The following is a 144,179-nucleotide window of genomic DNA, read 5'->3' as shown; positions in this document are numbered from 1 at the left end:
TTTTTCATGAAAATGTAGTGGCCAATTGGGATAGGAATATACAAAAATGTATTGGACATTGTAAAACTAAAACTTCTGGTGAATTTCCATTATTGTTATTGTCATGAATCGAGATAATCGTGAATATCTTCACATGGTGGACGACTTTTAACAGCTGCTCGTTATCTTACAGCCTTCTGAGGCACTGATTGACTCAGTAAAGGATTTTTCGTAAAAAAATTCAAGGCTCATTGATTTTACAATATGTCAAGTGCCCTTTTAATAGTTTTAACCAAATGTTGATGATTTCATGATTTCTGGGAATCCCAGTTGGACAGTATAAAAGTCACCTGAAATGTTTTCATCATGCCATGATACATATAGGGCATTTAGCAGATGCTTTTAGCCAAAGCAACTTACAATGAGTACATTTGTCAGAAGAAGATGAAACAGCAATTCGTCAGTTCAGGACGTACACCATAAGTAGAGGGGTGGGGTGGATCCCATGAGTGGTGGCTACGTTGAGTTCCCAAGCAGCCTTAACAGGTGAGCTGACTTGCTGTTGGTTCCAGGAAGGTGGACCTGGACCACTGTCTGGTCCGCCAGTCCAGGGACAGTGGGCGCAGCGTGCTTTGTGTCGTCATGGAGAGCATCCGCACCACGCGCCAGTGCTCCCTGACTGTCCACGCTGGGATGCGAGGGACCACCATGAGGGTACACACACACACACACACACACACACACACACACACACACACACACACACACACACACACACACACACACACACACACACACACGCACACACCCAGGAAGGGACACACACACACACACACACACAGTCATTTATCCATGTCTCTCTCTCTCTCTCCCTCCATGTCTCTGTGTCTCTTTCTCTCTCTCTCTCTCTTCTCTCTCTCTCTTCTCTCTCTCTCTCTCTCTCTCTCTCTCTCTCTCTCTCTCTCTCTCTCTCTCTCTCTCTCTCTCTCTCTCTCTCTCTCTTCCCCCCCCCCCCCTCCCTCCATATTGCCCATGTCTCTTGGCCTGGTCTGCCATTGTTCGGTCCAGTTCCAGATTGACGACGGTCGTAACCCAAAGGGTCGGGACAAGGCCATCGTCATCCCCGCCCACACCACCATCGCCTTCAGCATCTGCGAGCTCTACGTCCGACTGGACGGACGCCTCGGTACGGACCGGAATTACTGATTGAATAATGATGAATAATTCAAAACACTAATATGAATGGACTCTTGCAATCTGAACCCAGAAACAATTGTTCTGCGATGATCCGTCATTACTTCTACCAGAGCGGTGTCAATTTCTGAGCTGGTTTAAAAACAGGCGACCAATAGGAAAGGCCTACAGATCACCAAGTGACCCTGCTGTAGCTGACATAGCTGATGAGATCATTATTTGGCTCTACTATACTTGCTTTGACGTTCTTTCTGATCAGCTGGAAAGTGGGTATAAGCAGGTTGCTTAGGTCTTGTGATTTTGTAAAGCCAGGTATTTATGTCAGTGTTTTGACCGGACACAAATAGCCGGGGACTTTTAACCCTGCGCGTTTGTCCTGTACTGCGTATGAGTCAGATCAGAGGGTATCCGATCCCATTTATCGCTCTGAATAAATCCAATCTGGTGTGCATAGACCTTAACCCTTCACCAACGAGTTCCCTTTTTGACTTTCTACTTCTTTGTTCGGTGGATCAGTGGATCCATCTTCAAAGAACAGGACGCTACACTACGGCCCTTTACATAGTCCAGTGTTTACAGATATCTGCGTGGCGACGGAGTCTCCGGGGGGCTTTGAGCGCGAGCAGATGCGAGAGCAGCTCGGGGGATTCCTGGGTCGCTTCTCCATGGGCCGCCTGCGCCGCTTTCTGTCCGGCATCGTCTACGGAAACCCCTTCAGGGCAGGTGAGCAACCAATAGCAAACGGTGGAGGACCCCTCGAAACCAATCGACTCGCTTAGGATCTATTTTAACACATTTGTTTGCTAACAGTTGCTGTGGAGACGTGCATCTGCCGCCTGACCGTAAGATGTGACTTAAATGCCTTTCTCGGTGGTACAGGCAAAGTTGATGGAGTGTCCTCCCCCCCCCCCCCCCCCACCCCACATTATCAACTCCAGGCAATTATCAGCTCAACTCGTGAACGTTGTACCTCATTAACTTTGTACCTCGTTAACCTTGCACCTTGTTAACTTTGCACCTCGTTCGCCTTGAACCTTGTTAACCCTGCACATCGTTAACCCCCCCTCGTGCCGTCTTTTCGCACGTGTGGGTCAGACGACAGGGCGTTCGAGGGGCTGACATACCCGGAGCCGTACATGGACGACGGGGCGACCGACGACTATGAAAAGGCCGCCAGCATGACGGACCTCTCCTCTGCGTACCTGCGCGAGGGCTCGCACACGCGCATCAACCTCCTCAACCACAACATCGCCAAGGGGCCCTGCTCCCTGTGTGGCATGGGCAGCCAGCGGCGGGAGACGGTGTACGGTTGCCTGGAGTGCTCCTCAGGCGGGCAGAAGTACGTACGGCTCCACGTGGTGCCCTGCTTTGACCTCTGGCACAAGACGCTGCGCTAGCAGGAGGTCAAAGGTCGTGGGTGGGCCGAGCCGGGCGGAGCACCGCCAGGGCCCCGAGGGATCGGGTTCAGGAGCCGCTGGCCGAAGCGAACCACGTCTCCTTTTCTGGGAAGCTACTTTGGAAAGTAGTTTCTCTCTGAAACGGGGGAATATGGCCTATGTGTTCTGCTTAACACAGTGCCTGCATTTTTTAACAGGTTTGAGTCCAAACAGGAAGTGCACCAGGAATTGGGTCACCTGCGCTGTGGGGGCGGTCTCCTTGGTTGCCATGGGAGCCACGGGGGGACATCGCTGCTAATTCAGACCCTGCCACAATGAATGAAATACTTGATATTCACTTGTCTATGATGTTATTGTAATTATCTGTTGCACAGGAAACGGCGCACTACAAAGTTTGTACACTACTATGAGTCTGCATCCATAGGTGTATAGCTATCTCATTGTTTTTAACAGTTTCTCCTTGTTTGGTGTACTTATTGACTTGAGTGGAGTGAGGTGAACTGTGAAGCTTTATGGCATTAAATCAGCCAGGCCGTGAATCATTGTCATATGTCAGTCGAACAACGCTTCTCCACCTATCTATTTCTTTCCTATTCTGTCCTTGTCTTACCAAATCACTGAACCTTGTAACAGAGGATAATGAATCCTTTACCAAAGTAAAAGTATACATTCCTTCCGAGCCCTTTTAGAAAACAGTGCTATGATTTAAGTAGAAAGTAAAAGTGAACTTTGCACTCAAGTGAAGGTGTTCCTTCATAATAAAGGCATCCATCGTTTAATGACCACTAAATACTAATGCTACTAAAGTAAATTAAACAATACGAGTCAACGACCACATCAACATTATATTCTTGATTCAAAAATATTTTAATAAGTAAATAAACACAAAGTGTCTTAAGTATTTTGTGTGTAATCCTTAATTTGGGTCGGTATAGTTGCTCTTTTTGCACATGCTTAGTCTGGCCAACTGCCAAGGGTGCACAAGCATGACCATGGAAGTTCCTGAATAATTTAGCAAGACTATTAAACATGTATAAGAGGTGTCATGTGTTCAGGGCACAGATGAAGACCACTTTGTTCTGGTGCTTTCCAACTGTGTCACAAAATTAAAGGAAAAATGTTTTTGTGCGTGCACGTGATCAAACACGCATTTTATGATTTTATGAAACTATATTAAATTATATAAATCAAATTTCCACACATTTTCATATGACTAACATATAAGTGATGGTAACAACTACTACCATCGTCCACCTTTTTCACAGAAAAGAGAGATTTGATGTCTCCCCAGGACCCAAACTTACAAAAATGTGTCATGAATTGCGATGACATCGACATTTAGCTAAGACGTTATGTTTTTAAACATAATGGCTCCGCCATCGAGACACATACAGGTAACAACACACACGCACGTGCACACACCGCAGCGACACTCGCCCAGGTGACGTTATGTTTTAAACTGTGGCAACCCGGTTCCTATAGGGACTGTTCGTCACAGCAAGTACCACACTGCTGGTTTAAGCCGTAGTTTGCGTTTATTCTGAATAATAGGCAAAAGCACACGGTATATATCACTGGGCTAGGGTCTCCGAGAGCCTCGTAGCCGGGGTCGTGTCGATGGCCTCCTCCTCATAGGTCTGACTGTCTCTGCCCTGGAATGAGTCCTCGGCTCCCCTTTAAGATGTCCGCCCGCTCCTTTCCCTCCTCCTGCCAGGTGTTCCCTATCTGGCTGATGAGGGTGAGGAATGAAGTGCTCTCTGCCTCCGGCTAGTGGATGACGGCGGTACATGCCCACCACTCGCCCCCGGATCCCCCTGGTGGGGAGTGGGTTGTCACACTCCTGCACCGCTTGATGAAGCCTCTGGTCGCCTGGGTTCCAACCCAGGTACGCATCCCGGCGTGACAGGGCATCGGCGTTGGCGTGCTCCTTTCCCGGTCGGTGGTCCACCTTGAAGTGGAAGTCCTGGAGGGCCAGGAACCACCTCGTCACCCGGGCATTGGTGTCCTTGGCACCTGCCATCCACTTCAGTGGAGCATGGTCGGTGACCAGGGTAAACTCCCAAACTATAAGATAGTACCGTAGTTTATCCAAGGTCCATTTGATGGCCAGGGCCTCCTTCTCCACTGTGGAGTAATTTCTCTCGTTAGGCAGGAGTTTTCGGCTAATGTAAGTGATTGGGTGCTACTCTCCAGCCTGGATCTGGGACAGTACCCCTCCCAGCCCCACTTCCGAGGCGTCTGTGTGGACTATGAGGGGAGAAGCAAAGTCAGGGGTTACGAGCACCGGTTCTGAGCATAAGGCTCCCTGCAGCGACCCGAAGGCCTTCTCGGCTGCCTCGGACTGCCTGATCCGATCAGGCAGGGCCTTCCGGGTCAGGTCATAAGAGGGCTGGTCAGCGTGGCAAAGCCGGGTATAAATCGCTGATAGTACCCACCCACCCGAGGAACGATTTCACCTGTTTCATGGATGTGGGGCGGGGCTAGTCTCAGATGGCAGCCACCTTGCTCTCCTGCGGCCGGATGTTCCCCCGTCCTACCTGGTACCCCAGGTAGGCCGTCTCCTCCAGGCCGAGGCGGGGTTGGCGGTGAGACCCGCCTTCCGTAACTCCCCCAGTACGGCCCGCAGCTGTGGATGATGATGTCATGGATATAGGCCGCGGCGTAGGCCTGGTGAGGCCGTAGGAGCTGGTCCATCATCCTCTGGAAGGTGGCCGGGGCTCCATGGACGCCAAAGGGAAGGACGGTGTACTGGTACAGGCCCCCCGGTGTTGTGCACGCCGTCTTCTCCCGGGCGGTCCGGGTCAATGGCACCTGCCAATACCCCTTGGTCAGGTCCAGGGTGGTGAGGTACCGGGCTGCTCCGAGTCGCTCGATCAACTCGTCCACCTTGGGCATGGGGTAGGCGTCGAACTCGGACACCTCGTTCAGCCTCCGGAAGTCATTGCAAAACCTGAACGTCCCGTCAGGTTTGGGCACGAGGATGACCGGGCTGGCCCAGGCGCTGCGTGATTCCTCGATGACCCGGAGCCTGAGCATTCGGCCTACCTCCTCCTTGATGGCGTTCCGCCGAGCTTCCGGTACCCTGTATGGGGGGACTCTCACCGTTACCCCTGGCGCCGTCCGGATATCATGTTGGGCGGCCGACGTTCGCCCGGGGTACTCCGAGAATACGTCCCGGTGTTGCATCACGATGTCGTCGAGATCCTGCTTCTGGGCCGGGCTGAGGTCCTCCCCCACCAGGACCACGGGGATTCCGCTTCGGGCCGCCAACGCCAGGGTTGCCGGGTCCGGAGGGTCCCCCCATCTTGCTTTTGGGTTCTGTGAAATGGCTACAACCTCTCGAAGTCATAGTTTAATTTGTATTATTTTCTTAATGTACTGTATTGCCTTTTCTATCTCTCTAACGTCATGGCCTGTGGGCATGTGTTTATGTCTGTTCCTACCCTGGGTGTTGACCTAATTGGACCATTTAAAGCCTCAAAGAAGGGGAACCGCTTCTGTCTGACAGCAACTGACTTCTTCACCAAGTGGGTGGAGGCCAGGACCATCAAGGACAAGACTGCAACTGCCACATCACAGGTGTGTAAATCATAGCAACATTTGCAGTGTAGCCACATATTGTGAAAGCAGAATGTTGTTGCATTTTTTTTGGGGGGGGGGGGGGGGGGGGGAGAATGATTTCAGCTTCTTTTGATGTTCCACGCTATGATGGACATTTTCTACACCCATGGTGCTCCTGAGGTCATCTTGACAGACCAGGGTCGTGAATTCTGGAACAAGGTGAAGTATTTACACATATAGATGTGTCCAATCAATCTGAGTGAGCAGACTCAGAGTTGGAGGAGGACCCACTAGAGGTAAATATTTCAGTCAGTCTTAATTTCACTTAATAAATACTTTGGTTGCTCTATTACATGCTCACATTGTTGCTAAATGAGTGAAATGTTTGTTTTTTTGGTTTCAGGACTGTGATGTTGTCATCACTAGTGTCCAGCCAGACCAGGCTTATCCAGCTTCACTGAGCAAAAGGGTGGAGGACTTCAGGGCCATGCTCAGCAACCCAAGTACTTTGTTGGATGACCATGCTATGGACCATGCTCAGGCCCTGCTTAAGGCTAAGTACCCCAACGTCAACGGACTCTACGCCACCACCTCCCTAGCCTTGCTGTCCACTTTGACAGAGCCAGCACAAGGGTTTGTACAGATACTCAATGTTTCTGCAAATCACTGGGTTACGGTAAGTGACATTGGCTGCCAGGGAGGTTCAGTACAGTAAACGTTTTTGACTCCCTAGGACACACCAGGACAGAGGTCTTCATTGAACAGGTCACAGGTCTGCTTGCTTTTCCAGGGAAGAGTGTCCGACTGCAGTGGCCTGACATACAGCAGCAGGCAGGTGGATCAGATTGTGGACTGTTTGCTATTGCCAACAGTTTTGCTCTCTGCAGCGGTGAGGAGCACCACAGTCCAATACTATCAAGGACAAATGCGCAGTCACCTCTTTTCCTGTTTTCAGGCTGGAGAAGTGCAACTCTTCCCTAGAGCCATGAGGTCCCCCACTGCCGAGCCATTCGCCATTGATGTGGATGTTCACTGCCTCTGCAGACGGACCATCGGGCAAGGAAAAGCACCTCTGCACTGTAAAAACGAAAACTTAAAATTGTTGTTCTCATTATGATTTCTGAGTAAAATGAATGTGAAACATTAAGTATTCATGTCAACTGTGCAATGCAATTTAGTCCAACCAACAATGTTGAGTTTTGGGTCAAGAGTTGGGCTCACTGTAGTATCTTTGTTAGCAAGACACACGGTTTAAGTCAGACTCTGTCTGAGGCTGGGGGGCCAACTACGGTGCACATGCGCATTTCGACACTTTGAAAAATACGGGGTTTCCTAACGGAATTGTCAGGGGTTTCACCTATATTCCTGCACGTCGTGGGTCTTCGCTACGTATCACAAGTTCAACACAGTTCCATTTTGGAACTGTGTTGTGAGCCGCACAGGTGCTTTTACAGGTTATGTGTATTTTTATTTGACACGGCCACTTCAGATATGTCAGCAATGTTGTTGCTGTTGTTACAATTTTTATGCACTGCACAATGACATGTTTACAAGATGGTAAATATTGTGGCGACTCCTACCCCCCGGGGAGTCGGGGTATTCGTGATGCCGGTTGGGAAAAAAGGGTATACTACTTATCTATTATTTTATTTACTTATCTATTATTGTATTTTATTGTATGACAATGTTTACATGTGAAGCACTTTGAGTCTGCCTTGTGTATGAAAAGTGCTATATAAATAAAGTTGCCTTGCCTTGCCTTGCCTATATTGCCTTTTGTCAATTTGTTTCTGTTAGGTTAAGTGGGGTTAACGGGTTTGGGGTCTTCATTGTTTGTGTGTTGTTTATTGTGTGTAGTGTTGCCGCCACCATTACCGAGACTTGCATGACCGTTGGTTGGGTGTGCGGTGCGCTGTGTGTTGTGGCAACACATTCTCACTCCGAGCGCGTCGATTTCTGACGAACGGTCAGTGACTTTGGCTTCAGTTTCTGAGGCAAAAGGGTACCCTTGCGCTTCTTTTTTCGACGCATGGGGTTTTCAACTCCTTACAATGTAACAACTTCACGGGGGAGCCGATGGCTGCACACAGAGACGCTATGAGCATTCATCCCATTGGCTAACGGAGGACCTTGCGCTTCTTTTTTCGACACAGGGGGTTTTCCACTCATTACAATGTAATCCCTCCACGGCAATATATGAAGCTATGAGCATTCATCCCATTGGCTAACGGAAGAGCCGATGGCTGCACATAGAGACGCTATGAGCATTCATCCCATTGGCTAACGCAGGACCATGTGCTTCTTTTTTCGACGCAGGGGGTTTTCCACTCATTGCAATGTAATCCCTCCACGGCAATGTATGAAGCTATGAGCATTCATTCATCCCATTGGCTAACGGAAGACCCGATGTCTGCACATTAACGGCGATTTTCCAGTGAAATCTGTGACATTCCTCAACACAACTACACCAACGTGTCCTTGTTAATTACAAAACATGTATGGGTTAAGTTTATGGGCATCAGTTGTCCTGTTTTGTGCTTTGATTGAGAGAAACAATAGTTTTTTTGATCAGTTCTGGGTAGCTGAGGTTGTTGATATAGAGACCAAGACAGACAGAGCAACCCTTTCTCATCAAAATTGCGTTCCCAGAGAACTATTCGGCATTCTCAATTACGTTTGTCTAAAAAACGTATTTTGTCTGTGATTACGTTTTATTGAACATATTGTAGTGCCGGAGGAAAAGGAGGACGTAGGCAAATTAATTATAACCGTTTAATCCAATAAAACAGATCAGAACAATCAGTCAAATTGCATGGTTAGATCTCGCGTGCAACCGACTAACGCGTCCCCCTAGCCCCCGTGACTCCTGAGTCCTGACCAGTTCCCTCCCACTCGATCAGTAAGAGGGGAACACGAACCCATAATGTAGTCACTACAATATCGTAAATACAAATTCGTTCTCAGCCCATTTTTGACATTTATTTACCGTGTTCCTATAGCAGAATAAAGAATAAATTCATGCATTATCATTGAACTTGAACATTTGTTTTTACAGTATTGAGTGGTGGATGGATGACGTGTTTCGGCCAACCCGGAAGTGAGCGTCGCCCTCGGTTCCGTTCCCTTGACAAAAAGCCAACGGGTTTCTCCATTGGATTTTGGATTATTGCAGAAAAATTTGCATCTTTGAAGCCGCTCCTCAAAAACTGAAAATAAATAAAAATAACCGTGCTTCAAAGAACGAAATGCAAACTAATGCATTCTGAATGGGAGTGTTTCTCTGATTTTTCCATGCTACATAGAACGAAATGTAAACCCATGCAAATAAAGACATCATGGTCCTAATAATTTAAGCATCATTAATCTCCTGATTAATCTCCTGAGTGTGTCGGGTGGTATTCTATTTTTTTCAACGGGGCTGCATCCAGTCACTTGACCGTCATGGTTGCTATGGTGGTTGCTATCGACCACCCCCTCTAATCCTTAAACCACGCGGCAAAGGAGCTGCCGTCAATTGTGTTGTTTTTGTCGTAAACTAGGGTCCGATGGTTAAAAAATAGACATATATTCCAAGGTATCCTTAAAGGCAGCTTGGATGTTTTTATTTTCTGCAGTTTAGACTTCTTCTATAACCTATTTTTGAAAGCAAAACACCGAGCTCATTGATTTAACGAGGCAGTGTTATTTGAAACAATTTATTAAATAAATATTTGTGAGAGGTCATTCCTTCTCCTGAGTTTGCTTCCTATTTATGTCTAGTGTACATCCCTACTGTCCACAATCATTTCCCCCCCCCCCCCCCCACCCATATGGATTTGGAGAATTGTTGCCACGTCCCAGTGGTGGAGGTATCATTTATATGAAAGAGGGCATTCAATTATGCTACAATGATCAATTAGGAGGCCGAAGCCCTAAAGGAAGTGATGCAATAGGTGACTGAGTCGAGAAAATGTAAGTAAGCTGTACTTTGGGGTCTCTTATATATCAAAGGGGGTCTCAAAGGACACATACGCTTCAACCTGTGGCTCCAGCCCTACAGGAAATGACTCAGCAAGTGCTCCATCTCGTTGCACCTCACCCAGCGGCTCGCTTGCAAGATTTTGGCCTGAAGTTCTTCGCAGACCTACACCGTAGCCATCCAACATGCATATCTGAGAATCAGGCCTCTCTTTAATAATGACAAAAAGTCACGAGAGAAATACACATTAACTTTTTGTTATCTCATAAGCGGCGTGGTGCCGGCTCCTTTTGACCTTTTGACCCCAGACTTCTGGGGGAATAGCTCAATCAATTCATTAGTCAATCAGAAGTATGTAAACATCTTCCCGGTGGCGTAAGAGGGCGAACAAGGTGTCCTTCAACACCTACGCTTCCAGGCGATTGCAACGGTGACACACATGAGCATATTCGAACATGTTTAATGGCAGTAATTAGCTGTCGAAATTGGAGGCCTTAATCAATAATGAGCAGCTATCTATTTGCTTCCCGACAGAAATTTGTGACAAATGACATGTTATTTAGCATCTACACGTAGAGCTGAGTCCAATGACACCAAGCATTACACTCTAGCAAATGGTAACATGTATTTTACATGTAACACCTACAGGATCTCGGTGTGGCAAGAGGGCGAGCTTGATCTCATTGGACTCAGCTTAACGTGTAGATGCTAAATAACATGTAATTTGTCAAAAATCTCCATCGGGAAGTAAATCTATAGCTGGTCATTATTGATAATGCCTCCAAAATCGACAGCTAATTACTACCCCGAAACATGTTTGGCACTGTTGCAATCGCCTCGAAACGTAGATGTCAAAGGACACCTTGTTTGCCCCGTTACGCCACCGGGAAGATATTTTTATACTTCTAATAGATTGATTCATATTTTAAGGTTCTCGGAGTGAGACTTTAAGCGGCTGCAGCAGAAGTGTTGAGACGAAATATGATATCAAGACATTTATAGAATATTCCCATTCACATTATGATTGTTCGTCATAACTATCCGACCAAACATCCTTCACATTCACCAAGCGAAGATTATGACTCCTGCACTCGGGGTCCGACTGGGCCAAGTTTCGGTGCGGGGGTCCCAGTTAGGCCCTAGAATAAGGAATTCAAATTTCAGGGCGGTAGGACCTTCCCATCTCAAAAACTGTTTTTCCACCACATTCTGAACCATTTGGTCTTGCAGGCAACACTTCTGAGGGGCTTTGTCCAAATGACAGTCCATTTGGGAAAACTTTTTGTCTCTAAGGGCTAGAACTCCAAATCTCGGATATGTCGTTCTCGGGGCCCCGGGAAATGTGTGTAAACATTTTAGCATCCCTAGCTATCTCGAAAAGGCCGGAAAAGGGGCGTGACCTCCAACAGTACAGTAAATGTACATAAGACAGAGGTTAGTTTCTACTCCCCATTTTTTGTGGGATGGAGGTGTACATTTGTGGCTTAAGGTGTGTAGACACAGCTGGCCTGTAGCCACGTTTTTGAAGTCTGGGGTCAAAAGGTCAAAAGGAGCCGGCACCACGCCGCTTATGAGATAACAAAAAGTGAATGTGTATTTCTCTCATAACTTTTTGTCATTATTACAGAGAGGCCTGATTCTCAGATATGCATGTTGGGTGGCTTCGGTGTAGGTCTGGGAATCTTCAATCTTCTTCAATCTTGCAAGCGAGCCGCTGGGTGAAGTGCAACGAGATGGAGCACTTGCTGAGTCATTTCCTGTAGGGCTGGAGACACAGGTTGAAGCGTATGCGTCCTTTGAGACCCCCTTTGATATATAAGAGACCCCAAAGTACAGCTTACTTAAATTTTCTCGACTCAGTCACCTATTGCATCACTTCCTTTAGGGCTTCGGCCTCCTAATTGATCATTGTAGTATAATTGAATGCCCTCTTTCATATATATGATACCTCCACCACTGGGACGTGGCAACAATTCTCCAAATCCATATGGGGGGGGGGGGGGGAAATGATTGTGGACAGTAGGGATGTACACTAGACATAAATAGGAAGCAAACTTAGGAGAAGGAATGACCTCTCACAAATATTTATTGAATAAATTGTTTCAAATAACACTGCCTCGTTAAATCAATGAGTCGTTAAATCAATGAGCTTGGTGTTTTGCTTTCAAAAATAGGTTATAGAAGAAGTCTAAACTGCAGAAAATAAAAACATCCAAGCTGCCTTTAAGGATACCTTGGAATATCTGTCTATTTTTTAACCATCGGACCCTAGTTTATGACAAAAACAGCACAATTGACGGCAGCTCCTTTGACGCGTGGTTTAAGGATTAGAGGGGGTGGTCGATAGCAACCACCATAGCAACCATGACAGTCAAGTGACTGGATGCAGCCCCGTTGAAAAAAATAGAATACCACCCGACACACTCAGGAGATTAATCAGGAGATTAATGATGCTTAAATTATTAGGACCATGAAGTCTTTATTTGCATGGGTTTACATTTCGTTCTATGTAGCATGGAAAAATCTGAGAAACACTCCCATTCAGAATGCATTAGTTTACATTTCGTTCTTTGAAGCACGGTTATTTTTATTTATTTATTTATTTTCAGTTTTTGAGGAGCGGCTTCAAAGATGCAAATTTTTCTGCAATAATCCAAAATCCAATGGAGAAACCCGTTGACTTTTTGTCAAGGGAACGGAACCGAGGGCGACGCTCACTTCCGGGTTGGCCGACACACGTCATCCATCCACCACTCTATACTGTAAAAACACATGTTCAAGTTCCATGATAATGCATGAATTTATTCTTTATTCTGCTATAGTAACACGGTAAATAAATGTCAAAAATGGGCTGAGAACGAATTCGTATTTACGATATTGTAGTGACTACATTATGGGTTTGTGTTCCCCTCTTACTGATCGAGTGGGAGGGAACTGGTCAGGACTCAGGAGTCACGGGGGCTAGGGGGACGCGTTAGTCGGTTGCACGCGAGATCTAACCATGCAATTTGACTGATTGTTCTGATCTGTTTTATTGGATTAAACGGTTATAATTAAGTTGCCTACGTCCTCCTTTTCCTCCGGCACTACAATATGTTCAATAAAACGAAATCACGGACAAAATACATTTTTTAGACAAACGTAATTGAGAATGCCGAATAGTTCTCCGGGAACGTAATTTTGATGAAAAAGGGTTGCTCTGTCTGTCTTGGTCTCTATATCAACGACCTCAGCTACCCAGCACTGATCAAAAAAACGATTGTTTCTCTCAATCAAAGCACAAAACAGGACAACTGATGCCCATAAACTTAACCCATACATGTTTTGTAATTAACAAGGACACGTTGGTGTTGTTGTGTTGAGGAATGTCACAGATTTCACTGGAAAATCGCCGTTAATGTGCAGACATCGGGTCTTCCTTTAGCTAATGGGATGAATGAATGCTCATAGCTTCATACATTGCCGTGGAGGGATTACATTGCAATGAGTGGAAAACCCCCTGCGTCGAAAAAAGAAGCACATGGTCCTGCGTTAGCCAATGGGATGAATGCTCATAGCGCCTCTATGTGCAGCCATCGGCTCTTCCGTTAGCCAATGGGATGAATGCTCATAGCTTCATATATTGCCGTGGAGGGATTACATTGTAATGAGTGGAAAACCCCCCGCGTCGAAAAAAGAAGCGCAAGGGTACCCTTTTGCGTCAGAAACTGAAGCCAAAGTCACTGACCGTTCGTCAGAAATCGACGCGCTCGGAGTGAGAATGTGTTGCAACAACAATACATTTAAACTGGGCTTTCTGATAGTCATTCTATAATGGTAGATGACTTCCTGCCCCGGATTGGCGTGCCCAGGCGCAAAACCTGCTCAAAGCCTGAAACAGACAACACAAACTTGTTTGCATTTTCAGAATCTTTTGGACTAGAAACCTTATTTGATGATAACAAAGAAAATTGACCTTGGGGTCTGGCTCTTCCACGCTCATGGCCTGATACAATACAAAGGCATAGTTACAAAGGCAGAGTTACAACAGATATGTTCATGTTTAAGAGCCGACTTCAATGAAGATCTCGTGTGAACCGTGATTTACAACGCTTTTTGTTTACCGCGAAAAGAGAAAGATCTCGCGTGGACCGCGATTTAGAAAAGAACAAGTTACGCCTCCTAGTACAAGTTACGCCTCCTACTACAAGTTACGCCTCCTACTACAAGTTACGCCTCCGTCTTGCAGGACGCAGACAGATACTATTGACCCTAATGGTACGGCCACACCAACCGCGTTAAGGCCCATTCACACCCTACGGTAAATACGGATACGGGCCGTTTCGTCCGGTCCCGGAGGTGTTTCGTCCGTAAATGGGTCCGTCACCTCTGAGCTTACCATTCGCGAAAACAGATAGAGTAGTATAATATCTGATATGTATAGATTGTATTTAACGTTTTATGAGTTGTAACTGGTCATTTAACAACATTTTGAGGAGATAATATGCGGGTTGGTGAGGGGTGTCACATGCCACCACACACTTTTTGCACTTTCTTTTGCCAATTTCGGATGACGCAAAGCAAAATCATCTCTACAGATGTCATGTTTGCAAATTGCGATTGTCGATGCCGTTAATTTGTGAAACGACAGTCACTGCCCTCTAGAGGATTTGTTGCGTAACATCCAAACAACGCTGAAACCAGACGGAGGTATGAAGGGTTGTTCCGGGGGCAACGTCTGGGGCGACGGACGATTTTCGTCCGGATCCGGAGGTATGGATCGGCCTTCACGCCCCGTGCCCACTACATGCGTCCGTCGACTGATCCCCATTGACTTTCAATGGGGACGGACGCGCAATGCATTGTGGATCCGTCCGTTCCGTTGGAGCCGTCGGCTCAGTCATGGCTCAGTCAAAAAGTTGAAAAATATTCAACTTTTTCGGCAGCGACGGATCCGTCATCCAATCAGATCTCGTATGCAAATGTAAGCACTGTGACGCGACTCGGGCTCTGACGATACTGGAAAGCGGGTCATCTTGCCTCGCAACAAGCAGGAAGTAGAGGGAAGAACCCGGCGAACCGATTTTATTGGCTGACGGATGCATCTGCAAAGACTACTCCCCCATCAGTCAGCCACGCCTTCCCACATCAGTCGACGGACGCATGTAGTGGGCATGTAGGGTTACTCGCGTTGGATAACGTGAGTGACCCCTTTTCCAGTATCGTCAGAGCCCGAGTCGCGTCACAGTGCTTACATTTGCATACGCGATCTGATTGGATGACGGATCCGTCGCTGCCGAAAAAGTTGAACATTTTTCAACTTTTTGACTGAGCCATGACTGAGCCGACGGCTCCAACGGAACGGACGGATCCACAATGCATTGCGCGTCCGTCCCCATTGAAAGTCAATGGGGATCAGTCGACGGACGCATGTAGTGGGCACGGGGCCTTACCCTACATGCCCACTACATTCGTCCGTCGACTGATGTGGGAAGGCGTGGCTGACTGATGGGGGAGTAGTCTTTGCAGAGGCATCCGTCAGCCAATCAAATCGGTTCGCCGGGTTCTTCCCGCTTCTTCCTGCTTGTTGCGAGGCAAGATGACCCGCTTTCCCGCTTTCCAGTATCGTCAGAGCCCGAGTCGCGTCACAGTGCTTACATTTGCATACGCAAACTGATTGGATGACGGATCCGTCGCTGCCGAAAAAGTTGAACATTTTTCAACTTTTTGACTGAGCCATGACTGAGCCGACGGCTCCAACGGAACGGACGGATCCACTATGCATTGCGCGTACGCATGTAGTGGGCACGGGGCTTAACGCCCCTAACCTGACGCTTGATCAGTGTGTGGTGGTTCAACGCTTCCAACGCGTCAACGCGCCAACGCAGCTAGATGAGTCCATGTCCATGCAAGTGAACGGAGCGTTCACTCTTCGTCATAACTATCAAACCAAACATCCTTCACATTCACCGAGCGAACATTATGAAAGTGAAATGCACATTAATCGCTAAAAATGTTTCCATAAACGCATTTAATGGTGTAACTATGTTACTATTTCCACCCAGAATAAGAAAGATGTCGGCCGTGGCTGCGCTGGAGTCCGAGGTAGGAAACCCAAACGCCGCCGTGTTTGGGTGCATGATAGAGCTTAGATCGGGTTAGATTAAATAATCTCGGATATAAATAACAATAATCGGGTTAAATAACTTCACATGGTGTGTCTGGTGTGTTTCCAGCATTCGTAGTGTTGATCAGCAGAGATATAGTCCGCCAAGACGTTGAGGTTGCTTAGCAACCAGAGACTCTGTCCATGCAAGTGAACGGAGCGTTCCCTCTTCGTCATAACTATCAAACCAAACATCCTTCACATTCACCGAGCGAACATTATGAAAGTAAAATGCACATTTCTCGCTAAAAATGTTTCCATAAACGCATTTAATGGCGTAACTATGTTACTATTTCCACCCAGAATAAAGAAAGATGTCGGCCGTATGCTTCTGTGCAAGCTCACTACTCTCTGCCAGTGACGGCGGGTCAAGCTCCACGCTGATTGGCTATCGTGGCTAAGCGTCACGCGTTGGAGCGTTGAAAGTTCAATTTTCTGAACTCCGGGCGTTGGTGTGTTGGGCGCGTTACTGCGTTTACGTGCGTAATTACGTGCAACTGCCGCGTCTAACCCTACATGCCCACTGCACCGTCAGTCAACGGACGTGGGAAGGCGTGGCTGACTGATGGGGGAGTAGTCTTTGCAGAGGCATCCGTCAGCCAATCAAATCGCTTCGCCGGGTTCTTCCCGCTTCTTCCTGCTTGTTGCGATGCAAGATGACCCGCTTTCCCGCTTTCCAGTATCGTCAGAGCCCGAGTCGCGTCACAGTGCTTAAATTTGCATACGCGATCTGATTGGATGACGGATCCGTCGCTGCCGAAAAAGTTTAACATTTTTCAACTTCTTGACGGAGCCGAAGGCTCCAACGTAACGGACGGATCCACAATGCATTGCGCGTCCGTCCCCATTCAAAGTCAATGGGGATCAGTCAACGGACGGAGGTAGTGGGCACGAGGCGTAACGCCCCTAACGCAACGCTTCAACGCTTCAACGCGTGTAACGCGCCTAGACCAATGGTTCCCTATGCAAAAATGACGATTTTCGACGCCCCTAACGCGAGTAACGCGGTTGGTGTGGCCGTACCTTAACACAAAGTGACTTTTGGTCATTCTTGCTTTGCTTGAATTCTGGAATAATTGTGGGTTCATGAGTTTTGGTCAGAATGCCTGATGTAGGCTAGTTATGATGGAATGCTTGTTGTGAATTGAAAACAGCCAGCTCCTGATGTGATACAGCGTTCAGCTGTGCAACAAATATTTTTTTCTTTTTCAATCTTGACGACTTTTGTAGTGCTGTGTGTAGCCACACCTTTGGCCCTTCTGAACTTAAACACGCAGTTAAATTCCTTTCCTAGCTCCTCTTGTTTATGGTGTTAGCTTAGCCATATCATGTCACGTTGTCAACATTGGATACATGGAGCAGAACATAGTGGGTCATATGTCCGATGCTTTTTGGAAACGTTTTCTTCATAAAACGTGTCAGACAGATTACATTTTATTCCTTAGTAATTAGCTACATGGGTATGCCGTCTTTCAGAACCTTTCATTACCGGCACTCAAGAGAGAAAAAAAGAGAGCGTCCTCATTGTACCCAGCACTTCTGAAAATGCACTTCCGAATGCGTCTCTGTCCCCAGCACATTTCAAACCAGACGCCCGGGAGCAGAAAAGTTGGAAATAAATCCTCTGGAGTTGTTTCTCTAATGTCCAAAGCTCATTGACTGGTGTAAGTGCACCGGGTGTTGCATAAAACTGAATTAACAAACAAAACGATACATAATGCGCACCGAAACACCGAGGCTGCCGTCCGTGGCGCCCTGGTTACCCAATTATTCTGGGGGAAATGAGAATCAACAGGAACCTGCTAAAATAGTACCTACTTTTTCGTATAACAATCCGTTTTGTGATACCTAAGAACCTTAAATACAATAAATAACAATAAATAATAGTTTTAATCTTAAATACCAACAAGCAAATTGCACAAATTCATTGGAAAATAACCCCTGCAACACAGCCTTTAAGGCAATACATCCATTATGTCAGCTGGACTGGGGCTCAAGAACACAGAAAGACAGAAGTGAAATCACAGCAGTAATCGAATTGCTAGCACATGCTAGAAGGTGCGATATATTGCAGCAACATACCAGTTTAAAATGGTATCAAAAATGCCTTATCATTATAAGTTTTGCAATAACGATGGCCAGCCATGAACATCCCAGCATCAAAACTGAAAGTGAAATGTATAGCAGCACAGCGCTATACATTATGCTGCATTTCTTTGCAATTCATACAGTTATTTTGAAAGTGGGTAGGCCTATGCTCCGCAGACTGCATCTGGGCTGATCAGAAAAAGCAAAACTTTTAATCTGGAAAATTAATTCACAAGAAAGGGATACTTTACCGGTAGAGATATAAAGGTTATATGAAGTAAATAATTCTATGTATTATAAATGTTCAAATTATTTTTAAATCGGTTCATCCTGGCCTGAAAAAAGGCTCAAAAGTAAGAAATCCTCCAACTACCACAGTGCATTGCGCTTGCACCGCCCGCCTGTTTCCGTTTGGAGGAGGAGAATGGACACTCGCTGGTTAGTTCCGGTTTTCTGGACTGGTTGCAGTAATAATCTCTGTCCACGCGGGGCGCTACCAGGCGAGTCCAGAATGAATGGGAGCCTATGGGGTTTTACCCTCAGAATCCACTTTTCTCACTATGTAATTTTTTGTCAAGTAATTTGAAAGTTGCGTTCAAAAGGTGGGGCTAAGATAATAAACTCTGCTGAATATCGCAATTTTTAAGGTCACGAATCTGTTCTAAAAAGGCGTTAAAAAATGTGATGACGTCACACATTGTCATACTGTCAGAGGTACTGCTTTACGGCAGTTTCTGAATCACTTAGGCACTTGCACATCATTCCCTTTTCTCACGATAATACCAGCTGTTGGAGGTAAGACTTTATTTTTGCTTAATACACAAGTTACAGAGTTTTAGTGAGCTGATGAAAAAAAAAAAAGGCGCGAATGTTTTACATATGTATGTTACTTACAGAGAGTGTGTTTTTTTTTAATCCTCACTAGTGCCGATGATAAAGCTTTTTTTTTTAGTAACGACATTGCTATTGATTTCTATCTAGTGCTAGCTGCTATCAGCTAGCTGGCTGTCGGCTGATTATCTATCTTTCTCCTGAAATAGAAACCTGGATTTGAATCATAATTGTAAGACTGCATAAACTTAGTTTACTTCAGTAAACAATCTCCTAGAGAGCACAGTGTTCTTTTGTACTCCTCCTCATGCCTCTTCCTTTCTTGATCTCTAGTTGGACCCTGATGCTGTGACAACGGACAAGTCTTCTTCCTGTCTTTTTTCCCTGCCTCTGTTCAGTATGTTCAGTGTGTGTAATTTCTATTTTTTTTGTTTATTTACTATTAGTTACTGTTCTTATTGTGTTCTTGTTAGTGTGATGTTTTAATAAACTTGCCTGTTGCTATGTTGGTATAATGTTTGTATAATTACTGTTTCAATGTGACCTAGACCATATTTCTCATTTAACAAACATGTGTTAACTAGACTGTGTTGCAGGGGAGAGACATTTATTTTCGAAAAATAGACAATGACTGATGAAATGATATTGAGTGGGACATTGACTGTATTATTTAAGGTTGTCATTTCGTACCGTAACACATTGAACATTGAACACAAGAAATTAAGAAATTCCATTTATACGGCCATGTACTTTCTTTCACCATACATAACTCTAAAAAATAAAAGTGCCTGCAGGAAAATATAAATACAGTACGCAAAATTAACTTCGACGGAAAGTCCTCCGATTGTGCTTCAGCTTCAGATGCCATCAAGAGGGGTCTCTGGTCGTAATCAGTCGCAAGTCCGTCCCTGACCAATCAGCATTCATTAGTATAATGCTAGCGTGCACGCCCGACAACGGCCCAAACTGTAATGTCGTGTTCCAATACCCGTACTGTCCGTACTTACTAGCCAAAATGTCCAAGTAGGTCTATCTGCAGCCGGAGCCACTTGCCAAACACGCCCATTGCTCTGCCAGACACGCCCATTACTTTGCCAAACACGCCCATTGCTCTGCCAGAAACGCCCGTTGCTCTACCAAACAGGTCAAGTCTATTTTCGGAAATGTAGGGGGATATATGAGTGGCCCCACGTCGAATGGCATGACCCAAGATACGTCAGACAGAGAAAGCGCGCAAATATGTTTGACAGTGGAAGGATTTACATGGTTGCTTGGGTTATAGACTTCAAGACCCCCCCCCCCCCCCTCTTTCTCCTTTAAGTTTGGCGCCGAACAACTCGGCCCATACCAAGTGTGACGGGATATTGTTAGTCAATGAAATGATTGAATAAATGTTCAACATGCATGCATGTAGCCTACTACTTTGACTTTCTAATGTTCTGGCGAAATTACCCAGTTTAAGTGTAAATATTAAGCATATATAAAGCACATACGTGCCTTTTTTTTCTTAAATATCCTTAATACATAAAGCGGTGCAGTAAGAATTAAATGACGTGTTCCAAGTAGCTCTAAGCACTGCATATTAATATTAGACCAAACAAGACTCGTAATGGTAGGTAAAACAATACTTTATTAAAGCATGCAATTGTGTTGTAGAACAAAATAAAAAGAAAACGTATGAAGTGCTTGCATGATATTGAAGCCTCCAGCGATCATTAGTTAACGTGTGTGGCGGAAGGTACCACCTTGTCATTTGTTTACCCAGGTGCCATAGCAACACCATTGCTAACTTTCATTGGCTGAATCTTTGAGAACGTTGTAGACTCAATCAATATAAGGTTGCGGGGAGACGAAGCTCTGTTCATTTTATTTACGTGACCATATTTTTGTTTCATGTTAAAAAAAAAAGATTCAAAGAACCAGTTCTCTTGTTTTGGGGAACCAGTTCTTGTCGTTCACCTTCGGGATTCGTTCGTTCTGAACTCGCGACCGACTCATCCTTAATGGCCACCATAGAACGAGCAATGGGCGTGTTTGGCAATGGGCGTGTTTGGCAGAGCAATGGCCGTGTCTGGCAGAGCAATGGGCGTGTTTGGCAAGTGGCTCCGGCTGCAGATAGACCCTACTCAAGATTTGAGTACGCAGTACGTTCCAATTCAGATCCGGCGAAAAGAAGTATACTTCAAGGACCCGGATGCCGTACTCAAAACGGGCTAATCGTGAAGTGTGGATCGAAGGACACTCCCCGTACTCAACGGCAGCCATCTTAGCTACGTAACGGAAGAGGCGGAGCCAGCCCGGCGCATTTTCCACATAGCCTGCATTAATAGAGTCATTTTGTAGTTTTTATAGCCTTTTATAGCTGCTAGGTGTAAAGAGTTGTCCGTTCAAAGGGGGATGTTTATTGCGGGGGAGGAGCCACGGCGGCAGTCGTGATCGTAATTTCCGGTTAGTGCACCACAGAGTACTCGATTTGGAACAGCACTCACATCTGAAAAATTAACGTAGTAGATAGTGCGGATAGTATACTTCCTTTAAGTATACTCATGGAAGTACAGGTATTGGAACACGGCCTATTTATTATATTTATTTATTTATTTTTTCACAATTTCTTGGTTTTTTTTAAACGATGTATGATGACTATATGCTCTGTAAGGTGACCTTGGGCGTCTTGAAAGGCGCCTCTAAATTAAATGTATTATTATTATTTATTATTGAGAAATTGAAAGGACATAAGTACTCATTCATTTGACTTTTGAACTATAATCTATATTGAAGTGCGGAATCTACAATAGAATTTGCGATACTTCAACGACAAGCAGGTGAAAAATATATATTTAGCCGTCTAGCCCCATAGACTCCCATTCAATGCATGGTTCTCAGGCGCTGGGGATACTATAGAGCTCGTAAGTCGCCATTGCTCATGGGACCTAAAAAATTAATGGGAGTCAATGGAGAGAAAGTAATTATTTTCTGATGCCAGTCATTAAATGCCTTGGATTACACATATGTTTTGTGGGGTCTAAATAAATTAAAAATGTACGTAAAGAGTTTGACAGTATATTGTATGATTATTCAGCTAAAGGCTGTGGAGAAGACCCAACGAGAAAGACGTAATATGTGACGTCACATCAATACACATTCCCTCCACTTCTCAACTCACAGTGCTAAAACTAAAACTCTCCACACGTCCAGATTTGTAGTTGTTTTCACCTCGATCAAGGCTTTTGTGCTCTCCTTGAAAGAAGGTGGTAAAGTGCACCAAAGACACAGCCATGTTCCGACTGCGGGATCTGTTTGCGAGTGGTGGTGACGTAGCCTATATCATACGCGTCGAGAGCAGCGGGAGTTGTAGTCCACAAAGCGCCCCACACAAAAACTAACTGTATCAAACTCCTACCCGCTAAATTATAGTTTTCTTTGCATGAAAAATTATCATATAAATCCACAAACAACATGTGTGTAATCCGGGGCATATAAAGACTGGGATCACAAAATAATTACTTTCTCTCCATTGACTCCCATTCATTTATTTCGGTCTCATAGGTCCCATGAGCAATGGCGATTTACGAGCTCTATTGGAGTAGAGGCAGAGCCTGTCTACGAAGAGCCTGGGCACTTCCAATACGCCCCATTGTACTGATCTTGGTTGTAGTTTCATGAGACATCCACTGGGGGTGATCGCGGGCGAGTCCAGATTGAATGGGAGTCTATGGGGCTAGACGGCTAATTATGCCTCTTTCACCTGCTTGTCGTTGAAATATCGCAAATTTTATTGTAGATTCCGCTAGTTCAATATAGATTATGGTTCAAAAGTCAAATGAGTGAGTACTTATGTCCTTTCGATTTCTTACAGTTTGGGCCGTTGTTGGCCATACACGCTAGCATTCTGCTAATGAATGCTGATTGGTCAGGGACGGACTTGCGACTGATTACGACCAGAGACCCCTCTTGACGGCATCTGAAGCTGAAGCGCAATCAGAAACGTGTTAACTTCGACTTTCCGTCGAACTCAATTTTTGCGTTTTTTAGATAGTATGTATGGTGAAAGTACATGGGCATAAATGGAATTTCTTCCATTTCTTGTGTTCAATGTTCAATGTGTTATATACATGGTAGGTACGGTATGACCACCTTAAATAATACAGTCAATGTCCCACTCAATATCATTTCATCTGTCATTGCCTATTTTTCAAAAAAATAAAGATAGTTTAAAAAAGAAATGCCTTGTAAATGTGCAATGATAAACTGCACCAACAGTGGAAATGGATTGTCCGTCTTTTCGTTTCCCAAGGACAGAAAAAGGTAACGTTCTTGCTTGCTCCTGTATGAATGGTCCTAGGCTACCTGAGGCTTCACCTGATAAGGAAAGTTGCGCTGGAGCCCGGGTAATATCGCACATGGCTTATTCAAGTTGCGCGCTAGACATTCTCTAAAGTGTCGAGATTCAAGCACTTAACTTACCTTAACTGATTGTTCCATACAAATGGTTAGTTAACGATTTAACAACTTCAACATCTGCTATTACAGTCGTTATTTCTTTGTAGGACTTGGGCTAATGACCTTGCACAGAGGGAAAACCATCTACACCACTTGTCATTGATTTCTATGCATTCACTGATCTTTATAGATGGGTTTGTTTTAAGCCATTGAATATAATTGCTCTGCCCTGCAACACATTATAAGCTACACATGTTTGTTAAATGAGAAATATGGTCTGGGTCACGTTGAAACAGTAACAGTTGTATAACAGTAATTATACAAACATTATACCAACATTGCAACAGGCAAGTTTATTCAAACATCACACCAACAAGAACACAATAAGAACAGTAACTAATAAAAAAAAAGAGAAATGATTTAACAACACTGAACATACTGAACAGAGGCAGGGGGAAAGGACAGAGGAAGAAGACTTGTCCGTTGACACAGCATCAAGGTCCAACTGTAGAGATCAAGAAAGGAAGAGGCATGAGGAGAACAACAGAACAGATCTTTATTAATCTTTATTATCTGAATGGGAAATGCAATATTTTAGGACCGATTCACCGTTAAACGTGTTTCTAATAACATTTCTAGCGAGAAATATACTTTTTACTTGCATAATCTTCAGTCAGTGATTGTGTCTGATCTTTAGTTTTATAGTTATTAGGATTTGATCGGCTCGCTCGCATGTTTCAACGACGTCAGGTTGCTTTCGCTAAACTAGCAGCTCACGTGCTTCCTGCGTTTGTGTTATTAAACTGTTACTTTATGTAACTTTTAATGATATCATCTTGTTAGAAACACGTATATCTGAGAGCCAACCCAGTCGCCAAAAGCATACGTTGACAGTACTTTTCGTGAACACTGAGTGTACTTTTCGTGAACACTGGATTACGTCGCATTTCAACATAAAATAGCGTGTTATACACACACACACGCACGCACACGCACAGACACACACACACACACAAGCACACACAAGCACACACACGCACGCACAGACACACAGACACAGACACACACACACACACACACACACGCACACACGCACACGGTGCATTTCGCTGCTAAAACAACAACAAAAAAATATTCCCTCAAATATTATTACTTTCAAAACGTTGGCCAAAATGGCCAATAATATAATTTTTTATTTGGGATGCTTCTAGGACATTTTGGGTGGATTTTGAACGGTATGTGGGGGGCACGTTTTTTGCAGGACCTGGCAACCCTGCACTGTTGCCCGAGATCTGGATCCACCCCGGCGTGGTGCCGTCTCCTTTTGACCTTTTGACCCCAGACTTCTGGGGGAATAGCTGAATCAATTCATTAGTCAATCAGAAGCATGTAAATATCGTCCCGGTGGCGTAAGAGGACGAACAAGGTGTCCTTCAACATCTACGCTTCCAGGAGATTGCAACGGTGCCACACATGAGCATATTCAAACATGTTTAATGGTAGTAATTAGCTGTCGAAATTGGAGGCCTTAATCAATACTGAGCAGCTATTGATTTGCTTCCCGATAAAGATTTGTCACAAATGACATGTTATTTAGCATCTACACGTTGAGCTGAGTCCAATGACACCAAGAACGACACTCTAGCTAATGGTAACATGTGTTTTACATGGTACACCTAGGTCTAGGACATGATCTCGGTGTAGCAAGAGGCCGAGCTTGATCTCATTGGACTCAGCTTAACGTGTAGATGCTAATTAACATGTAATTTGTCAAAAATCTCCATCGGGAAGCAAATCTATAGCTGGTCATTATTGATAAAGGCCTCCAAAATCGACAGCTAATTACTACCCCGAAACATATTCAAACATGTGTGGCACTGTTGCAATCGTCTCGAAACGTAGATGTCAAAGGACACCTTGTTTGCTCTGTTGCACCACCGGGAAGATATTTACTTCTAATGGATTGATTCATATTTTAAGGTTCTCGGAGTGAGACTTTAAGTGGCTGCAGCAGAAGTGTTGAGACGAAAGATGATATCAAGAGATTTATAGAATATTCCCATTCACATTATGATTCTTCGTCGTAACATCGACAATTCATAGGACGCATCCTTCGTAGACCGCGTCCTTCGAAGGATGCGGTCTACGTAGACCGCGAAGGACACTCCGAGGCTGTTTCCCAATGTCAAGGAAGCATGCTCAACGGCCGCCCTTTTAAGGACGCTACGTCATCGAACGCCGACAAGCACTGTTCCAATGTTGAGGACACTCGAAATACGCCCCCTTTTCGGGTCCTTCGTTTTTGAGAATTCCGAGATTTTTCAAGGATGCATCGCTGCATCCTAGACGAGCCAAAACTACCCACAATCCTCTGCGTTCACTGGGCGGGTTCTTGAAAATGGCAGAGAAGTAGGCCTACACGTTCAAACGAAGTGAAGTTATATTAGTTTTCAGAAATATGTTGTGCCGTTTTGCTTTTTATAGATTCATCATGTTAATGCAAATAATCAAGCCTAAAGACCTGTGCCACTTTTCAAACGTTTTTGCAACTTAATGATACGTTGCTATATTTTGCATGGACGTAGCTGGTGTTAAACACCACTGTCACCAATGTCAATTTACTCGCTCACAAGATTACATTATTTATGTAGGCCTATACCTATTTATGTTTTACGTTTTTTTTAGGGTCAGCCCAGCAAACGGAGGCTTTTGTGCGCCTTAGGGTGGCGCACAAACATTTGTTTGCCGGTGGAAGGGATAGTGCCACTATCCAATGTTGTAAAATTAATGCACAACCGATCATTTGCAATGTTTGTAATTTTTAATGAACGTATATAATTGTATTTTATATGATATACTTATGTGTTCAAAGCACTGGTAGATTGTAGGCATATATGAATGAATGAATCAGATCATATATCCAAATAAATACACGTTTATCATCTCTTTCTTTGTCTTTTTCCCCCTGCATAATAGTAATCAACCGTACTGTAAATGTGATGCATGAATTAAGTTCTCAGACAATTTCACTTAGTTTTATAAAAATTGAATGGATTTTCCTTTTAATAAAGACAATTCGATCAACCACAACAAAGCTTTTGTGACTTCCCCAAAGAGGCTCCATGCGAAGGAGACATGACCGCATTCATAACAGACAAAAGTCAAATAAATATCGATCAGCTTGATTGCTGCCATGTTTTATTCATAAGCGCACATGTGTTTACAAGCGGACACGCAGTATTAAAAAGCGGAAGCGGAAGCGCTTCCACACTACCAAGTCGTTCCCAAAGTCAGACGTTACAAACGCTAGGAAGCACTCGAGCTAGCACTCTAGTCTCATCTCCATAGGACGCGACTAGCAAGGACGCGTCCTAGCAAGGCTGCAGCCTTCACTTTGGGAAACAGCCCGAAGGCCGAAGAAATGGGACGGTCTAGCTTTCGGAGCATTTCCGGACAGCTGACCTGACCTGTTAGTAAACAGAAGTTATACCGGACAGCGCGAAAAAACAAAAACAAAGAAACCCAATAAACCTACAAAGAAAGCAACAAAAATTGAGCCAGAAATTATAATTTTATTTTTTATCTTTTATCTTTTATTGGAGGAGTTGGGAAATACTCACCGCCGGAGCCGACGGCGATATATCTTCGGCTCCGAGCAAGAGACGACCACAGATTGGTAAAGCTGTGTTACCTTACTTTTAACCAGCAGTATTGTTAACATTATCGTGTTATATGGCTAGCGTAAATGTAAATGTCATTGACACAGCCAATCTATGGTCAGAGGTACTGCTTTACGGCAGTTTCTGAAGCACTTCCCGCAACGATAATACCAGCTGTTGGAGGTAAGGCTTTTTCTTGCTTACTAGTTAGAGTTTTAGTGAGCTAATGTAAAAAAAAGAAATGCGCGAATGTTTTACATATGTATGTAACTTACTTTGTGTTTTTTTTTAATCCTCACTAGTGCCGATGATAAAGCTTTTTTTTAGTAACGATTATGAGCCATTTCTTTCTCCTGAAATAGAAACCTGGATTAGAATCATAATTTTAAGACTGCATCAACTAAGTTGACATCAGTAAACAAGTCCTAGAGAGCAGTGTTCTGTTGTACTCCTCATGCCTCTTCCTTTCTTGATCTCTACAGTTGGACATTGATGCTGTGACAACAGACAAGTCTTCTTCCTCTGTCCTTTTCCCCTGCCTCTGTTCTGTATGTTCAGTGTTGTTAAATCATTTATCTTTTTTTTTATTATTTACTATTAGTTACTGTTCTTATTGTGTTCTTGTTATTGTGATGTTTGAATAAACTTGCCTGTAGCAATGTTGGTCAAATGTTTGTATAATTACTGTTATACAACTGTTACTGTTTCAATGTGACCCAGACCATATTTCTCATTTAACAAACATGCGTAGCTTATAATGTGTTCCAGGGCAGAGCAATTATATGCAATGGCTTAAAACAAACCCATCTGTAAAGATCAGTGAATGCATAGCAATCAATGACCAGTGGTGTAGATGGTTTTCGCTCTGTGCAAGGTCATTAGCCCAAGTAAGTCCTATAAAAAAAGAACTACAGTACTAGCAGATGTTGAAGTTGTCAAATCGTTAACAAACAATTTGTATGGAACAATCGGTTAAGGTAAGTTAAGTGCTTGAGTCTCGACACTCGCGATTTTACCCGGGCTCCAGCGCAACTTTCCCTACCAGGTGCAGCCTCAGGTAGCCTATGACCATTCATACAGGAGCAAGCAAGAACGTTACCCTTTTCTGTCCTTGGGAAACGAAAAGACGGACAATCCGTTTCCACTGTTAGAGCAGTTTATCATTGCACATTTACGAGGCATTTCTTTTTTAAACTATCTTTATTTTCGAAAAATAGACAATGACAGATGAAATGATATTGAGCGGGACATTGACTGTATTATTTAAGGGTCATACCGTACCTACCATGTATATAACACATTGAACACAAGAAATTGAAGAAATTCCATTATGCCCATGTACTTTCACCACATAACTATATAAAAAATAAAAGGGCCTGCAGGAAAATATAAATACAGTACGCAAAAAATTAACTTAGACGGAATGTTTCTGATCGTGCTTCAGCTTCAGATGCCGTCAAGAGGGGTCTCTGGTCGTAATCAGTCGCAAGTCCGTCCCTGACCAATCAGCATTCATTAGCATCAGTGTTGTATAGTAGCGAAGTAGAAATACTTTGTTACTGTACTTAAGTAGTTTTTTTGGATATTTGTACTTTACTTTACAACTTATATTTCTCTGTACTTTTACTTTTACTTCGCTACATTTTGCGAAGAAAAGGGATACTTTTACTCCGCTACATTTCCCTTGAAACCTTCGTTACTCGTTAGAAAATCAACTCAGCTTTAGAAAAAAAAAAAAGAATCATGAGAGATATGAGAATAACGTCGGGGACTGTGGTAGAACACAGACTGCGAGCCTGTTTGGCGAATCAGCTGTCCCAGCGCACGTTCGCAAAGCCCCCTTGCTTAGTTACTGTTGCTACGTCGATCAAAACTCCTACGACTGTCAACACACAAATGCATGGCTAGGACGAGGGCAAGGGCTATCAAAATTCTACTATTTGTATCAGGCTGGTTTGTACATGCAGTATTACAACACTATCTTATACACTTCAATACGCTGTATATGTGCCATTTTTGCTACAAAGCTAATTTAAATACCCTTTTTGGGCAGGGACTTAAGTTTTCCGAAAATCCGCGATCCTGGATGACACCAAAATCCATATTAAGTAACGTGTACCAGCGCTTGCGGGATAATGGGTCGGGCTACGATATCTTTCAGTGTCAGTGATTTTTTTTTTGGAGTAACTCCGCGACAGCATCCAGATCATGGCAAAATGGACTGCAATATGCAGTGGAAGGATGTTTTCAAAAAAGATCAACAACGAAGGGGAAACAACAATAATCGAAGCAAAATCATACAGGTCTCAATCAAAAAATTAGAAACTTCACGACCTCAAAATAAATACCACCAGCACAACATTTTAAACTAGTAAGGTTCTTTCACCGCTTTTTTATTAAAAGCAGTTAATTGTACTTTTACTTTCAGTACTTAAGTACATTTAATATCAGAAAAGTACTTTTGATACTTAAGTACAGTAAAGATCAGATACTTTAATACTTTTACTTAAGTACTATTCTAAAAGGTGACTTTTACTTTTACTTAAGTAATTTTCCAGTAAGGTATCTGTACTTTTACTTAAGTATGGCTTTTGAGTACTTTATACACCACTGATTAGCATAATGCTAGCGTGTACGGCCAACAACGGCCCAAACTGTAAGAAATCGAAAGGACATAAGTACTCATTCATTCGACTTTTGAACTATAATCTATATTGAACTTGCTGAATCTACAATAAAATTTGCGATATTTCAACGACAAGCAGGTGAAAGAAACATATTTAGCCGTCTAGCCCCATAGACTCCCATTCATTCTGGACTCGCCCGCGATCACACCCAGTGGATGTCTAATGGAACTACAACGAAGATCGGTACAATGGGGCGTATAGGGAGTGCCCAGGCTCTTCGTAGACGGGCTCTGGTAGAAGGCGGTCCAGTGGATCTCTCCTTCCGCGCCACCAGAGGGCGGTCCAGAGGTTGTCTCCCTCCCCGCCACCAGAGGGCGGTTGTGTGGATCTCTGCCTCCGGAAGTCAACACTGTCAACCTGGACACGTGTGGGACTGGAGTCGGCTGCATCCGACGTGCTTATCGAAGAGTAAAGAATACACTTCCCATGTTCTTCATTCAATTGTATTAGGAAATATTGCCAGCTTACTCTAAATGCGTGTATAAAGGTATAGGAACTGCTTTATAAAAATGAAGTTTGCTTACAGGGTAAGTAATACACCAGTGCTATTACTTATTGCCACTGTCTTATTTTTTTCAACTTATTATCACCTACTTTATTGTACATTATTATTATTTATTATTGTGATCTATGCTTCTACTTATTTTTACACATCTTTATGTACCTTATATTGTATGGTTGCGGCAGTTGAGGAACCAAGCCTAATAGTAATAGTACAAATAGATGTAATAAAAGTAATTCCGATTCTGATGCAGATTCCAAGCCAGCCTCAGTGTGGACTGTCCATATTTCAGTCAGAACCTAGAATACGATAATAAAACCAAGCTGTATCCCAATTGCAGTTCTCCAATCTTTATGGAGCAGTTTATCGCCAGGGCAACTTGAGTTTCTCCAAAGATGGGAACAATGTCATCAGCCCGATCGGAAACCGCGTCTCCGTTTTCGATCTGAAAAAGTAAGTTCGGGTCACTTTCCTGTTCATATGCTCTAATTTTCCATAAAGTAAACCTAGTATTGATCATAAGCAATGCAAACAAACATGGACTTCACCGCAACTGTTTTGATGTTTGTGTCATCTGCTTGTGTGTATTTTTGTTTGTTAATCTGTACATGCATGTGTTTCATGAATGGATGTGTGTGTGGCTGCACGCTCACCTGCAAACGCACCTGTTTGTATTACTATGGGTTATTTTGTGAATGTCTCCCCCATAGATGTGTGTGTGCACATATGAAAAGGACGCACTGATGAAGGGTGTTCTTCTCTTCCCTCTCTAGTAACTCATCTGAAACCCTGCCGTTCTCCACTGTGAAGAACATCACCTGTGTGGGTCTCTCCCCGGACGGCGGCCTGGCCATCGTGGTGGACGAAGGTGAGAAACACCACACGCCACAACCTCTAGTCCAATACACTTATAATAAATGGACTTGAAATGAGTAGTGGAATCTGATCAGTAGAATCGTGGAGATGTGTGTGTGTGCTTGTGCTTTATTTTTGTACATTTGTGTTGTTATGCAAGCTCACCGCATTCACACCTTTCTGTGTTACTATAATAATAATAATAATACATTTAATTTAGAGGCGCCTTTCAAGACACCCAAGGTCAATGTGTACTATGGGTCCTTGTGTTAATGTCTCCCCTATGTGTGATGCTTGTGTGTGTATTTTGTTTGTATATCTGTGTGCATTGGTTTTATGAATGGATGTGTGCGTGTGTGTACATATCTGTATATGCACAATCGTGGCTCATTATGGGTCTGCAAATGTCTGACTGTGTGTGAGCAGATGGCGCAGCGCAGATCATCAGTCTCATCACCAGAGCAGTCCTCCAACATTTCCACTTCCACAAACCTGTCAGCAGCATTCGCTTCTCACCCGACGGCAGGTAAAATGCCAATAATTTCATTACTTATGCCCCCTTTCCACTGATAGTAACAACTCAATTCGCTTTGACTCGGCCCGCCTTTTTTTGCGTTTCGATCACCAAAATTAGGTACCTGGTACCTGGCAGGGCTTTGACTCCGAACTTCGTTATTCGAATATAATTCGAATATCAAAAATCAAACGAATATTAGGCAGCCCTTAATATTCAAACCTGTAATGGCCAGGCCAAGAGGCAGTGAATGAAGTATTGATTAGACAGCGATTTATTAGAAACCTAATAAACCGTTGGAACACGCAAGACCGGTAACCATAGCAACGCTGTAAACAAACCTCGTGAAGCCCAATCCAGGTCTTACTGAAGGCATCTAATGGTCAAAATATTATTCATAAATATTCTAATATTAATAAACAAACAAACTTCGAATATGATTTTTGGGCAAAGTCAAAGCCCTAGTACCTGGTACTTTTTTTAGACTCAACTCTGTCGAGGTTCCAAGAGACCGGATCTGATACTTTTGTGTGACGTAAACAGGCTGCTGGCCACTGATTGGCCAGAGTGACGCCACTGGGCGAATAATTTTGGGCGAGTTGAGCTGGTACTGTCGGTGGAAAAGGGGCAATCCATACCTAATAACCGATCACCTCCTAGCCAATAAGCTCTCGGCTCATCCTGAGGAGCCTCAGCCTGCAAATAGGCCGGGCCAATATGGAAGTTGGCTCATAAACCCATATCACGAAATCCTACTTTATTACAAATACACTGTTTTTAAGACTTTAGGTGTAAACATTACTTATTAACATACCATTATGGTATGACTTGGCATCGCCGTCATATCTGTCAAATAAAACAGAACAAAAAGTTTGATAAACTAAGTGAAATATCCGCTCCAGGAAAGGGAGAAGGACAAGTGATGAGCGACACGATAAGAGCGTTAAGATGTGGCTGTTGGCTTCCTCCTTTGACAGGAAGTTGGTGGTGACCAAGGAGAATGTTGCTTTGCTGTACCACGCGCCAGGCAAGCACCGGGAATACAACGCCCTGGTGCTGGACAAGACATACTATGGCCCTTACGACGAGACCACCTGCATCGACTGGACCACCGACTCCAAGTGAGTTGACCCCAAAACCGGTTCACACCGCGGTTTGATTTCTCTTGAAATGTTTTCCCCTGTCCGACAGGCAGGGTATGATGTTTTTACTGTTAACATCACATTCAATCGATATTGTCGATAGAGAGGTTCTAGAATCTCCACTAGACATACCTTCTAGCGTCTTGACTAGGGATACCTTCTAGAATCTTGAATAGAAATACCTTCTAGAATCTTGACGAGAGCTAAGTTCTAGAATCTTGACGAGAGCCTTGTGTATATTGTGTTTTTATGTTTTTATGTGTACCTGACTGCAAGACAAGTTTCCCTTTTTGGGACAATTTGTTATTGGACTTCTGTGTAGGGCTGAACGATTTTAAGAAAAAATTGAAATTGCGATTTTTCTGGTAGAGATTGTGGTTTCGATTTCAACCACGATTTATTTTCTTTAAATCAAGTTTCAGTATAAATTAATATAACCAATGAATTCCATTAAGGTAATGCAATAATGAAAACTGCTGGCAACAGATTTCAAATGCAAGACTGTTTATTCAAGTACCTAAGAAACAACAACCAAAAAAGTCAATTAAAAAGGGAGCCCTCTTTCTTAAGTAAACTTGCTTCAATGGCTCATCAGCATCAAAATAATTGCACTTTTGTAAAATATATTAAAAAAAAACGAAAAAAAAAACGCAGCTTTGACGATCCCAAAATCGTAATGCTTGAGATCGCGATTTTCGGTCGAAAACGATAGATCGTTCAGCCCTACTTCTGTGCTAGTCATGGATTATCCATAACGATCACCATGTTCGAACATAAGGGTGCTCATAAGTGTACCTGGTACCAGAGTACCCTAGGCCGAAGATCGATGAACGATTTCGTGATCGTGTCATCTGATCTGAGACCGCATGTTTTGGGTGTCTCGGGTTAAGAGAGGGGCGGAACTGTCAGCCGACCACCATCTGGTGGTGAGTTGGATCAGGGAATGGGGGAAATTTCCGGATAGACCTGGTAAGCCCAAACGAGTAGTGCGGGTGAATTGGGAACGTCTGGAGAAGGCCCCCGTCCTAGGTATTTTCAACTCACACCTCCGGCGGAGTTTTTCTGGCATTCCTGTGGAGGGTGGGGGATTTGAGCCGGAGTGGGCGGTGTTCAAAGCCTCCATTGCTGAAGCTGCGGTGGCTAGCTGTGGCCTCAGGGTCTTAGGTTCCTCAAGGGGCGGTAACCCTGGGAAACCGTGGTGGACACCGGTGGTCAGGGAAGCCGTCCGATTGAAGAAGGAGGCCTTCCGGGATATGATATCCTGGAGGACTCCTGACTCGGTTGCAGGGTACCGACAGGCTCAAAGGGCTGCAGCTGCTGCCGTGTCGGAGGCTAAGCAGCGGGTGTGGGAGAAGTTCGGAGAAGGACTTTCGGTCGGCACCAAAGTGTTTCTGGAAGACTATCCGGCACCTCAGGAGGGGGAAACGGGGAACCATCCAAGCTGTGTACAGTAAGGATGGGACTCTGTTGACCTCAACTGAGGAGGTTGTCGGACGTTGGAAGGAACACTTTGAGGAACTCCTGAATCCTAATAACACGCCCTCTATGTTGGAGGCAGAGCTCGAGGTTGTTGGTGTTTCGTCGTCAATTTCCCTGGTGGAGGTCACTGAGGTAGTCAAACATCTCCGCAGTGGCAAAGCCCCAGGGATTGATGAGATCCAGCCAGAAATGCTAAAGGCTCTGGGTGTTGTGGGGCTGTCATGGTTGACGCGCCTATTCAACATCGCGTGGGAGTCGGGTACAGTGCCAAAGGAGTGGCAAACCGGGGTGGTGGTTCCCCTGTTCAAAAAGGGGGACCAGAGAGTGTGTGCCAATTACCGGGGTATCACACTTCTCAGCCTCCCTGGTAAAGTCTACACCAAGGTGCTGGAAAGGAGGGTTCGGCCGATCGTCGAACCTCAGATTGAAGAGGAACAATGCGGTTTTCGCCCCGGACGTGGAACTACGGACCAGCTCTTCACTCTCGCAAGGATCCTGGAGGGGGCCTGGGAGTATGCCCATCCGTTCTACATGTGTTTTGTGGATCTGGAGAAGGCGTATGACCGGGTCCCCCGGGAGAAACTGTGGGAGGTGCTGCGGGAGTATGGGGTAAGGGGGTCTCTCCTCAGGGCCATCCAATCTCTGTACTCCCAAAGCGAGAGCTTTGGGAGTCCTGTTTGTGATATACATGGACAGGATATCGAGGCGTAGTGGTGGTGGGGAGGGGTTGCAGTTCTGTGGTCTGAGGATCTCGTCACTGCTTTTTGCAGATGATGTGGTCCTCATTGGATCATCGGCCTGTGACCTCCAGCACTCACTGGATCGGCTGGCGGCCGAGTGTGAAGCGGCTGGGATGAGGATCAGCACCGCTAAATCTGAGGCCATGACTCTTAGCAGGAAACCGGTGGATTGCTTACTCTGGGTAGAAAATGAGTCCTTAGCCCAAGTGAAGGAGTTCAAGTACCTCGGGGTCTTGTTCGCGAGTGAGGGTACTATGGAGCGTGAGATTGGCCGGAGAATCGGAGCAGCGGGGGCGGTATTGCGTTCGCTTTACCGCACCGTTGTTACGAAAAGAGAGCTGAGCCGCAAGGCAAAGCTCTCGATCTACCGGTCGATCTTCGTTCCTATCCTCATCTATGGTCATGAGGGTTGGGTGATGACCGAAAGGACGAGATCGCGGGTACAAGCGGCCGAGATGAGTTTTCTCAGAAGGGTGGCTGGCGTCTCCCTTAGGGATAGGGTGAGAAGCCTAGCCATCCGTGAGGAACTCGGATTAGAGCCGCTGCTCCTTTACTTAGAAAGGAGTCAGCTAAGGGGGTTCGGGCATCTGGTAAGGATGCCCACTGGGCGCCTCCCTTGGGAGGTGTTTCAGGCACGTCCAGTGGGGAGGAGACCTCGGGGAAGACCCAGGACTAGGTGGAGAGATTATATCTCAACACTGGCCTGGGAATGCCTCGGGATCCCCCCGTCAGAGCTGGTCAATGTGGCCCGGGAAAGGGAAGTCTGGGGCCCCCTGCTTGAGCTGCTCCCCCCGCAGGACAATAAAGTTAAACTGAACTGAACTGAAGCTAGGTTCTAGAATCTTGACTAGAGCTAGGTTCTAGAATCTTGACTAGAGCTAGGTTCTAGAATCTTGACTAGAGCTAGGTTCTAGTATCTTGACTAGAGCTAGGTTCTAGAATCTTGACTAGAGCTAGGTTCTAGAATCTTGACGAGAGCTAGGTTCTAGGATCTTGACGAGAGCTAGGTTCTAGGATCTTGACGAGAGCTAGGTTCTAAAATCTTGACGAGAGCTAGGTTCTAAAATCTTGACTAGGGCTAGGTTCTAGGATCTTGACGAGAGCTAGGTTCTAAAATCTTGACTAGAGCTAGGTTCTAGAATGCAACAACGAATCGATAAAATTGATAAAAATAGATTACTAAAAGCGTTGGCAACTAATTTGGTCATCGATTCGTTGAGTCACGTGATTAATACGTCACTCGTGTGCGCGGCACTGTTTACAGCCAGCCACCAACAGGTTGGTTCATGCACGTCCCCAGCGAGCTTTAGTGTGAGCGAGCATAGCTTGTATTTTGGTCATATCTTAACACTGGACTGTAGGCCTATATAAAAGTCAAAAAAAAAGTAGCAAACATTGTAAAATGTGGTGTGTTAAGTTCGGCTCAGTAGTATGATTGGTGTGTTCAAATGCAACACAAAAAAAAAGAAATTTGAGATTTTGGCGAAAACGTGTTTTCCCAGCAATATAATATAGATAGTAAAGATGGAATTAAGATCTGTTTAACGTCCTATCTTGAGCTATGATCATTTTATCAGCAATTAAAGTAATAATACAAGTTCTATTTCAACAAAATAATAGAAAAGTATCAATAGTGGTATCAATAAAGACTTGGATCGTTAAGGAGTCTCGAAAATGGTGTCGATATCAATAAATATTTACAATCTCCGGACATCCGAGAGAAATTAAGATGATTACATTTATTTTTAACCGTTAGTATTTACCGGTTAAAGATCTTATCGGTTAACCGGTTAACCATGGACATCCCTTATATACTGTATGTGTATGTATGTATGAGGGCTTTGACTCCGAACTTCGTTATTCGAATATAATTAGAATATCAAAAAATAAATCAAAATTCGAACGAATATTAGGCGGCCCTTAATATTCCAACCTGTTATGCCAAGAGGGAGAGACGTCAGAGAACCCGACGTAGTCCATTCATAATATTGTAATGACCACGGAAGAGGCAGTGAACGAAGTATTGATTAGACGGCGATTTATTAGAAACCTAATAAACCGTTGAAACACGCAAGACCGGTAACCATAGCAATGCCGGTAAACAAACCTCGCAAAGTCCAATCCAGGTCTTACTGGGGGCATTTAATGGTCAAAATATTATTAATAAATATTCTAATATATCGGAATATTAACATTAATAACAAACTTCGAATAGGATTTTTGGGCAAAAGTCAAATCCCTAGTATGTATGTATGTATTTGTATGTATGTATGTATGTATGTATATATATATATATATATATTAGAGTTGTCAGTTAAACGCGTTATTCACGGCGTTAACGCAAACCAATTTTAACGGCGTTAAAAAAATTATTGCGCGATTAACGTAATTATTTTATTAACAAAAAAAAACAAAACATTTTTTGGCTCAAAACAAAGAAGCAGTAGCCTGACTGCTATGTTCAAATTACATTTGTTCAAAGCAGTCGTTTAATTGCACTATAGGCTCTTTTTTTGTATCGTCCTGTTTTGATCAGTATATGCCAATGTTATTATCAATAAAAAATCATTTGCACAAGGCAAGCCGATGCACTTCACCATGCTGATAAGATAATTAAAATGAGAAGAATTCTGGGACAAAAGAATCAAGGGATATTTAGCATAGAAAAATAATTTGCGATTAATCGTGAGTTAACTATGACATTAATGCGATTAATCACGATTAAATATTTTAATCGCTTGACAGCTCTAATATATATATACATATATATTAGTGCTGTCAAGCGATTAAAATATTTAATCGCATTTCATAGTTAACTCACGTGTAATCGCGATTAATCACACTTTTTTTTTTACGTTAAATGTCCCTTGATTTCTTTGTCCCATTAATTTTTTTCATTTTAATGCTCTTATCAACATGGTGAGGTGCATCGGCTTGTCTTGTGCAAATGTTTTTTTATTGATAACAACATTGTCATGTACTGATCAAAACAGGACGATAAAAAAAAAAAAGCCTATAGTGCAATTAAACGATGAACATACAAACATACTGCCTTGAACATAGCAGTCAGGCTACTGCTTCTTTGTATTGAGCAAAAAAAAAAAATAACAATAATAATTCATTCATTTGCGTTAATCGCGCGATAAAGAAAGTATCGCCGTTGAACTTGGTTTGCGTTTACCCGTTAATAACGCGTTTAACTGACAGAACGGCGTTAACGCAAACCAATTTTAACGTTAATTTTTTTATTGCGCGATTAACGCAATTCTTTTATTTAAAAAAAAAAAGGTTTTTTTTTTTTTTTGGGCTAAAAAACAAATAAGGTTTTTTTTTTCACTGCTATGTTCGAGGCAGTATCTTTGTATGTTCATCGTTTAATTGAACTATAGGCTTTTTTTTTTGTATCGTCCTGTTTTGATCAGTATATGCTAGGGGTGTGACGAGATCTCGTGCCACGAGATCTCGTGAGATTAAACTCGACGATATTACCCGCGTTAAAAATCTGTCTCGCGAGATTTAAAAAATAAATAAAAAAATAAAATAAATAAAAATACCCGTATTACCGTCGAAGATGCCCCCGCCACTTTTAAATGATTTGTTTGTCAGCATTTTGGGTACCCGGCGGAAATTATGAATGGCAGTAGAGTGACTGATAAGACACGGACAATACCAAGTTGTCAGTGACATACTTGGTCAGACTCTCTGTTTGCACTATTTGCACTCTGTATTGACGGAGTAGAACTTTGATTTGGTTTTGCACATAATATTGTTTGCACTTGAAAAAAAAAGAGAATTATTTAATTTACTTCAACTTTTATAAATTTTAGTTTTAGTTTCAATTTCATGAATGTTAAGAGTTATAATAAAACATTACAAAATGCATGTGCAACTCGGTTAAATAAAAGTCTGTTGGTCCAGTCATATATTTTGTCATTGTAGTTTTCTTAAAATCTCGTCTCGTCTCGATCTCGTGAACCGAATATCGTGTCTCGTCTCGATCTCGTGAACCGAATATCGTGTCTCGTCTCGTCTCGTGAGCTGAGTGTATCGTCACACCCCTAGTATATGCCAATGTTATCAATAAAAATACATTTGCACAAGGCAAGCCGATGCACTTCTCTCCATGTTGATAAGAGCATTAAAATGAGAAAAATTAATGGGACAAAGAAATCAAGGGATATTTAGCATAGAAAAAAGAATTGTGATTAATCGCGATTGCTCGCGATTCATCGTGAGTCAACTATGACATTAATGTGATTAATCGCGAATAAATATTTTATTTGCTTGACAGCACTAATATACATTGTATGTTTTTTTTGTGTTATCCCAGTTATGTTTTTTTATCATTTAATATTACTTTTAATAGTTCCGGGACGTTGGAGCAATAACCTGGTGTTTTTACAATGAATAAAGATGCGGCAATTACAAATGTTTCTTTTTTTATCAAATTAATCGAAAAAATAATCTACAGATTAATCAATTATTAAAATAAGCGTTAGTTGCAGCCCTACTCCTGGCTATGTAGCCAATTAGGTGATGTACAATCACATTGCGGCGCCAGTGATACTGAATGAGGTTATAGCTTTTTTGACTACACTAAAACACAGCAGGGGGGAATTCGAACCGCCCCTCATACAACTTTTTAAGCTGACTTTGAGTTGTATGATATCAATGTGCTTTTTGTCATCCTTCCGACAAGCGATGCGACGGGTGTGTAGCATCGTACATCTCTAGCTGTCGCCCACCGTTTTGATGGGTATGTTAACCATGTGGCGTGTATGTTCCCGGCAGGTGTTTTGCGGTGGGCAGCAAGGACATGTCCACCTGGGTGTTTGGAGCCGAGCGCTGGGCCAACCTCATCTACTACTCACTGGGCGGCCACAAGGACCTGGTGGTGGGCTGCTTCTTCGAGAAGGAAAGCCTGGACGTAAGACGGCCGCAGCCCCATCAATTGTCTTTTTGTGATGGGTTTTGGCACGTTTTGTATTGCCTTTATCCTGTCCTCGCTAAGTGACCTGCCGTCCGGCGTGATGATGTGGCCCAGAAATTGTACCTTTTGCAATAGAAACTGTAGTTTAGCTACACTGGCCTTTTGGCCTTGACTGGCTAAGAACTGTAGTAATACAATAGTTTCCTGTTCGCACACGTCGGAGTCAGGGGAACAAACCAGGAGGTCGTCGACGTATTGAATCAACGTACTTCCTCCTGGTAGAACTAAATTAGCCAAATTGTCGTGCAGCGCTGCGGAAAAAACAGCCGGTGATTCACAATACACTTGTGGTATCCTAGTCCATGTATATGGTTTACCATTAAACTGAAAAGCAAACCAAAATTGGCTCGCTGGATCCACCGGTATGCAAAAGAAAGTGTTTGCAAAGTCGACCACTGAGAACCATTTACTATTCCCAGGTACCTGTGTTAATAGTGTGTGAGGATCAGGAACAATGGGTGTTCTAATTTCATAAAGAAAAACGTAAAAACATGTGGATTCTCCATCACAAGGGCCGCACACACCCACAGTACCACCTTCAAATCCCTAACGGCGGCTGTCTCATGCTGTAGTCCCCAAATATATTGTGTATTTATTATTAGAACAATTCCTACCGGCCCCTAAACCACGGTGCAGGTTTGCAATGGTGTGCAACCCAGACACAGCTCTGAAAGGTTTGTGTTTGTGTTCCAGCTGTACACGGTGAGCCAGGACGGAGCGCTGTGTGTGTGGGAGAGCGACACAGAGCCCAGCGGCCTGGTCCTCACGAAGAAGGTGGCAGAGAAGGAGGAGGAGGAGAAGGAGTCTTCGTTGGAGGAGGGCGAGGAAGCGGAGGAGGGCGGGAGCAGGGCCCAGGTCATCAGGGGGAAAGCGGACAGCCCCAAAGACTCTGAGATCAAGAATGTCCGCTACCTGCAGAAGAGCAAGTAAGGAGAGAGGACCGGCCGCACCTCCATTAAACACCACTTTTGGCTCGAGAGAAATATAGCAGAATTGATGGTTGTCGTCATGGTTAGAAACATTAACGTGAACTGGGAAACACCGTCAAGTTAAAGATTTGGTGATTGAGACTTCTTTAAACACTTAACACGTTGACATTTGTCATATAACTTTAACTGGACAAGTGTGTGTGTGTGTGTCCTAAAGATGCAAAACTAGCACCATCTTCACCATTCTTTCGGTGTCATCACAAACTTTTAGGGTGAACCGGCACGCAATCAAACATAGTGCGCGTTATCAAAGCTGTGGAGGTCTCCAGTCCGAAAATCCTCCTCTGTCTCTTCCAGGCATTTTTTCAACAAGGAGGGCGAGTTCAACAACCTGACCTGCGCCTCCTTCCACAAGGACACGCACATCCTGGTCACCGGCTTCGCCTCCGGGGTCTTCCACCTCCACGAGCTCCCAGAGTTTAACCTCATCCACTCCCTCAGGTACGCACACCCAGGATACACACGCACAAACAACCTCAATAAGTTATGAATGAATATCCACTTTAGAAAAGTGTCACAGATTTTGAAAAGTTAGATACAGAATTCTTTGTTCCAGGTGTTCTTTGTTTGAATAATTAAATGTGTTGAGGATTAACTGTGTGTGTGTGTGTGTGTGTGTGTGTGTGTGTGTGTGTGTGTGTGTGTGTGTGTGTGTGTGTGTGTGTGTGTGTGTGTGTGTGTGTGTGTGTGTGTGTGTGTGTGTGTGTGTGTGTGTGTGTGTGCTCAGTATTTCAGACCAGAGGATATCCTCGGTGGTGATGAACTGCTCTGGGGACTGGATCGGCTTTGGCTGCTCGGGTATGATGACATTACTTACCATCGCAGATCTCACTTTATAGTATCACTGTAGTGGTTCTGCAGTGTGTGTGTGCGCATGTTGAGAGCTGACGTGTGTGGGGTGTAACGCTTGTGTGTATTTTGTTTGTTAATCTGTATTTGCATGTGTTTTATGAATGGAAGTGTGTTTGTGCATATCTGTACAGTATATGCAAATGTGTGTCTCATGGGTCTGTGCTAATGTCTCTCCTCTGTGTGTGTGTGTGTGTGTGTGTGTGTTTGTGTGTGTGTGTCTGTGTGTAGGGATGGGCCAGCTGCTGGTGTGGGAGTGGCAGAGTGAGTCGTACGTTTTCAAGCAGCAGGGTCACTTCAACAACATGGCCTCCCTGGCCTACTCCCCTGATGGACAGTACATCGTAACCGGCGGCGACGACGGCAAGGTCAGCCCTGTCTCTGTAGTAACCATGGAACCTAGCGTATTTGTAATACAATTGTGCTCACCTGCCAAAGGTCTTAGTTGAACTTGTCGAATGTGTTTCTTGTGTCGAGTGTGTGTTGGAGCGTTTTAGCTGGTTGACTGTGTAAGTGTGTTGAATCTGTTAACTGGTTGAACCGTTAGCGTGTTGTGTCTGTTAGCATGCTAGCCTGTTGGATCTCTGAGCGCGATGCGTCCATTAGTGTGCTAGCCTGTTGGATCTGTTGGCACATTGCGTCCGTTAGCGTGCTAGCCTGTTGTTTCTCTGAGCGTGATGCGTCCGTTAGCGTGGCAACCTTTAGGATCTGTTGGCACATTGTTTCTGTTAGCATACGTCTGATAGCATGCTAGACTGTTGGGTCTCTGAGCGCTGTGTTCCCGTTGCGTCTCCAGGTGAAGGTGTGGAACACCAACAGCGGCCTGTGCTTTGTTACGTTCACGGAGCACACCAGCAGCATCACCCATGTCACCTTCACCTCCAGCGGGTTCGTCATCGTCAGCGCGTCCCTGGATGGCACGGTGCGGGCATACGACCTCCACAGGTGACGGACATAGTGTGTGTGTGTGTGTGTGTGTGTGTGTGTGTGTGATGTACAAATATCACAACAAACACTTTATTTGGTATGAATGGTTAAGGAATCAGAATCTCTTTATTGGATTGAATACACTGTCTGGATGTAGTTTGGATTATTGAATGAGAGGATTTGAGGCACCAGAATGTAATAAATAGTGAGGAAAAGTAGAGGTGAATGCTAGTTTTGCTTTAGTCAACGAAAAATATAAGATGTTGGTTTTGTCAATACTACTAGGTACTTACCGTATTTTGCGGACTATAAGTCGCGTTTTTTTTGTAGTTTGGCTTGCCCTGCGACTTATATTTCGAAGCGACTTATATGCCAAAATTGTGCGTACATAATCTTCGGCCGCAAGATGGCACCGTCATTCATTAGGCCTACAACTGAACGCTGCAAGCCTACTGCACCACCGAATAAATTATATTCTCGTCGTCATCGTCCTCAATGTCCTCCGGTTCAACCAAAGCTACCCCAGCCTTAGCTGCAATGTTGTGCAACATAGCTGTCACACATATCACAGCGCATGACTTGGCCAGCGAAAACTGGAGCCCTCCGCTGGACTTGTGAAGGCATCTAAAGCGCAACTTCCACCTCCCGATCATGCTCTCAGGTTTAGGACCGCCGCGCATACGCGTCCGGTGGAATCCCGGTGTCACTGAATTCGGTATACTCTCAGAACTACGAGTGGGACCGACACACCTATATTGCTATTGCAATTTTATTCAGTCTCTCCAGACTAAACGTTCTTGTTTAAATGTTTAAAAATAAATGCGACTTATACACCGATGCGACGTATGTATGTTTTTTTCCTCGTCATGGAGCATTTTTTGACTGATAAGACTAATACTCGGGAGCGACAAATAGTCCGGAAAATACAGTACACTATATTGACTGAGTTAAATATAATTGCATTACAAAAAAGTGTCAAAAAAAATAAGACTAAAATGCTCAGACTTTTAGTCGACTGAAACTTGACTAGACTGAAAAGAGTAAGAACGTGACGAAAAACTAATAAACTAAAATGACAGCTTGACACAAAGACTAGACTCAAACTAAATTTAAAACAGGCCGCCAAAAACAACATTGGTGAATGCTGAAGTGGATGTATAAGCTCTCTCGGTTACGATGGCGTCTCTCTGCGTGCACAGGTACCGCAACTTCCGCACGTTCACCTCGCCGCGCCCCGTGCAGTTCTCCTCCCTGGCCGTCGATTTCAGCGGTGAGCTGGTGAGCGCCGGAGCCCAGGACTCCTTCGAGATCTTCATCTGGTCCATGCAGACGGGAAGGCTGCTGGAGGTGAGCCCCTGGTCTCAGGGAAGGCCGTGCGCTGTGGTCAAATGTGCGCGATGGGAGGAACCCTGCTCTGTGCAATGTATTAAAGTCCTGCAATTGGTGGACCGTGCATTATGAGGACATTGCAATGTGAAATAATCAATGCGGGGGCCGTGCAATGGGATTATCAGAAGCGTATAATTGTCTATGCAGCAAAACACAAACATTTCAGTTTACAAGAAAGTGTTTTATTGAATATACCATTATTCATGATGAAATGTGTTCGAACAGCTTGCATGTTTCATTGAAGCTCCTGATTTTCATCAATATGAAGGAAATGCCTCGGGTTATTAAACTAGATTTGGTGAAGTTTGGTTGGTTACAGTCAGGTCAAGGATCTAGGGAGGAAGCAATGCATTTTGGGACTTCCCATAGAAGTCTCCATAAGGCTCTCTGACCGTACGTGTGCCTGTCGTCAGGTGCTGGCGGGCCATGCGGGGCCGGTCAGCAGCCTGTGTTTCAGTCCGGTCCAGTCCATCCTGGCCAGCGCTTCCTGGGACAAGACGGTCCGCATCTGGGACATGATTGACAGCTGGCAGACCAAGGAGACGCTGCCACTCCCCGCCGACGGTACCGTGCACCCCTCCAGATAGCATCAGATCACACCTGGTTCAGATCCATTTAAGATCTAGTTCAGATTATTTTAGATGTAGTTCGGATTATTAAAAATGTAGTTCCGATTATTTTAGGTCAAATTCCGATTATTTTAGATCGAATTCAGATTAATTCAAATTTAGTTCAGATTATTTAGAAAAAGTTCAGATAACGTAAATTCGGATTAAATCTAGTTCAGATAACGTCTAGGTCAGATAACATGTAGTTCAGATTACATCTAGTTCAGATCTATTTCGGATTATTTTAGATCTCGTTCAGATTATTTTAGATCTAGTTCAGGTTGTACTAGATCTAACATTTCGGATGAAATCAAGGTTAGATTATTCAAAATCCAGTCTAGATTAGATCAATTTCAGAATATTAAAATCTTGTCCAGATTAAATCTCATTCAGATTACCCCTTTACAAACTATATCCAGGTCAAATTAGATGTAGTTCAGATAACACTTTGTTCATATTAAATCTAGTTTACATTAGATTATATCTAATAGATAAACTATAGTTCAGAATAAATATAGTTCCTATTTAATCAAGTTTATATTTGATTTGTATGTAGTCTATAATCGATTAGAGCCCATTGATCTTCGCATTAGGTTAAAAACAGAATCAAATGCGCTTCTACTCACTTTTCACTTTTAAGAAATGTCCAAACATTAAAAAGGTGCTTACGCTATTAGCTCTTAAAAATATCTGTTTTAGATTGAACATGTTTTATGTTTTTATTTTAACTCATCTTCCTCTTTCAATTTCCTACAATTGAATGGGTGCCGGCTACACCTTGTTCCAATAACATGAGCGTGAGCTGGTCTGGTCCCCAGGTCTGGCCGTCTCCTACCGACCCGACGGACAGGAGCTGGCTGTGGCCACTCTGGACGGGGAGATCTCCTTCTGGGTACCCCAGGACGCCACGCAGACGGGCTCCATCGCCGGGCGTCACGACCTGGTGATGGGCCGCAAGGAGTCGGAGAAGATCACTGCCAAACAGTCGGCCAAGGGCAAGTGAGTCCCCGCCCACAAGAGATCTTTCTGATTGGCTGCAACTGGTGCAGAGTGACTTGTCATCGTAACTCGCTGATGTTTTTTTTATTTGAAAGCCATTTACAGCGTTCTGTCCTTCATGTCGTTTACAACATTTTGTCTTTTGCTGCGTTCTGTGTCTTGTTTGAAGGTAGTTAACAGCATTCTGTGTCTAGTCTCAAAGTGGTTTAAGGAGTTCTTTGTCTAGTCTCAAAGTGGTTTAAGGTGTCCTGTGTCTAGTCACAAAGTAGTTTACAGCGTTCTCTGTCTAGTCTCAAAGCTGTTTAAAGTGTCCTCTGTCTAGTATAAAAGTGGTTTACGGCGTTTTACCTCCTGTTTGAAGGTCGTTTACGGCTTTGTGCTACTCTGCGGACGGGGCGTCCATCTTGGCAGGCGGTCAGTCCAGGTTTGTGTGCATCTACAACGTCAAGGAGCAGATCCTCATGAAGAAGTTCGAGGTCTCCTGCAACCTGTCGTTTGACGCCATGGAGGTACCGTACCGTCTGTTTGACTTTTGCTATTTACTCGCATTTTCTGACTGTTAATGTCTGTTCCATTAATATACGGTATTACCGTCTTATCTTATCGGTTCAACTAAACATGATCAATACACATTTCTCTTCTTACGTAGACTGCCAGCGTTTTTCTCATCTCCTCAAATGATTTAATTCATTAAGTGAGACACAATTTGCTGGGGCTCTGCCCGCCACAGTAGGTCTAGTCTGAGGGTCTGAAGTGGTGCCATGTCTTAATGAAGCTAATGTAATGGGTTGTGAAGTGGTGTCACGTCTGAATGAAGCTAATGGGAACGGGTTGTGAAGTGATATCACGTCTGAATGGAGCTAATGGGATCGGGTTTTGAAGTGGTGTCACAACTGAATGAAGACCTGCTGATGAACAGGTTGTGAAGTGGTGTCACGTCTGAATCAGGCTAATGTGAACGGGTTGTGAAATGCTGTCACGTCTGAATGAAGCTAATGTGAACGGGTTGTGAAGTGATGTCGCGTCTGAATGAAGCCCTGCTGATCTAAACTGGTTGTCTTCTCCAGGAGTTCCTGGACCGGCGGAAGATGACAGAGTTCGGCAGTCTGGCTCTGGTGGACGAGGGCGCCGGGGACGGAGACGGAGTTCAGCTCAGCCTACCTGGCGTCAGGAAAGGTGAGAGGCTGGCCCAGGGTCTCAAGTACCAACCCCCATGTCGCTCAGTTCAAAATAACTAAAATCTGAACATGAGTGACGTTCAGATTTTGTACTTCAATGATCGCGGGGAAAGTGTACCCTCAGAAGTGCCCTACTCAGGGGTATAAACTTCATAAAAAAAGAGAATAGAAATTTGCGAAAACATTGTAATAAAAATGTGCATAGTTATAGAAAAATAGGCATCCACAGAAATTAACTCAAAATATAACTTAAAACTCTTAACTATAATTCAGATGCTGGGATATTGCACAATCAAGATTTCTGATTTGAAGCACTGTTTTATTTGCATGGAACACTGCAATATAAATTATAGTTATATACCGTATTTTCCGGACTATACGTCGCTCCCGAGTATGAGTCGCATCAGTCAAAAAATGCTCCATGACGAAGAAAAAAACATACATACGTCGCATCGGTGTATAAGTCGCATTTATTTTTAAACATTTAAACAAGAACGTTTAGTCTGGAGAGACTGAATAAAATTGCAATAGCAATATAGGTGTGTCGGTCCCACTCGTAGTTCTGAGAGTATACCGAATTCAGTGACACCGGGATTCCACCGGACGGGTATGCGCCGCGGTCCTAAACCTGAGCGCACGATCGGGAGGTGGAAGTTGCGCTCACAAGTCCAGCGGAGGGCTCCAGTTTTCGCCGGCCAAGTCATGCGCTGTGATATGTGTGACAGCTATGTTGCACAACATTGCAGCTAAGGCTGGGGTAGCTTTGGTTGAACCGGAGGACATTGAGGACGATGACGACGAGAATATAATTTATTCGGTGGTGCAGTAGGCTTGCAGCGTTCAGTTGTAGGCCTAATGAATGACGGTGCCATCTTGCGGCCGAAGATTATGTACGCACAATTTTGGCATATAAGTCGCTTCGAAATATAAGTCGCAGGGCAAGCCAAACTACAAAAAAACCGCGACTTATAGTCCGGAAAATACGGTAGTCAGTTATATTCGTCGAATGATTCGTCCAACATTCATTGCCTGTTTGTTTGTTATATGCATGGGGGATGTTTAAATCATCCTGTGTTTGTGTAAACTGGTGGGATTTAGACGCATGACTATTGACTGTCTCTCTCTCACTCTATTTATCTCTGTCTCTCTCCCTCTCTCTTCTCTCTCTAGGAGATATGAGCTCCAGACACTTCAAGCCGGAGATCAGGGTCAGCTCTCTGCGGTTCTCCCCGACTGGTGAGTAATGGTTGTGACATCACAAATGGCAGTGCCCCCCGGGATGTGTGATGGTTGATGCTAACAGCCTACCCAGTGGACTGGGCCCACTCTGTCCAATCAATCAACAACTGGTCAGATTATACCCAGCATGCATTTGAGGGATACTCCCACTTGTGAGGTCACAATTAGGTTGATCGTTAAAGGGGTGATATCATGCTTTTTCAACTTTTCCCTTTGCTTAAGACTGTTATAAGAGGCATTTTTTTTTGTTTTATGTCTGGTAAACTTATCTCAGGGTGTCCGCGCGGTAGTAAAAAATAAAATGTAAAATTGACTTGGTAGTACATTTTTCACCACCACCTCAATATAAAATGAGTTTCCATTTTTTTGTTTACATGTTTTAACTTCATCTAGCCTAAAAAATACAATATAAGGTGCTAACAGGACCTGAACTGAGTAGCCGTTAGAGTTGACGTCGCTGGTTGCTATAGCGACGCCCGTGTTACACCGAATTCTGCGACCCACCGAAAAGTGTGACCCCAGGGGGCGCTGTTGCATATTTACTGCAATATGCACGAGTTTGAAGCATAGACAGGCATGACAAAAACATACATAAAACATAAGATCTCCCCCATACCAATTACCTTTTTATTAAAGGTGCTTAATAAATACATTTGATTGATTTGATAAGCATTTTACAGACCCATACAATGGATAGGTGATAAATTCCGCTGATTTACCTTTGAGCATTTCCTATTATAGGCTACTGTGTAAAATGCTGTTTAGAATTAATGTTTGTATCAAGAAAATAAAGACCCACCGGAGATCTTATGATCTTATATTTTGTTATAATGCACACGTGCTTGTTGCAGAAAATGTGCAACTGCGCCCCCTGGGGCCACACTTTTCGGTGGGTCGCAGAATTCGGTGTAACACCAGCAACATTTTCCCCCTTTTCCCCTCAGGGTTCTGTACGGCTGAGTTTATATTCCTATGAGAGAATGGGTAAATGCAAGTTTTCGCAAACATGGGTTGACGACCCGACATTTCAAGACTGGCTGAAACCCATGATGGGAAATGACCGAGAAGCTTTTTGCTCGTTGTGCAAAAAAACGATCAATGTGACATGGAACGGCATTAAAGCGATTAAATCACACAACGCTTCAAGCATTCACCAGCGGCTTTGTGCGAAGGGGGAGCAGCTCTCTATTAGAGGTCTATGCGGGACACAATATTCACTCCCGCTCCCGCCTTGTACAGTGCTGCTCCCACTGCTGCTGCTCCCACCCGCACCTGCAAAGAGCTGTAATTTTAAGTTCCGCTCCCGCCCGCATCTATGATATTATATCCCGCTCCCGCCCGCAAATGCCCGCAAGGATGGATGTTTACTTTCTGTCTCAGGAAAGGCCTGTCCATTGGCTTGGAAAAAACGAGCGCGCACATAATTCATTAGGCTACCAGTATTGGTAACTAATTTATTGGTAAGCCTGCATGTTTTCAACCATACAAAACATTAAATAGGCCTCAGTAACTGAAACACGAAACAGTCACATATTAAAAAAATAAAAACTCTGCAGGTCAGTACCAGCACGTCTAAATGAAAAATGAAAGGTAAAAGAATCAGCTGCTGCTTCGACCATGAAGTAAAAGTTGTTGGAAAAGTAGGTTTTGCTTATTGATGAGGGCTTCATGATAATTTGTATATCATCTATCATCCCGCCCGCCCCCGCAATGAGCTTTAATTTTTGTCCTGCGCTGCACTATTTTGCGTCGCGTCCCGCAGGAGTGAAGACCTCTACTCTCTATGTCGTTGTTTTGCGGTGCTAGCAGCAGCAGCACTAGGGCTACAGGGATTGCGGCATTGTCACATTTATACCTTATAGTAAGTAGTAAGTGGTGCTTTGCATACCCCCCGCCCCGCTGCTTGATGTCGTGTTGGTAGTAAGAAATATTGTGGAGGTAGTAAATTCATCTCTATGATTCCTGCATATACCCTGATATCTGCTAGTCAAATCTAAGTCTGAGCCAGGGGGAGTATTTACGCCCACCGAGAACGCCCCTCGTTAAGTGCGTGAAACAGCTTGTTTGCTCTCAAACTATTCTTCCGTAACAGTGTGACGTCAGACTGTGCAGTGGGCGTTGCTAAAGTGCAGGAGTCGGGCCTCCCAGCTACCTGCAATGTTTACAACTTCTCGGGGGGTACGAATTTGCTAACACATGTGCAATGCGTTCGACCAATCACAGCAGACTGGACTACTTGGGAGGGGGGCCTTAAGCGACTTGATACAAAACAGAAAGTTTTTGAAAGATGCTGAAATGTTTTTTCAGAAATGAACAGTATGAGAATAATAAGGGGTATTTCTAACATACAGGCATGTAACCCTATTCTAGTTTTACCCCCAAATGCATTTATTTACCGTAAAGAAGCATGATATATGTAGAAAACAAGATCTATAATTGCTGGTAACGACATATCGACCAAAAAACGGATGCTCTTCAAAGACGGGATTAAGTGTGAGTTCTTGCGTGAAGACCTTTTGACCTGGGTCACCAGGTCGCAGCTGGGCTGCCACGACGACGGAGGGCCTGCTGGTCTACTCTCTGGATGGCTCGATGATCTTCGACCCCTACGACCTGGACCTGGACGTGACCCCCGCCAGCGTGCGCTGCCAGCTGCGGCTCAAGGAGTGGACGTCGGCCATCGTGCTGGCGTTCCGTCTCAACGAGCACGCCCTCACGCAGGAGGTCCTGGAGACGGTCCCGCACAAAGAGAGTGAGTCCCCGCCTAATAGAGCATCGGCCCAAGGACTCAAACCTGCTCCGAGCCTAAACCCCAGCACTGTAACCCCTCGCACCCTGACCCCTCTCACCCTGACACTTGACCCTCAAACCCTCCTACCCCTAACCCCAATGTCCTAGAATCCTCCTAACCCCTTCAACTTGAACCCTTCCACTCTAACTGTAGTTATTTAAAATAAATGAATGATTTGGTAGCAGATCATCTTACCCATGTGTGCACTAACATGTTTGTGTCTGCGCCCGTATGTGTTTCTGTTAGTCCCCGTGGTGTGTGGGTCGCTCCCCGACGTGTACGTGGAAAAGCTTCTGTTCTTCCTGGCGGGCTGTCTGGAGAAGTCTGCCCACCTGCAGTTCTACCTGAGCTGGGCGCAGAACTTGCTGCTGTTGCACGGACAGAAGCTCAAGAACAGGTGACCTTTCACCCTTAAGAGAAGCACTAGCTTGGGGCTACATGACATCATATCGGCGGCATATAGTAATTGAGCCAGCATATATCATGTAGCCATCATATTCCCAGAATGTAGCCACATTGCCATCACAGAGCAACTTAGCAATATAAAGCCACTAAGCCTCACATAGCTATTAAATAGCCAATGTATACCAATTTATAGTCCTACAGGCTTCATGTAACAATTTAGCATCGTAATCGACTAAGCATCTTATAGCAAGTTGGCATTATATAGCCATCACGTAACAACTTATTATCAAATAGCCATCACATAGCAACTTAACATCTAGGAACTTACTATAATGTAGCCAGCACTTGGCCATCATATTGTAACTTAGCATCCTATAATACAGATGGTACTATTTTTTTAATCTCCGAGGGGAAACTTGGTTGTCTCAGCAGAAAGTACCATGGTAAAATAAATGTGCATATAGTATATACAGTATGTGTGTAATGTGTTTACATTATTGTGTAAACACATTGAGACTTATAGAACTATAAAGTAATATAAAGTATTAATTCATTGGGCCTGGGCTAACTAGTGGGCTAACAGCTAGTTGGCTAACTCTTGTGTCTCTTTTCTCTTTTCTTCCAGATCGGGAGCCATCCTGCCCACCATCCAGTCCTTACAGAAGAGTCTACAGAGACATTTTGAAAGTCTCTCCAAGCTGTAAGCCTTCAACCCACAACCAACTTTACTTTCTCACAACCAACCCCTAGAATTTCCTTAAAGCCACCTATGCCCCTCTGTCAGTTAAACGTATACTATCGTAACATGGCATAGTCAAGTGTCTTAATGTAATATCTTGGTTTATATAAACAGGCTTATGTTAGTAAAGCTTAGCAGTTTAAATTTGAAAGGGTTAAACAAATGTGTTCTGCATCTGGAAATTAGAATGTCTTGGTAGACATGGGCTGCAAAGTGTCTGTTGTAGCTCCTTCAGTGCCTCCTATTGGCCCCTAGGTGGAGCGCCATCCTCACTCAGAGTAATTGCTGTATGCCAGGGGTTCAACTACTAGTTTCTTATGAGGGACAGATTAGTCAACCATAAATTGGAGGGGTGGCTACATTTGAATGTTAATTATCCATAGCATTTATATGGTATCGTGAAAAGACACTAATGTATCAATGTTGTCATCAACAATGCGTGAATTAATTTATTATAAAATTCATCAATGATGAATGGCTGTGCTGAAGCACTGCAGAGGTACACTTGGCCCCGTTTATTTTCTTAACATCAGTTACTTGAAATTACTTATTTGACTTGGCAGGAACTGCAACGTTAGACTCTGTAGTGGATCACTTATAAGAGAGGAATGAGGATTTGCTTTGATGGCGTTCATATGCGAGAGGCTGGACTCAAGTATATGCCAAACCTAGATCCTAGGTTTGTTTTGATGTGCAGCCTATGGAAGTAAATCGGTGTCATTGGATTTTTAAAATAAAAAGCCATTGAATTTTTAGCACTGAATATTTATGCATTGAAGTAAAGTATCTGGATTTTTTTGCCCTCAAAATCACATATTCAACGTTAAAAAATTAAACTTATATATTTTCAACGTCCCCAAATTCAACATGCCAAAGTCAGCTGCAAAATTCAATGTAAGAAATTCAGCGTTAACATCGGGGAACCCAAGGAAGAGCAATCGATCCTAGATGCTAGATCGCGGTAAATCAAGGAGAGCGAGGGGATTTTACAGAGAATTCTGCGACCAACTGAAAAGTGTGACCCCAGGGGGAGCTGTTGCACATTTTCTGCAACTTGAACGAGTTTGAAGCGTTGACAGGAATTAAGTCGTTCATGTGCGGAAACATGCAGGAGTTTAAGAGTTTAAAAGTCATCGATCACTCAAATTGGGGGTATTCGTTTTGTGACACTGGCCGCACGATAAGTGGCTGGAGTAAAACGGTTGATATGACTCTGTGGTGGCATAACAAGAGCGCAAAGAGCCAACACTATTCCGCACCGAGTGGCATGATACAGATATGATGACAAATTAAAAGCAGGTTGCTGTCGGGCGCTTCTTCCCGAGGCACGCCGTGCCTCTTGTTATTAAATGTGCTGAATAAATACATTTTATTTTATTTTCATTTTACAGGCCGATACAATGGATAGGGCGTTTGGTAAGGTCCACAACCGTTGTTTCTCTCCCCATAAAAAGCTGCAGTCAGTGTTAAATGACGTTGATTGGGGGCGATGCGAAGGGCCACAGTCTCCTGACGCAGTCAAGATACCCTTACGTAGTCATCTAACGGCATTGTGTAAAAAAGAATCTCCCCTCAGCTGACAGATCTCATGGAAGTTTGCGTAAGGGGCGGTGCTGTACACTCGATGCTGCAGTCAGGAGGTTTATCAGTGACATACCGCTGTCCGTTGTGCTCTAAAACTCGCCGCTGACTTTTGTACAGAGCAGGCTTTGATAGATGCGGGCAGCCATGCCCTGCACTCAACCCAGATCGGCACTTTAAGAATAAACATGGATTCTAGATAAAGATAGGCATAGCTACAGAATATATATAAGTATAATTGCGAGTGAAATGTAACTCAATTGCTCTGCCTACAAATTTTCAAAGAGACTTCAAAGTTCATGTTGACACAATAGTTGGTTGTCAGGCGTGGCATAATGGCAACATAATTAATTAGAAAAAAATGAAGGTACAGACGGTCAAAGTTGTTTAATAAATACTGCTGGATGGATGGTACATTTCCGTCGGCCGTTGACAATGTTTTTGTTGTCTCTTTTCAGATGCGAGTGGAACATTTACACGATCCGTTACGCAGTGGCCCTGTCGAAACAGAGAGGACTGAAGCGAAGCGCAGAACAGCTGGAGGAGGGGGAGGAGGAGGAGGAGGAGGAGGAAGTGGTGGAGGATGAGGATTTGTTTGAAGGGATGAGCCAGGCCTCTATGGAAAACACCGTCATGGTTAAGTAAAAGGCTGGGTCCAATCTCGAGTCATCTTCATTCCTTTGCGATGCCTGATTTGAAAAAAAATGCTTTGTTGGACTGTTGAAAGTTATTGTAAATGTTTTTTATTAAAGAGATTGAGATTTATAAAAGGGTATGGTCAAATGTGTGGATTTTAATGGTAGTATTTGAAAGGAAATTGATTTAGAATTGTATATTTATATCGACATATAATTATTATATTATTTTAGAACCTTATTTTAAATGGTAAATATAAAAAAAAAGTTAACATAATAAACTCAAGAACAATAGGTTTCCACCATGGACCTATATGGTATCCACAGATACTCTGTGAATGCCGAGTTAGCCGGTTAAAACGTTCACATTTCTCGGGCGAGTGGGCGTTGCACTAGCCTCTTCACGGACGGAAAGGGCGGGGACTGAGGCGGAAGAGGCTTAGACCGCGCAAAATGAGGGAAAACAAGAACATGGTCGAGTCCCCTTCGCCGGCGGCGGGAAAAGAGATGCCTGCAAAGAAACAGAAGTTGAGCAGCGACGAGAACAGTAACCCCGATCTGTCGGGAGACGAGAACGTAAGCATCTTCGTCGTTTTGTGTTTGGGGATAACGCTGTCAACAGAGCGCCCGTTTAGATAGCTTAATGCTAAAGTAGTTAGCCGATGAGCTAGGTAGCCGGCTAGCCGAAGTGACTTCACTGAATGGCTATGCTGCTACATAATTAGCCGGCCAGCTAGCCGAAATGGCTTGATTGAAAGGATTTGCATCTAGCCCTCTAGACGGGTGTGCTAAACAGCTAGCAGTCTCCTCATAGCACACTTTTTCGTTTCCATTAATAAAATCCACATCTGTGCCCATGCGTGTCCAGCAAATGTTGTTGTGGGCTTTGCTTCACAGTACAGTTTCCTTTAAGTATACTACTGTCTGCTTTTGGCCGAAATTAAACTTCCTAACACGTAATTTGAATAATTTATTTCATCTTAATTTACGAGTACACAGGAGTACAATTCTTGGGCTTGACTCCTCAACAGTCACATAGCCGCAACCATACAAGATAATGCGGTGAGTGCTGTAGTACAAAGTGAGGTTTAAAATATATTTTTATAAAGCCACATAGATTAAGACATAAAGAAACGTTATATGGCTTAAATCAAGTGAAGGGATTTAAACAAAAGTTCAAAACGTCCTCCGCAATCCTCCCATGTTAAAAAGTAAGGATTTCAAAAGTAGATTATCTTCAAAAATATTAAATATTAAAAAAAATCGGAGAAAAGCGAGTCTTGAATGGAATGAAAAATTGAGCAAGGAGATGGGTTCCGAAGTTTGTTGAGAATAATAAAAAGGAAAGTAAGAATAAAACTTATGACAAACAATAGTTAAGCGCTGCATGCAGTAGGCTACTCACCTAAATATATGATATAAACTAAAACAGTGATAGGAGATATGAGGTGTAGTGAAGTGTAAGACACCACGTTCAAGCTGGGACGCCAAAATGTGATGGTTATTCAGAAGTCCTAGATCTGTACTTTCTCTTCGTTTATCTTTGGAGGTTTTCCTTTTAATGATGGTATTCTTTGGACAGAAACAACTATGTCCATCTTGATCTTAAAGGTCCCATGGCATGCCACCAGGTGTGGTGTGATTAGCTGCTACAAGCCGTTTTGGAAGTCTGCCCCTTATGACATCACAGGTGGGTGTGTTCACCCAGATGTGTGACGGATTGGTGTACAACGTTTGCTACAGTCCACTGGGTAGGCTGGTAGACTGATCTATCCAGCACACATCCAGGTGGACACGCCCAACTGTGATGTCATAAGGGGCAGATTTCCAAAACGGCTTGTACCGGCATTTCACACCACACCTGGTGGCATGCCATGGTGGGACCTTAAAAATCTCCCCAGAGCTGCCCTTATAGTAGAGGCATAATAATTATGCCATAATTGTTAACGCATTGATACACTTGATGCCATACTTTAAAAACACTCCAAGTTAATTAGCTGTTCAAAAACATTATGTATGCCTTTTAGCAACTAAATCCCATTGGATGTACTATTGAAGGTTATTATTTGTTATTGCTGCTGATGCCATCCTTGACTAAAGGTCTGATTATGGCTGGTTCAGACTACACGATTTTAGCCCGATTTTTCCCCGATTCGTTCGTTGCAGACAAATTTGCGAGTCGTACACGATTTTGAAAGGTCGGCGACGAGACGAGGTCTCGCAAGCATGTGACATGCTTGCGATCTGCAATGTTTTCGTCTGCGACGTTCGCAAACCCCACGACGAAAAGTTTGGCATGTCAGAATTTTTTGGGGATTCGCATGACGTATCCATTGTTGACATGAGGGAACCCCGCCCCCAGTTGCGTGAAGGAAACCCACGAACAGCTGGAGCTCACGCGCAGTGTTTACCAACTGACTTCACTACACTTGACGATAGGGTGAAGGGATGCAGCCTGGCGAGAAATAGCTGACGCCCTTAAGACGTCCTACCCGGTAAGTTTGGAGCTAACAGCTGTTGACGTGCTAATTAGGGCCCGACCGATTCATCGGCCTGCCGATTTAATCGGCCGATTATAGCCTTTTTGAAAATAATCGGCATCGGCCAAAAAGACGCAGATTAAAACCGATTATTATTATTTTATTTTTTTTATTTTTTTAATGTTATTGCTCTTAGTATCCTGCAGATTGCGCTCCTACTCGCCTTGCTAACTAACAACTTTAGCTGGAGTAAAAAAGAGGAGATTGAATTTTACCGTACAACATGAAAGCACGCTCGCTCAGGCAGCTGCGCGCTCACCTCACCAATGTACACAAGACGCGTTGTTTGAGCATGTTGTGCCTGTTTTTCTTTAGGTCCCAGGCCATGTTAATTTGTTATACTGTAGACTAACGGTGAGACCATACTGCTCAGCACGCACGTGTTAGTCACTGCTCATGAGCGCAGCACATTGGGAGTTATTTATTTATTTTACATTACACATTTTTGACTGTAAATGTATTCTAAAACACTCAAAGGTTCTGCATTCAATTCACATATTCGTCAAAAGTGTTTGAAGTATATTTAAGTTATCAAAAACTACGTTTTGTATGCTTTTTTTTTTATTATTATTTTTTTAATCGTCCGATTAAATCGTAATCGTAATTTTTCTCTGAAAATAATCGGCATCGGCACTCAAAAATCAATATCGGTCGGGCCCTAGTGCTAATAGCTATCATAAACCTCAAACCGCCAGCATAATGCCTAGTGCTAGGTACTCGGGATCCATTGTTGACGCTCTGTTGCTAGCCTACGTTGTTGCTGCGGGTACTTTGTATTGCACATGTCACGCGCAATGCAACTACTATGAGGAGTTGCTGCATTGAGCAGATATAAAAACTACTGGAACCTTTATGACATGTAAAAAACATTTATGTCAGTTCTAAACCTTAGATTTTCTAAATATTTTGCAAACGTGAATAATACAAAGTAGAGAGCATCGCGCCCTCAAATCTTGTTGTGTGGCCAGTCTTCCGACAAGACGGGGCCCGATTTCCTGGCTCTGTGATCGTATAGTGTGACATGTTAAATCGTGGTGGAATATCTGAGAATCGTGTAGTCTGAACCAGCCATTAGCCATTACAAGCAGTTAGAAAATCTGCCCTACTCTGTGCCTTAGTGACATCACAAATGGGAGTGTCTACCTAGATGTATGCTGGATAGATCAGTCCACCAGCCTACCCAGTGGACTGTTGCTTATCTGTCCATCATACATCTATGTGGACACGCCCACTTGTGATGTCACTAGAGCAGGGGTACTCAAGTAGAAATGATGAGGGGCCACACATTTTTTTTTCAGTGACTCAAGGGGCCGGTCGGTATACGTGTGACTGAGGCCGATATATGCTCTGTTTTAGACGTAACGCGTAAGCACGTAAGATACATAACCCCCCCTTGCGCAGTAAAATATCCCCCCTTACGTGCTTAAGTGCGTCGGCCAAAATTCCTGACTATGCGACTAAAACACTACGGCCCTACGCAGCTCGCAAAGACTGTGATTGGCCAGCTAACCACATCCTTTAAGGAGTCTCACATTTCCGGTTTTACAGCATAATAGCGCCATTTTTAAAAGGCCGTGACCGAAGCGAATGAAGAATTTTGAAGAAGGAGAAGAAGAAAACACAAGAACGAATTATGATAATTATAAATATAAACAAGCCAGCGATTTCCACTTCCACGCCCACAGATTCGTTCGTTGCTCCCCCTACTGTTCTGGCGGAGAATCCCCTTGCAACACGCGCAATCCTTAAGGAACCTTAAAGGAACTGTAAATCAAAACTTGTCTAAAACAAGTCCCTTGTGTAAATTACGTGCTTACGTCTCTGTGTCTAAAACGACCCTAAATCGGCCTTGACTGCTGCTGAGATGGACTGTCTGCCTCGAGTTTGGGAGGGCTGGAGCGGTCTGTGGGCTGGAGTGCTATCTGTTTATCGTTGCAACCCCCAGCCTCGTATTGAGTATTTTTCGTATTTTATTTAATTTTTTTATTTTTTTTTAATAATTAAAAAAACTTTTCAAAACAGCTCGAGGGCCATTAATAGACACCCCGCGGGCCACAAAAGGCCCGCGGGCCGCTACTTGAGTATGACTGAACTAGAGCATGGGAAAAGGCAGATTTTCAAACGGCATGCAATGGCTAATCCCACTCAAACCTGGTCGCATAATATCACCCCTTTAACACTCAAACTCATTGGCTGCAGTCATTATTCTATACGATACAACTTTATTAATCCCCTTTAGGAGAAATTCATTTGTTGCAATAGCCAAGCAGCATTAGAAAAAAACAGGATGAATAAAATACAATAAGAATACAAAGTGCTGATACAAACAAAAGTAGAAACTAAGGGAAAATGGTAAACGAAATGCTAAAAGTAAGGACAAGACAAAAAGAACAAGCAGCAACACTTTCACACAAACATTCGCACTTGATGATGGCATCACTAATACTTCCATTTAATTGGCCAGTCAATGCCCTTGGTTTGTACCACTCCACGAACCCATTGGCAAGAAAATCTCAGTCAATTACGTTATGATCCTATTGGCAAGATTTTCCCTTCACCATCAATGCTTTGACCCCATTGGCTGGACATCTCTTCCATCACTGTTTACGCTTTGAACCCATTGGCTGCGGGACGGCATCCGTTGTTAACTCTGCAACCCCATTGGTAGGATGACGCGGTCAGCGTTGAGAGCGGGACCAACGTGGAGCGCCCAGACACGCCCACCAACACAGCCAACGCCCCGGGCCGGAGGAGCTGGGGAAAGGGGAAGTGGAAGTCCAAAAAGTGCAGATACTCCTTCAAGTGTGTGAACAGCCTCAGGGTGAGCAGCCGTCACCCATGTGATAACCAACCTTGCATTTGGCGGGGAAAAGCGGACGTATAGGTCACCGGAAGGGGCTCCACAGCCACCAGCTCTGTCTGAACAACAAAAAATTTAGTTCTCAATGGTGATGAAAGCTCGAGCAAACTGGCCACTTTACTCATGAAATAAGATAATTTTTTTAACATAGAATGTTTGCAATGTACGAAGACACGTTTCATGTGTAGCACATAATTACATTTACATTTAAGGGCATTTAGACATTACATATAATGGTGAGGTGACACAAAGCAATTCAGCACTTCCAGCGAAGCCCTGTGATTGCAGCCACTTGGAAGCCTGATTAATAATAACTTTAATCACAAATTGTACCGGGGGCGAAAATTGTACCGCCTATGTAATCAGTAGGGCTGTAACGATACGTGTATCGAAACCGAAATCGCGACGCTCAAAGCCACAAACCTGTCTCGCGGTGCGAGAAGGCAGAAGCGAGACACGCCCTTTCTAACTCTCCTGTCAAATTGTCAGATTGAAATTTGCTAAAAATCGGTCTAAATAATAGTCTGCTGACACCGCTCCTCTTATCGATGCCGTAAGTCTGGGACGACATGCCCTCTCTGTGATGACAGCTCTTCGTGGCTACGGAAGATTGCATTTTTCCACTGCCTGCGAAGTCCTCATATATGATGTGAATGACATTTATCCAGAGTGGTCCAAGCGCACAAAAATAGCCTGTGTGATCCCTGTCTCTAGTGTTTTGTGTGCTTTGACCAGCAGCTGGTCTGCTTATAGGTCGGAATGAAGCGGCCACCGATTATTGACAGGATGGGTACTTTATTCTACCGGACTCGTTTGTTTCTTCACTAGACACACACGCTCGCTCTCCTCGCTCGTCCACTCACTCGCTGACGTCACTCACACAGACACGCACACTGCCATTCTCGCTCACAAACATACGCTACTCGTAACACTATTCCTCGTTATTGCGAATCAGACGTTCATGTTTTTTCCCATCTATTTTAAAGTTAGGCTATTAAACATGATGCATTATATACGGCCTGGCAACGGACGATAGTGTCGAACGATGACGTCTATCTAAATTGAATTAATACAAGCTAGCTAGACTACGATACACTTTAAACACTCGGTTTACTAGCTAAATTCAATACAATACAAATATAAAGTAAAAACAAGTGTTATCTCTATTATGTTATTTCGTCTTGATGAGCGCGAATGTTTTTTGAAACCTGCCTGGAAACGGACAATGGCGTTGATCGATGACGTAATGTTTTGTTCGCGGATTACGTAGGCGGTACAATTTTCGCCCCCGCTACAATTTTGGTGTGACAGCGCCGTGTTAATTTGGATTCTTATTGACATGATTGCATCTGTATGGAATCATATCATTTATCAATAACATTGATGTAGATATTGTGTATTGATAATCTCCATATTGTGATTTTGATTTGACGTCCTAATTTTTTTCGTTTTACAGATTATATCAGACTTTGTGTATCTTTTTTCTTGCCAGATGGCAATATAACATGCTAGGGAAGCAAGTCATTGAAACGATCACAGGATAAATCTGCGAAAAAAAGCATAGAAAGAAGCATGTGTGTAAAGTCCCCCACCTCCGTGTGTGTCTTGGTTTCAGGAGGACCACGGACAGCCCCTGTTCGGGGTTCAGTTCAACTGGCACAGCAAGGAGGGGGATCCCCTGGTGTTCGCTACCGTGGGCAGCAACAGGGTGAGTGGGGATGAAGACGGCGTGATGCGGGCACCTTGGAGCTTACTTTTAATGTTGTACTTTCCGTTGTGGCATCAGAATGTAACGTTGGTTATTAAGTACATGAAGTCAATTGGCAGCCAATTCTCAGTCATGTGTTTTTTTTTGATTCACACTTTTTGGTGGATACTTTAATCCAAAGGGGTTTACAATAATGTGACTGTTTAATGTCAATGGAAAGTCCTACCTGAACATGGTTTCTCTGCCTGGCTTACTGACTGTTCCTCTGCCTGGCTTACTGACTGTTCCTCTGCCGTCTCTATAGGTGACCCTGTATGAGTGCCACTCTCAGGGAGAGGTCCGACTGCTGCAGTCTTACGTTGACGCGGACGTATCCTTTCACCCGCAAACTCGTTCATTAGTCTAGTTTCCCTTGTACGTATGCAAGTCAACTCTTTGCAACAACTTCACTATTTGTCTTTTAACATGCAAACATACACTCATTTAACGTCCAAAGTGACTTGCAGTGAGTTCAGATATATGTTTAAGGATCAGTTAGGTGTTAGGGAGCTCTTGTTAATGGATTAATCTATGAAAAGCAATTATTTTTCAAAAGTAATTTCAATATCAGCTGGATGAGACGATGGCAAACACTGCAGAACCAGTTGCTCTTCCCATCCTTTAAGCTCTGCTTGAGGTGGTTTCACCAGAATACATACGTTTACAAAAGAGCCACTAGCTGCTACGAAGGTTACCACAGCTCACCACATGTTACTAGAGGTTACTATGACTACCGTCACCATTACAAGTACTTATAAACATGGTTTGAGTCTTGTGGTGGTTGAGGAAGTATGGTTTGATTCAACCTCTTTAAGCAAGGATCACCTCTTCTGACCTTTTGACTCGTGTCATGACCATTCCGCCCAATTACCGCTGAAGTGCGTGTGTGATAGGCCTGTTGGCATCACAAAATTCTGCCTGCCGGTTCGCCTGGTTCTGAATTGGGGTCTGTTTCCCCTTGACCTTTGACCTTCCCCCGCTCAAAGGCAGATGAGAACTTCTACACCTGCGCCTGGACCTTTGACACCAACACCAGCCACCCCCTGCTGGCCGTGGCGGGCTCCCGCGGAATCATCCGGATCATCAACCACATCTCCATGCAGTGCATCAAGGTGAGCTTCGGGGTGGTGGTGGGGAGGGGGCTTCAACCTGTACCGGTCACCGCAGACACTCAGGCCTCACCTGGTTGGTTCCATCACATGTGACATCGCAAGTTTGGTTTGCGATGCTTCTCGCGTAACGTATGTTAACTTGCATTTGACCAAAGTTTCTTTTGCTTCTGTTCTATATATCTATCGACTTATTTTAACATGGAGAGTTATCGAACATTGAAAGTAGCATGTATCTAGTGTTACTCAGGCAGGCAGTGGCAATTCTAGTGAAAAGATTAACATGAAGTAATTTAATATGCAGTAGATCTGGTTTCATCTAATTTGAACATGAACTGAGTTAGGGTACAGTATGTCTAGTTGAATTCAGATAAACCTTAATTCAGTTAGGTTACAGTATGTCTAGTTGAATTCCGATTAACATGAACTGAATTATGGTACAATATTCAGATAAACATGTAGAGAGAGAGAATGGAGTAGCCTTACTCCAAAAAAATAGTGGTCAATTTAAAAAAATATATATATTTTGGCATCTACTTGATACAGGAGTATCGGTTCTTATTAGGGATGTGCATTTCTGGCAAAAATACTATTCAATATTCGCTGAGAAGTATTCGAATAGTATCCGAAAATCGGTCAATCAAGAACCCCCCAAACACACGCCTCGTATACACGCACACACAATGACACAGGGAGAGGCTTTTATGATTTGCATGAAATCAATTTGTTTATTTCAACAACTGCGCCACCAACATTCAACATCAAAATTATTTCAAAGTGGGCTTAGTCAGATAGGCCTACATGCACCGAAAACAGATCACTATTTATTTTACTGAACACAGCCTGCATGACGGTGAACTGGACACTAGAGCTGTAGCGACACTAGAGCTGTAGCGTCGACGTCAAATTTCTCCGTTGACGATTTTCGACGGAGAAATGGACGAAAGTCACAATAAAGGAAAATGTCCGCGCATGAAATCATCAAAGGTATGGAAATACTTCAAGTTAAGTCCTAAACGGAAAGGTGTTGTGATTTGCACTCTTTGCCAAATGGAGTTGGCATATCACAAGAGCACGACAGCAATGTTGGAGCATCTCAAACGAGAAAGTATCTCGTGCGCATGAGAAAGTATCTTGTGCGCATGAGAAAGTATCTCGTGCGCATGAGAAAGTATCTCGTGCGCATGAGAAAGTATCTCGTGCGCATGAGAAAGTATCTCGTGCGCATGAGAAAGTATCTCGTGCGCACGAGAAAGTATCTCGTGCGCACGAGAAAGTATCTCGTGCGCACGAGAAAGTATCTCGTGCGCACGAGAAAGTATCTCGTGCGCACGAGAAAGTATCTCGTGCGCACGAGAAAGTATCTCGTGCGCACGAGAAAGTATCTCGTGCGCACGAGAAAGTATCTCGTGCGCACGAGAAAGTATCTCGTGCGCACGAGAAAGTATCTCGTGCGCACGAGAAAGTATCTCGTGCGCACGGGGAAATATCTCGTGCGCACGGGGAAATATCGTGTGTGTGTGTGTGTGTGTGTGTGTGTGTGTGTGTGTGTGTGTGTGTGTGTGTGTGTGTGTGTGTGTGTGTGTGTGTGTGTGTGTGTGTGTGTGTGTGTGTGTGTGTGTGTGTGTGTGTGTGTGTGTGTGTGTGTCGTCAGCGAGTAGGTGGACAAGCGAGGAGAGCGAGCGATAGCGTGCGTGTCAGTCTAGTGAAGTCATGAACGAGTCCGGTTGTGTGTAAGAATAAAGTACCCAGCCTGTCAAGAATCGGTGGCCGCTTCATTCCATCATATTCCGACCTATAAGCACACTCACTGTCGGTCAAAGTGAAGGGTCATGCCCCCGAGAGAGCATCGGCCCTGGAGGGAACGTATCACCTGTGCTCCTCGGTCTGGGAGCCGACAGCAGGAAAGATGTAACTAACCATGTCGTAGTTGGAGGCGGAGCGCAAGAGAGTATACGCACAAATTTTTTTCATGTCCCTTTACGGGTTCCGTATTAAATAAAGTATGTTATTAAGAATTTTTTGGTATTTATTTTGAGATACATTATGGTTTTTATTAATCAAGCAACAGAAAAATAGATAATCGTCCAATTAGTCATTAGATTAGTCGACTAATCGATAAAATAATCGCCCGATTAATCGTTTAATAAATAATCGTTTACCCCCAGCCTTACTGGACACGTCTTAAGCATATGGAAACTGGCCAAAAAAATGACTTCACACAGTGTGTCTTTTTACAATTTATTTGTTGCCTGCATTCGTAGTGTTGATCAGCAGAGAAATAGTCTACCAAAGACGTTGACGTCGCTTAGCAACCGAGGATGATGCGGTTGATAAGTTAGCGGACTACTTAGGGAGTGATACGACGGAAAAAGAAAAAAAAATCCACTTTCCTTGACAGCGGTCATTATGTACTTAGCAACGGTGATTTATCAAAAATGTTTTGTACATGACTGACTATTCAACGATCGTTGACCATCCCTAGTTCTCATTACATCCCTACAGCTGATTGTGGCCAGGCTGTTAAGGAAATGTGTTGGGTTTCAATTTGAATGGTGGCTCTGAGATAACCCCCTGTGGGATACATTTGCGTGCCGGAGTAACGGTTCTGTGATGAGGTAACGTAAGGACACGGTATCAGCTGTGTTGACATAACAAGGCTGGAAGGGCCAGGTGCGTGCGGACCACTGACTCCCTGTTGTGGTTCATCCAGCACTATGTAGGTCACGGAAACGCCATCAACGAGCTCAAGTTCCACCCCCGCGACCCCAATCTGCTGCTCTCAGTCAGCAAAGGTAAGGCGACCACGCCAAGGTAACCCTCGGTTACCCTGTTTCTACGGTAACCACCCCCATGGTTCCATTTCCACATAGAAGCATATATACACAACTAAATTACATTTAGGGCATTTAGCAAACCAAGCAGGGCAACAGCTAGATCATCAGGAGCAGTCAGGGTGAGTCGTCTTGCTCTGGGACACCTCGACACTCGGCTAGGAGGAGCCATGCGTCGAACTAGCAACCTTCCGGCTACAAGTTGCTCGACCTCCTGAAATAAGCCGAGGATATCGGATGGCCATGGTCCAATAGTTCTATTGTAAAGTGTGTGTGTGTGTGTGTGTGTTCTCTCTCCACAGACCACGCCCTCCGCTTGTGGAACATCCACACGGACACGCTGGTGGCCATCCTGGGCGGTGTGGAGGGCCATCGCGACGAGGTGCTGAGTGCCGTGAGTAGCACTCAAACCTTCAATCAATCACTTAATACACGTCGTCAGTAAGGACGCCCTGGCCCCGGGGACAAGTCTGCCGGTTCACCTCAGGAGCACCGCCATTTTATAAAGATCGGAAACAAGTAAATGTCATTTGTTTTCAGCCCCTTGTCTCTCAAAGAGCTTCACAGGCCACGTTTTAGGACCCGGTCCTCTGACCTGTCAGAGGAAAGCAAGAGCGTATATTAATGTCTGAATCTATCTGTGTCCTCTGAAGCTCAACTGGTGGAGTATAATAGGAACATTAAGCCAGGGTTAAGGCTTTATTTGTTATTGAAGTGGTCAAAAGTTGGACCATTGACGCCCAGCATTTTAGTTGTCGAAATTAGTTCTCCACCACCTTACTTTAATTTATTCAAAATTTTCTGCAGAAAACAGGAGGTTGATTTTGGGTGGTGGTGTTTGTGTGTGTTTAGGACTTTGACCTGCTCGGGGAGAAGATCATGTCGTGTGGCATGGACCACTCTCTGAAGCTGTGGCGTATCGATTCGGAGAGGATGAAGAAAGCCATCCGGGGATCCTACGAGTACAACCCCTCCAAGACCAACAGGTAAGAAGACAACGACAACAACAAGCTGTAAATAACAACACACCACACCCTGAACACTCAGACTGTAAACTGAGGTCTGGTAATACAGGGTCTTTCCAGTCTCGGCTCATTTTGTTCTACACGGACATTATTAGGGGCGGGAATCACGATACAAGGCACGATACATGGCCCGCGAGACCGACAATGTTGCGTGAAGCGATTCTGCAATAATCAATAATAATCAGTAAGACAATCCTACAAAGATACATCATGATACAAGTGTTAACGATGAATAAAAAACGACTGAAAAGATAAAGTGCTGGATTTCGGTCTTTATTCTTGGTCCAAACAGAGTTTTTCAGTTACTTGTCGATGGTAAGTTAACTTCAAGTTTCCTTCATTCATGTATTGAGCGCCACCTCGAGGTGCAGGGAAATCAGTTTAGAGCGCCTTATTTATTAATCAAATAAATCTGTATTTGGGGCCTGTCTAACTCGTCATGAATAAAGCATAATAATGCAAAAATAAATATGCAATAGAAAATATAGAGAAATTGGGAAAATATGTATATTTGGCGCCAGTCTATCCAATCTTGTATCGCACTAAAAAAGGCGACGCTACATCGCTGCAACGATATTTTGTCCCACCTCTACTCATCATATTCACTAACTTTCCCTCAAGAGAAACAAGGTCATGCAGTGCCTGGTGTCTCCATTGTATGCTTTGATTGTTAACCTGTTGCTTCAGAGGAGAGTGATAGCTGAAGACTCAGTGTTACTGCAAACAACGACTCTGTGTGTTTCACGGTTTGTCGTTTGTCACGTTCTCTTCCAAGGCCATTCGTGTCGCAGAAGATTCACTTCCCGGACTTCTCAACGCGAGACATCCACAGGAACTACGTGGACTGTGTGCGCTGGCTGGGAGACCTGCTGCTCTCTAAGGTGAGGACCCCAACCGACACACACACACCCCGTTGCCACGGCGAATGGGGTATGATGTGATTACAACTTAAAGGACAATTACAATATTTTGAACATTGAACCCCCTTTCTGGTTTGTCTAGGATGAAATAGAGTGGTTAACACCGACATTTTTCAGAATCAAACCATTCTGGTATATGGCTTATTTCAAATCGCCCCCGTCTGCGTCACAATGGGTGGCTATGGGCATTCATAAACCTACCCTAAACGTTTGTTTTCAGAAATGTGTAACTCACTGAGTGGTTAAAGGCCCACTATGCAACTTCGGGCATTTCTTCGCTGTTTTCTTGGTTTTGGCACGCACATTTCTCTACACAGCGCCCCCTACAGCTTCGTAGTAGATATTTTACAACTCTGTCGTAACAACTCGTTGACGACCCTTCCCCATGCACTTCTACGCGAGCCATGTGCATTTGTTTTCAACGAAACCGGCGAATGCGTGGAGCCATGTCCGAAGTAGATGTTCATAAAGTGTAGGCAAGGTTATACATTTTTTAAATGGTGTATTTGTATTGCAATAAACATAAATCCATCCTTTTTTATAGTTGACGGGGAGAATTGATATCCTAGATTATAATTGTTTTATCTTAGGTTTAACAGAACAATCAGTGTAAGAGTGTTGGCCAACATAATAATCTAAATAAACAAGAACTTGGATTCGGGGATTCAGTCTATCTGGGGGACGAGACAGACGAACAGCAAAACACCCATGGAAACAAAGGTGTTTATATGGTTGCAACCAAGCAAGCTAGAAACATACAGGGCTCACAACAAAACGGTTGAGAAAACAATTTTTACAGGGCTCACAACAAAATGGTTGAGCAAACACATTTGTACAGAGACTATCAACATCAAGAATACCACGAAGACAAAGTTCACCCAAGGGTACTTTCAATTTCAAAAGCAACACGGCCAAGTCGGCGTCTGATTTGCAGTCTTCTTTTTCTTTCAGTTCACGCTATTCCTGAAAAGCTTGCCCAACGTTTACTCGTGTCTAGCCTCTCTGTCGGTCAGTCTCCCTTTTCTCTTCTTCTGTTCCTCCGACATTGGGTTTCTCTGTCTCTTTTTAGTCGGCTGATCTATGATGAATGTAACAATCCCTTAGTTACTTGTGTTTATATCGAGCCGGTTCCGTGTTTGGGGGTCTGTGCCGTAAAGCAATTCGTTACTTCGCGAAACCCGAGACTCCCGCGAGAGTGGGCGGCGGGTCGCCGGCAGAAACATATTCCTTTTCACCGCCAAGATGCGCAAGGGGGAGTCGAAACAACGAACAATCGAACAAAAATGTATAATAGAACCATCGCAATGACTCTTAGCCTGTTATATTAAGGTAAATCAAGCCAAAAGAGTTGCATAGTTCCCCTTTCACTCGTGTCTGATCTCTTTTCTGGTCCATTCTTCTTTTGTTCCACCGACAGTCGCCTCTTGGGTCCCTTATCAGTCGATTGATCCATGATTAATGCAACAATTGCCCCGCAACTGGCTGTTTATATCTAGCCGGTGCCATGTTTGGGTGTGTGTCTGTGCCGTAAAGCATTTTCGAAACTACAATCTGACTACATTTTCGAGGATACTTCCGCTGCGTCACATCCGGATTGTCTCGGTCCGAACAGATCAAGTTGCATATGCGCTTTTTCACTGGAGAGGCGACATGGGTAAATGACACACCCACCAATCGACCCAGAAATGGATGCAGAACCATCAGCATAACTCTCAACCTGCATACTTAATGTAATTTTGGCTAAAAAAGTTGCATAGTGGGCCTTAAATGATATTCGTTGGTGTTCCTAATCAAGTATTGTAGCGAAATACCGTTTCTGGCGTGTTTTATTTGGCATTTTGTAAATCCATTGAAACCGGACCGGAAACGGAAAGGGGGGCTGGTTGTAGTCGTTTCGCTCGGTTCTAGTCCTACTGTTATGACGGAGAACCGAGCGAAAAGACGAGCCCTCCTTTCCCTTTCCCTTTCCCTTTCCGGTCCGGTTTCCGTTTCAATGGATTTGAAGGCAGGCAGGGGCGATTTGAAGTTAGCCAAATACCTGAGACAGGACCAATATTCAAAATTTCGCTGTTAACCACTATTTCATCCTGGACAAATAACAGGGTATACGCGGGGTTGTTAAAGGTATTAATTGGTAGTAAATGAAATTAGCCCAAATTAAGGCCATTAAAAAGTAATAAACGTCATCTGACAAGGTATTACATTTCCAACAAGGCCTATGAGTTTTTCAATTGGTGTAATTTACGTGCAGGCCTGTCTCCTAAAATTACTAAAACTTTAGATTTATTTTTATGTTGCGAGTAGGACCTGAGCGATATCAATGATGGCACGTGGTGCGTGCACTGAAACAAACTGGACATACCCGGCTGGCTTAGTTATACCCACTTCGCGAGTTCGCTTCTGTTAGTTCAAAGTAATTTGAAAGACAATAATGGGGAAATGCAATTTTCGGACATCTGGCTGGAGGAATCAATCTTTAAAGAATGATCGCAAGAAGAACATTTGTTTGACCGGTTGCCATGGTTATCTCTGTGTGGTTAATTTGTAGTTGCTGTGTTAATTAGCGATGTTGTCCGCTTACTGTTACATTAAACTGTAATCAGAAAACCCGGTTATATGCTAGACCCTATAGTATCTGTGGTATAAAGGCTGGGACGAATTTCGAATTATGTACAATCCATAACGTTAGCCCTCTGTCTCATAGCTCAGCTGACTAAAATACCTCCCGTTGCTAAGTCTGTCCTATTTATGTGAAAGACTTTATATTTGGATTGTGAAACACATGAAATTATAAATTAATGAGCTTAGTTCCTTTTCTTTGGCAAGTGACCATGGTATAAGCGGGATAATGCACTTCGTGGTCTCTAAAACATGTTTGATCGAACATAATTAAAGGGGACTTCTTTTTGAGGGAGATTAAATCAAACAGAGTATACATTTAATAAGTAAAGTAAAGTATTTGAATTGTTTTATAATTTTGGCAAGTAACATTATATACCGAACTTGACCACTGTCAAGGAAAGTGGATTTTTTGCCTGATTCACGTCTTTCTTCTCACTCTGTCAGTAGTCCGGTAACTCATCAACCCCAGTGCGTCCGGTTTCTAAGTGACGTCAACGTCTTTGGAGGACTATTTCTCTGCTGTTTTGGCAAGGAGCCGTGTAATAATGTATAGAACGTCGCCAGTCATTATCGAAAATAATACCCTTCAGGGCAAAGCAAGACACCTCCGCTTCGCATCGCGGTCCGGTTGGCCCTGTCTGGGCTTATTTACCCGATAATGATCGGCGTACTGTACCATAACATTATCCCTTACATATATCATATAAGTCCAGACCAGCATAACGGTTGTGCGCGAGAGACATACGAACGAAAGCTTATCACTTATGTAAATGCCATAGTAGGGTTGGGCAATCGTCTACAAGCTTCCATCGTCCGATAGCGCCCCCTAGCGATCGCCGATAGTCAATACTATCGGGGGGCAACTTTATAATAATTGTATAATATTAATTATTTATAATAATTTATCACTTTGAAAAAAATCGTGTTTTTTTTTTTTCTCATTTTTTCTTAAAAACGATTACAATGGTCTTCCCCTTGGACCAGCGTGAGCCTCCGCTGATTTAAGTTTCGATGCGTCGGCGCCAGCGGCGCTGTCATGATGACACACAGCTCGTAGCTGTGTTCGAAATCGTTCCCTATCACGGATATAGTGCACTATATAGGGTGCTCGCCATTTTGTAGTGTTGTTCGAATTCTCACTGGTTAATTTCATGCCCTATATAGTGCACTTAAAATACCCAAAATGTTAGTGTACATATGATGTTCCCTACGTGTTACTCCCATATACCACAATGCAATGCAGTCGTGTTTTTCCGAGGAGAAGAAGAAGCGATACATTTAGAAATATCAACAATTTATTTGGGATTTAACAAGAAAATGTAACATTCAAAATTAATAAGAAAAACCTTGTTAAAGGAAATGTAACATTCAACATCAATACACCCTCCAGCTTTCCTCGAGAGTGCCTGGTTTGTTTACATGATCTGGGCGCATCTGTCTGCGTCACACAAATACCCGGCGCTTTTACTGACGCAAATGACGTTTAGAAATGTTCAGCGTAGTGTCCGAATTCTCGTTTGTTCGTTCCCTATGTAGTGCACTATATCATGAACACTATAGGGAATAGTGAGTGAGTGAATGGGGAACGATTTCGAACACGGCTCATGTACCACAGCTGTGACCCAGAAATGGTGCAGCGGGGTGTGATGTCATTTCGCCGTGCGAGCAGACCGGTAGGTTTCGAGCCCCTCCCCTCTCCTCTCGCAGCAGTGAGTGAATACGGCAGGTCAGCACTACATAGTATGTTTTCCACCGGTGCCAGTTAATTTCAATTACAATTTGCGGGGCTTTTTAAGTTGTAAAAATAGCTACCACAGCGCTTTTAAAAAAATAAAAAATAATTAAAATATAATTATCGCCTTATTATCGGTAACTTGAGACGATCGACGATGGAATCCATCTATCGTCGATAGTCGATAGAATCGACTATTGGCCCATCCCTATGCCATAGGCCTATATACAGTACATTCGGATTGCATGATAGGAATAGATCTATTCCGATTAGAAATCTAATCGGATCAGAAGTGTCCATGTAAACGCGGCTAGTGTTGTGTGTAACGCGTTACTACGGGGTACTATTTCATGTAAAACCTTAACACTGTAATAACAATATTAACGAGGTAATTATAACTTAATTACAACACTGGACACAAAAACTCTCTCTCTCTCTGATACTCTCTGTCTATGTCTACTTTGTGACATATTGATTAAAAACTATGGACCAAGTCCCGTTGGGACATATTGATTAATCCAACTCCTATGGTCTCTCTCTTGAAGTCGTGCTGGTATTAAAAAATATGGTGATGGTATTACATTTTTTATTAAAAGGTAGTAAATTCAACTGTATAAACCCTGAAACAAGAAAGGGGGCTCAATGTTCGAAATACCGGAATTGTCCTTTAAGTGTGACCCGAGTCCCCATCTGTTGTTTGTGTGTGTATGTGTGTGTGTAGTCATGTGAGAACGCCATCGTGTGCTGGAAGCCGGGCAAGATGGAGGACGACATCGACCGCATCAAGGCCAACGAGTCCAATGTGACGGTGCTGGGCCGCTTCGATTATAGCCAGTGTGACATCTGGTACATGCGCTTCTCCATGGACTTCTGGCAGAAGGTCGGCATCCACACCTTTTTATATTATTATTGGATATGATTCATACTTTGAAGCTGCCTTTGTGGGGTACAAAAACCATAATTTAGTGCTTGATCATTAATCACGGTTAGTAATTATAATGGTGCCGTCATAGGTGAATAAAGAAAAAGATTAACCAAAGGTCGGAAACTCTGTAAATATTAACTCTAAAATATTATTTTAGAAGGTCGGACCTCGAAGGGGATTTTGGAATAGTCCTCTGCTACTATCGATGATGAACCTTTTAGATCATTTGTTTTTCCTGTAGTTAGCTCGCCTTTGACCATCTTGGCAATTCCATTTGTGCTTGGACCCGATGCTTTCTGCTTAATGAACAACCTATCCTCCTCTTATTTGCAGATGCTCGCGCTGGGGAACCAGGTGGGCAAGCTCTACGTCTGGGACCTGGAGGTGGAAGACCCCCACAAAGCCAAGTAAGTGTCACCCGACCGTTCAGGGAGCAAGACGTCCAGTACATGACTGCAGTGCCAATGGCCCTGACGCCGCAGTGGGTCCACGGATACTGCACTGTGGCTGCCCAATGCTGCTAGCGCTTCGAGTGATTGGTTGAAAGCAGAGATGACATTTTGTTGTACTAATCTTGTTTTTGTAATCTAATCTGGTACTCGCCGCTTGTACAATCGCAAAGCCAGACACGCCTCATGTGATGGATAAAAACACCATGCATGCCTCGCGTGTAGGGATGGGGATCGAAACCCGGTTCTATCAAGGACCCGGTTCCACTTTTTTCAAAACCCGAAAATCATTAACGTTTGGGCCAATCGATACCACTATCGAGTCCCGTCGCTCATTTATAAAAAAAAAAAATGTCCTGTAACGTAATGTTGTGTCCCTCGAGTCGCGTCACGGCAAACATGTATTACAAGTGAAACAAGTGAAGTCTGGCGGTAAACTTTGCTCGCGAGGGTGGCTGAACGGAAAGGGGGGAACACAACCTCAATGGCCAAGTACATTAGCATTGTGCATCAAATAAAGGCCAAATGCAGTACCTTCGACTGTCTTCGAATTGAAAAGTCTCCTCCTGTCTCCTGTCGCACCACAGACGGGCCTGTCTTAATCATCCACTCAAAGTACGAAAGGTAATCGCACACAGACATTGTCGCTATAGTCCCGTCAGTTAAAAATTGTGTAATCTGTGTTATAATCGGTAGCATACAAGCTAGTTATCTTCAAAAGTAAATAAAGTTTCAGATGTGCTGCGTGATGATGTGTTGAGGTTGGCTCAGTAAAACGACGGTTATCCTGACGCGTTCAAATGTAACATAGAGAAACGGTAAATTCAGCTTTAGGTGAGAAACATGAGTAATACTGTATTACTCAGGTTTCTGTATTACTAATACAATTATAGCCTATAGTGCTCTAATAATTTTAGTATACATAATTAAAACTACTGATGTATTAAGAATTACATATTTAATTTAAAACACAATTATTTATTTCCCAAATATTTTCCTCATCACTAAAAACACGTATTTCCACCAATTAATAGAAAAGTATCGATAAAGACTCGGATCGTTAAGATCGTTGAGTATCGAAAATGGTATCAGAGATGAGAGATGAGTTTTCTCAGAAGGGTGGCTGGCGTCTCCCTTAGGGATAGGGTGAGAAGCTCAGCCATCCGTGAGGAACTCGGATTAGAGCCGCTGCTCCTTTACTTAGAAAGGAGTCAGCTGAGGTGGTTCGGGCATCTGGTAAGGATGCCCACTGGGCGCCTTCCTTGGGAGGTGTTTCAGGCACGTCCAGTGGGGAGGAGACCTCGGGGAAGACCCAGGACTAGGTGGAGAGATTATATCTCAACACTGGCCTGGGAACGCCTCGGGATCCCCCCGTCAGAGCTGGTCAATGTGGCCCGGGAAAGGGAAGTCTGGGGCCCCCTGCTTGAGCTGCTCCCCCCGCGACCCGACCCCGGATAAGCGGATGACGATGAGGATGAGGATTTACTGAATAAGTTTTTTATTACAAAAAAAAATATCGTATAGCCCTTGTAGTTGTGCAGATATACTCTGAGTGACGAAGAGGTTAAAGCGTTCACCAGGAAATGACGAAAGAAACGTTTACGTGCAGAGTCATAATTGGGTAAATAAACGAGCAAGGCAAGGCAACTTTATTTATATAACACTTTTCATACACAAGGCAGACTCAAGGTGCTTCACATATAACCATTGTCGTACAATAAAATAATAGATACGTAAAAGAAAACATGCAAAGAAATGAGTAAATTAGAAAGTTAAAAAGGCATTTTAGTATTAAAATATAAAATAAAGGCAAAGTTAAAAAAGCTTTTTAGAAAGTGCAATGTATTTAAGATTTAGCTGAAAGCCAAAGCAAACATAAAAGTCTTCAGTCTTGTTTTAAAGGTGCTCAGAGTTGGGGCAAGTCTTAAATCCTCAGGGAGTTCATTCCAGCTATTTGTTGCATAGTAACTAAATCCTGCTTTCCCATGTTTTGTGTTTACTCTATGGATAATTAACAGATTGGTCTCAGAGGATCTTAGTAGTCTAGAAGGCTTATGTAGTGGAAGCATATCAGTTAAATATTTTGGGCCTAAACCATGAAGGGATTTATAGGTTAGCAACATGATTTTAAAATAAATTGTCTGACCTACAGGAAGCCAATGTAATGATTTAAGAATTGGTTTAATATGTTTTGGTCTTTGTTAGAACTCTAGCAGCAGCATTCTGAACAAGCTGAAGCTTCCTCAGAGTTTGTTTTGGGAGACCTGTAAGGAGACCATTGCAGTAATCAAGCTTGCTAGTGATAAAGGCATGTATACGTTTTTGTGAGTCTTCGTAGGACATGAGCCCTCTAAGTCTTACATTTTTAAGGTGAGAATATGCAGGTTTTGTAACTGATGTGATGTGACTTTCGAAATGTAAATCTGAATCCATGATAACCCCTAGATTTCTGGCTTTGATTGAGGTTTTCAGGGACAGAGAGTGAAGGTGTTGGGTTACTTCAAGCCTTTCCGTTTTAGAACCAAATACAATTATCTCTGTTTTGTCCTCATTTAGTTGAAGGAAATTTCGGCACATCCATTCTTTGACTTGCTCAATGCACTGGCAGCGCGGGGGGGCCGATAGTCATTTGGTGATAGCGATACATAGATTTGCGTGTCATCAGCATAGCAATGATGGTCAATATTGTTATTTTGCATGATTTGCCCTAGTGGGAGCATGTTGATGTTGAATAAAGAGGGTCCTAAGATCGAACCTTGTGGGACTCCACATGTCACGTTGGTTGATTCTGATACAAAGTCGCCAATGGAAACAAAGTAGTTCCTATTTTGTAGGCTAGGACCTGAACCAATTTAAGACTGTGCCTGAAAGCCCCACCCAGTTTTCTAACCTGTCCAGAAGTATTGTATGGTCTACAGTGTCGAATGCAGCACTGAGATCAAGCAGCATTAGTATTGAGGTTTTGCCAGAGTCTGTGTTAAGACGGATGTCGTTTAAAACTTTAATGAGGGCGTCTCAGTGGTGTGCAGGGGTTGAAATCCTGATTGGAAGGTGTCATAGCAACCAGTTGATGCCAGGAAGTGATTAAGTTGCTGGAGGACAACTTTCTCAATGATTTTACTTATGAAGGGTAGATTTGATATTGGTCTGTATTTGTTAAAAATAGAGGCATCCGCTTTTTTAAAAGGGGTTTAATAACTGCAGTTTTCAAAGCTTTTGGGAAATTGCTTGACTGGAGAGAGATGTTAACTATCTGTAATATGTCTAGTTCTAGGCAGTTGAAAACATTCTTAAAGAGGTTGGTAGGTAAAGTATCAAGGCAACAGGTGGATGGCTTTAGTTGTGTCACAGTTTCCACAAGAGTTTGAGAGTCTATAACATTAAAGCATGCCATCCTTGCCACGTTACTTTTGCCTTAACAGGGTTGTAGTCCAACATTTTTGTTTGAAGTGGAGATATTGATGGGCGTCTGATGCCTTCAATTTTATCATTATAAAAAGCTGCAAACTCATTGCTTTTCTGCGTGGAATGGAGATCAGGTGGAATTTGTGTGTGGGGGTTGGTCAGTCTGTCAACAGTTGCAAATAGGGTTTTTGCATTATTAGTGTTGGTTTTAATGATATTGGAGAAAAATGTTTCTCTAGCACTTTTTAAGTCTAAATTGTAGGCACGGAGGCTCTCTTAATAGATATCATGGTGAATATGAAGTTTTGTTTTACGCCAGATGCGTTCAACCTTCCTGCATTCTTTTTTCTGTGCTGTTACAGAAACAGCTGTTCTCCAGAGTGCCTTTTGCTTTCCAAAGACTTTTCGTTTTAACCTTATAAGGTGCAATGACATCTATGACTTTCAAAATTTTCACATTAAAGTTTTCTACAAGATCATCAGCAGAACATGGGTTGAGAGGTGGTAGCAAGGAGATGGCCTTTTTAAAAAGTACATTAGAATCTTCATTGATATACCGTTTTTTGACAGTATTTGATTTTGTCTGTATGTCGGGAATAAAAGATATGTTAAAGAAAACACAAAAGTGGTCAGACAAGGAAGGATCAGTCACAGAGAGATCAGAAACATTGAGGCCCTTTGTGATAACCAGGTCTAGAGTGTGCCCCTTACAATGAGTAGCCTCTTTCACATGTTGAGACAGTTCAAATGTGTCCAAAATGGTAGAACGTTTTTTTGCACACTTGTCATTCAAATCATCAGTATGAAAATTGAAGTCACCAGTTATAACTAGACAGACAAATTCTGTGGAGATGCTAGACAATAATTCTGTGAAGTCAGGAGGAGAAAGTGGAGCTGGAGTTGTTGTGGCTATGGGAGAGATGAGGCTGGAGGTCATCGTCGATGGGGGAATGCAGAGGAGGGGGTCTGTGGGCTGTCTGCTGTCTGTGTGTCAGATAGTGGCAGAGTAGATGTGTGGAATAAGATCTCAACAGGACTTTGAAAATCCATGTAAACACCTTTATCAGATATACTTCGGACAGAAATCGGTACATGAACGGACAAGCAAAATCAGATAAGAATACCTAGATAACTCGTTCATAGTCCGCTTTCTACCTGCATGTAAACCAGCATCATATCGCTGTTCGCGTTCTGCGCGTGCTCGAGATCTTGTAGCCGGGGGACTTGTGCCGGAAGTAGGAGACGGTAGTCGTGTTGTTGTCGCCATAGATATATAAACAATTCTTATTTCTTTATAAATCTAAATATTTAATTATTTCTTTATGTTTATGGTTGACAAGAAACGCGATTTATTTAAAAAGGTGACGCAGAAGATGAAGGAAGCCGGTGTCATGCCATTACCCCATACGAAAAGTGTATCATCAACATGCATTCAGTACACACAACGCTTCGATTTCACCCAAGGCTGAATTAAAAGTACATGTTTTCCTAAACGTTGGTCATCAATGAGGTTGTAAACTAGTAACACATCTGGGCACATCTATCAAAATAAACGTTTTTTTTATCTGACGTGTATACTATTTTTACTCATTGCGCCTGGACCGAACCGACGGGGATATTCTCTGATATTATGAATCTTAAGAGTATCGGGTTCTCCGAATCTCAGGTACTTCCACAACAAAGATTCGTAGTGAGGGTTATCTCGGCCATGGTGGAGGAAGAATTGGGGGAAAGGAACTTTGACTTTGACTCTCTGAAGTCCAGATTTAAACGCCACATGGAGGAGAAAGGGATTGTTGCCGTATGCGGGAAAGCTGTCAGTTCACTTCGGGTCCATGTCATTTCTCCGACGCTCCATTGTTCCGTCCTCTCGGTCGTATGCGGACTCCTCCGGCTGACATGGACCCGAAGTGAACTGACAGCTGTCTATTGAAAACAACTTTCTCGAATGGCGCTGTCACACTAAATTTGTACCGGCTGCAAAATTTGTACCGGGCGCGTCATCCATACGTAATCTACTACAAATCTGCCTGGCAACAGATGATCGCTTCGTCCGTTGCCTGGCAACGGACGATCGCGTCGAATGACTGAAAGGTTCACGAACATTCGCGAACCTTCTATCTAGCGATCCGTTATCTGTATTGTGCTATTTCGTCCTTGACCTGCTTTAAACACTCAGTTTACTTGCTAAATTTGATTAAACAATTAAATACAATACAAATATAAAGTAAAAACAAGTGTTATCTAGATCCGTTTTCTGTATTATGTTATTTCGTCTTTGGCAACATGAGCGCGAATGTTTTTTGAAACCCGCTTTAAACACTCAGTTTACTAGCTAAATTTGATCAAACAATTAAATACAATACAAATATAAAGTAAAAACAAGTGTTATCTAGCGATCCGTTAACTGTATTATGTTATTTCGTCTTTGGCAACATGAGCGCAAATGTTTTTTTTTAAACCTGCCCGGCAACAGACGACGCGATCATCTGCTGACAGGCAGGTTTGGAATGGATTACGTATGGATGACGCGCCCGGTACAAATTTGGCAGCCGGTACAAATTAAGTGTGACACCGCCTGAGTTTGTTGTTGCTGGTGACGTAAAGAGGTCAGCCGGTGGCTCTACTACCATTCGTTGAAAGGGCTACAGCGCCAACTAGCGAAGGGGTGTCAGCCATGCTCCGCCCATTATTCAATTCTCTGAAAGACCATGTACATTCAGACAAGTGACACGGTCCGTTCGAGTAGCAAAACCGGTATATGGCTTAACCCGATCTAGCTGTCCCATGTAAACGCACTGAGTGACTCATTGTGTTCAATAGAAGCAGGTGGGTGGGGGGGTGGTTGTCGAACATTGTAAAAACCCACATCACACTCCCTCGAGCGTGCATCAGATGGTGAGACAGTGGCTGTTTCACCCACCTGCTTCTATTGAACCCAATGAGTCACTCAGTTTGTAGATAAAGGTGGACGACTTAAATTTTCCGTAGAATCTTCCCCTTGGGAGGTGTTGCTCAGGAGATTCCACTGAAAGTAGAAGTAGTCTACTACAGGTGTCCTTTTTCTAGGTCTATGGGCATCAGATCATATTCATTTTTTCTACTGCACGTGATTTAGCAGCTTCCTCAATCCTGGGCGCAATGGCTCAGGAGGTAGAGCAGGTTTACTGGCAACCAGAAGGTTGCTAGTTCCATCCCTGGCTATGTCTGGATGTCCCTGAGCAAGACTCCCTAACCGTTCCAGACGAGCTGGCTGTCCCCTCACATGGTTGACCCCTTCCACCATCAGTTCACACAGTCGGTGTGTGAATGTGTGTACGACCTGGTCAATGTCAGTCCATTTAGCAATTACATTTTGGGGATTTTGCTGATGCTTTTATCCAAAGCGACATACAACCATTCACACATTCACACACCGACGGCGGAGTCAACTTCGCAGGGCGACAGCAGTCAGCTGCTCAGGAGCAGTCAGGGTGAGGAGTGTTGCTCGGGGACACTTTGACACTCGGCTATGTCTCTCTCCAGGTGCATCACCCTGACCCTGCCCCGCTGCACCTCGGCCATCCGCCAGACCAGCTTCAGCCGGGACAGCAGCATCCTGATCGCCGTGTGCGACGACGCCTCCATCTGGCGCTGGGACCGCCAGCGCTGAGCTCCATCCCTCCGCCACTTGCCACCTTCACCCGTTCAACCATAGGGTCCCTGCCCTGTGCAGCCGCCACGGGGGTCGTTTCCCCATGGGTCAGAAACAGTTGTTATTTTTTAGCAAGTGTTTCGTTCAACGAACTGATACCTGACCCTGGATGAGTGTTGTCTTGGGAGGGGCTGTACCCCCTTCCCTTTGAGAAAGGGAATTACGCGTCACAGAGCGCTAAACACAGGTCGCCCATTTTCTGGCTATTGAAATAGACTGTTCAGGTGAGTTTGTCTCAATAAAATCCCCTTTTTCTTTCATTATGTACATCTCGGTTTTTTTCATTTGCTGTAGAATATCTTCGCTAGCAGACACGCGTCCAACCGTCTTGCTCTGAAAGGAGCAAATCGCAACCGCTATACACCCAAGAGTTACAAATACCATGTAAAACTACTCCCTCTTTTTTATCAAACAATGACGCAATAATAGACTATGCTAAACCTGAATACGTCCTCTGGTTCATTCTCCTCCCTCTTGATTGTACAACCCCATGAAGATCAGTCTGTCCACAAAGAGACTTCCTGTTTATCAGAATGATGGAAGAACAGGAATGTTTTTATGTCACACGCAAAGGAAATATTTGTTGATAATATTCGACATTCAGGCCTGACCTGCATTCCACTCACAGTATCTTAGTCATGGGTTTGCTTCCCTTTTGCTTTTGCTTCTCTAGAATCCAGAAGTAAGTTCTGGGAGTTTCCAAACATGTGTTTAAATCTGTCACACCTACATTCGTTGGCAAGCAATTGCTTTCAATTTGTTATGTTTTGCTTGGAGGTCCACATGATGATACAATATAAAGTCAATGTTTTGCATTGTCTCTTGTGTGTCTCTTTACTAATAACATGTATCTTCTGTGATTTTGACTTCAAATAAAACCTATTTTTCTATGGAGGTATTCTGTCGAATGGCATTTCCTCTGAAGGACCAACTTACTAACAGGTAGGAATAACTTAATTGATAGCCAGCGGGGCAAACCCCTAATAAGAAACAATCCCTTGTGATAAGGCAGAGAAGTTATCTCTGATTTGGTTCGTGATTTAATTTAGTTTCAATTTCATTTTGACCATATTTCAAGCCAACACCAGTTGTAAATGGTTTCTTCTGTACATATTGGACAACACTATATAAAGTGATCATAGGTTTACCTGGGTCAATTAAAACCTCTAGGCGTGCCCTATTTACTATTCTGCCCACTTCCGATATAAATTGAATTCTAGTGATGGATTTCATGATTCTTTTCCTTGATACGGTTCGCATCTGTCAGTTCGCCAGGAAGAATCGGGAAGCAATTCCTTATGTGGTTCTTGTCTTCTGTTTATAACATCCGAGAACGCGAGTCATTCAATGTGCGTCATTTTGATGACTGGTTTCGCTCTCGGGAGGCGGTAATTTCCAGCGATGAACCAACCATATTAAATGGTCCAGCGGTGAAAAACCCAGTGAACAGACCCTACAAGACTGCATTGATGTTGAAAGCAGCGTACCTAATCATCGTGTCCGTGCTTACGGGTGAGTCAAAACACGCTCACCTGAAGCAGTATTTTATTAAGAATAAAAAATGTACTGTACGGCTCTCAGCGCTGGAGGTTTAAAGCTGGACGCTACTGGTGATATATTATATAATATTTTTATACCGTTTGTTCTGTTTGCCTTCACTTTAGCGTCTATTTTTGTTTTCATTAGTAAGCCTACTTTGCATTTTTTTTGTAGGCCTATTGTATCTTGTGTTTTCCACTGCTGCTGGCTGTTGTTGTAACAAAGGAATGTCCACTCCCGGGATTAATAAATTGGTAATCTTATCTTATTTTATCTGCTAAACAGTATCCAGGAATCACAGCTGTAGCCCTAGTGGCGGAGCCAGAATAATTTTATAGGGGTGGCCAGACTGGGACCAAAATTCTCATAGTGGTGGCCACATAAATCAGAAACATGATTGTGTTTTCATTAAGCATCTAAAGTCGGCTTTACCTGATAGTATTAGGCCTTTTCATACCACTGACATGGTTACCAGGCAGCGGAAAAAACAACTTGTTTATTCTAACTATTCTAGTAGTCCCAGTCCCCAATCCCATTATACTAAATTGATGGAGTTAATTTACCCATCTAGAGGGTACATCTAGAGAAAATAAGTCCATTATTTTAGTGTCTCATTTTTTTGGGGGGATTTTCACTGGCTACAATATTGCATCGGTCAGTTGTCAAATTTGCTGAAGAAAATGTTAAACTTCAATAATTGTTCATAGTCAACTTATAGTGCATTTATTTAAGCTCTCAACAGCATAACCATACAGCTTCGCCTTCGCCACATCGCCGGGAAAACACGGCACACGCAAAGTAGGCTACATCCATGGAATCAGCCGTTCAAAACCAGTCTGCATGAATCGTATGACAACTGGATGGCAGGGGATGCGGACAAGGAATACACCCAGGGGAGAACATGAGAGCCCCAGCTCGCCGCATAGCCTGGGTGCTTTAAGCATGGAATAAGCTGGATACGGAGTGGGTGAAAAACTAGTGTGTGTGTGTGTGTGTGTGTGTGTGTGTGTGTGTGTGTGTGTGTGTGTGTGTGTGTGTGTGTGTGTGTGTGTGTGTGTGTGTGTGTGTGTGTGTGTGTGTGTGTCTCTTGGTAGCCTACCCTAGAAAGCACATTTAACTCTGACTGATCCAAAACTAAGGAAATCCTTAGTTTTGGAACCGGGGTTGTATTGTGGCAGGCAATTTAGCCTCCCCCCGCAAATGTCCCCTGTTAAGACAGACTACAAGTCGGAAATTGCTGGAGAGGCCTGTGGTGGCCTCTCTCGATGGCGAGGCTGTGCTCACTGAGTCCGTACATAGTAAAGGATTTCCTTAGTTTTGGATCAGTCACAGTTAAATGTGCTTTCTAGGGTAGGCATTAAGTGCTCTCGTAGTTCATTATCGTGAATGTTGTAGCGTACATGGGTCGTCGGCGGTTCCATTGCGATGTGTTTGTCTTAAAACTTACAACCTAAAATATGCCATCGCTTTCTGTGATAAGTTGCTCAACTTGTGATGTTCTGATATAATATAAACACTCATTTTGACTAATATTGTCAGAAGGAAGAGTGCCTCGAACTAAATGAAAGTATGGGCATATAACGCGGTTATATGCTATAGACCCTATAGTATCTGTGGTATAAAGGCTGGGACGACTTTCAAATTATAAATATGTTCACTTTATGTTGAAAGAATAGACCGTCGCGATTCCCATTGAAACAAATGGCGCGGTGATTATTCTTCAAAACGAGAGCTGGTCAATTGTGAAAAATGAATTAAACTGTAATCAGACAACGCAGATATGCTATAGACCCTAGACGTATCTGTGGTATAAAGGCTAGGACGAATTTCGAATTATAAATATGTACACTTTATGTTGAAAGTAGGCTATAGACCGTCAGATCACTATTTATGTGAAAAACTTTATATTTGGATTGTAAAACGCATGAAAATATAAATGAATGATCTTAATTTATTTTCTTTGGCAAATGACCGGTATAAGCGGGATAATGCCCTTCGAGGTGTCAAAAACATGTTTGATCGATCGTAATAGGGGACTACTTTTTGAGGGAGATGAACTCAAACTGAGTATACATTTAATAAGCATGCAATACGAATAAGAAAAAGCATAATTATTAAAGTATTTGAATTGTTTTATTATGTTGGCAAGCAAGAAGTAGAATAAATGGGTTAATCAGTCTTATTAAAAGGGTTTGTGCAACCAACCGCACAACAAGACATGATTGCTGCTCTTGTCGCTCTCGTCTCTTTCTGCAAACGACATGCGCGTAGAGCGGGGAGTGACGTAGAGTGACGTAGACTGATAATCCCTCTATAGATGCCCCAGGACCGAACCAACCGAGCAAAAACTATTTGTTCCCATGGCAACAACTCAATTAAACAAGATGTGGTCGCAGCGCTGCCACCGACGCTCCCAGGACCTCTCGTGGCACTCGGCGACCACTGCCGTGATCGCCACAATAATCTAATAATATATTTTTATCAATACAGCGGACTGACTTATATGTAACAAAACCGAACTATGAAAATCAAAGTTCAGATTTGTATAAGTGATGATGAACGTTGACCGTTGTTTGGTTGATTCGTACCATATTATCTGTTATATTATTATATGATGATAGCTCCCACAATCATAATTCTTGGGCGCTGCTACTGTGTGGTAGTGGTGGGTCCGGGGAAATACATGGACTAGGGGACGTGATATACACGGATACATAGGGTGCAGTTTACTTCAAATGCCTGCCTGCATTGTAATGTCATTTATAATGGCTGCTATAGATTATCTGGGACTGTTGTTTTTGTTTGTCTGATGTGCTTTTGATATGGATGCGTCTGTGTGTTCTGTGCTGTACCACAAATTGCCTCTTTGAGTACATTAAAGTCTGAGTCATTGTCATTCGAAAATGACAGGATGAAAAAAGTAAAACACTTGAAATACATTTCAACACAAATACTTTCTGAGCATGACTAGTGTGATGATAACCCGACGGTCGTGACTCTCTTGATACACAGCCGGCGTCCAGGCACTGCACCCTGCGGGGGTTTTAACGGTGGACTTCGGGCAGGACGCAGAGCTCAACTGGCTGCTGCCGGGGTCTGATGCCGTCGCACAGGTCAACGTGCAGAAGAGACTGAAGACCAACAACGCTTCTCCTGAGTACATAGGGAGCTACAGCAAGCGGCATGGACTGGTGATATCTGACTTGTTCCAGGGCAGAGTCGAGTGGGGTCTTCCGTCCACCTCCGCCCCGGCCATCACCATAAAGAACGTGACATGGAGCGACGAGGCGTGTTACATATGTACCTTTAATGTCTACACTACTGGCTCCCAAATCCAGAAAACCTGTCTCAGTGTTCAAGGTATAACCCATCTATCTCCATTTTTTTGGCCGTCTTTTAACATAATTTCAAATAACAAGGCTATATACCTAAACTTACTATAGACGATATCAATGAAAGATCTACAACAAAGCTAGCCTAAACCATTAGTAAATCTGAATGGTTAAATTTAAGTATATGCTAAGAGATGGGTATGAGATTAGATCTGGTTAAGTTTAGGTATTGGGTTAAAGATAATTAAGTTTAGGTATTAGACTGATCTCGGATAAGTCTAAGGTCACTATCTGAAAACGAAAATTCAGCCTTTCCCTGAATCCTGAATACACATATCCTGGTAATCTAGCTTCTTGAAACAGGGCCCATAAGTACACCTTTGCTCTATGTCCCTTCAAAAAAGAACCGTAGATTTCCATAGCAAATACTCTCAAGCCGCAGAAAAGAAGCAGAGGTAGTCTTCAATTCACGATTCTCTAAGCTGCCACCATGCCCAACGTCAGGGCAAGTTACTCATTATAGGGCAGATAAAGGGCATCCTCTAGGCAGTAAAACAAAGCCAAGTGGCAGGCTGGAGCAATCCCCCTCTCACACACACATAAAATGTCAGCCCAATTTTTGACTACATAGCCACGGGGGGGTATGCACAAGGGCTGGGCTGTCACATGCCCCCCCCCCCCAACCCAAACCCATTTCTGAAGTAATAAACAAACAAGATAAACAAGACTGCCTTGTTTTTTACCCAGGTATTTCAAACATAACGATGGATGTGAAACAAACCAAGCCCAGAGAACTGGTGGTCAGCTGTGCCGCTACGGGGAAACCAGCGCCAAACATCAGCTGGGACACCGCCGGGATCGGTAACGCCACAGAAACCCCCAGTCTCCGGGTAGAGAACACTGACAACACGGTCACCGTCAGCAGTGAGCTTACCCTGGTGCTGCCCGCCTCGGCGGACTCGGTGGGCTGTCTGGTCGACGGTGGCTCCAGCGGGCCGAGGCGGGAGCAGATCTTACTCCCCCTTTTAAACAGAGGAGGAGACAAGGAGGTGGAGAATGGTACGTAGAATAGTAGGACCACCATCGACACAATAACATTGGGTAATTATGGCCTCTATAGGCTTAAAATGTTAGAAGGGTTGTGGGAAGAGAGTCCGAGGGCGCAGGGGGGATATGGGGTCTAAGGGCCTGAAAAAAGGGGCGGAAGTAGCTCAGGAGGTAGAGCAGGTTGACTGGTAACCAAAAGGTTACCGGCTCCTCCTACCTGAGTGTCGAGGTGTTCCTGAGCAAGACGCCTCACCCTGACTGCTGCTGACGATCTGGCTGCTGACGAGCTGGCTGTTGCCCTGCGTGTTTGACTCTTTGAATGCATGAAGGAATGGTTGAAAGTCGTTTTGGATAAAAGCATCATCAATGATCATGTAAATGAAAAGGTATTTTGATGTACTTTGAGTTTGGAGCACAAGACGGTCACAAACTCATTGGCGGATACTGGTAGAAAAAAAAAGGATTGCCTGTTTATCTTAATAAACATGGAAGATGCACCAACACGTCTATGAAACTAGCACTATTCCATCTGTGAGCGCCCGGCATCCTGTATCAGAGAAGTAGAATCACTTTCACTCTTGTTTTCATGGATAATCACGTGGGATAGCTTGGACAGCTGACTAGCAGACAATGCGCCGCCAATAACGTGGGAACAGACCTCCTCTTTCATCCACTATTTAATCCACTTCCATATAATTGTCAGATTGATGACTTGTGTATTTCTTTTCAGGAAGTCAAAGATCTGCTGGCACGATACCTGGCATCATATTATCTTTATGCAGCATGATTGCTATCGCCATTGTGGCTCTAATGGTCTGGAAAGGAAAGAAGGTATTGTATTTCAATGTTTTCTTTTCATACCTGTTATGAAAGATGTTGATTCAGTAGTTATAAAGAAATCAAGGGCAAAAAACAGCAGAAGAGAGCAAGATTTTAAAAGTAAATAATAAAAAGAAACATCCCCTCTCTGTCTGCTCCCTCCCTCCCTACGTTTCTATGCTATTGAAATGTTGCAGTTCACCCACCACCTGTGGTTGACTGGCAGGAGGGACTAACCAAACTAGTGACAAAAAACATGCCCTGATTGTTCAGAAACGAGCCAGGAGCCATCTGAAACCTACATGGTCTCATACACAGTCACGTGTAGTCAGATTTTTATCAGTTATAGCTGGCGGATGGCTAGGCCATTTCTTACAAATTGCTCTCAAATAATCAATCTTTAATCTGATATACAGGACCTTAAGTAGAACATTTCTTAAGATAATGTTTCTGGATTTTCCTGTACTTAAACTACTTTTTTAATTTTTTCAGAGGATACCTTTCAAACAACAGATTATGTCTTCATCTATGTTAAACTTGTGTAAGTTAACCTTTGACTATTTGTAAATAAATACTTGAAGTGTTTGGGACGATGTTGAAGTTTATACTAACTATCATTTGTTTCCCTAGGTTTATGTGGAAAGAAGTCGGCCGGTCATATGAAAGAAGAAATGGAATTTAAAGGAGGGACAGAAATAGTGTAACCTTATAATTCCCATTGTTAATATTATTTTAATTTTAATTTTAATTATACTGTTATTTTATTGTTATTAAAATTATACATTTTTAGATAACATTTAAATAGATAGTTATGTTGAGAAGATATTGGTTCCTACTAGGGGTTTGCATCTCTCCTTTATAGGACGATCCGATACGTATCTAGATAGGCCTACATGTGCTACGATACGATTCAGGGACCATACATTTGAGTATGGAACGATTAGATGCGATTCGATTTGGATCTAACGATCGCACTGGATCTAACGATCCAGTGCGATTTGATAAATATGATTCAATCTGATAGATAGTTAAAGGTTGGTTATGGGATTTGCGAAACGCCAGCAGATTTTGCAAATACACAACTCAAATGTTCCTACCCCCTCTCCTCCAACGCTGACTCTGACTCCACCCATTCCATGTCATGGACGCGCAATCATGCTCGAGTGAACACCGATGCGCGAGAGAGAGCCATTAGCTAGTTAGCTAGCTCCAGTAGCTACCGCAGGATAACAACAAACAGAAGCTTGCTCTGGGTCACAAGCTTTGAGTATGTGCACGAAGGGGTCACGCGCTTGGATCGGGGGAGGGGGAGTGCAGTACGACCGTTTGATTGACGTACTTACTGTCCAATGCCACTCGGTGGGTCTGGAAATCATTGGCTGGAGTTTTTCGAGCCCTGCCCGTTCCACAGATGATTGGCTTGTTTAATTTTCATGTCAGTACTTCTAACTCAGTGGCTGTAAGTGGGTTATGATAAGGATTTCAAGTAATTTTGCAAAAATGGCCAAAAAAGAGAATTCCATACCCAACCTTTAAGTTTCGTTTTACGGATCCGTATGGAAGCGGAATGAAATGAATGGACAATGCTATCTTGATATCAGGCTAAAGCTTCACTCAACCGATTCGCAATGTTTAGATCGTTGCATCGGCAGATTCTTGGTCATTTTAAATTCATTCAGGGGCCCACGATGATGTAGTCGCATCTGTTTTAATCTGACCGGACACCGATTCGTATCGGTGAATCGTTACATCCCTAGTTCCTACCCACCATTTTGTTTTAGGGGGAACAGTTAAGTGGTGTAAACATTTCATAAATTATAAGACTACATATCAAACAATCAATCTTTTTTTTTTTCCAGAAGCAAGCTGAGTACCTTGTGTCATTCTGAGAAACATCAGTTAGAGACGTAATATCTTATGTTATTTATGTTTTGGAATGCTCTCTGTGAGATTTTTTTTATGTTGGGCGTACTAAACGATGACTACAAGACCGCCTCGCTGAACATAGGTATGCCGCAAAAATAGAAAACTGATTATGCTATGACAAGACACTTCAAAGGAGGCGAATAATGATAACGGCATACTGTTCACCGCCATAGGGATTGATAATGTGCCTCTTACCTCTAGGAAGGGTGATAAACAAAAACAGTAAACCAAAAAGAAAGTCGCTGGATCTATAAAATAGATGCTATGGCATTCGCAGGATTGAATGATTCTATTGAAATAGTGGTCTTCCTTTAGACTGAGCTGTTTGTGACTGTTTAAATTATTATGAACGCTTCATATTAAGGTCCTTGTATTAAGCCTTAGTTCATATGTAATTAGACCTTATTATACGCTTGTGTTAATAAGAATATCAATAAGTGTTAATAATAAAATAATAAACATGTCTATCGTGAGATTATAAGACTTTTATAAGCACTTATAAGAAACTTGTTAACTATTTATTGATTGCTACATAACATTAATAATGGTCTTGTATATAATAATGAGATTCTTATAGTTGTTAATAAACGCATTACAAACCCATTTATTGAGTCTTACTAACTTACCTATTATGTCATTGTTAAATCTTTACTTAGCATTTGCTATGCTTAATCATAAATCCTTTATTAAATTGCTAATCATTCATTTTGCAGGTACAGGATCTAAAGCGGGATCCATGCTTATTAAGGTTTATAAATCCTTTATTAAACTGCTAATTATGCATTTTGCAGGTACGGGATCTAAAGTGGGAACAATGCTTATTAAGGTAAATAAGTTCTTTATAACTGTTAAAGGGACTCTCACCTTTGTTGCATTTTTACACTTTTTTTGGATAAGGTTAAATTGGTATTAATAAGGTAATAACACTCTAATATGCAAGACAGACCCACCAGGAGTAAAAACAAACAATTATTTTACTCTCATAATATTTAGTGAAAACTTCAACCAATACAATTATTCGGACCGAATTACCTTATTGGCCGACAGACCTGTCTGTTTGCTGCATGGATATATAAGGTTTTCCGTCTGCTTCTTGTGGCGCATTCGGGCCCGCGTCATCAAGGCGCGTCCTCAACTAGAGGGTTTGTTTTGATTCCACGGCAGACAGTAGCGAGTAGCGACCGTAGCGACTGACGATGGCAGACCAAAGTGGTCCACGGCGTACTGAAACTGCACCATTCAGTCCGATTAGGGGACTCATCTCGGACTCAGACTCACAGAGTTACCCTCCTCTGGAGCCTCAGGAAGACCTCCAGACTGTTGGCCACCAACTGCATCATTCAGTCCGATTAGGGGACTCATCTCGGACTCGGACTCACAGAGTTACCCTCCTCTGGAGCCTCAGGAAGACCTCCAGACTGTTGGCCACCAACTGCACCATTCAGTCCGACAAGGGGACCCGATTCGGCCTCAGAAGCCAAGTGGTCCCGCTCCCCTGGATGATTCTCAGGACCTCCAGACCGTTGGCAACCAACCGCACCACTCAGTCCGATTAGGGGACCCGTTTCGGACTCAGACGCGACGTTGTCCCGCTACTCTGGAGCTCCAGGAAGACCTCCAGACCGTTGGCAACCAACCGCCACACTCAGTCCGATTACGGTACCCATTTCGGACTCAGACGCGACGTTGTCCCGCTACTCTGGAGCTCCAGGAAGACCTCCAGACCGTTGGCAACCAACCGCCACACTCAGTCCGATTACGGGACCCATTTCGGGCTCAGACGCGACGTTGTCCCGTTAATCTGGAGCTCCAGGAAGACCTCCAGACCGTTGGCAAACAACCGCACTATTCAGTCCGATTAGGGGACCCATTTCGGCCTCAGACGCTACGTTGTCCCGCTACTCTGTTTGTAATACTCATACACCTTTCTATATTATGACCCCTGGGAGTCTAAACATAACCCATGGGAGTCTAAACATAACCCATGGGAGTCTAGAACTTTTGTACTGTAGCGACCCTGGGACAGTTAAATAGTTTGTGTGTTATGTGTTACATTATATTTCGTTGTCCGTTATGCCAGTTGTTCTATGTGCATGTATTGTAATGTTCTTCTTGTCAATCAGCGTGGGGGCGAATCATTAGGTCAGCTGGGGGAGGGCCTTGGAAGAACAGGAGGGTGGGGGCCTGCACGCGAGTGAGACCGTGTTGGGGGTTGCCGGGGTAACCGGGGTTTGTTTTGTGTCGGTTTTCTGCCGTTGGTTACAATGTTACGGGTTTCAGTGACCTGGTTTTGGTTCATTAAAACTACCTTCAACTACTAATGACTCGACATCATTATGTCACCGGCGAGGTCGTTACAGTACTCGTTAAAAAATAACGCTTAGTTTTGTACTCCAAAAAATAACGCTTAGGGGGTGGGGCATTGGAGGAAGGCGGGATGATTTCAATGTGCTGTAATTCTCAAATGCAACAAAGGTGAGAGTCCCTTTAATGAGTATCTACTATATATTATCAAGTTCGATAAAAGATAAAATAAAAAATACATATACCGTAAATCAGTGATTTTCAACCTTTTTTGAGGCGCGGCACACTTTTTACATTTACAAAATCCTTGGGCACACCACCAACCAAAATGACACAAAATGACACTCTAACACAGTACATATAATACATATTGTAGTGCCGATTTGTCCTCAATAAAACAATAACTTGAAAATTAAATCAAACAAAGCAACGTAATCAAACTAGCCACTGAGGCACCAGGGGGGACGAATCTTAGGCAGTGCAGGGGAAAGAGTCAACTGTCCAGTCGTGAATTTAGATTTCTTCAGGTTGATTTTCCGATCTTCCAAGCAAACAAAACAAATGTGCAACAGTGTGTACCAGCAGCCTCAGTCCTTTGGCACACTGGTTGAAAATAACTGCCGTAAATACAATGTTATGGCGGTAAAGCACATCTTTTGAAATATATATATATTTTTAATTTTAAAAACGTTTTCTTGAACATAAACATTTAAAAAAAACGGACTAAACGAATCCGGCTTCTCCATGGCCTCAGGGAATGGTTGGAAATTATTCTGGCTGGTATTTCTTCTTGCTGTATAAAGAAACACATAGAACGTTGACCACATAAACAGTTAGCAGATAGGTTACAATAAGCATTAAGCCGTTCAGACATGGATTCATGACACAACTGTTAGAATTAGATACGTTTGGTTACCTAGTTTCATATGATAGCATAAGCTAAACGTCAGTTCAAATGTTGCACGCCAAGCCTCTGAAAGAAAGTAATGTAAGCTATAAAAGTTCGCTAGCAAACAGCTTGCTAGCTAGAACCGGCTACCGTTACTATAGCATCACATTCTTAAGAGTCTTGCTGTAATCCATTTGGATGGTACGTTGGTACGTGCAAGTCGTAAGTTGACTTGCACGTACCAGACTCCTGAGCCGGTCAGCGGTCTGTAATCCAATACTATCGGTGGTAAACTCTGCATCCCCCCCAGTCCAGAAATCTATGAATGGGACAAGGTTAACGGACTCAGTCCTGTAACCAATGGGCCGTCTCGGGCCATGCGACAACGACGTTCAGGGAGGCTCCGGCGGGGAGGTATCCAAAGCCGTGTCACAGGGTCCATCTGCTGCCTGTTAAACAACACCCTGGGGCATCACCGGCCCCGGGTGGACAGGCAGGGGCTGGCGGTCCAGGGTTGCGGGTGGCGGCAACAGGGCAGTTGGCTGCTGCCAGGCATAGGGGGTGGCTGGAGCTTAGCCGTGAAGGAATTGCTGGTTGCGCAAAGTCAGGCACCCAGATCCGTCAACTCTAACCCGATACTGATCGTGACCCAGCGACTCCACCACGACCCCTGACCTGTCCCACTTGTGTGGACTTGGGCCCTGCTGATTCTGGAGGAATACGGTCTCACTAAGTACCAATGGGCGGAGTGGTCTTGAGTGAGCCCTCAAAGACTCAGTGGTGCGGGACATCTGGGTCCGAAGGGCATTCTCCTTCGCCGCCCATGCTTGATGCCAGAGCAGCCGGATATGAGGGTTTGAGGACTTTCTAGTCTGTTGACGAACGAAATTGAGTCTCGAAGGGGCGACCCAATATAATCTGCGCCGGTGAGAGGTTGCAGTTGGGGTCAGGTGTGTTGCGCAACTGTAACATGGCACGCAAAAAGCGATCATGATCAAGACCACCAGTTGGGCCAGTGTTGGACACCAGAAGGCACTTAGCAGTCTTCACCGCAACGTCTGCCCTCCCATTCGTCCTCTGCATGGCTAACTTTGAACTCTGGACCACCATCGCTCGAATGTTCCTCCGGCATGCCTCCTAGATCAGTGCCTGCTGTGGAGCATAGGACCTCCACCCAGCAAACACTGCCTCGAATGGAGTGGAAGGTGGTGAGGATGGTAGGGGGGGCGTGGCTGCCTGTGACGGAGCATTGCGGTTACAGTCCGAACATCCATACCTGGTGGCCCGGATGTCCCTCGACATCCCGGGCCAGAAGACGACGGCATGGGCGTGCTGCTCCAACGCAGAAGCTCCTTGGTGGGCGGCATGGAGGTGCCGAAGGATTCTTTCACGGAGGGACGGTGGAACCACGACACGGTTGTAATATAGGAGGATGCCATCCTGCGCGTAGATGGACCCACAGACTGGGGACAGAGGTCATTAACGTCCACCCTACCCTCATGCTCGATCAGGTACAGAAGGTGGCCGAGGCACGCGTCAGCTGCCGTCTCTCATGCGAGAAGGGACCATGAGAAGGCTCCTAGTCCTTGTGCATCGTCACGGATGTAAGCCATAAGTACTGATTCTATGGCGTTATGAATGCTTGGCGATCCCAACGAGAGGCCGTTTGCAGAGCCCGAGAGGGAAGGATGCCTCGAAGTCGCATCAGCGTCATGGTTTCTCTTGCCAGGCCGGTACACAATGTCAAAGCGCCATGGGAGGGTACGCAGCTTGAGTCTGAACAGGCATGAGTTTGTAATCTCATCCTTGTGTGAAATACCGTGTCTGCTCCAGGCCCCAGGCCATGGACAGGGCCTCTCCTTCGATGGCCGCATAGCGTTGCTCTGCCGAGGATAGGAACCGTGAACCGGCGAGGGTGATCCGCCATCCTCCTGGGAAACAGTCAGGTATTCCAGAAGTGCATCTACAATGTTGTTGGAGCAGGAAGTAGCCAATGCCACGCCTGGACCAGTCAGGGTGGAGGCAGGTGCGCCTCTGCATGTTGTAGATCTCCACGCCCTCACGGCTGGCCCCAATTATGGCATGTTTGGACGCTTGGAAGGCTTCCTCCAGTTCAGGGGACCACGAGAATTTGCAGCGTGGGCTGAGGAACGGCCTATGGCGTCCAAGTACTTCGGGAGTGGTATCGTCTGACACCCTGAAGCCAGCAAAATCTACGCTTCTCTCCACAAATTGAAACATATTTGGATTTAACACAATGCCCGACCGGCCGACACGTGTCAGGAAGTCGATGGTCCTCCACCAGTGATGCTCTAGGTCAGTGTCATAGTGGACAGTGTCATCCACAAAACGTTCTTTGTGCTCGAAGTCCGAGAGGAGAGCGTCAAAACGACGGTTGTAGCCGTCCCCAGATGTCAGGAAACCTTGCGGCGCCCTGGTGTAGCGCCAGCGGCCGAAGGGCATGATGAAGGTGGTCAGATGACGATCCGATACACGCAGGGGCACACTATGTTAGCCGTTCCAGGCGTCCGGTTTTCCAGGTGTCCCCTGCGATGCGACACGCGAGGGATTCAGTGGCGAAGGTTTCACGTTGGCAGAACTTGTTGAGAGGTGAAAATGAAATCTGGGACATTGGCACCGATTCCATGGTTGATGGCTGTTGTCGCCTCTTCTGTCGGCGGGCCTTATAGCAGCTGACCCAAATCTGGTGAGGCTTGGTATTCCAACCGCGAGATCCCCCCGTGAAGACCTTAAAGGTGCTTTTACAGCCCGGGCACGAGGCTTGCCTAGCCCTGTCTGTTGGGGATGGGGTCGTGGCGGGGCTCGTATGTGGAATTTTCTGTAGGCGCTGGAATGATGACATGGCTGACAGAGTGGACGACGGGAGAGCATTGCATATGTCTGAGTCATAAATCCCGTTGATTAGAACATCACAGATAATGTGGTCGGTATAGTCTACATCCTTGCCACACTCGCATACCGCAATATATATAGGCACACACTCCGCCTTCCCTCGCATCCTGGCGGTGAAGGAACGGAATGCTTCATCACCTCCCTGGTGCAACTGAAGCAGCTCGGTGCGCAACTGGAAAAGCTCCGACGCCTGAGCCGTTGCGAAAGACATCCCAGCGACGGATGAACACTTACCATTCCTCTATCGTTACGCCAACATCGACTTTAGGCTGATCAAGTTTCGGGCCATGTGGAGTCGGGATTTGGGCCGGCGGGTTCCGATGGACAAGTCCGTGATTCGTCAACAGAGCAATGGCGAGTGCTTCAGACACATCTCCGGTCTCTAAAGCGCAGCCAGGAACAGTACATCCAACGACAACCATGGCTTCTTCATGAAGAAATACACTCCTTGATGTCAAACTTCTTATTTAATGACGGAGAAGCCCTGCAGCAATACACCAAATAACAACATAAGCTACAATCAGTAATACCTACATGCACATGTCTAACATAAATATCTTCAGGAACTTAACCAACCTTGACAACAACAACTATAGCAATCAAGAATGATAATGGACTTACATGAATTATGTTAACAGCTTAATATCCTCTGTAACAGGAACGTCAGTAATGCTGGCAAACACAATAAGGTAGACTCCTAACTGAGCCGGTGTTCTGCAAACTTCTGCTACCCATCAAATTCGAGAAGCCCCTGACTGCAGCCCGCAGACGGAGCCCACATGGAGGGGGCGGGCACTCAGTCCACATGGAGGGGGCTGGCACTCCGCCCACATGGAGGGGGCGGGCACTCAGTCCACATGGAGGGGGCTGCCACTCAGTTCACATTGAGGACTGGTCAAACAGCATTTCCGATCCCGTTTCTGTCCTGAAATTAGCTGAAATGTACCTGAAATTACCTGAAATTACTAGTTGAATAGTGTTTTTTATCACTGAAAACTCATCAGTAGTAGTAGCCTTCGTTTGCATACCATTTTGTGGTTTTGGGAGAGTACACAGGAAAAAGCCTTCTGTTGAACCAATTAAAAAAAACAAGGGTAATGGTTCACATCTATATTACATAACTTGAGCCAATGACAAATATATAGCTTGCCTCAAACAATATTTCCTATGTTCATAAAAACAAAATAATACAACTTGGCACCAAGTATAATTCTATTCTTTGAATGAAGTTAATACATTTAAATCGTATGTTAAATCCTAAACAAAAAAATATTGATTCACTCCAACAATTGTTTCTCATTTAAGAAATATCTATCAGAAATAATTTGGTTTATCCAATCAAAAAGATTACAATTTAATCAAACAATTGTTTCTCATTCAAACATGAACATTTTTAAACATAACATATTTTTGTATACATCATCATCATTTTTTCCCGCTCGGCTCTCGCCGCTTCATGGCCTTGGGGCGCTTCTGTCTGGATTCGACATCACATCGCGACATCAGTCAGGGTTAGGTGCTTTGTCAAAGACACCTCGATACTCTGCTTGGTGAAGCCTGGGATCGAACCAACAACCTTCAGGTTTCCAGCCAACCCGCTCTACCACCTGAGCTACTGCCGCCAAATAATATACAATATATATTAACAATATGACTGTCGTAGCTCACAGAACCAGTGAGTCATCGTCACTCTGGTCAAGGCTAGTGCTTTCACCTCAAAAAGTCGCCAAAAGTCACCAATAGCAGCTGAAAAAGAAGCTAGATTTGTCGCTTGTCGCTGTTTTGAAAAAAAGTCCCCAAAGGGGTCTGAAAAGTAGCTAAATATAGCGACAAAATCGCTAAGTTGGCAACACTGCGGTTTGGTCCAGTAGTCGTAAGCGTCTTTGTATTTAATGCGCATGCGCAGGCTTGTACGTAACCTTGACATTTGTCAAAATAGATATTTCTTAATTGAACTCCTAACTAAAAATATCTATATTTCACAGTATTTTGAAATAAAAAAAAGTTATTTTAAAAATAAAACAAAAAATGTTTATTTGAATTGAATTACAAAATAATAATCAGATGAAGTGCGGCATAAAACCCTTTTTCCAGTGTATAACAGTGTTTTAGGAAGAAAACAAAAAAAATTATTTGGATTGAATGAAAAAATTATTAATCAGTTGAATACACAACCTTAAAATTTTACATTTGTCAAAATGGATATTTCTTAATTGAGCTCCTAATTAAAAATATCTATATTTCACAGTATTTTGAAATAAAAAAAAGTTATTTTAAAAATAAAACAAAAAATGTTTATTTGAATTGAATTACAAAATAATAATCAGATGAAGTACGGCTTAAAACCCTTTTTCCAGTGCAGAGGTCATTGGGATGGAAGGTTGGGAGCAGATGGCAGCATCAACACAGCGCAAATCCCATGACGGCGGGATGAGGAAGAAACGTGGAAACCATTCCAATTCTCATTCAGATTACATACTGACTATGAACTGTTGAGATGTGGAGGTGTGGAGATGATGGACAGGAGAAACCTGAAGGTGTTTGCCTCTTTTGAGTCAAACACCTCTCCCCCTCCCCGTCCCCCCTCCCCGTGATGCCTGCGCCACACGACTCCAATGTAGTCTGATGATGCAGCATAATGGCGGCGCTTGGCAGCTATGGCGGCGGTGACGGCGATGTCGGGCGACAGAGCGTGAAGCGAGAGTGGCGTCCACCTCACTGAGGAAGGCGTCAGTGTGTTCCCCCCCCCCCGTTGAGACTTTGTTTGTTCTACTGTTTATTGATTTATCTTTTATGTTAATAGTTTACAATCTATTTTTTGTAGTTGTTATTTTTTAATTGTTTTGTTGAATAAAAAGACTGTTACACTGGAAAAAGTCTTCTGTTGAACCAAGTAAAAAAAATATGGGTAATGGTTCACATCTATATTACATAACTTGAGCCAATGACAAATATATAGCTTGCCTCAAACAATATTTCCTATGTTCATAAAAACAAAATAATACAACTTGGCACCAAGTATAATTCTATTCTTTGAATGAAGTTAATACATTTAAATCGTATGTTAAATCCTAAACAAAAAAATATTGATTCACTCCAACAATTGGTTCTCATTTAAGAAATATCTATCAGAAATAATTTGGTTTATCCAATCAAAAAGATTACAATTTAATCAAACAATTGTTTCTCATTATTGTATACATCATCATCATCATTTTTTCCCGCTCGGCTCTCGCCGCTTCATGGCCTTGAGGCGCTTCTGTCTGGATTCGACATCACATCGCGACATCAGTCAGGGTTAGGTGCTTTGCCAAAGACACCTCGATACACTGCTTGGTGAAGCCGGGGATTGAACCAACAACCTTCAGATTACCAGCCAACCCGCTCTACCACCTGAGCTACTGCCGCCAGTGGGTCATCGTCACTCTGGTCAAGGATAGTGCTTTCACCTCAAAAAGTCGCCAAAAGTCACCAATAGCAGCTGAAAAAGAAGCTAGATTTGTCGCTTGTCGCTGTTTTGAAAAAAAGTCGCCAAAGGGGTCTGAAAAGTAGCTAAATATAGCGACAAAATCGCTAAGTTGGCAACACTGCGGTTTGGTCCAGTAGTCGTAAGCGTCTTTGTATTTAATGCGCATGCGCAGGCTTGTACGTAACCTTGACATTTTACATTTGTCAAAATAGATATTTCTTAATTGAACTCCTAACTAAAAATATCTATATTTCACAGTATTTTGAAGTAAAAAAAAGTTATTTTAAAAATAAAACAAAAAATGTTCATTTGAATTGAATTACAAAATAATAATCAGATGAAGTGCGGCATAAATCCCTTTTTCCAGTGTATTAGTGCTCCTGTGATTGGTGTAACTTAATGTGCTTCACACATGTAGCTTTTCATTATGTCTATTGAGGTACATTTTTTGCCCTTAGATGTGGTCACTTCGTTATTCCTCACATTACATCTGTTAAGTTCATACCTTTGGGTCCCAGTCTTCATACACTGGAAAAAGGTTTTTAAGCCGTACTTCATCTGATTATTATTTTGTAATTCAATTCAAATAAACATTTTTTGTTTTATTTTTAAAATAACTTTTTTTTATTTCAAAATACTGTGAAATATAGATATTTTTAATTAGGAGCTCAATTAAGAAATATCCATTTTGACAAATGTAAAATTTTAAGGTTGTGTATGAACTGATTAATAATTTTGTCATTCAATCCAAATAAAAAAAAATCGTTTTCTTCCTAAAACACTGTTATATTTGATTAGGAGCTCAATTTAGAAATATTTGTTCAGGCAAATGTACAATTTCAAGGTTACGTACAAGCCTGCGCATGCGCATTAAATACAAAGACGCTTACGACTACTGGACCAAACCGCAGTGTTGCCAACTTAGCGATTTTGTCGCTATATTTAGCTACTTTTCAGACCCCTTTGGCGACTTTTTTTCAAAACAGCGACAAGCGACAAATCTAGCTTATTTTTCAGCTGCTATTGGTGACTTTTGGCGACTTTTTGAGGTGAAAGCACTAGCCTTGACCAGAGTGACGATGACTCAATGGTTCTGTGAGCTAGGACAGTCTGTCTGTGTCTGGATGGTATTGTTGTATATTGTGTATTGTGTGGCGGCAGTAGCTCAGGTGGTAGAGCGGGTTGGCTGGTAACCTGAAGGTTGTTGGTTCGATCCTCGGCTTCACCATGCAGAGTATCGAGGTGTCAATGAAACTGCTGATGCTGGAACTGAGATTTCCAACTCTCCAGCAGAAGCGCTCCAAGGCCATGAAGCGGCGAGCGCCGAGCTGGAAAAAATGATGATGATGATGTATACAAAAAAATGTTCTTGTTTAAATGAGAAACAATTGTTTGATTAAATTGTAGTCTTTTTGATTGGATAAAACAAATTATTTCTGATAGATATTTCTTAAATGAGAAACAATTGTTGGAGTGAATCAATATTTTTTTGTTTAGGATTTAACATACGATTTAAATGTATTAACTTCATTCAAAGAAAAATTCAACAAAATATAAAACAGCAATATTCAAATAAAGATAATGTAAATAACATCCTTTTAAATAAAATAAATAAGAGTTTTAAAAATAAAGTGTGTGTGTGTGTGTGTGTGTGTGTGTGTGTGTGTGTGTGTGTGTGTGTGTGTGTGTCACTCTGTTCGAGCCTGCATGAGAGTTCAATGTTGTCATTAGCAGTTACGTCTTTCTGACCAATTGCAGTTCAAGGCCGACCTGGGCTGTGCCACTTCGGGAGGGGGCGCTCAGTTACTAGACAACTCTAGACAAAGGCGAATTGGTTGCGACGTCGACCCGGCGACCCCCGAAACGTTAACGGGCCACAGGGAATTCTCCCAACTCTCCCGATTACCACTGCGTGTGCGTGCGTGCCTGTGTGTGTGTGCAGGCGTTATTCAATTGCCTCTCGGCCGCTTGTACCCGCGATCTCGTCCTTTCGGTCATCACCCAACCCTCATGACCATAGGTGAGGATAGGAACGAAGATCGACCGGTAGATCGAGAGCTTTGCCTTGCGACTCAGCTCTCTTTTCGTGACAACGGTGCGGTAGAGCGAACGCAATACCGCCCCCGCTGCTCCGATTCTCCGGCCAATCTCACGTTCCATAGTCTCCTCACTCGCGAACAAGACCCCGAGGTACTTGAACTCCTTCATTTGGGCTAAGGAATATTCACGTGATAAAAATAGATCTCGCATGTAATAAAAGAAAAGATCTAAAAAAACAAAGTAACGACCGTCACGTAGCCAAATGGAACGGCGTAAAAGTACCGTTCTTTCTTCAAATATTTACTCAAGTAAAAGTAAAAGTATATTGCAATAAAACTACTCCTAAAATTACAATTTATCCAAAAAGTTACTCAAGTATTTGTAACGGAGTAAATGTAGCGCGTTCCTACCCACCTCTGGGGGTACTTGTCAAATTCTGCTACCAAGTGGTTCTGCGCATGCCCGATCCTGCGTGCGCACCCATCAGTTTCTGCTACCTTTTAGGCTGATGGTGAGTATTTTCTTTAAAACAAGTTTTTGACTGCGCAATTATCTTACAAATATGTTTAACATTGTGTAACCGATGTCTTTCTGCGTTGTGTCTTGTATCTTCGAGTGAGGCACACACAGGAGTCGAGTACTGGAGGTTTATTCTTTCCAAAGGAGACAAAACAACACGGGCGTCACACACAATCCGGGATATCACTCTCCACTCAGCTCCGTGCATCAGCGCTCACTGACGCTAGCCACATATATCCTGTGACTTTCAATAAATACATGTAAGGAATAAATTATAAAAATGTAAACAAAGCATAAAATGATCTCAAATAAATTAATTAAATAAAAAGACAGTATATTAAATATATACACTAATAAAGGAAATAAAATATAATAGAGAATTGTCATTTTCCTCACACTCATTTTACATATTTTACCATAAACAAAGACACATAACAGGCATACCTTTCCAAAGGAGACAAAACAACACGGGCGTCACACACAATCCGGGATATCACTCTCCACTCTACAAAACAAAGGAAGCAAACAATTGACCACACATACCGGATAAAACAACCGCATTTGAAATATCAAGGCGGGAAAAAACTAAGCTACCACCGGCTCAAGCTAGGTTACGAGTTAATCAAAATCCACCCTTCCAACAGTTCAATTAAATTGTCTAAAGCACCAGAGTTTCTCCCGCGTGCCTAAAAGCACGTCACAAAGCAGTGTGAACCACCACAGCCGTTCAAGGGCAACAAACAAGGGGTTAACATAAAAATCTAACGGAGAGAGACACAAACGGAACTCACCAGCTCCGTGCATCAGCGCTCACTGACGCTAGACACACAGGTGCAACGCCAAACCACTCCCCCGGGAAACAAAAGGCATGCCATACGGAACAACGAAATCAACTTACAACTAGGAACCAATATTTGGTGGAGTTCACAATAAAAAAGGTATGAACAATGATAAAAAAATAACACAAAATAAAATTAAATTTAGCTCGGCTACATACTCCCCTCTGAACTTCACCAAAATACCTTAAGACTTTAGCAGAACACTCCAATACATTCACGTTATGCAACTCATTAGTTACTCATATTACTGAGAAAATGGCCGAGGAGGGCTGCGCAACCCTCCAGGGTACACTTGCAAAAAAGGGTGCCTTTTACACCACCTTACACATTACTTCATAAAGGTAATACTTAAATATACCTTTCAAAAGACAAGGAGTACCTAATATTTATCACTGCTACTCTAACACATTTTCAACCCAAACACTGGATTAAAGAATTGTCTCAAGGTACTTGATGGCTTACAGAGGTTCATCACTCAAGCTAGTATTTTCCTCTGGGTCATGTTCTGAATGAGTCTATCTACAGGTTTCACCAGCCTACTCACCCTTGTTCTAATACGGGAGACAACACTGATCACAGTGCTTGGGGGGTCATTGCTACAGCCTGTTTCATCGACCACACTTGACACACTCATTGACCTCCGGCTAACACTTTCCCGCAGGTCAATGTCTCCAAGCTCTTCATCATCGTCAAGACATGTTTGGACAACAGAAGCACTATCCAGAACCCAACTGGATGTCCTGTCTTCTGTGACATCACCTGTCGCCACATCTGACACGCGGCTTTGTGTCTCGTCATGAATCGACTCAGATGACTCAGTGAACGATGCGTCAACATCCTCTTCATCTTCCACCTCAAGTGGAAGAAAGTTTGCGCACAGGAGGCGATTGCGATGCACAACCTTTTCACGGCCACTGCTTGTATTCCTTATCCGATAGGTATGACACCTAGGATCTCTTGAGACCACCATGTACGGGACAGACTCCCATTTGTCAGACAATTTCTTGCGTCCCCTTTCACATTTGTTTGACAAGAGTACTTGGTCTCCCTCAGCGATGTCATGACCTTTGGTCCTCTTGTTGTACAGTTCAGTTTGGTGTTGCTGACTGGTGACAGCATTGGCCTGAGCAGATGATAATGCCTCTTTTAACTCCTCCCTCAGTTTAAGGACATATTTATCATAGTCAGCGATGTCACAGTCCCTCTCCACATTGTGGAACATCACGTCAACTGGGAGTCTGGGGATCCTCCCATACATTAGATAGAACGGGGCGTAGCCTGTTGACTCGTGGGCAGTGCAGTTGTAGGCGAAAGTCAACGTCTGCAACATCTGGGGCCATTTTTGCTTGGCTCTTGGAGGGAGAGCTCTGATCATGCTTCCCAATGTCCGGTTGAAGCGTTCAACCACACCGTTTCCCATGGGATGATAAGCCGTTGTCCTCGACTTCTTTACACCAGAAATCAGCAGTAACTCTTGGATCAACTGGCTCTCGAAGTTGGCTCCTTGGTCGGAGTGAATTCTCTCTGGGAAGCCGTAGACACAGAAGTATCGATCCCAGAGCTGACGGGCAACCTGCTTTGCTGACTGATCGTGACATGGAAAAGCGTGAGCCATTTTTGTGAAATGGTCAGTGATGACCAGGACATCGACAGTTTTTCCATTTGGGATTTCGGCTGACCAAAAGTCAATGCAGACCATCTCGAGAGGGCTTGTTGTTTTGATGCTCTCGAGAGGCGCTCTCCCTTCAGGTTCGGGTGTCTTGCTTACCACACAGCGCTTGCATGACTTGACATATTCACGGACATCTCGTTCCATGTCAATCCAGAAGAACCTCTGCCTCGCAAGATATAGAGTCCTATGCTGTCCCTGGTGCCCAGCCTCATCATGGACACCCTGCAGAGCCTGCTTGGTCAGTGATGCAGCCACGACATACTGGTAACGCCTTCTCCCAGTTAGTGAGTCTTTGATCACTCTATACAGGATACCATCCAACATCTTGAGCTTTTCCCACTGCTTTAGAGTTTTCTGGACTTTGAGAGGCTCTTTGACTCTTTCTCGCCTCGATGGTCTACTACCACGTGACACGTAGTGTATGACTCTTGCCAGTATAGTGTCTTCCTGTTGCTTGTCTTGGAGCTCTTTAAGGGAGAAGACAGGTAAGGCACTTTCACCGGGTGGAACGAGCTTATGCACATTGTTTGCCAGCCAGGAGATCACTCGTCCTTTGGGTCCCTCAACCCACTCAACTTGACCATCCAGGACGGCTGTCACTTCTTCACTGCTCATTGAACTGCATGCCACTTCAGATCCACCCATTTTGACCTCTTGGCAGTTGGTGCTCAGCCGAAACACATCCTGTATCCTGTCATCTCGGATCTGCTGCGCTTCTTCCAGCAGAGCTCCATACGGCTCTGCTATAAGTCTCTCGCTGACCCGTGGCTTGACAAAGGGTTGTCTACTCAAGGCATCCGCGACGATGTTCTTGCTGCCTGGGATATATTGGATACTGAAGTCGTATGGAGCCAGCTTCGACACCCACCGCTGTTCACAAGCATCCAACTTTGGCTTTGTGAGGATGTAGGTTAACGGGTTATTGTCGGTCCAGACGGTGAAGGAATGTCCCTTTAACCAATGGCTGAATTTATCACACACAGACCATTTGAGGGCGAGGAACTCCAACCGATGAGCTGGATACTTCATTTGAGGGCGAGTCAGAGCCTTGCTTGCGAAGGCTATGGGACGTGCCTTGCTCCCTCCTTCGGGGACTTGAGAGAGTACAGCTCCCAATCCATCCAATGAAGCGTCGGTTGAGAGAATGAAAGGGCATCCAAAGTCTGGATGAGCCAACACAACTGAGTTCAGTAGAGCAGCCTTTAGTTGGTTGAATGAGTTGCTCTGTTCTTGAGTCCAATCACCTGGGCTGAGCCTTTTGAAGTGAGAGGCCCGTTTTGCATTGGCCTTTCCAGTGGCAGCGGCGGTCAGGGAGAACAGGGGCTTTGCCATGCTGGAACAGTTTTGTATGAATCTCTGGTAATACATTACCATACCGAGGAAAGACTTGATCCTTTTTGCTGACGGTGTGACTCCATCCTCCATCATCAAATCCGCTTCACTCATGTCTGTGATGACTTGTATCTTTTCAGAATCAGTAGCAACTCCGTTCTCGTTAATGATGTGGCCCAAGAACCTGACGCTTCGCCTAAAAAAATGGCATTTCTTCGGTGCCAACTTAAGCCCATGTCCTCTCAACCGCTTAAAGACCATTTCGAGTCTGTTCAGGGCTTCCTCTTCATTTGGGGCAAAGACCAAAACATCGTCAAGGTAGCACAGCAGGGTCAAGAAGTTTTGGTCTCCAAAGACACTCATCATGAGGCGCATGAAACTCGCCGGGCTGTTGCACAGGCCTTGGGGTAGTCGGTTGAACTCATGGAGGCCTACTGGTGTAGTGAAGGCAGTAAACTTCTTGTCCTGTTCATGCATGGGGACATTGTAGAACCCCGATGTCAAGTCCATGGCGCTGAATATGGTATTTCCCCCTAACGCAGCCAAACAGTCAGCTTGGTGGGGTACTGGGTGGGCATCCTTCACTGTGCGAGCATTAAGCCACCGGTAGTCCACACAGATGCGTAGCTCTCCATTTTTTTTCCAAACCAGTACTAATGGCGAAGCCCACTCACTTGATGACTTGCGTATGATGTTCTTCTCTTCCATCTCAGAGAGGACTTCTCTTAGTTTCTGGTATTGGCTTGGTGGGACACGGCGGTATGCTAGACGGAAGGGGCGCTCATCAGTCAGATGAATCCGGTGGACAAAGTCTTTGGCCAGGCCACAGTCCAGCTTGTCCTTGGAGAACACATCTCCATGCCGCTGTATGAGTTCCACAAGCTGGTTCTTCCAATACAGGGACACTTCACAAGAGTTGATGTCTATATCGTTCAATCCAAGACCGGCAAGCTTGTCCTGAAGGGTGGTAGTTACAGAGGTATCAGGGACATGGTCAGTGCTTACTCTTACGCTTTGGCCTTGTGCTTTTAGCTCTGTGTCGGTGACATGGTCCACTCCGAGCTCGAAGTCTTCAAGTGCCACACATGGTGAAACATCAGCTAACTTCATATTCCTCCTCAGTGTTACAGGCTTGTCACTTGGGTTCACGACCTTCACAGGAACCCACCTGTCTCCACTCATTGATGACACAGTTCTCCCTACCATGATGCTTTTCCGGTTTGAGTGGGACTTTGAAGGTTCCACCAGTATGGTACTTCCCTCTGAGATAGGAGCCTTTCCAGGAAGCTTTCCCCACACTATGTGCTCCTGTTTGGGCATCAGCGTCACTGCATTGGTAAGTTTCACAGTCCCAATGACGTCTGGGATAGTGTCACCTTTCCATCTTGTTATGCCCGAGAGCATGCTCAAGAACTGTTCGATGCCTGGTTCACCAGTGGAGTCAGCTTTATTCATCACGTGCCAATAGCTGGGATTTTGCTTGAATTGGCGTAGCAGGTGTTTCAGCACATTGGTGCCTACTATCATTTGGTCACGCTGACCTGGCACGACTAATGTGGGCACGATTGCTTCTTGTCCATAGATTTTCAACTTTAACTGATGAATGCACTTGGGCCGCACATGCACACCACCACAACCCACCAGAAAGATGTCTTCGCTGGACTGAGCATTCTCTGAGAGCAACCCTGCCTTGTGGAGCTCCTCTTCTGCTTCTTCACTCATTGTACAAGCCATTGAGCCTGTGTCTAGCATTGCGTGCAGTGCAACTTGGTCATCAACCAGCACATCAGTGTAGAATAGATCATCTGCTTTCTCGAGCTTGTGTATATTCTGAAAAATCATGACACTGCCATTCGGTGCAGTCTTGCAGCTCTCTTCATATATTGAACGCGAGTCTTCTTCAGTTTTGAGGGTCTGACATAACACACTCACACTTTTCCCTCCGTAGTGTGAGCGACTTAGTTTCCCTGGTTAGGTGTGTGGTTCTCTGCTTGGGTTTGCCGTGGTACAGCTCGTGTGCAATCTCTCCTTGCGTGGCCAGGTTCCAGGCACCCGAAGCACCTGTTCTCTTTCATGCAGTGTTCACGTGTGATGTGAGTCTTGTCACCACATACACGGCAAGAAGTGGGGCGTGTCCACGGGGTCGGCCGTTGGACAGGTGAAGCTGCTCTGGCCATGATGCCTTCCAGCATGCTCAGTACTCGTTCTAAGGCCCCTGCTTCTGAAGAGGTGACTGCACTCACCTTTGGCTGTGTAGGAGGTTCTTGAACTCCAGCCCTCATTGCAGTCAGCTCTTCAACTACAGGTAAACAGGTAGTGGCAGCTGCTGTCACCATTTTGAACTTCTCTGCTTTAATGGGCCTCCTCCTTGCCTGGTGCTCCCTCTGGTGTTCATCGATAGCCTCTTGCACTTCCACGGCTGACCATTTGCTGATAGGCTTACACCGGAACACACTGGAGAGTTCTGGGTTGGGGCAGTTCCTGATGAACATCATAGCAATTTGCGCTGACATGGTCTCCCTCTTTTCTCCACTTTTCCCCAGATACCGGTCAGCATGCTCAGCTGCTGCATTGAGCCGGACCCAGTAATCTACTGGGTTCTCATTTGCATCGGGATGTGTAGAATAGAAGTCAGCCATCGGTAAGCTGGACATGGGAGAATCACTGAAGTATCTTCTGAGTATGTCGTATACCACTTCAGGGTGTGTGTTGACATCGGCACTACTCTTCAGCCCCACTTTAACGATACTCTTAGCTCGTCCCAAAAGGTGACTGAGGATTTCATCGGCCTGCTCTGAGGTTGGACAGTTATTTTTATGCAGGTAAGTATCCATCACCTCTATCCACTCTTGCACTGTGTATTTGTCAGACCCATCTCCTCTAAACATCACTGGTTCCTTGACAGCTGCTTTTACCATGATGTTTAGTCGAGACATATCAACTGGGGAAGGCATGGGCTCGAGTGGAGGGGAAGTCATGGGAGGTGGTGAATGGAGCCCCAGTGGCAAAGCGAATGGAATGGTGGAGTGGGGAGTCATGGGGGGTGGGCAATTGAGTTTGGGGGGTACTTGTTTGGTTGGCTAATATGCGACTCACAACAGTGTTACCAATGTGGGTTCCCAGCTCCCCTAAGAGGTCACGCAGTTGTGCCAGAGTGTCATTATCAGCAGTGGCGGGAGTGGAAAACATCTGCCTTGCTACAGGCGTACCATTATCTATACTCTGAGGGCTGCTAATGCCTGGCGTCCTAGTTTGCTCTGCATTCCCTGGTTGCAAACACCCTCTACCCATCCCAAATCGTGTAAAATCCATTATAATTAAAACACAATGAATATGGTGGAATATAACAGTCGAAATGTGATGTTAAAATAATATTTAACTGTACAGGGACACTGTATTTGAGGAAAAATAATAATAAATTGTGGAAAAACACAGCCACAAATAAACGGATCCTTCCTGCTTGCTGTACGATACGCTTACTTGCTCACAGCATAACCTCGGCGATCTGCAGCGGCTGATCTGAAGAATCCGGGTCACGGCACCATTTGTAACCGATGTCTTTCTGCGTTGTGTCTTGTATCTTCGAGTGAGGCACACACAGGAGTCGAGTACTGGAGGTTTATTCTTTCCAAAGGAGACAAAACAACACGGGCGTCACACACAATCCGTGATATCACTCTCCACTCAGCTCCGTGCATCGCCGCTCACTGACGCTAGCCACATATATCCTGTGACTTTCAATAAATACATGTAAGGAATAAATTATAAAAATGTAAACAAAGCATAAAATGATCTCAAATAAATTAATTAAATAAAAAGACAGTATATTAAATATATACACTAATAAAGGAAATAAAATATAATAGAGAATTGTCATTTTCCTCACACTCATTTTACATATTTTACCATAAACAAAGACACATAACAGGCATACCTTTCCAAAGGAGACAAAACAACACGGGCGTCACACACAATCCGGGATATCACTCTCCACTCTACAAAACAAAGGAAGCAAACAATTGACCACACATACCGGATAAAACAACCGCATTTGAAATATCAAGGCGGGAAAAAACTAAGCTACCACCGGCTCAAGCTAGGTTACGAGTTAATCAAAATCCACCCTTCCAACAGTTCAATTAAATTGTCTAAAGCACCAGAGTTTCTCCCGCGTGCCTAAAAGCACGTCACAAAGCAGTGTGAACCACCACAGCCGTTCAAGGGCAACAAACAAGGGGTTAACATAAAAATCTAACGGAGAGAGACACAAACGGAACTCACCAGCTCCGTGCATCAGCGCTCACTGACGCTAGACACACAGGTGCAACGCCAAACCACTCCCCCGGGAAACAAAAGGCATGCCATACGGAACAACAAAATCAACTTACAACTAGGAACCAATATTTGGTGGAGTTCACAATAAAAAAGGTATGAACAATGATAAAAAAATAACACAAAATAAAATTAAATTTAGCTCGGCTACATAAATGCTATGTAATAAAAGAAAAGATCTAAAAAAACAAAGTAACGACCGTCACGTAGCCAAATGGAACGTAGCCAAATGGTAAAAGTACCGTTCTTTCTTCAAATATTTACTCAAGTAAAAGTAAAAGTATATTGCAATAAAACTACTCCTAAAATTACAATTTATCCAAAAAGTTACTCAAGTATTTGTAACGGAGTAAATGTAGCGCGTTCCTACCCACCTCTGGGGGTACTTGTCAAATTCTGCTACCAAGTGGTTCTGCGCATGCCCGATCCTGCGTGCGCACCCATCAGTTTCTGCTGCCTTTTAGGCTGATGGTGAGTATTTTCTTTACAACAAGTTTTTGACTGCGCAATTATCTTACAAATATGTTTAACATTGCGCCTTTTGACCTCTAAGCACGTGAATATGTGCACACTTCTGATGAATGTCGAAATAAGAATATATATGTGTAATCCTTACGGGTCTGCGAGCGGAGAAAGTTTTCGTCGGTGGTGGAGGGGGAGGGGGGGACGACATCTTATCTTGTTATAACAAGATATTTATCGTGTTACATAAATTCTAAATACTTGTGTTTGTAAAGCTATGGAAGAAAGATGGAAACAATCGTTTGACCTCCTGTCTCTGGGAACATACCCGGATGGCTTTGATAAGTCCCAGAAATTAAACCTTAGGAGGTAGGCCTACGCTTCAAAATTCAAGTTAAAGGATGAGTATTTGAAATACATGCTTGTTTATAATGTCTTTATTTAAGATAGCAGGGGTAAAGTAGCCTATGTGGATAGCAATTGCCTCTATCAAATAATGCTCCCACTGCAGAATCACATTATTTTAAACCACTACTCACCCTACTTAGGCCTACACTGTTAGAATATGGGGAGCATATTTTGATGCTTGTTTATAACGTCTTTATTTAAGATAGCAGGGGTACCGTATGTGGATAGACCAATCGCCTCTATCAAATAATGCTCCCACTGCAGAGTCACATTGTTTTAAACCACTACTCACCCTATGTACACATGAAGAATATGGGGAGCATATTTTGATGCTTGTATATAAAGTCTTTATTTAAGATAACAGGAGTACCGTATGTGGATAGACCATTCGCCTCTATCAAATAATGCTCCCACTGGAGAATCACATTATTTTAAACCACTACTCACCCTTTTTTCAATGCAGGTTATTGATGGTTACATGCACATCCTTATTGGAGATCATCAGGCAAGTGGAAATTATATTTATCTAACTTGAACTTAGATGTTTATTCAACTATAATTCAGCATTATAAACTTATATTGTTTTAAACAGAAGCCTATTCACCAGCTCAGTGCTGTTGTTGCCACATCATTGTTTGTTGGACAATTCAAGCCCCCCAAAAAGGTAATACATTTTTCACATTCATTGTTGGGTGTTGCGACCCAATCTGTAACAATCTAGCATTATTGATTATCAATAACAATAACTAACAGTCAATAACATGGTATTAAACCCATTCCTCAGATGAAGTTTCCAGTGGAAGAAATGTGGATGTGCCCTGTAAATGTTGGGGCTCACTGGATTTTAGTGGTTTGGTTACCTTTCTTTGCTTAATTAAGAGTGCAATATTATTCACATCAGACACAATTATTTCATGATCATTGTTGCGGGCTACACCTACTGGACTCGCTCTAACTCTGTTAGCAAGCCCGTAACTCTACGTGTTGCAATCATGCATACAGATATTTCAATTGACCTCTGAAGCTGCAGAGCTCATAGTAATTTAGTTATTAGGATCTGCTAAATCAATGTAAATGTCGTAATCTGATGAGAGAATAACATGAATGCATGCTTTAGATTGTCAACATGTCAGACAAGGTACTTGTGGTCATGGATCCAATGGGAAACGAAGGTCATCATCATTGTAAACTCCTACGAAACTGGAGGTAACAGTGCTTGTGATCAAGTTCCAACTTTAAAAACATACAGATTGGTCTGATTTGATGAAGACCTATGCGATTTCACACCAGAAATTTTGAATCTTTTTCATGTTAAGAGAATTGGTCTAATACACAGACTTCGGAGACAAGGGAGCAACATGGAAGGTGCAAACAATGCAGCACAACAAGCAACAAGATTCCTCAATTTTAGTGTTGAGGGTAAACATGTTTGTACTAATTGTGCAGCCATTTATAAGTAACTTACTTATTAACTTACTGTTGCCATCTAAAATGCCATTTTGCAGTTTGCAGATGATTATCTCCGGTACAGAGACATCAGTGATGTCCAGACATCTCCAAGGGCTGTTCATCAGGCACGGTTGCGTGTTACTACTGCACTGCTTCAGTGTAAAGGTCAGTGGCATCAAACACTGCACGAGAGCAGTGCCATCAAAATAGTTTCGTAGTCAAAATCCATACAAATTCACTTACCTCAGTCACATAAGGTGATCAGTCTGTGTGGTTAATGTACTATAAAGCAAGGTTACTTTTTACATTGTTAAACATAACTTTATTACACTTTTAATTTAGTCATTTGTTCAGTGCTACAGAAAACATAATGCTTTTAGTCTCTATATAGCATAAACAATAGGGAGGTATTTGTGAAACATGTATATATTTAAGTATACTATGTGTGTGGATACTTTTTTGAAATGTATTTTCTTTTTTATTCACAAATTATACATTTGTAGTGTACCATGATTTATTTACTCACAGAATGATTGGAGTTTTAAAAGCTTATGAAAACCAGATTAGTTAAGGCCTCCACACACCGGCGCCGCAGCGTCGCGTCAAAAAGTCTGCCCCCATTATTCCGGGTGTACTAGCACACACCGGTGCCGACTAGCCGCGCAGCAGCGTTCCGCGCCGCGCCGCCCAACTACTCTTCGAGACAATAGCTGTGTTCGAAATCGTTCCCTATCATATCGAATTCTCAGTGGTCCACTATATAGGGCACTATATAGGGCACTATATAGTGGACTTAAAATAGGGTACATACGATGTTCCCTACATGTTACTCCCGTATACCACAATGCAATGCGGTTGTATTTTTCCAGGGGAGAAGAAGAAGCCGAATAACCGCGAAAACGAATACATTTAATGATGGAGTCTCCGGCTTTCGTTTAGAAATGTCAACAATTTATTTGGGATTTAACATAGAATATTAAACATTCAAAATTAATTAAACAAGGAAATGTAACATTCAACATCAATACAACCTCCAGCTTTCGTCGTGAGTGCCCGGTTTGTTTACTTGATGTGGGCGCATCTGTCTGCGTCACACAAATACCCGGCGCATTTACTGACGCAAATGACGTTTAGAAATGTTCAGCGTAGTGTCCGAATTCTCGTTCCCTATTCCATATATAGTGCACTATATCATGTACACTATATCAGCCTGTCCGCCTAGAAAATACGACCGCATAGGTCGTTTGTACCGCCCCAAATTACGACCCACTGGAGCGTATCAAAATGTAGCGCCTCTAGCGGTCATGCAAATAACGACATTCTGAAGTCGCGTGGACGCTCGTGGTTGCTCGGGACGCGCGTAGCCATATTAATCGTTATTATCTGAATGGGAAATGCAATATTTTAGGACAGATACACCATTAAACGTGTTTCTAATGACATTTCTAGCGAGAAATGTACATTTTCCTTGCATAATCTTCAGTCAGTGAATGTGTATGATCTTTATTATCTGAATGGGAAATGCAATATTTTAGGATCGATTCACCATTAAACGTGTTTCTAATGACATTTCTAGCGAGAAATGTACATTTTCCTTGCATAATCTTCAGTCAGTGATTGTGTCTGATCTTTAGTTTTATAGTTATAAGGAAGATTGAATCGTCTCGCTCGCATGTTTCAACGACGTCAGGTTGCTAGGGATGCTGCTTTGGCTAAACTAGCAGCTCACGTGTTTCCTGCGTTTGTGTTATTAAACCGTTACTTTATGTAACTTTTAATGATATTGTAATAACCACAGGCGAGGTATTGAGCGAAGTAAGCTTGATAGCAGGTTTATTGGATTCCACAATCGGACAGGCAGGCACAGCTCCACCGGAAAACTACAACAACCAAAACTCCCGCCCGCGGCCCGGAAGGAAACCCCTGGAACTATGCCCGGAACCCCCTCTCAGAAGGCCCGCCCCTTCCTCCCAAACCCTGTGACGCTAAAATATCATCTTGTTAGAAACCCGTTTATTTTTTTCAACGGGGTTGCATCCAGTCACTTGACCGTCATGGTTGCTATGGTGGTTGCTATCGACCAGCCCCTCTAATCCTTACATGGCTCTAAAAACCACGCGGCAAAGGAGCTGCCGTCCATTGTGTTGTTTTTGTCGTAAACTAGGGTCCGATGGTTAAAAAATAGACAGATATTCCAAGGTATCCTTAAAAGGCAGCTTGGATGTTTTTATTTTCTGCAGTTTAGACTTCTTCTATAACCTATTTTTGAAAGCAAAACACCAAGCTCAGTGATTTAACGAGGCAGGGTTATTTGAAACAATTTATTAAATATATATTTGTGAGAGGTCATTCCTTCTCCTGAGTTTGCTTCCTATTTATGTCTAGTGTACAACCCTACTGTCCACAAGCATCACCCCCCCCCCCTCCCCATAGGGATTTGGAGAATTGTTGCCACGTCCCAGTGGTGGAGGTATCATATATATGAAAGAGGGCATTCAATTATACTACAATGATCAATTAGGAGGCCGAAGCCCTAGGAAGTGATGCAATAGGTGACTGCAGGTCGACAACATTTAAGTAAGCTGTACTTTGAGGTCTCATATATCAAAGGGGGTCTCAAAGGACGCATACGCTTCCACCTAACATCCACCCTCCCCACTACTCTGGATCCATACCAATTTGACCGCCCCAAGCGCTCCACTGAGGACGCCATAGCAACAGCACTCCACCTCTGCCTGGCTCATCTGGAGAACAAAAACAGTCATGCGCGGATGCTGTTCATAGACTTCAGCTCTGCGTTCAACACCGTCATTCCCTAACATCTGGTGGACAAGCTGAGTACAATAGGCATCAGCACTTCACTGTGCAACTGGCTGCTGGACTTTCTTACAAACAGACTGCAGACAGTCAGAGTCGGAAACAACTCCTCAGCGACCACCATCATAAACACGGGGGTGCCGCAAGGATGTGTGCTATCCCCCCTGCTGTTCACGCTGATGACCCACGACTGCTGTGCCAAATTTGAAACGAATCACATCATCAAATTTGCAGATGACAACAGTGGTGGGCCTCATCAAAGACAATGATGACTCAGCATGCAGAGAGGAGGTACAGCTACTCATCAACTGGTGTGAGAGGAACAATCTGCTTCTCAACGTCAACAAAACAAAATAAATTACTGTAGACTTCAGGAAGAAACAACCAACACACATCCCACTCATCATCAACGGCAGTGCAGTAGAGTCTGTGAAAAGCACAAAGTTCCTGGGAGTGCACATCACGAATGACCTCTCATGGACTACCAACACCACCGCGCTGGTCAAGAAGGCGCAGACACGACTCCACTTCCTGAGAAGGATGAGAAGAGCTGACCTCCCCACTTCTGCCCTCACCACCTTCTTCAGAGGTGCTATTGAGAGCATCCTGACCAGCAACGTCTCTGTCTGGCACGGCAGCTGTCTAGCTGCAGACAAGAAGGCACTACAGAGGGTGGTGAGGACAGCAGAAAAGATCATCAGGTCACCCCTACCAGCCATTCAGGAACTGTACACTTCACACTGTTCCAAGCGGGCAATGAACATCATCAAAGATACAACTCATCCAGCACACAGTCTGTTCTCCCTTCTACCATCAGGGAAGCGGTACCGCAACCTGCGGTCCCGCACAAGCAGACTGAGTAACAGCTTCTTTCCACAAGCCATCAGACTCATCAACACACTGAAGAAAACCACATGAACATTCCATAGTCACTTCACCATGCCACTGGCACTTTACTGTTGCACTTTACTTTACTGCTGCACCTTGTGACCACTGATTGTACTTCCGCTGCTATGTGTGTGTGTGTGTGTGTGTGTGTGTGTGTGTGTGTGTGTGTGTGTGTGTGTGTGTGTGTGTGTGTGTGTGTGTGTGTGTGTGTGTGTGTGTGTGTGTGAGTGAGAGTATTGTCAATGTCTTATTTAAATGTTTTCAGTTAAACTGCACATTGGAGACTGGTCAAACGCAATTTCAAACTTCTGTGCTAACCCTGTTACATAGATTTTTGACAATAAAGTACACTTGAACTTGAACTTGAACCTATGGCTCCAGCCCTACAGGAAATGACTCAGCAAGTGCTCCATCTCGTTGCACCTGCACCCATCGGCTCGCTTGCAAGATTTTGGCCTGAAGTTCTTCCCAGACCTACACCCTAGCCATCCAACACGCATATCTGAGAATCAGGCTTCTCTTTAATAATGACAAAAGTTACGAGAGAAATACACATTAACTTTTTGTTAGCTCATAAGCGGCGTGGTGCCTGCTCCTTTTGACCCCAGACTTCAAAAACGTGGCCACAGGCCAGCTGTGTCTACACACCTTAAGCCACAAATGTACACCTCCATCCCACAAAAAATGGGGACTATAAACTAACCTCTGTCTTATGTACATTTACTGTACTGTTGGAGGTCACGCCCCTCAAAAAAGTTTCTCATTTGGACAAAGCCCCTCAGAAGTGTTACCTGCAAGACCTAATGGTTCAGAATGTGGTGGAAAAACAGTTTTTGAGATAGGAACGTCCTACCGCCCTGAAATTTGAATACCTTATTCTAAGGCCTAACTGGGACCCCCGCATCGAAACTTGGCCCAGTCGGACCCCGAGTGCAGGAAGGGGGGGCCTGGACTTTCATAATCCTCGCTCGGTGACTGTAAAGGATGTTTGGTCGGATGTTAGGACGAAGAATCATAATGTGAATGGGAATATTCTATAAATGTCTTGATATCATCTTTCGTCTCAACACTTCTGCTGCAGCCGCTTCAAGTCTCACTCCGAGAACCTTAAAATATGAATCAATCCATTAGAAGTATGAAAATATCTTCCTGGTGCGTAACGGGGCAAACAAGGTGTCCTTTGACATCTACGTTTCGAGGCGATTGCAACAGTGCCACACATGATCATATTTGAATATGTTTCGGGTAGTAATTAGCTGTCGATTTTGGAGGCCTTTATCAATAATGACCAGCTATAGATTTGCTTCCCGATGGAGATTTTTGACAAATTACATGTTATTTAGCATCTACACGTTGAGCTGACTCCAATGAGATCAAGCCCTCCCTCTTGCCACACCGAGATCATGTCGTAGACCATAGGTGTACCATGTCAAATAAATGTTACAATTTGCTAGAGTGTCATGCTTGGTGTCATTGGACTCAGCTCAACGTGTAGATGCTAAATGACATGTCATTTTTCACAAATTTCTATCGGGGAGCAAATCAATAGCTGCTCATTATTGATTAAGGCCTCCAATTTCGACAGCTAATTACTACCATCAGAGAATGTCTAATATGAGGAGAACTGGCACTCGCGGGTTAGTTCCGGTTTTCTGGACTGGTTGCAGTAATAATCTTTGACCACGCGGGGCGCTCGTAGGCGAGTCCAGAATGAATGGGAGCCAACGGGGTTTTATCCTCAGAATCCACTTTTCTCACGATGTAATTTTTTGTCAAGTAATTTGAAAGTTTCTATCAAAGGGTGGGGCTAAGATAATAAACTCAGCTGAATATTGCATTTTTTAAGGTCACGTATCTGTTCTAAAAAGGCGTTAAAAACATGCGATGACGTCACACACTGTAATACTGTCAGAGGTACTGCTTTACGGCAGTTTCTAAAGCACTTCCCTTTTCCCGCAACGATTATGAGCCATTTCTTTCTCCTAAAATAGAAACCTGGATTAGAATCATAATTTTAAGACTGCATCAATTTAGTTTACATCAGTAAACAATCTGCTAGAGAGCAGTGTTCTGTTGTTCTCCTCATGCCTCTTCCTTTCTTGATCTCTACAGTCGGACCTTGATGCTGTGACAACGGACAAGTCTTCTTCCTCTGTCCTTTTCCCCTGCCTCTGTTCAGTATGTTCAGTGTTGTTAAATCATTTCTCTTTTTTTTTATTAGTTACTGTTCTTATTGTGTTCTTTTTAGTGTGATGTTTGAATAAACTTGCCTGTTGCAATGTTGGTATAATGTTTGTATAATTACTGTTATACAACTGTTACTGTTTCAATGTGACCCAGACCATATTTCTCATTTAACAAACATGTGTAGCTTATAATGTGTTGCATGGCAGAGTAATTATATTCAATGGCTTAAAACAAACCCATCTGTAAAGATCAGTGAATGCATAGAAATCAATGACAAGTGGTGTAGATGGTTTTCCCTCTGTGCAAGGTCATTAGCCCAAGTCCTACAAAAAAATAACGACTGTAATAGCAGATGTTGAAGTTGTTAAATCGCTAACTAACCATTTGTATGGAACAATCGGTTAAGGTAAGTAAAGTGCTAGAGTCTCGACACTTTAGAGAATGTCTAGCGCGCAACTTGAATAAGCCATGTGCGATATTACCCGGGCTCCAGCGCCACTTTCCTTACCAGGTGAAGCCTCAGGTAGCCTAGGACCATTCATACAGGAGCAAGCAAGAACGTTACCTTTTTCTGTCCTTGGGAAACGAAAAGACGGACAATCCGTTTCCACTGCAAGTGCAGTTTATCATTGCACATTTACGAGGCATTTCTTTTTTAAACTATCTTTATTTTCGAAAAATAGACAATGACAGATTAAATGATATTGAGCGGGATATTGACTATTATTTAAGGTGGTCATACCGTACCTACCATGTATATAACACATTGAACATTAAACACAAGAAATTGAAGAAATTCCATTTATGCCCATGTACTTTCACCATACCTTTTTTGACTAATGTACGGCCAACAATGTTTCTAATGTGAAGCTTCAGCTTGACGCTCCGTTTTCCCTTCTTCGCATACCTCATCCACTATCCACGATAATAATCCACCGGACCACGACGTGATGTTTTTAAAGGGTTTACTTGTCCAACGCAAAATACAAAAAACAATCCTTTTCCACAATGAGGTTCTTATTAGAGGTACGAGAACGAGAGAGAAATTGAGAGAGGTTATCTAAAAAATAAAAGGGCCTGCAGGAAAATATAAATACAGTACGCAAAAATTGAGTTAACACGTTTCTGAATGCTCTTCAGCTTCAGATGCCGTCAAGAGGGGTCTCTGGTCGTAATCAGTCGCAAGTCCGTCCCTGACCAATCAGCGTTCATTAGCAGAATGCTAGCGTGTATGGCCAACAACGGCCCAAACTGTAAGAAATCGAAAGGACATAAGTACTCACTCATTTGACTTTTGAACCATAATCTATATTGAACTTGCGGAATCTGCAATAAAATTTGCGATATTTCAACGACAAGCAGGTGAAAGAGGCATAATTAGCCGTTTAGCCCCATAGACTCCCATTCAATCTGGACTCGCCCGCGATCACCCCCAGTGGATGTCTCATGGAACTACAACCAAAATCGGTACAATGGGGCGTATAGGGAGTGCCCAGGCTCTTCGTAGACGGGCTCTGCTACCATTAAACATGATCGAATATGCTCATGTGTGGCACCGTTGTAATCGCCTGGAAGCGAAAATGTTGAAGGACACCTTGTTTGCCCCGTCACGCCATCGGGAAGATATTTACATGCTTCTGATTGACTAATGAATTGATTCAGCTATTCCCCCAGAAGTCTGGGGTCAAAAGGTCAAAAGGAGCCGGCACCACGCCGCTTATGAGACAAAAGTTAATGTGTATTTCTCTCATAACTTTTTGTCATTATTAAAGAGAGGCCTGATTCTCAGATATGCAGGTTGGATGGCTACGGTGTAGGTCTGGAAAGAACTTCAGGCCAAAATCTTGCAAGCGAGCCGCTGGGTGCAGGTGCAACGAGATGGAGCACTTGCTGAGTCATTTCCTGTAGGGCTGGAGCCACAGGTTGAAGCGTACACACACACACACACACACACACACACACACACACACACACACACACACACACACACACACACACACACACACACACACACACACACACACACACACACACAATGCATTTCGCTGCTAAAACAACAACTTGGGCTGCTTCTAGGACAGGGGGTCCTTTGAGACCCCCTTAAGAGACCTCAAAGTACAGCTTACTTAAATGTTGTCGACCTGCAGTCACCTATTGCATCACTTCCTTTCGGGCTTCGGCCTCCTAATTGATCATTGTAGTATAATTGAATGCCCTCCTTCATATATATGATACCCCCACCACTGGGACGTGGCAACAATTCTCCAAATCCATATGGGGAGGGGGGGGGGGTGATGCTTGTGGACAGTAGGGTTGTACACTAGACATAAATAGGAAGCAAACTCAGGAGAAGGAATGACCTCTCACAAATATATATTTAATAAATTGTTTCAAATAACCCTGCCTCGTTAAATCATTGAGCTTGGTGTTTTGCTTTCAAAAATAGGTTATAGAAGAAGTCTAAACTGCAGAAAATAAAAACAACCAAGCTGCCTTTTAAGGATACCTTGGAATATCTGTCTATTTTTTAACCATCGGACCCTATTTTACGACAAAAACAACACAATGGACGGCAGCTCCTTTGCCGCGTGGTTTTTAGAGCCATGTAAGGATTAGAGGGGCGGGTCGATAGCAACCACCATAGCAACCATGACGGTCAAGTGACTGGATGCAACCCCGTTGAAAAAAATAGAATACCACCCTACACACTGAGGAGAATAATGATATTTAAATTATTATGACCATGAAGTCTTTATTTGCATGGGTTTACATTTCGTTCTGTGTAGCATGGAAAAATCGGAGAAGCACTCCCATTCAGAATGCATTGGTTTACATTTCGTTCTTTGGAGCACAGTTATTTTTATTTATTTATTTATTTTCAGTTTTTGTGGAGGTGCTTCAAAGATGCTAATTTTTCTGCAATAATCCAAAATCCAATGGAAAAACCCGTTGGCTTTTTGTCAAGGGAAACCCAGGTCAACGCTCACTTCCGGGTTGGCGTACGTCATCCCTCCACCACTATAAACTGTAAAAACACATGTTCAAATTGAATGATAATGCATGAATCTATTCATGCTATTCATGACAATTATTTTGGCCATGGTGGATCCAGATCTGTTCCAGAGCATTTCTGCACCTCGGGCAACAGCGCAGGGTTGCCAGGTCCTGCCTGCAAAAATCGTCCTGCCCACATACCGTTCCAAATCCACCCAAAATGTCCTAGAAGCAGCCCAAGTTGTTGTTTTAGAAGCGAAATGCATTATGTGTGTGTGTGTGTGTGTGTGTGTGTGTGTGTGTGTGTGTGTGTGTGTGTGTGTGTGTGTGTGTGTGTCAGAGATGGAAATTAACTTTTTTGCCCACCAGCCACTGTGGCAGGTAGATTTAAAAATCTACCAGCCATTCATCTTTTTTACCAGCCACTTTTTATACGCTATATATTTTTTTAATATATGCGTACATTTTAAACAATATAATGGTAACAATAGATAAGATAAGTGTTTTTCATACACATCAGTTGGTGTTACAATGACAAGTTTGGGGATAATTCATCTAAACAAAGTATTTTCATTAAAAAACAAATTGACATATTAACAATAAAACAACATGCATGGCTACACCATCATAAGTCGGAAGGATCATTTGTTTTTTTATAATGTTACTGCATACAAATGTGTCCACAGACATGGTAACTAACGTATGATAGTAAGCATAATTGGCCCTTAACACTAATATTCAGAAAAAAACAATGCCTCAAAAGGCAGTGTTGTATTGGCTTAAGCAATACAAGTAGAGGCATATACTTGAACTTTATACTCTGAACTTTTAAACGTTGCAAACGTGCAAACTATATTTATGTGGCATTCAGTCCAATGCTTAAAATATATCTGTGGCATTCAGCAGGCCAATGCTGTGGTAAAGTGTGTAAAGTATGACCAAGTGTTTCTTTCTGTTCAATAGATAGAACTTTATCAATCCCCTCTAGGAGAAATGTGTTAATGTTTGTCCCTATAAAACAATAATGGTAAAATAATAAATACAAAACACGACGGTAACTGTGTAAGTCAAGCCGTCCAATCTGAAGGCTCTACCTAACCACTCCCCCTACTCACTTCCACCAATGCAAAGCGAACAGAACTGAGTAGGGGAGGGCGTAGCCTAACTAGTTTGTGAACGACCCAGAGAAACGCAACGCAAATTCAATGTAAACATGTATGAGGCTTTAATAAAATCCCGGACGATTTTGAAATTCCGCAACACATTTTTTAAAAGTGTCTCAAAAAGAGGGCATGTCCGGGCAAAAGAGGACGTCTGGTTACCCTACGTATGGGAAACCGATTTGATCCCTACCTGTAACACTGTTAAATAGCGGCCCAAATTCTCTGCTTGAGAAATGCGAAGTGTGGCGTGTGCATGGGTTGAATTTTGTGTGTCTCACGCCGAATGCGTGAGACTTGAGAGCCCTGTTACCGATACATTATCCCGGATTCTGACAGTCGCAATTCAGCAAAAGAGGCGTAGAAGTAGAAGGGGACCGGATGTTGACGGTAATGGTTGTGGAACTGTGCAGCGCCGTATAACGAATACTATTAAATATGCAAATTTGATCGGACCTGATTGGAAAGTCTACCCGACACAGTGGCGGGTGAAGTGACACAATTCACCCGCCACCATACAAATCCACCCGCAAATGGCGTGTGGCGGGTGTTAATTTCCATCCCTGTGTGTGTGTGTGTGTGTGTGTGTGTGTGTGTGTGTGTGTGTGTGTGTGTGTGTGTGTGTGTGTGTGTGTGTGTGCTAACACGCTATTTCATGTTGAAATGCGACTGCGTTGGCTCTCAGATAAACGTGTTTCACGTCACAGGGTCGGGAGGAAGGGGCGGGCCTTCTGAGAGGGGGTTCCGGGGGTTTCCCTCCGGGCGGGAGTTTTGGTTGTTGTAGTTTTCCGGTGGAGCTGTGCCTGCCTGTCCGATTGTGGAATCCAATAAACCTGCTATCAAGCTTACTTCGCCTGTGGTTATTACAATATCATTCAAAGTTACATAAAGTAACGGTTTAATAACACAAACACAGGAAACACGTGAGCTGCTAGTTTAGCGAAAGCAGCGTCCCTCGCAACCTGACGTCGTTGAAACATGCGAGCGAGCCGATTAAATCTTCCTAATAACCAGTGGTGTAGTCTACGTGATACGCAGGTATACGCCGTATACCCAAAAGAACGCACCAGGATTTGAGTATACCCACTTAAAAATGTGCACGGATACGTATCAATCGTCTTGTGACAGATCTTTCACTTCTGTGTTTTTTTTTTCGGACATATCGGTTGGGTATAACTGCAATAAAATACTTTAAGCAGGGGAAGTTATCTCCTACATTCACCATTCATACAATTCCCGCTGCGCGCTCGCGCTCTGCCCTGTCTCTGTTACGAAGCGCGAAGCTGCCCCTGCATCTCTGCACGTTAGTTGGCGGGCCGAGCCCCTTCTTCTCGCGTGTGTGTGCGTGTGTGTGCGTGCGTGGGCGTGCGTGCGTGTGCGTGTGCGTGTGTGTGTGTGTGTGTCCAGTCCTCCCATATTAATGTGTAAACCGTTACCACATAATAAGTAGTCAACAGAAGACAATGTTTTAATCCCACTTTATATCTCCTTGTTACTTTTAGATGAGAACCCCCTGGCCAGCCTTTCAGACTGGGTGTCAGGCTAGGGAATTTAAAAACAGGCATCCTTGGTTAGAGTGGAGGGAAAAAAAGTTATAGGTAAATGTCAGCCAACATACAGTTGGTATACACAATTGAAATTCATAATGTTAATCACTATCTAAATGAGAGTATAATTCATGGTCATTTTTAAGGTGCAGTAATTTCACACTTTTACAATTACTGTATGGTATGTTAGATAACAACAGTAAGAGCTCAAATTAGAGCAATTGAAAGAGTGAAACATTAGTCTCCTGTCATCTCCTTCTCATGCACTGGTTAGCCATGGATGTTAACAGTTCATTAAATTATTTTGAGTAGATTTTGTCCTTGTTTAGCATGTGCTATTGCTACTATAGATATACAAAGGACAACTTGTCATTTTTGTGTTCTATTTGTTCATACTGTTAAATCAGCGGGTTGTAGACCCCTGCGTTGGTGAGTGTGGTGCGACACCCCATAAGCGCCACACACGTACACGTACCGGTCGGACAGGTTTGTACGAGGCTGGGAGGGAATCATCACAGTATACCCACTACAATAAAATAGACTACACCACTGCTAATAACTATACAACTAAAGATCAGGCACAATCACTGACTGAAGATTATGCAAGTAAAAAGTATATTTCTCGCTAGAAATGTTATTAGAAACACGTTTAACGGTGAATCGATCCTAAAATATTGCATTTCCCATTCAGATAATAAAGATTAATAAAGATCATACACATTCACTGAGTGAAGATTATGCAAGGAAAATGTACATTTCTCGCTAGAAATGTCATTAGAAACACGTTTAATGGTGTATCTGTCCTAAAATATTGCATTTCCCATTCAGATAATAACGGCTACGTAACAATTTCACCAAATGCCCTGTTGGTCATATATGTGGCATACATAGCTCCCGCGACCTGTAGAGGCGTTTGATACGCTCCAGTGGGTCGTAATCCGTGGCAGTACAAACGACCTATACGGTCGTAAAATTTTGCGGACTTGTTGCACTATATAGGGAATAGGGAACGAGTGTATAGGGAACGATTTCAAACACAGCTAATGTTCTATTCCCGAGCGTTGCCGCCCCTGAAAAAGCGCTTTGTAAAAGCTGGTTTGTACATCCCGGGTCCCGTAGGCACCTCCATATCTACCCCTCACCACTGGATGTCGGCCTCTTTCGTTTGTGATAAACAATTACGAGAATGGACGATGAGAGACTGGTCGTCGAGGTGGAAAAATATGTTGAATTGTATGACCAAAGTTCCCGTCATTACAAGGACAACTCCAAAAAGGTCATTGCCTGGCGAGCCATAGCTCTGGAGATTGGATCTTCAGGTGAGAAATCAACAATGGTGGACTAAGTACCCAAACCATTAACCATAATGGGAAATAGACGAAATCAAGTCACATATAATCACACCATGTAGGTAGAAACCAGATTACTTGTAATATATATTTTTTTATTTAAGGCAAGGCAACTTCATTCATATAGCACTTTTAATACATGACGCAGACTCAAAGTGCTTCACATAGAAACATTCTCATACAATAAAATAGATAAGTAAAAGGAAACACAGGCAAAGCTCAAAAATGCATTGTCATGTAATAACTGTCTCTCTGGTATCAGATCATGTATTAACTGTCTCTCTGGATTTAGGGAAAAATAACATTAAGTGTCTCGAGCACTCAAATAAAATACACTGGCTACTGAATCCAGCACAGCAATAACATCACTGTATTTATCCCGAGGGATAAAAAAATAGTATATATATGCAAAAGAGTATACCAGAGAGGGATAATAACTAGATTATAGGTCATCATATAGGCTGACCATATGGTTCTGCCATTGCACACTTAGTAGCGAATTGAAATATTGGCGTGCCTCTCAGGATCTGCACGGAGCTCCTGGACCAGATTGTGGCATACCCCCTGTTCTTGTCTCCGTTCATTGATGGGGTGCACCCAAACCCTTCGTCTTCTCCTTGCTCCTTGCAGGAGAAGAAGGGCAGCCCCCCTCTGTCTGGCAACAGTTATTTGTTCTGTTGAAATAAAAAAAACTCAATAAAATGTAAAAGAGCTTGCTCAATTAAAATGGATAACTACTGGCTGCATACATGTAAATGTGTGGCTATGTTAAGGATAGATAGATGGATAGATAGATAGATACTGTATTGGTCCCAATGGAGATCAATAAAGCCATCCAGGAGCTCAATACAATAAATACACACAATAACAATTGGCCTTAAAAGGTGACTGCACTATATACTAAAAAGGCTTAATAGAAGGTCCTGCAGTTATTGAGATTGTTGATGCAGTAGATCAGGGGTGGCCAACCAGTCAGAGACTAAGAGCCACATTTTTTATTGTGTTACTGCAAAGAGCCACATCATACACACGGGTACACATGAACATCCCCCCATCCCTTCCACGCACACACACACACACACACACACACACACACACACACACACACACACACACACACACACACACACACACACACACACACACACACACAGACACAGACACAGACACAGACACAGATCTCTGCTCAGCCAGATTTACTGTAAATGTCACACAACCAACATAATGACAGAAATGGACTCCTACAGTACAAAGAGCACAGGCCAGTCATTTTCAACAATGAACATTGTGTGCACTGCCTCACACACAAACTCTCAGTTCAACCAAGTCCACAAACAAAAATATAAACATTTAAAATAGCGTTTTTCTCTTATACATGTTACTTAGTGGGACTTCTGGCATTCCTTGCCTTGAACAATTTTAAACAATGTTTAACAATGAACATTGTGTGCACTGCCTCACACAAACTCTCAGTTCAACCAATTCCACAAACAAAAATATAACAATTTACAATAGCGTTTTTCTCTTACTTTGCATGTTGCTTAGTGGGACTTCTGGCATTGCTTGCCTTGAACAATTCTCTTGAAATCTGGCTTGTATTCCGTTGTTGCCACTCGAAGCAATTCTCTCACATGTGTGTCAGTCAGAACAGAGCGATGCTTTGATTTCACGTGTTTAAGGGTAGAGAACACAGACTCGCAGACGTATGTTGACCCAAACATTGACATTATCTTGAGCGCAGCCCGTTTGACATTGGGATATTTTTCCATTGGCACACTTTTCCAGAACTCAATGGTCCCTTCCCTTAAAGCAGGTTTAAGTTGGTCCTCCTCACAAAGATCGATCATCTCCAACTCGGCCGCAGCCTCATCTGTGACTAGTGGGGCTTTCAAACCGTCTGTCTCCGCATTGAACGGGTCGACGAGGAACGTAATCTGTGGCCTTTTCAGTTGTAGATCACAGAACCGGGTCACAAAGCCCTCGCGCAGGTTTTCAACCAGCGTTGCATATCTGGCTTTTTGCTCTTTCAGGGCGGCGCAGCAGGTGTCTTGCCCGTTGGATTTTAGCAGAGCGGGAAAATGCGCTAAATCTCCCCTTTGAATATGCGTCTTGAACAGCTTCAGTTTGTTGACAAATGCAAACACACTTTGCACCAGGTCAGGCAGCATGTGTAACTTACCCTGCAGGGTCAGGTTCAGTCTGTCCAAGTGACACAGCATGTCGACCAAAAAGGCCAGATCCATAATCCACTTGGGGTCAGAGAGCTCGGGATAGTCCTTGTCCTTCTCTTCCATGAACAGTTTCACGGCATCCAAAAGCTCAAAGAAGCGAGAAAGTACCTTGCCTTTTGACAGCCACCTCACAGTGCAGTGCAGCGGCAGGTCACCTGGAAGCCTTTGGTCCAGCTCAGCGATGAGATTCTTGAATTGCCTGTGGTTAAGCGCATGTGTGCGGATGTAGTTGACGATTTCCATCACGGGCTTCATGACGTTGTCTAAATTCAGTGATTTAGAGACGAGTTGCTCCCTGTGGATTATACAATGGAAATTCCAAAACTCTGGAAATGTGTCGTCAGCTCTGCACAGCCCCACAAGCCCTTTCAAAGAGCCGATCATGGCAGGTGCTCCATCCGTGGCCAGTGCAGTCAGTTTTGGTATCGGGAGACTTGCTTTCGCAATGCAGCCATCATCGCTTCTTTTACATCTATTCCACGGGTTCGGCCCTTTAATGGCACAATGTCAAGGAGTTCTTCTCTGATATGACACTCACTTGATACCGACCGTGCAAATATTGCCAACTGTGGCTTGTCCTGAATGTCGCAAGACTCGTCCAATGCGACACTAAAATATTCGCATTCTTGAAGATCGGAGTGCAACTGCGATTCAATAGCCGTGTTAATGTCCGATATTCTGCGTTCAACAGTGTGGCGGGACAGTTGGACGTCTGACACCATTCGTTTTAGTTTGTCGTTTTCAGGAGACAAGATTTTAACAACGTCACTGAGGCATTTTTTTACAAACTCCCCTTCATTGTATGGCTTTTTAGCTCGTGCAATGTTCCAAGCCAGTTGATAAGATGCCAGCGTTAGGGTCTCTGAGTGCGTCGTAGATTTTTGGAACATCTGTGTCTGCTTTTCTGCCTGTCTTTTCAAAGCAATTAACTTGTGCTTGCGAAGTTCAGTCCCTTTCCGAAATTCCTGGTCGAAGTTAGCATGGAGTGAGCTGAAGTGGCGCTGAAGATTTGAAGCCTTGAATTGCGCTAATGACACCTGGCATATAAGGCAGAATGGCTTCCCATTACGTTCAACAAAAAAATATAAACTCTCCCACTCTGTCAAAAACGTCCTGTGTTCCTCTTCATATTTTCTTTTTGCTGTGCATTTTTTACCTGCCATTTTTGGAGCGTAGCCTACTTGACACAAATTGTTTACTCATGGGAAGGACATCTGTCACGTTCAAATTGTACCGGGGGCGAAAATTGTACCGGCCTACGTCATCAGTTGTTGACAACTTGACAACTGATTTGATTGGGTTGTCCGTTGCCGGGCAGGTTTCAAAAAACATTCGGCTCATGTTTCCAAAGACGAAATAACATAATACAGATAACGGATCGCTAGATAACACTTGTTATTACTTTATATTTGTATTGTATTGAATTGTTTAATCTAATTTAGCTAGTAAACTGAGTGTTTAAAGCACGTTTCAAAAACCATTTGCGCTTATGTTGCCGAACACCAAATAACATAATACAGATAACGGATCGCTAGATAACACTTGTTTTTACTTTATATTTGTATTGTATTGAATTGTTTAATAGAATTTAGCTAGTAAACTGAGTGTTTAAAGCACGTTTCAAAAACCTGTCTTGTCACGCTCAATGAAGGAGTGCAATGAACGAGCATGAAAGTTTGCGAATGTTCAAGAACCTTCCTACGTGATTCGACGCGATCGCCCGTTGCCAGGCAACAAACGATCGCGTCGTTTGTGAACGTTATTTTGCGTCATCAATTAAAACGTTTGCGAACATGCACACACATACAAAAAAACAATAAAAAAAAAAAAAATATATATATATATATATTTAACACAAAATTTGATGTGAACTGAAGAGCCGCACGAAACGAGGCAAAGAGCCGCATGCGGCTCGCGAGCCGCAGGTTGGCCACCCCTGCAGTAGATGAATAATTGCAAAATATAAAATAAATAAGAAATGACAGTAAATAAAACGATAAAGTGCCCTACAAACTAAGTTGATCTGATGCCTGAAAACATACTTTCACTGCGCAGATTAGCCTACATTTTTCCAATTATTCAGCCAAAAAAATGGAAAATAAATAAACTAGGCTACAATAGGCTACTCACCCATTGCGTTTCGTGTCTTTGCTGCGGTTGATTGACAGGTGACTTCCTGATTTTATACTGCAGCGCGGCCGTCGCGCCGCCTCCTGTTGGTGCTAGGGGCGTGCTTTTGACGCGCGTAAAATACGCGATGCTGCGCTGCGGCGCCGGTGTGTGGATGCCTTTATTCACTCCGGCTATTAGGTATGCAGAACGAGCCCCTCCCTCTTCTTTGCTTGACCACTAAGTTTGAAGGCTGTCTAACATACCAGACTAAAGTAACGCATTGTCGAGACTAGAGCTGCAGTGCCTCCATGTTTCACCGTAACATAAGCTGTGTTGTCTTTACTAGTTTCACTACAATGTAATGACCACCACTAGCTAGTGGAAAATATATTTGTGTACAGTGATATATTTGTATATGTTAGGCTATATATTGAGATGGCAGTGTGCGAAATACCCGTTAATATTCGGGGATGCCCTCATCCCCAGATTGTTCTCGATGCAGTAGCCAGCTAGGCCATAACATTACAATATTTCATGGATGCAAGCAAGCCAAGACAATCAATCTATATCTATAGCCTACATGACAACACACACACACACACACGCACGCACACGCACACACACACACACGCACACACTTTAAACACACTGGTAAAGCAATAGGAGCCTGCATTGCCTAAAGTTGTTGGGATGCACGTTATTTTATAACAGGCAGGGGCAAAGTTGTGCATTACAATGCAAACACGACAATAATTGGCACCGTTCTTGCGCACTCAGAAGAACATGAACTGAATAAATGCGGTATATAGCATATGGGAGACGGGCACACAATCAGTGCATTTGCAAATGAGAGCCTGCAGTATGACCGATCTTGTGACATTATTTATCCATCCATCTACAGCTAATACGATCAGACAGATACATCATTGATCACATATAAGCCCACAACAAGCCCAACATCACCACGGCAGGTGCGCTCTCTCTCGCACATTCACACAATCACTCCAACTTCTCCAACTCCAAGGCAAGGCTGTTTCACTAAGACCAGAAACAACCACAACTAACCAGCCTACATATCCACAACAATCAGTTCTATACATTGCGTCTATCTTCTGTTTGGCGCACATGGCTAATTTGCATACTTGCACAGGACTGCGGCTCCGCTTGTCAAAAAAATAGAACGTATTTGTGAATAAATGCGTTGAATTCTGAATACTGGACTTGGTGAGCTTAAATAGGCTATTAAGTGACCTTTAGTGAGATGGCCTAAAACGGAATACAAATTAATTATTCTAGGACATAGGCTTTTCGCAAAAACGGCTGAATCCGAATACTCATACTTGACTACTATATAGCAGAGGTGGGGGTAAGTCATTCATGCGCAAGTCACAAGCAAGTCTCAAGTCATAACCTTCAAGTCTCAAGCAAGTCCCAAGTCACTGTGGTGAGAATCAAGCAAGTCACAAGTCAAGTCATTGCTCAGGTCAAGCAAGTCACAAGTCAAGTCATACAAAAATCTGATGATCTAACCCAGTTTCCACATTTAAAAATCGGTAAAGAGAGTGGTTCATTTTATTTCAACATTAACAATAACAATGTCTTAACAATAACAATACCTCAAACTATTCAAAACATTCCAAAACCATTATCTGCATAGTTTGAAAATGTTTTTTATGATCATTACCTCCAACCTATGAACAGAATCAAATAGAACCTCTAGGTAGCTGTATACGACAACAGTTCAAGTCAATCACTCAATCTCCCTACATGTTGTAGAATATTATTTGCAACACATGGCATCAGACATGAAAAAAAAGAATATTTCAAAAGTAATATCACATACACATACTGTAGGAAGGGGAAATAGTAATACACAAGCCTGAAAGCTGGTAGCAATCTTGCTGCCTCGCAACATACATCGACTTACAATGCATTGCATTTGCAAAAAAAATAATTTGACAGTACTTTGTCACTAGTCCTTTTTCCATCAAAAAGATAGAGCGCTTTAAAATGATGCGCATCAAAAGTTAGTGCGACATATGTGATGGAAAAAGGGTTATATCGCTCTAACGCCGATTTTGTCGCACTAAGTTAATTCGCTCTGCAGAGGTGGTTTTGGGAAAGTTCTAGCGACATAAAAGTAATGGAAAACGGCTGAAGCGATATAGAATGTCGCGCATGCGCATTGTTGATGGAAAATCATCTAGCGGGTCAGAAAAATGCGCTTCAACACGGGGCATTGTGACACAATTTTAATTCGCCTTAATCATTCTGTCGATGGAAAACCGTTTAGGCGCTTCTTATGTCGCTACAAATTAATTCGCTTTAAGAGTTAATTCGCTTGAAAATCTGATGGAAAAAAGACTACTGAGTTCTGAATGATGCGGTCACATTATCACCCCACCATGGCTGAACACACGTTCAACAGGTGCACTTGATGCAGGGACTGCTATAACTCATACCTCCACCTTGAACAAAAAGACACTTAAAACCACTGAGTTAGAAGTAGCCTACTGACATGAAAATTAAACAAGTACGTCAATTAAACGGTCGTACTGCACTCCCCCTCCCCCCGCGCGTGACCTCTTCGTGCACGTGCACGTACTCAAAGCTCGTGACCGAGAGAAAGCTTCTGTTTGTTGTTATCCTGCGGTAGCTACTGGAGTTAGTTTACTAGCTAATCCACATTTGGACCTAGCGCTAGAATACAACCCTAAATTCCAACCTAGCTAGCCTGCCCTGGCCCACTCTCGCGCATCTGTGTTCGCGCTCTTGTGTGATTGCGCGTCCATGTACTTGGAATGGGTGGAGTCAGAGTCAGCGTTGAAGGAGAGGGGGTAGGACCATTTGAGTTGCGTCTTTTCAAAATCTGCTGGCGTATCGCAAATCACATATCCAACCTATAATCTAACTTTAGAAAAGTCATTTCGAGTCATCTGTGTCAAGTCTAAGTCAAGTCTCAAGTCATGAAGACCAAGTCAAAGTCAAGTCGAGTCTTTTATCAAGTCAAGCAAGTCTCAAGTCCTCAAATTTGCGACTCGAGTCTGACTCGAGTCAAGTCATGTGACTCGAGTCCCCCATGTCTGCTATATAGTATGCATTTTGCAGTACGCCAAAAAATATAGCGCGTCGGAATGCTCAGTACGCATTGTGTAGTACGGAAGACGTTTCCGAATGCGTGCTACCCATAGACATCTTATAGTGCTACCCATAGACATCTTATATGATAGACGGAGCATCGAATACTACCGCCTGCTGGCGCTGACGAGACGCGGGGCCGCCATCTTGGAGTGGTCATCCGCTCCACTCAGTGTAATCCGTTTGGCTGGAGCAATGAACTGTCAGCGCATTTAATTAATCATACCTCACTGAATACCACTGATTTTCATGCGGTTTTTTGTCATACGTGTATATGACAAAGGCCACATGGTTTGGCGTGTTTTATTATTCAATACCAATTATACCAATAGTACGGTAATGTTAAATCTTGCTTGTGAAAAGTAATCCCCCGATTCCTATTGTGGATGGTCCGCCGATTTGAGCAGGAATACGCTGAACAACAGCCCGGCATCCTGTTTCTGCTGCTGTTGCTGCTCCCGGTTGACCACTCCAAGATGGCGGCCGTATTTCTCGCGTCCCAGCAGCCAATGCTCCGCTGCTATCCATTTTGATGGTAGGCGGCTGGTACGAACGATCAGCTTCAGCGAGAACGTGACGTATTTCCCTTGCTCCAGCCTTCCAGTTTGCTATTTGTGTCCGACGAGTTTGAGAAAACTATTTTGGAAAAAAGAAATAATCCAGTGTATAATGGTGGCCAGCCTTTACAGAAACATTAACATTGCAAGCCTTTTACATTGCAATAATATTTTGCCATTTTCGCCAATTTTTATTTCAACAAGTGCTGTCGTGTTTCCGTCGAGCCACGAGGGGTAGTAGCGGGCTAGTCATCATTAGCAACATAGCCTCTTTGGCAAACCAGCTTGAAAACACAACTTTACATTGAATTTCACGCAAAGCAAGACCATAAATTGGTGACCAGATTAAAGCAGCAATGAAATCAAATGTGTAAGAGGATTTAAAATCAACATTACAACCCCCAACGTGGTACAAATACAAAGAAAATACAGCTCAATCCCCATTGACTATGGGCGCAGCCATCTTGTTTGCTAGTTGTACAGATCTGCTCGCTCTACTTTGAAAGCGACGAGATACTACGACCGAAAGGGGGCGTGCCTCAGTGAAATGCCGCAAGAAAGCTGGGAGATTGGCGACTTTACCACTTCGTACATCCAAATGGATAGCAGCATAACTATAAGATGTCTATGGTGCTACCGCGCTACCGCCAAAGTAAACCACGGAGTTCACTACGCTATCCCACAATGCAACCGGAGTCTGGTAACGAACGAAGAAGAGATGGCTGACCCGACACCAACAGAAAGACGTCGTAGAAAGCGGCTCAAACCTAAGTTGCAGGCATTGAGAAATGAGCTGGAGTAAATTATCAAGATTTTCGTTGTTTTTTTATTGTTCCTGATAAGTAGTTCTTAAAAATTCAAAAAATCACAACCTTTCGGTCAAGGTTCAGAGGGACTGAAGCTTTGTGATTTTTTTCTAATTAGTGATACTTAGCAAGTGTGCAGGAAGTTTTATTGTCTGCTCGAGTGAGTCCCGCTGGCTGTACTGTTGTTGAGCCGTGTTAACATGTTTCGATGGACGGGACGGCCTTGAGTATAAAGCTGTTTTGCCTAACATTCTTCCTTTCAAGGGACTATGTGTTTAGTTTAGTGTGTTTCTTGTGTTATATTGCCATAAAGAGATGGCATGTTTAAAAATAATAATAATTAGTAAAGCTGTTTAAATGACTACTTGAAATGAACATGGAAATGTTATGAATGTTCAGCATTTAGCTTAATAAATAATGTGGCGACTCCTACCCCCGGTGAGTCTGGGTATTCATAATGTTTGGGGAAAAGGGGTTTTATTGTCTTTGTATAACTTGTTGTGTTATTAGGTTAAGTGGGGTTAACGGGTTTGGGTTCTTTATTGTTTGTGTGTTAATTGTGATGTGTAGTGTGATCGGGACCATTAGTGAGGGTGTTGTGTGTGTTGGTCAGTTGTGCCGTGTTTTCTGTTGTGTGTGTGTGTTTGAATAAAGGCAGCTCTCGGGGTCGTGCGGTGTACTGAGGCACGAGAGTTGCGCCGCCGTTTAAACCTGGGCTCCCGTCTCGTCCTTCCCGCGCTGCTCGCCACAATAATTTAAGTTGGATCAGAGATTGGTGAATTCATTGTGTTCATTTAACTTGATTGGTTTAAGGCAATCGGTTTCCTCAAATGAATTGAGTAGATAAAATGTAATTTTAAGTTGTCACAACTAGAATGTAATAAGTTATATCAGTTGGAAGACAAAGTTGATTATACTTAAGTAAAAATATTTAGCAATACAAGAGGCATTTAAGTTAGTATTACTTAATTCACATACATTTAATGAACACATGTTATATACGTTGAATGAATTGCTGCATTTAAGTGTAAAAAGCTAATTCTTTACATTTCACTTCAGTAAATGGAATTAGTAATGCTAACTCATAATACACATGTCACAATAACTCTAGATATAAGAGTTATCTTTACTTACATAAAATAATTGCTGGTACCTACTTAATTTATTTGAGTTAGTAAACTTAAATAGTTCAAGGCAATCGGTTTCCTCAAATAGTTTAAGTTGAACCAACTTGTCAGGTTTTACAACTGATTGTTGTGCATTGTTGTGGAGGCTGGTTAGTTGTGGTTGTTTGTGGTCTTAGTGAAACAGCCTTGCCTTGGAGTAGGAGAAGTTGGAGTGATAGTGTGAATGTGCGAGAGAGAGCGCACCTGCCGTGGTGATGTTGGGCTTGTTGTTGGCTTATATGATCAATGATGTATCTTTCTGATCGTATTAGCTGTAGATGGATGGTTAAATAATGTCACAAGATCGGTCATACTGCAGGCTCTCATTTGCAAATGCACTGATTGTGTGCCCGTCTCCGATATGCTATATACCTGGCATTTATTCAGTTCATGTTCTTCTGAGTGCGCAAGAACGGTGCCAATTATTGTCGTGTTTGCATTGTAATGCACAACTTTGCCCCTGCCTGTTATAAAATAACGTGCATCCCAACAACTTTAGCCAATGCAGGCTCCTATTGCTTTACCAGTGTGTTTAAAGTGTGTTTGTTTGTTTGTGTGTGTGTGTGTGTGTGTGTGTGTGTGTGTGTGTGTGTGTGTGTGTGTGTGTGTGTGTGTGTTGTCATGTAGGCTATAGATATAGATTGATTGTCTTGGCTTGCTTGCATCCATGAAATATTGTAATGTTATGGCCTAACTGGCTACTGCATATCGAGAACAATCTGGGGATGAGAACATCCCCGAATATTGACGGATATTTTGCACACTGCCATCTCAATATATAGCCTAACGTATACAAATATATCACTGTATGTTACGTGTGTGGTTGTTTTCCTGTGTCTCCCCTATCGTTCTCTGTAGGTCTCACGCCATTGGCTGTTCCTCCACCATCGTCCAACCCCCTGTCCAATCTGGGAGCTGTCTGTTGGCCAATCAGTGTCATCAGGCCTTGATAACTTGCACCTGTTTGTCTCCGTTGTAACAAGCCATTGTCTGCCTGTTTGTTGGCTGTGTCATGCCTTTGCCTTTTGTTTTGAGATGCCATAGGGGTTTAGGTGAATAGGTAAGATACCCTTGGGTGTACACTACCATTAGGTAGTTTTAGTTTTACATCAGAGGGGTATTCCACAAAGCCGGTTTTATCACATAACCGGGTAAGTTAACCCAGGGTTTGCGGTAACCCTAGGTTTTCCGTTCCAAAAGGATCACGGTATGTTAGTTGCTATAGAAACAAATGCTCTGAATCAAACCTGGTCGGAGCAGGTTTTGCGCAGGTTAAGTTTGAAACATAACCCGGTTTTGGGTATTTAAACCGGCGTTCACCACAGATTTCATGTGTTCACAATGGCATGCCCTTTTGATGAGGGAACTGCTGATATCGGAGCGCAAATTATATGATCCACCGGGAGCGATTGATAAGACCACAGCTCGACATCTTGGCATATCGGATGACTTTTTGCTGGAGTGGAGAGATATAGATTCTCGCGCAAATCTTTAATATATTTAAATAGCATTACATAGCCAACACTACCAATCGAGGACCTGGCCTCAGTTCACTCCAGACTATTTGCGTAGCCCTCCGTTTTTTTGCAAATGGTAGTTTTATCTAGGCTATAATGTTGGAGATGCTGAGCCAGCCTTTCAGATGACCCATCCAAGATTTGTATCGGCCTCCTATCATACAAAGAGCAATATTGTCCGAGTACGATGCCGAGGCATTTACAACATAAAGTATAAAATAGTCCTAACGGACTTGCATCCACTGGAGAATGTTCGATCGTAGCCGGCGGCTTCATTACAAGCCCTAATCCATCTTGATCTGTGAAGTTGATGAATTGTTACTTTGAGGTTTTCTACCCAGTTACCAAAAAAATAAAGATTTGGAATAGTATGCGCTGTGGCAAGCACACGGTTTGCATGTGTTACTTCGAAGGCAAAAAAAAATCTAAAATACAAGAAAACACAAAAACCTACATTCAACCAGGTACCTCCTGGTACCCCCTCCATGCCAGGGCGCCCTGAATTTATGTTTATTAACAGCTTCTCCACCGGGGTCAAGACAATTTGAGGGCCAGATTCAGTCTGCCGACTGTCGGCCTTTTAACGATTGGCTTAAAAAAATGGCTTATTTAAATTTATACCAATACGATGGTGGGAAAAGCTTACCAGTTTGTATGTTTTTTATACTTCATCTTTATACTTGATCCGCTGGCCGCTTGGAAGCAATCGGAGTACATATTTTTTTAGAAGAAAGGGGTTATGTGGTAGGATCTTTAAGAATGCTTAACTGGGATATTTATATATTCATTGCTCAAATATTAAGGATCATGCTTTTGACGTGTAACTAACGCATTTACGCGGTCAGCGATCCGCTGCCAGGCTTTGGTTCTCCGGGTTGCAGAGGCTTTAGCGTTCCCTTTTCTTGTTATAATGTCCTTCTCCTCGTCATAGCTCTCCACGAGAACCTGGAGTTCCATTTCATTGAAATAAGCGGCCCGTTTCGCCATATGGATCAGGGTTTCCATGATAGTTGATTGAACTAATGCATAACCGCTGCTGTGGAACCGAAAACTCTGGGTGTTTGTTAAACATCCGTTCGTGGAACACCCCTCTGGTTAGAAGCGGGGCCACCCTCTGTATGTATTAGCTAGGTTGTATGTGTGCACTAGTTAGTTGCACAGTGAGAGATGGAAAAAGTGCTGGGCCAGATGGCATACCCCCAGAGGTTTTAAAGAACTGTGACCTCGATGACATCATGCTGGAGTTTTCCAACCAAGCGCTACTGCTAAACAAACTGCCTGAAGTATGGTCTCTCTCCAACATCATCCCAGTGCCTATATCAGGAGACCTCTCAAAGCCAGACAACTACCGGGGCATCAGCCTGACATGTATCACGGCAAAGATATACAACCGCATGATACTAAACAGGATCAGGAGCGCCATCGACCCTCACCTGAGGGAGAACCAAAATGGCTTTCGCGAGAGGAGAACCACCACAGCCCAGATCCTGGCACTAAGGAGAATGATCGAGGAGGTGAAGAAGGATAACCTGACAGCTGTACTGTGCTTTATCGACTTCAAAAAGGCATTCGATTCGATCCACAGAGGCACGATGGTGAAGATCCTTAAGGCCTATGGTGTTCCTCCCAACCTACTCCGGGCTATTGAGACCATGTACGCAGGAACAAGGTCCAAGGTGGTTACCCCAGATGGCAACACCGAGGTGTTTGATATCCTGGCTGGAGTAATGCAAGGGGACACACTAGCCCCCTTCCTCTTCATCATTGTCCTGGATTATGCGCTCAGAAAAGCCATTAGTGGGCGGGAGCAGGGCCTCGGCTTCACCCTAACCCCAAGGAGGTCAAAGCGACACCCTGCAGTTGTCCTGACAGACCTGGACTACGTGGATGACATCTATGGAAAGCCAAGAAGGCCACAATCCGGACCTAGATTGGCGCGGTAAAAGTGCAAAACCGTACGGAAACCGTACGGATTCCGTACGGATTCCGTACGGTTTCCGTACGGTTTTGCAAGAATTCCGTACGGAATCCGTACGGAATCCGTACGGTTTCCGTCCGGTTTCCGTACGGTTTCCGTACGGATTCCGTACGGTTTTGAATGACTAATAGCCGCGGCTATTAGTCATTCACTCCGGCTATTAGTTATTCACTCCGGCTATTAGGTATGCAGAACGAGCCCCTCCCCTTCTTTGCTTGACCACTAAGTTTGAAGGCTGTCTAACCAATCAGTGAAGAGAAAGACCAGACTAAAGTAACGCATTGTCGAAACTAGAGCGGCAGTCAGTGCCTCCATGTTTCGCCGTAACATAAGGCTGTGTTGTCTTTACTAGTTTCACTACAATGTAATGACCACCACTAGCTAGTGGAAAATATATTTGTGTCTAGTACAGTGATATATTTGTATATGTTAGGCTATATATTGAGATGGCAGTGTGCGAAATACCCATCATTATTCGGGGATGCCCTCATCCCCAGATTGTTCGCGATATGCAGTAGCCAGCTCGGCCATAACATTACAATATTTCATGGATGCAAGCAAGCCAAGACAATCGATCTATATCTATAGCCTACATGACAACACACACACACACACACACACACACACACACACACACACACACACACACACACACACACACACACACACACACACACACACACACACATTAAGCACACTGGTAAAGCAATAGGAGCCTGCATTGGCTAAAGTTGTTGGGATGCACCTTATTTTATAACAGGGAGGGGCAAAGTTGTGCATTACAATGCAAACACGACAATAATTGGCACCGTTCTTGCGCACTCAGAAGAACATGCAGTAGGACTGATCTTGTGACATTATTTAACCATCCATCTACAGCTAATACGATCAGACAGATACATCATCGATCACATAAAAGCCCACAACAAGCCCAACATCACCACGGCAGGTGCGCTCTCTCTCGCACATTCACACAATCACTCCAACTTCTCCAACTCCAAGGCAAGGCTGTTTCACTAAGACCACAAACAACCACAACTAACCAGCCTACATATCCACAATAATGCACAACAATCAGTTCTATACATTGCGTCTATCTTCTGTTTGGTGCACATGGCTAATTTGCATAGTTTGCACCGGACTGTCGGCTCCGCTTGTCAAAAAAATAGAATGTATTTGTGAATAAATGCTTTGAATTCTGAATACTGGACTTGGTGAGCTTGAATAGGCTAAATCTAAGTGACCTTTAGTGAGATGGCCTAAAACGGAATACAAATGAATTATTCTAGGACATATAGGCTTTCAGGATCAATTCAGAGGTTCAACTGTTCGTGATTAATTTTGCTTAGCCAGTGAAAGTGACCAGCTGTAGATTCCGCACTGTTAAAAATACTTCACTACAAGTAGGCTATAAGTCCTCCAAATAATTCAGCAGAATTGCATTACTGCCACACGCATAGGCAGCAGTAGTCATTATGCGCTGAAATGGTCCCTGCCAGTGTTTTTCTATTCTGATGTTTGTGGATGAATCTTTCAGCTACAGCTTTGTTACATTTCCTTGCGATGGTTTGCTGGTTTAACTATACAGCAATAAATCAAATGATGCAAGATGATGTGTCCGTTGCGTGGCTGTCATGTGAGAGCCGTATACGCATTTTAAAAACACCTGTAATCAGCGTGACTATTGTGGTGTATCTGAATGCAGTACATTAAGGGTTAATGTATTACGCGGGTTACGTTACAGTCAACCAATAGGATTATGTGTGTGTGGTCACATGATGCTGGGTTCGTGCGTCTTCATGTTAGTTTAATAAAGTGCCTGTAATGTCAAGACACAGTTGTCCGCGCTGAATTAATATTCCTCAAATAGAATATACGACATGGTGTCAGAAGTGCTGTGTCTATGACCCGAAAGAAAAAGCACAGGACACAACGGTCCACGGCGACAGAGACAGAGGGAGAGACATTGGTGGATGTTAAGAGCGAACAACGTGAGGGAAACGTTAACGTGCAACAAGCGAGCATGGCGGCTAGTGCACCAACTGCTACATTCAACATCCAGCCACCGGAGCCCTTTGATTTCAACAAACCGCTCGATTGGACAAAATGGATCCGGAGGTTCGAGAGGTTTCGGCAAGCGAGCAACTTGACTACGAACTCCGAGGAAACTCAGGTTAACACTCTGATATATTGTATGGGGGATGAAGCCGACGATGTATTGAGAGGATTAAAACTGAGTGATGCTGACATGAAAATGTATGACAAAGTAAAAGACGGATTCCGGGATTTCTTTGTTGTGAAGAAGAATATTGTGTTTGAACGTGCATGCTTCAATATGCGAAAACAAGAACCAAATGAGACTGTCGAGGCATTCGTCACTGCCCTGCATGCTTTAGCAGAACACTGTCAATATGGGGACTTGCATGATGAACTCATACGAGATCGGATCGTAGTGGGGCTTGCAAACACCAGACTTTCTGAACGCTTGCAGATGGAGGAAAAACTGACTTTGCAAAAAGCCATTGATATGGCAAGACAGTCTGAAGAAGTCAAAAAGCAACAGAGCACACTTAGGGGTGACGCTAGCAGTGTGATGCAGATGGAGGGGAGCTCCATAGACAGACGGATAAAAAAGGGACAGCAATATACCAACTGGAAAAGCAGCGGCGCACATTCCCGCCAACACACGCAAGGCAGAGACAAAGGCATGCAGCACAGCGCCCAGTGCTACAAGTGTGGGGGGCCTTCTCACGAGTTTCCCGCCAAGTGTCCCGCCAACGATGCAACCTGTCGGGGCTGCGGAAAAAAAGGCCATTACCAGCGTGTCTGCAGAAGCAAGTCTGTGGTAGCGTACATTGAGGAAGAAGAGGGGAAAAGTTTCTTCTTGGGCTCTGTGTCATGTGAAAACAACATGTGGGTGGCTGATGTGCAGATAAAAGGGAAAGTGCTGAAATTCAAACTTGACACCGGCGCAGATGTAACCGCCATTTCGGACAGTGACCTGAAAGACTTGTTCCCGGGGGCACAAATGCCTGTCCTCCACAAGCCAGAGAAACCCTTGCTGGGTCCAGGAAAGATTCAGCTGGAGGTAGCTGGCTATGCAAAAATGCAGCTGACTTACAAAGCCAAGCAGACAGAGGAGAAGGTCTATGTGGTCAAAAACCTGAGCACACCTTTGCTCGGGCTACCGGCCATTACTGCCCTGGGTCTACTCATTCGAGTTGACAGCGTCACCATGGACTCTTTAAAGGCAACCTACCCAAAACTCTGCAAGGGCCTAGGCGACATCAGGCGTCCATACCACATCCAGCTCAAGCCAGAGGCCGTGCCATTCTCTTTAAAGACTCCACGGAGAATTCCCCTGCCTCTGATAGGAAAGGTGAAGGAGGAGCTCCAGCGGATGGAAGAGATGGGGGTCATCAGGCGCGTCGAGGAGCCTACGGAGTGGTGCGCCGGCATCGTCGTCGTCCCAAAGAAGAACAGCCAGCAACTACGCCTGTGTGTGGACTTCACGGGCTTGAACCAGTATGTGTGTCGAGAGAAGTATGTCCTGCCATCAGTCGACCAGAGTCTAGGAATGCTAGCTGGAGCCAGAATCTTCAGTAAACTAGACGCGAACATGGGATTCTGGCAGATTCCTTTAGCTGAGGAGTCAGCCAAATACACAACATTTATAACACCCTTCGGACGGTATCACTTCCAGCGTCTTCCGTTTGGGATCAACTCTGCGCCCGAGCACTTCCAGCGTGTCATGGCGGAGGTGATAGATGGACTCGACGGGGTGGTCTGCCACATCGATGACCTGCTGGTGTGGGGAAAAGACCAAGAACAGCACGACGCTCGTCTCCATGCCTTGTTGAAAAAGCTTGAACAAGCAGGGGTGACTTTGAATGCAGACAAGTGCGAGCTCTCCAGGAGTGAGGTGGTGTTCCTCGGGCATGTCATCACCACGTCAGGCATCAGCCCCGATCCAGAAAAGACAGAGGCCATCAGGGACATGAAAGAGCCTACAAACGTGAGTGAGTTGAGGAGTTTCCTGGGGATGGTAAACCAGGTGGGAAAATTCATACCCCAGCTATCAGAGAAAGACAAAGCTCTCCGTGACCTTCTCTCAAAGAAGAACTGCTGGCTGTGGGGTGTCGACCAGGTGGCGGCTTTCAGGGTGCTGAAGGAAGCACTAATCTCTCCACCGGTCCTGGCCATGTATGACACGAGCAGGGACACCAAAGTATCGGCAGACGCTTCATCTTATGGACTGGGGGGCGTGCTCCTCCAGAAATGGGACAGCGAATGGAGGCCGGTAGCTTACGCATCCCGCTCACTCTCACTCACTGAGCAACGCTACGCGCAAGTAGAAAAGGAGGCCCTGGGTCTAACCTGGGCATGTGAGCGCTTCCGGGACTTTTTGTTAGGAAAGCACTTCTGCCTAGAGACTGACCATAAGCCGCTCCTCTCCTTACTAGGCGCACAAGCACTCGACCTGTTGCCACCAAGGATACAGCGCTTTCGAATGCGGCTCATGCGCTACTCCTATGACATCGTGCACGTTCCTGGAAAGTCACTCTGGACTGCTGACACATTGTCACGTTCACCTGTACAGAAAAAAATGACCGCAAATGACACTGAACTGATGGAGAGCACGAACATTTACGTGGACTGCATTGTCAACAACTTACCTGTCAGTCCCACGTTCATGGACACACTCAAAGCACAGCTGGAAGCTGACAGTGTATGCTCTCGTGTCATGAAAATGTGTGCAGACGGATGGCCAGATCACGCACAGCAGGAACCACTCCTGAAACACTTCTGGCCCGAGCAGGCTACACTCACAGTACAAGATGGACTGTTGCTGAAAGACACACGTCTGGTCATTCCAGCAGCAATGCGGAACGATGTGCTGGACAGACTGCACGAGGGCCATCAAGGGGTCGTGAAGTGCAAAGCACGTGCCCGTCAGACTGTGTGGTGGCCTGGGCTGGGACATCAAATCACAGAGATGGTGCTCAAATGCAGAACGTGTCTGCAAGAGCGCCGCAATCACAGTGAGCCACTCATGCCGTCAGACTGCCCCGAGCGCCCATGGCAAAAGCTGGGGGCCGATCTCTTTGAACTGGGGGGAAAAACTTACCTGCTCGTCGTTGATTACCTCTCCAGGTACGTCGAACTTGCCCTGCTGACACACACAAAATGCAATGATGTGATTAACCATCTGAAATCGATGTTTGCCAGACACGGCATCCCGGAGGTGCTCATGTCTGACAACGGCCCTCAATTCTCCGGCCAGGCATTCGCTTCCTTCGCCTCTGCATATGGGTTCAAACACCTTACCAGTAGCCCCAAATTCCCACAAAGCAATGGCGAGGCTGAGCGAGCAGTACAGACCATAAAGGGTCTGCTGAAAAAGGCAACTGATCCGTACATGGCTCTGCTTGCATACAGAGCCACACCTCTTCAGAATGGATACAGCCCGGCCCAGTTGCTCATGGGTCGACGTCTCCGCACCACAGTGCCGACACATTCCTCTGAGCTGCAACCTACACTGCCCGACCGCAACACTCTGTTCCAGAAAGAAGGGGAGAAGAGGACGTCAGATGCTGCAAACTTCAACAGGCGACATCGTGCAAAGCCACTCAGCAGCCTGTCTCCAGGTCAGGAGGTGTGGGTGACTGACACAAAAACACCAGGGACTGTGATCCAGAGTCACACCTCGCCGAGATCTTACCTTGTGGATGCGCCACATGGGGTGGTAAGACGCAACCGCCTGCATCTTATACCACTCCAGTCTCCGTCACGAGACGAGGCTGGACAGCAGCAACAGGAGCCACTGCCGGTCCTAGAGCAGGGTGACACTCCACCTGCTTTGGGGTCTCCTGTTCCCTCTCCTGGGGTTTCCACTCCCAGAACCAGGTCTGGGAGAGCAATCATACAGCCCACTAGACTGAACTTATAAGTGGCTGAGAAAAGAAAAAAAATGTTCAATGTGAAAAAAAAGAGTTTGTCATATGTTCATGCTGAGCAGAAAATGTTTTTCCAATGTACCAGTTTTACAGGGGAGATATTTACTTTAGAAAATAAGTTGGAAAATGTTA

General features: G+C 43.8%; 4 protein-coding genes across 4 annotated transcripts in view; all 4 read left to right on the top strand.

Moving 5' to 3' along the window:
* pjvk (pejvakin) overlaps positions 1–3,394 on the top strand; it is a 5,118-nt gene extending 1,724 nt beyond the window's left edge. Inside the window, exons 3-6 of the mRNA XM_056588516.1 lie at positions 552–693; positions 1,048–1,165; positions 1,753–1,896; positions 2,269–3,394. Coding sequence (XP_056444491.1) covers positions 552–693; positions 1,048–1,165; positions 1,753–1,896; positions 2,269–2,570 — 706 coding nt within the window. The 3' untranslated portion in view covers positions 2,571–3,394. The remainder of the gene's footprint in view (positions 1–551; positions 694–1,047; positions 1,166–1,752; positions 1,897–2,268) is intronic.
* A 26,876-nt stretch (positions 3,395–30,270) lies between these two features.
* Positions 30,271–54,625, top strand: pwp2h (PWP2 small subunit processome component). The gene is made up of 21 exons (XM_056589525.1): positions 30,271–30,466; positions 30,782–30,894; positions 31,215–31,309; positions 31,723–31,822; positions 32,788–32,931; positions 39,963–40,098; positions 40,855–41,087; positions 41,448–41,591; positions 41,878–41,948; positions 42,231–42,367; positions 42,796–42,944; positions 44,126–44,273; positions 44,729–44,879; positions 45,742–45,922; positions 46,284–46,431; positions 46,990–47,098; positions 48,271–48,336; positions 50,873–51,091; positions 51,377–51,527; positions 52,161–52,235; positions 54,314–54,625. Exons 1-21 carry the CDS (start codon positions 30,449–30,451, stop codon positions 54,498–54,500), a joined length of 2,775 nt encoding a protein of 924 aa, XP_056445500.1. The 5' UTR covers positions 30,271–30,448; the 3' UTR covers positions 54,501–54,625.
* Positions 54,626–54,748: 123 nt separating this feature from the next.
* Positions 54,749–81,238, top strand: eed (embryonic ectoderm development). Its single transcript, XM_056589526.1, has 12 exons — positions 54,749–55,066; positions 59,699–59,851; positions 61,506–61,598; positions 61,903–61,968; positions 62,624–62,749; positions 65,460–65,541; positions 65,883–65,974; positions 66,433–66,566; positions 67,381–67,486; positions 72,601–72,759; positions 73,138–73,211; positions 80,184–81,238. The coding sequence occupies exons 1-12, from the start codon at positions 54,944–54,946 to the stop codon at positions 80,308–80,310; spliced, it is 1,335 nt and encodes a 444-aa protein (XP_056445501.1). The 5' UTR covers positions 54,749–54,943; the 3' UTR covers positions 80,311–81,238.
* Positions 81,239–81,465: 227 nt separating this feature from the next.
* LOC130381769 (OX-2 membrane glycoprotein-like) lies at positions 81,466–90,662 on the top strand. The gene is made up of 6 exons (XM_056589527.1): positions 81,466–81,864; positions 84,904–85,251; positions 85,971–86,282; positions 87,001–87,101; positions 87,582–87,630; positions 87,720–90,662. Exons 1-6 carry the CDS (start codon positions 81,651–81,653, stop codon positions 87,791–87,793), a joined length of 1,098 nt encoding a protein of 365 aa, XP_056445502.1. The 5' UTR covers positions 81,466–81,650; the 3' UTR covers positions 87,794–90,662.
* The last annotated feature ends 53,517 nt before the right edge of the window (positions 90,663–144,179 follow it).

Source organism: Gadus chalcogrammus, chromosome 4, assembly GCF_026213295.1.
Source record: "Gadus chalcogrammus isolate NIFS_2021 chromosome 4, NIFS_Gcha_1.0, whole genome shotgun sequence".
Lineage (NCBI taxonomy): Eukaryota > Metazoa > Chordata > Actinopteri > Gadiformes > Gadidae > Gadus > Gadus chalcogrammus.
This window is presented reverse-complemented; position numbering and strand designations above follow the sequence as displayed.

Excerpts from the sequence above, each read along its gene's own strand:
- LOC130381769 (XM_056589527.1), top strand. The coding sequence starts at position 81,651 with ATGTGGTTCTTGTCTTCTGTTTATAACATCCGAGAACGCGAGTCATTC. Across the intron at positions 87,102-87,581 it reads TGGTCTGGAAAGGAAAGAAG|AGGATACCTTTCAAACAACA; the intron begins GTATTGTATTTC and ends TAATTTTTTCAG. Across the intron at positions 87,631-87,719 it reads TTCATCTATGTTAAACTTGT|GTTTATGTGGAAAGAAGTCG; the intron begins GTAAGTTAACCT and ends TTGTTTCCCTAG.
- pwp2h (XM_056589525.1), top strand. Across the intron at positions 42,368-42,795 it reads CCGGCGGCGACGACGGCAAG|GTGAAGGTGTGGAACACCAA; the intron begins GTCAGCCCTGTC and ends TTGCGTCTCCAG. Across the intron at positions 52,236-54,313 it reads TTTGAAAGTCTCTCCAAGCT|ATGCGAGTGGAACATTTACA; the intron begins GTAAGCCTTCAA and ends GTCTCTTTTCAG.
- eed (XM_056589526.1), top strand. The coding sequence starts at position 54,944 with ATGAGGGAAAACAAGAACATGGTCGAGTCCCCTTCGCCGGCGGCGGGA. Across the intron at positions 61,599-61,902 it reads CTACCGTGGGCAGCAACAGG|GTGACCCTGTATGAGTGCCA; the intron begins GTGAGTGGGGAT and ends CCGTCTCTATAG. Across the intron at positions 72,760-73,137 it reads CCATGGACTTCTGGCAGAAG|ATGCTCGCGCTGGGGAACCA; the intron begins GTCGGCATCCAC and ends TCTTATTTGCAG.